At 41.1% G+C, this 117,648-nt stretch overlaps 1 protein-coding gene across 8 annotated transcripts; it reads right to left on the bottom strand.

The window, feature by feature from the left end:
* Window positions 1-5,744: 5,744 nt before the first annotated feature.
* LOC125901700 (receptor-type tyrosine-protein phosphatase S-like) lies at window positions 5,745-112,704 on the bottom strand. Of its 8 annotated transcripts, XM_049597551.1 has the most exons (36): window positions 112,353-112,704; window positions 93,488-93,701; window positions 87,206-87,351; window positions 84,895-85,036; window positions 73,619-73,807; window positions 60,340-60,450; window positions 51,014-51,028; window positions 49,368-49,637; window positions 42,524-42,903; window positions 39,439-39,640; window positions 36,137-36,273; window positions 35,765-35,909; window positions 30,968-31,285; window positions 30,639-30,832; window positions 30,467-30,493; window positions 28,187-28,304; window positions 27,326-27,988; window positions 26,471-26,565; window positions 24,275-24,528; window positions 23,951-24,041; window positions 23,496-23,714; window positions 22,549-22,706; window positions 20,877-20,891; window positions 20,537-20,649; window positions 18,750-18,847; window positions 18,351-18,474; window positions 17,711-17,886; window positions 17,213-17,332; window positions 16,338-16,492; window positions 14,318-14,603; window positions 12,250-12,428; window positions 11,153-11,279; window positions 10,935-11,060; window positions 10,058-10,212; window positions 8,866-9,001; window positions 5,745-8,033 (listed from the first exon to the last, which is right to left on the bottom strand). In XM_049597551.1, exons 2-36 carry the CDS (start codon window positions 93,630-93,632, stop codon window positions 7,965-7,967), a joined length of 5,898 nt encoding a protein of 1,965 aa, XP_049453508.1. In that variant the 5' UTR covers window positions 93,633-93,701; window positions 112,353-112,704; the 3' UTR covers window positions 5,745-7,964. The 8 variants fall into 8 exon arrangements, with proteins under 8 accessions (XP_049453508.1, XP_049453501.1, XP_049453502.1 ...); XM_049597544.1 differs by lacking the exons at window positions 27,326-27,988; window positions 28,187-28,304; window positions 30,467-30,493; window positions 30,639-30,832; window positions 30,968-31,285 and having other exon boundaries at window positions 87,203-87,351; XM_049597545.1 differs by lacking the exons at window positions 27,326-27,988; window positions 28,187-28,304; window positions 30,467-30,493; window positions 30,639-30,832; window positions 30,968-31,285 and having other exon boundaries at window positions 20,877-20,888; window positions 87,203-87,351.
* Window positions 112,705-117,648: the final 4,944 nt, after the last annotated feature.

Raw genomic sequence — 117,648 nt, 5'->3', positions numbered from 1 at the left:
GATTTTAGGCCTACACCACAGAGACATAACATGACAGTGAGTTCCATTTTGTACTGTGGAAACGTACTGTGAAATGGCTCGATGAAACCCTAAAATATTAAGGTGTTCAGATGATTACAATTGGAATGGTTGTTTAATTATGTGTCTCAAAAGCCTGACAAAAAACAAGACAAGATGGACTATTCAAATTGTACTTACTGTGATTACTCTAGTGGTATATTAAATGTTCTTGTCAGTGATTTATTAATTTTGTTGTACTGACAATGAAGATCTGAAGACTGTGGCTTATATTAATTTATGGTGTCTTGTAAACCCATATGGGCAGGGTGTCGTTGTACGCAGGATACAGTAATTAAAAACTTAATTGCTTCATTATCATATATTTCATTATATATTTTGACTCTTATTCTGATCATTATTTACTGCACACTAGTCTTTTAAAGCAAGAGTAACACCCTGGATTTCTCTGTGATGTGATAAATCAGCCTGTTCTGACACCCAACTCATCAAATACTGCCGCTTTGTCAGTAATTTGGGCCATCAGAGACCAACGCACAGAGGCAGTTTTCATAGCAGTATGATACAGACCATGCATGTCAGTTTAAGAGACAGCGGGCTACAACCAAAGTTGTCAGATACCGCCGTTACTTCAGTGGACGTCAGCGTCAGACACGGACACACAGAGGCACCCTTTGCTGCAGGATGGTAAGCAGCCGTCTATTTGTAACGATGTCAGCAACTGCCGTCATATGAAAGGCAGCAAAATAGTCTGTATTGGGTGGGCTGGTGGTTCAAACGAACTCTGGACTTTCACCTGGGAGCCCATTGTTTGGTTCCTGTGTTAACTGACCCTTTGCTAAGTCCTGCCCCCGGACGCAGACTGGCCAATTGTAATGTAGCATCGGGCCGGCAACAACACAACACAGCTGTGCTTTCGTTTCAGATTTCCTTCATTTTCAGGCTGGTTTAGTGGATTTGGAGCTAAATGTTGTGCCTGGGGCACGTCGTGTATTAATGATACTCGTTACCTGGAGAGGTTGGAAAAAGATATATGTTTCTTCCCTGTTTCAAAACCAAAATCAAACCCTGAAAATTGATTCTCTCTGGAATCACTGTTTCATTTTTCCAAAAATATGACAATATTTCTTCGGGAACAGCTTGTCGGACCATCACAAAGGGGCAAGGCTTAGCAAAAGGTCAATTTTTAGTCAAACTATGATGTTTTTTTTCTAAACCTAACCACATGCTTTTGTTGCAAAAATTTAACGAAATCAACCGTAGACTTTATGCATGTAACAAGCAGAAACTGTAGTGTATTTTGAAAAGACACAAAAAAATGTAACAAGCGTAAACTGAGATGGTGGTATTTGACAGTTTGGGATGAGAATTTGTTGGATAAAAATGCCTTTTAAAAAAAGCAGCAGATACAGTTGTGTTTAGCTGTAGGAAATACACTCACACTGCCAATATTGCTATGGTACACTTGCACTTGCATGTATAATTTAAATGGTACTTTACTGTACAGGACAAAAGCCCCATAATGTCAGAGGGTATTCAGACAAAGGTTATTTTTATTTTGATTATTTTTATTTTGAAGTACACGGAAGATAATCCAGTTGAGCAATTGTCCTCGTGCAGCTGCTGGCACTGTTAAACTGCGGGTGGTCATATGATTGCATGGTGTCATTCCAGATGTTGGCTCTCTTTGCTCACCCTCATCTTACCCTCACCTCTCCTCCACCTTTGTCTCTGTATGCAGCTCAGAGCGCTGTGCTGACCTTTGTTCATGTATGCTGCTTTGAGATTAAGGATTTAGTATCCACTGAGCAGTCAGTGCTGCCGGTCGGTGATGAGTTCAGCATTTTGAATGTTGGCACTTCCCATAATAATGATAATTCAAGTTCAAACATGGTGCCAGATACAACAATAGTCTGTGTTATTGTAAGTATGAGTTGCAATTGCAATCTGTGTGAAGAAATGTGCCATCTTTGCAGGTTCTACTAGTGTAATATAAAATGTAATAATAAGAATCTATTCAGAAGAACTGTACATGACCTCAGGAACATTTTTGTAATAAAGTTTTATCATCTTTGTATAATAGCCCTGCAGAATTATTGTTAGTTTTCCTGTGTTGATTTTTGTATTGAATTATATGGATGAATTTAATGCACATATTGTGTCGCACAGCCCACACTGATGCCAGCATTTTCAGATAAACATTATCTATTGTGCTCAGTAGGCGTTTGCTTGGAGCAATGGCAGCTCAGGGTCACATTGGCCTTCGAGACTTCTTTCTGTGGGGTATGAATGGTCACCATGTGAGGCTAAGAGAAAAGTAAACAGCTACTTGCATTAAAACGAATGCTTCCTTATAGGTGTAAAGTTACTGGGCCTGTCTCAACACGTCTCAAGAAGGCAATAGAGTGGTTAGAGTTACAAAAGCATTTAAATAGCCATAATTGAGTTTTCCTGTGATGGACAGAACAATACACCCTCTTCTTTTTCTTTTCCTTCTATAGCTTAAAAGAATTAAATACAATGAGCGGCTGGCTTTTTAAGAGATTTCAAGGAAGTAGCATGTGACAGGGTTTGCCACACACCCTCAGCAACTCTTCATATCAACACACAGATCATAGTGAGAAACAATGAGGATGAAGCTGCTGTATGTGAACTTTACAACTGCAAAGGACACCTTGCATGTGGTACTGAATAGTTAAACACGAGCTCTCCTGATATCTGATCTATCCAGTGTGAGTTTCATAGTGAATTACAGCTGATTACATCTCCTCATGCCTGGGTGTGTGCCCCACTGTACTTAAAGCACGCCATCAACGATGTTAGGAACATTCCTCTTCATTTCCTAATCACAAGCATAATGCTGGTTCTCGTGAAGAATGGTACTAATTCAAAGAAAGGAGAGCGAACCTGAAAATATGACATGTTTAGAAATACATCCTATTGTTAATTGGATAAAAGAAAGTATCCTGGTTCCTGTTCTGTTTGTGCGAGGACAGAGTGTTCAAACAGACTGCATAATTTGACAATAAAAAAATGTTGATCAAAGCTCTTAAACTAAAACCTCAACTAACTAACGTGGACCCTACAGGGATACTTTGCCGATTTTTAACCATCTTGGTATCATATTAATATGTGATAAACATCGCTCCATCTTCACAAGGCCCAGATCTCTCTGCTCATCTCTCAGCTCAAATCCGCTGGATGACAGGTGTCACAATCTATAAGAATTCTTGAACAAGAAGCAGGTGCCATACTGGTTCCTGTATTGTAAAACACCAAGGCTGAAAATACTGAGATCAAATTGTAAAATTAAGCAGTGCTATCAAAATATTTAAAACTCTGTTAACGTTACTGCGCTGCCTATTTCTCTCCTCAAATGTTTTTAGAAACATGTTTTACCATTTAATTTGAATTCAAGATTGTTTTTACCATCTGGCTGCCATTTTGATTCCTCTGAAAAACAACCAAGTACGTCACTCACCATCTTAGCTATTGTGGCGCATTGCATTGTGGTAGTTAGAGGTTTGAATGCAACAGCCCCTTTCCTCAGTTTTCTCTGGTCACGTAACACTACTTTAAAAAAGACTTGTTCTTTTCCACTGTATAGGCATTGGCAGTAAAATACTGCTTAGAAATAGTAGACATATTGGGAATTATGCTAACTGCCTCTCATGCCCAAAGTTAGCTGTCATGTCTGTATGCTAAACAGTGCTAGTGCCAGCAGACTGTTAGCTCAGCCTAGCTCAAAGACTAGAAAAAGAAATCAAACTCCGGCTACAAACACCCCTAAAGCTCAATAATTAACACATTATATCTTAAATAGTACAAAAACCAAAGTTTAAACACTGCATGCTGTTTTTCTGTTAACTCTGAACACAGAAAAATTAGCTCTTTCCCCTTGCGCTAAGCTGAGCTAAGCTAAGCTAAGGTATACTACACGCCAGAGAAAGTTCAAACAGATTGTCAGTTCAGTTAGCTCATAAAACTAAAACCTAAACAAATGAGTGGGCCTCAAAAGAATGGTTTGACACTATGGGACATTTCACTTATTTCATTTCTGTTTCATTTCCTTATTGCCAAAAATTATATGAGGAGGTTGATACCAGTCTCATGTCCTTATGCTAAATACGAAGCTAGCGCCGGAAGACGGTTAGCTTAGCCTAGCACAAACACCGGAAATGGGGAAACTAGCTAGCTTTGTCCAAAGGTAGCAAAACCTAACAACAACAACAACAACAACCTCTCAAGCTCACTAATTAACACATTATATCATATTATATATGTTAGTACGTACGTTGTGTATTCCTTTTTCTCTTACCTTAGGAGAGAGCCAAGCTAGCTGTTTCCCCTGCTTCCAGGAGTTGTGCTAAGCTAAGCTAAACACCTGCTAGCTGTAGCTTCATATTCGCCATACAAATATGAAAGTAGCAATGTTAAAAATCTTTACAAGTAACTCTCAAATTATTCTTTTTTTTTTTCTGGTCAAACTGCTGTTTCAAATTTGTCTTTTTTTCCAGCCTCAGATTACATAATGTTTTTTCCATTAAAATATTTTTTTGTGTGTTTTAATGCTCATGTGACTTGTTAATAGCCGTCATGTCAACATCCAACTATGTCTGGCCTCACACAGGATAACTACTGCTGTTCGATGTAATATTTTACACTCATTGTAATGTGAAGTATTGTGTCCCTTACACTAACAGCTGTCAGTTGCATTTTATAAACAGTATTGCCAGTGAAATGAAAGTAAAAGCCAACCCCAGAGTCACATTGCTATATGTGCATTTTTTGGTACTGGGTTCGCAATTTTCAAAGCTTTCCCTTGGATGTAAGGTAGTAAGATAGTTGCAAACATAGAAAAATAAGAAAGTAAGGCAGAGGGTAGGGTCTCTGCAGATAAATACACTGCCACACACCTCAAGTGGGTCGTAAGTGATGACTGAGAGGGATTACTTTTGTATCTATGAATTGTTTTTTTAGGAAAGACCTGCATAGTATACCTTTGTTTCCCATCTTTACCATACCAAAAGGCATAAATGTGGCATTATCCTGCCTCTGTCTTGTGTTATTGGACATCTGAAATTCAGGCAGAAGTGAATGCAACTTAATTTTGTGGCTCCAAACCAACTGAATCCAATTTCCCAACATTTTCTCACTGTAATTTGGTGTGCAGTGTGCATTAAGTGAAAGCTGGGTGCAGCAACAGGAGTGCATTTCAATTAAAGAGTTACTTTGGTCCCATCTAGTGGACGAGGAGTGAATAACAAACCAAAAAAGGCAACAATAAACCCCACAGGAATCAAGCAGCTCGTTGTGCTGTATATCCAATCATCCTGCTTTTAATACAAAGTCAAGATACAATATCTACATCCATGGTTTGAAAGGAAAGAACAGGTACATAAGTGAGGGGGATGGCGTCGTCAGAGCTGGCCCTCAACACATTTCATATTATGTTTCGTGTGCGCGCCTTTTTATATTTCTCTTGACACAATAATCATTAGAAATCGAAGGAATAACATATTTCATATATGTCACACACTGTCAAGACTTCTGGACCACACATAGATTTCATATCAGAATAATTTCAGGTATAAACAATAACTTTTGAGGGTGTGTGTAGCTGGGCAACTCCTAACCCATTCTCTGTCAAAAATACACTTGCTACCATGTGCTTTCCAGCAAACTAAATACCAACAGCTTGTCTGACAACAAGTCTGCTCTATATAGCTAATTTCTCTGATGCTCTTAAACCCATCGCTGTGGGGCGGACCATACCTCTGTTGCTACGATCACACCACTGCTGTTGCTATGGAGGCTTAGTGGGGGAGGGCATCAAAAGGGCATCACTGTAAACTTAAACTAGGTCTGCCTCTAACGTACATCTCTAGCTAACTAGTCGGACATCAGTAATCAGTATCAAATAGCACCCTACACAGAGGGCATACTTTATAATAATAATAAAGCAAATAAAAAAGCACCAAAACTGACCATTAAAAATAAAAAAAACAAACAGTGACAATATCATACTTTAACATTGGCTCGCCAAAGAAACATCTTATTGGTTATAGTTGCTAAATATCCCAAATAAATAGATTAAAAACAAACGTAAAAAGTAACAAAATAGAATAATAAATATCTTAAAAAATCATATGAAATAAATATGACAAAGTGAACGATAACAATAAGGCTTTTTTTTTTTGCGACAATAAGAACTACATCACATCCAATCCCACGTTATATCTTGTGCTCAGACGTATGTAACTGTACTGTATAGGACTCCAATGATAAGACTGTATGTACAAAATCGGTGAAATCGCCCGAGATGTCTGATACACTGGAACATCGCTGTGCTCGTCAATCACCACGTGGGACCAATTATGATTATATGTCAAATCAAGAAAAGATATATATCGATATCACGGACTTGTGCGGTTGTACTGGAGAGGACAGAGGGGGAAACATCATTTGGTTAAGTCGGGATGTTCTGTACAGTGAGATTTAGGAACAGAGAGAAATTGAATGCATGGAGGTGGGGAGGTTGGGTGAGAGGAAGAGGACTGCTGAAAGTGAGCAATTCAACACTCATGCTGAATATTTTTTGGGGGGATTTCTCTCATTATCTTTCACTGCCAGTAGCCTTAAATAGTAAAACACCAGACTGATTTAACTGCAAAGTCGTGCAATTCAAGTAGGTAAGCTTCAGAGGAGGAAGATGATCAGGAAACAACTTTCATCCTCGGTTTAAGATACTGTATGACAATAAAAGTTTAGCACACAACGCATGAACATTAAGCAGCATGTTGAAACACAAGTAGTAAGTCGGCGTAAGGCAAAGACGTACAGTAAAAACACACAAAAATCTGCAGAGATGGGGGATGAGTTAACGGGATCGAAGCTTTTTCATTAGCGTCTCTTTCAATAAGCCACTGCTGCGCTGACACAATGGGGGCTGACGTCGAGAGGAAGATGAGCTGGAGGATGAACGAGGACTACAGCAAATAGCAAGCAAGCTTTGTTTAACGAAGAATGCAACATCTCGGCCCGGTTGAGGATATGACGGGCTCTAATCGCTGCTCTGAGGCCGGCTGTTACTCAGCGAGGACGCGATTTGGGGAGCCTGAACTGACACTTGGCCCGGCGTGTTAGGAGCGGTCTCTAGTTTGACTTTATGTTATGCTGGATAAAAGAGGGAGCCATCTCTCCTTGTAGGCCACAGTTCATGTTCACGCTGCGTGGTTTCTCTTGGCACTGTGCGTCAGGTAAATGAGCATCCACATGCTTCTCCAACAGTCCTCAGGGTGTTGAGTCCCTACTGTAGGCTTCTGCTGAGGCATAACCTAGTCATCTGCTTTAAACTATAATCAGAGCTACCTGTGGCAGCATGTAGACACCTTTGAAATAGACTCACGGACACATAGAAATGTTCACCTTTGCACTTTGTAACCCCTTAGTACACCAAACCAATAGATACAAAGTTGAGGATAAAAAGCCCATTTAGGGTGCAGCAAATATCCAGGCTCTTTGTGTTGTTTTTTTTGTTTGTTTTTGTTTTTTTATACACATATAGTATCATAATTCCTGTTCAGAAGCCGTTTGTATTTCACTGGTTCATATTGGAGATAGCTGACCACAACACACATGTATTATACGTCCTTCACACTGGAACACTGAGGTAAGTATATGGATTACACATGGATAGTCTCCACACCCACCAGCTCCTCAGGGAGACCCCTGGTGAGTGTGGGTGCTGTCAGACACAGAGTTCTTGTTGCTGTTTTTGTTGTTGCTTTTTGTCCTTGTTGGTGTAGAATTCATCTTTGAGTCTCGCTCCCAGGAAAAAAAGGTTCAATGTTCACGTTGTTTCAGGCCGTCTTTCTCTTGTTTTCACTCGTCGGTTTGTTTGTGGACCTCGAAGCGGAAAGATGGATGGATGGTTGTCTCTTCACTTACGTTGCATAGTGGTCAAAGCTACCCAGGTACTCCAGAGCAGCCTGGTAGCAGAACTGGTACTCGTCCTGGGTGAGACACAGAGTGAGAAATCATTGCCGTACACAGGAACAGACTCATTTTTAACGAGAACTGCAACAGAGGCTTTACTGAAATCCTGACTTTACTGTTTGTTGGAAATTCTAAATGTCACCATCGATCTAATCTCTCAGTTTGGTGGTTTGTCAAATTAACTAGAGGATTAAGTGTTCCTTGTAAGATTTGTATTTGCAGACTCACATCGCACTTATATCTTTTTTCTTATTTGCTCATTAAAACTCAACATTTGCGAAAACATGGGTAGCTTCAAATCAGTCAAATAGTAATAAGGATATTGAGGAATACAAATTAAATTGGCTCACATAGTATTTTAAAATATGAGTACACACAGTTGGAAGAAAATGTGCATAATAGAGAAGGCCAAATATCTAAAGCCACATTTTAGAAGTTTTTTTGGCTGTAAAGCACAGGTTTTATGTCTCTCAGAGAATGTTTTATATTATATGTATCAGCTGACTGATAATATTATGCATGTTCACTCCAATAGCATCGTAAAAAAGTCATCAGAGTGTAACACAGCTTGTGTTTTTATAAACAAGCCTGCCTCAAAGAAATCACAGCAAACCAAATGCCATCCACAAACATTATATTTGAGAAAAGGCAGACATCTCTCAGCAACTCACACCAAAGCAGTCTCCATTAATAAACAGTACAACAGGTGAGAGGGAAAATGTACGTCTGATTTTGTGGTGTCCTGTCCCTTTAAGCAGCACCATTAGTGTGCTGTATCAGTGCTTCCCTCACTCATGTCTCCGCCGTGCTTAATGAATCAGTAAGTCCCACATGCTGTTCAGTGTTTACCTCAGTCTGCACCATGGCGGGTCTCTGTGTGCGCAGCATTTTGACAGTCTGGAAGATGTCCACCGCCCCTTCGTAACGCATCCTCTCCAGGACAATACTCAGAGTGATGAAGACACCTGTCCGCCCCACACCAGCACTACAGCCATAAGGGAAAACATTTAAATATAGTTTACAATGTATTAGTAAACTGTGCTGCATTCAGACCAACCCACAGCAGTTATTGTGCAGTTAAATGTACTTTTTATAGAGTGGTGCAGGGATGGTGTTTTTTTTTTTTTTTTTTTTTTGGAGGCCAACCAGGAAGTTAGCATGAACCTGGTTCCTTCCACAAAAAGCCACAATTGCAGTAAAATAAGTTAAGGTTTGTGATTCTTACATGTTTTGTTGAGCAAGATAATCTTCAGACATGAACACTTTTATGATTTTTTAAAAACATAAATACAATAACCACAAGTAAAAAGCTAACGTTTGGCTATAAACAAGCTACACAACGGTTGTATGACCTGATGTCACAACCACAACGATGATGTAACGCCGCGTTCTTCGTGATAGCATTCTATGTCTCATTTAGCCGCTTGTTAGCAACCATCTATTTACTGACGCAATTGAAATCATAGAACAAAACATTAAACTTTCTAAAGCTCGTCTTAACCATAGACTTTATTTCAGGCATCTAACCAAACACCCATTCAAAAAAACCCATTGACTTCAACGCGAAGGAACTGGATGTGCTAAAATGCTAACTCATTTCTGGGTCTGAGGACTTCTTTGATGCAGTTATTCAACTGTGCAATATTTTTAACCTCTCGAATGTATATATTGATTCAACATACAATGCACATAACTGTGCAACTCTAATTCTACTGTTTTTTTTTTTTTTTACTGATGTATATACTGTAGTTAAATTTTCAAACTTACATCCAATAACGATATATATTCTATTTTAATATTTTAGTACTAGTGTTAAACACGGTGGTATAATGCACATTTTATTGCTTTATTTTTATACACTTTATTTCATACTCTTATTCTTACCTCTTGTAATTCTCTATTCTTTACATTAGAGCAACTGTAACAAATTATAATTTCCTCTCAGGGATCAATAAAGTATTTCTGATTCTGATTTCCTGCCCCACTCTTTTTACAATTAATAGCTTCATCATGAGATGTGAGGTTAAACCCGACTGCTCACCTGCAGTGAACGCTGATTGGTCCGTCCTGGCCAAACTGCTCCTTGGTTTTGTGCACTTGGCCAATGAAGTCGATGAAGCCCTCCCCAGATTTGGGCACACCTTGCTCTGGCCAATCAGTGAACTGGAACTGACGCACTGTCCGTGATTGGCCATCCTGAAGGAGTGAGAAAAATGAATAATGAAGAAGGATCTGAGGTGTGTTTTCAACACGCAGAGAGATATTGTAGTTATTGTTTATGTGAGATGGTTATTTCAAAAAGACTATTTAAAGAGCTTCTTCTTGCTGTATTGACTGAAGAGTGAGATTCTGCCAGGCAATATCCCTTTTTCCTTCTAATGATTACTGTTATCTGATCCTGGATCAGTGGCTGTGGTTAACTTCAAGCTGTAACGTCAGTGCGTCTGCTATTGTCAGCCACTCAGTAGGCAATTACATCTTTTCTCTTCTGCTCAGCCTTCCTGACTCCCCTTTAATGGAGATCAATAGAGCATCTGTCGATGTGGCGTCAGTGCAGGACAGGCTTAACTGGAGTTATCTATGACTGGCTGATATGTGCATGAGAGCACGTGCACACCCTCATTCACATACACGCATGCTGTCAAGGTGATCTGGAGACAGCAATGGTTGAATAAGTGATCACGGGCTGCCTGCCGAAAGTGTCTACCTGTTGTATTACACACATTCACATACAAAACACACACTAACCAACACACACTACAGGTCGATAGGACATGCTTTGCCCCGCTGCCTTCTAACAGCACTGATGGATTGGGAATAGAGCAGAAAAGTCAAAGAGTGTAACGTGACACTGCTGTTTGAATACAACATACAACAGGAGAACAAGTCATTAAACACACAGGCTGCCATGAACTCACCCTGGCATCCGTAACTTTGAACTCCCGCAGGATGTACTGAGGCATGTTGTACTCAGCCATGGGGTCCACCACGAAGTACTGGTACCTGGCTGAGCGCTCGGCGGGCCAGTACTGGTGACACTTCTCCTGAGAGAGCAGGAGAAAACAGGATTGATGACTTTGTGCACAGGGCTAACACTGGCTATTATTGGTGGCACTTTGTGTGTGTGCATACTCACCCGTCCCATTTCTCTCAGCTTAGTGAGCATGACCACTATAGTGGAGTTGTGCTCCCACAGCATCCTCCAGAAATCCTCCGTAGTCTCAGCCAGTGGACCCTGTGTGGCAATGTAGCCTCTCTGCTGCCTACAGACAAACACACACACACACACATTCAAGAGGTATTTCACTGCAGGAAAGATGGTAGTTTCATATTACTGCAGTAGAAAGATGCAAATACTTTTGAAATTGGTGCTACATGAGCTGGAAAACAGAGAAAATTGGCTGTGGCATTCGCTTTTGCTCAAGAGGTAGAAGACCTATAACTATAAGAATGCACTGCACCACACCAGACCAATAAACGCTCCTTCTTGTAGGTGGTGTAATGTGAGCTTGTCCGTTTCAACACAGGAAACAACACGGCAGCTGGCTGGTAATGAGTGATCTTGCATTACAGTTAAACAGTAAGCTAAAATATGTTTCTAAAGACATTTTAGGAGAGAAATAGGCAATTCAGTGGCAGAAGCATGGTTTATATTTGAGTTTGTTCTCAAACTCTCGCTATCACAGCCAAACAGTGCACTAAAATATGTTTCTGAAGACATTTTAGGCAATACAGTAACAGAATCTTGGTTCATATTCGATTAGCACTGCCCAATTTGAGTTTGGTCTCAGTTTGAGGGAGAGGGGCATAGCAGGTCTCTCTCTTGATCCGCTGGCATTCAAAAATGCAGAAATACAACCTGTAGTTCAAGCAACAGCCCAAAATCGGCAAGCTATCCCTTTAAGAAGCCACCTCCTCCCTCCATTCTCCCTGTTTCTCCCTCTGTCCAACATCAGACTGAAAAGCGGGTCAAGCTTCAGGCAAGAAGAGGAACAGTCAAAACATGTGTGTACAACCACTATGAATGCCTGAATCATCAGAAGCGCTGTGACCAAAGCGAGTGCCGTGCAGCGAGACAAATAGCGGGAACATGTATACAGTAACGACAGATTTGACAGGACGTGACAGGTGGAAGCGCTGTAGTGAAAACCCATCCAATCCATTCACTCAGCGAGCCGTCACGAGAGGACGAGAGGATCAGGTCATATTAGTGTTTCCGGGACAGGAGCATACCTGTATCCGTCAATGTAACTGGCGTTGATGTAGTCAGAGCCCTCCAGGCCTCTGATTGGCTGGAGGCAGACGCGGGTGGTTTCATAGGGCATGATGTTGACCAGTCGGTTCTTGAATTTGTTGCAAGGCAGGTTGGCTGTGACAAACCGGGACGTGTGGGCTTTGGTGTTCGCCAGTCGCTGGATGGGGAGAGAAAATGGGAACGTGTGATGATGTTTTTTCACTTTGAGGGACAGATATCACCATGAAACCCCCCAGCTCATTACTTACATTAAAAAAAAAAATATTTTTTGTATAACAAGTTTTCTGAAATTTCATGTTTAGATATGCAAATGAGGCATTATCTAATTAAATATGCAATAATTTACATTAATTTCCAAACATTTCCAAATCTGAACACTGGATAAATCCAGGTTCAAAATACTTGTTTCATTTTATTGACATTTAAGAATAAATATTTTCACAGAGGGACTTTTACATATAACTTTTAATCACTCCATAAAACAGAAATACTGTCAACAGCCATTAAAGTAATATATTTTTGCCATGTTTTTAGGAATAAAATGTTCTATAAATTAAGCTATGAATGATATATAAATAAACCGCTCTGTAAAAACCAGAATGTAGACAGGAATAAAACTTGAAAGTTTTAAACTGCCTACTCCAGCCTGTGATGACTGCAACCTTATTTTAAAACTCAGTTTTAAATCTTTTCAAATAATCTTTTTATCTTTGCACCCCGTCTGCACTTTTCTATTTCTAATGGCGATTTTTTAAAATTGTAAATCATTTGGTAATTCATTTTACCTTTTATATCATTTTTTTCTCTTTACTCCTTTCTGTATCCTTTATTATGTTTTATATTTTATTGCTCTGTAAAGCACTTCGAATGGCCTTGGTGTATGAAATGTGCTATACAAGTAAAGCTGCCTTGCCTTGCCAATGTAAGTGCTGAGGAAATTGCCTTTAAAGACATGCTTTGCAAAATTTCAAACATTTTTAGACCAACAATAAGACACTAAAGGTGAACAGGGTTAATCACTATGAAAGATATCACCATGAAATTTCCGCAGTTAGTTTCATACATTAAGACATTTTTTTGTTTTACAAGTTTTCAGAAATTTTATGCTTAAATGTGCAAATGATTCATTAATTTAATTAAATACATTTCCAAAGCAGAAATCTAAACATTTTATAAAGAGAGGTTCAAAAACCATGTTTCATTTTGATGATATATTAAAGACCTTTACAGAGAGGATTTTGGATATTTCTTTTTATCACTGCATAAACCTTAAAATACTGTCAACAGCAAAGAAAAAAAATCAATTTTCTCCATGTTTTTAGGAATAAAATGTTACTTAAATCAGGCTATGAATGATATATGAACTGGCCCTTCAGTAAAAACCTTAGAATATAGATAGGAATGAAAATGGAAAGTTTGGTTTATGTAAGTGCTACTGATGTGGAGATTGCTTGGAAAAAAAGCATTATGAAATAAAAAAAATTGCCTTTTGCATAAGTTTCCAGGTCAGAAATCTGAACAAAAATTGACACCTAAATGTTAATTTTGGACGTTTTCTTTCAAGTAGTGTGACAGAAGACGTGTAATGGAAGCAAAATAGACCAAAATATAATAATTGACCTGCACATTTACTTGTAGTGTTTCATCTTAAAGAATATTATCTAGTAAACCAAAATGATTTAGCTGCAAGAATGTAGGATTATTCAGAATTATTTTCCTGGTCAGCTACTGTAGGAGACCACTGTAAGATGACAAGATAGGAAAGAATTTTGCATAAAATATTGTTATTATTTTTATTTTTTTCTCTAGGTAGGTTTACATCTTTAAAACACTAAATATTATTCAAGAGAAATAATTTCAGAAAGGAAACTCACAGACTCATGCAACATGTGATGAGGGATCATCAGTAGACATGACTTCATTTTAATAAGCCATGAACCAAAAGTGGTTGAACCACCTTTCTACCTCTTTTCAGATAAAATCTCAGAGTGTCATTTTGTATGTGAGGCAGCGCATTACATTTAAACTCTTTCCTCTGCAGTTTACCTTGAACTCCAGCTCCATGCCGGTGATGTGCTCCCCAGTCTCCATCTTGGACAGCTTCTGCATGTATGAGTACAGACTCCTGGCGGCCACCTCTGTGTTTCCGCAGGCCACAGCCTCCAGCAACGCCTCGTGGATGAAGCTGTATTGGTCCTCCGTCTGCACCATGTAGTTCCTCTGTGAGCGCATCAGGGTCACGTGACCGTAGATGTCCACAGTGCGCTCGTGTCGAATGCGCTCCAGCATGGCATCGATGACGATGAAACAGCCGGTGCGACCAACACCAGCACTAATAGAGGGAGAGGAATGAGCAGGATATGAGTTGACAGATAGAGAGGATTTTTCTTTTTATATCTTATTAAAAGAATTAGTGCTACATTTTTGCATAATATATGGGCTTATTAGCTTTTTGCCTGCAGCTGGATGAGAAGATTAATAACACTGTCATGTCTGTCCGTCAAATATGAAGCCAAGTTTAGCATAAAACAAAAGAGCAAAAAATCTGCTTACAAGCTCCTCTAAACCTCACTGATCAATACGTTTTATCCTGTTTTTCAAATCCACAGAAAAAACATAATGAACTGGACTGGACTATTGGCCGAGTGCTCAGACTACACGGAGTCATGTCAGTACCGTGATGTTTCCCGTTAACTAATGGAGACTCCAGGAGGTTGATGCACCTGGCCGAGAAACAACCCCTGACATGATTTCTGTAAAACCACAACTTTTCAGTTTTACATTTTGGTTTTTGTACGGATCAAACAAATTAGACGTAACATGTAATTTTGTGAGCTTTAGATGTGTTTTAGAAAGAGCTACACTGGGTGTTTCCCCCTGTTTACAGTCTTAATGCTAAGCTGACTGTGACCTTGCAGTAGCTTCATATATAACACTACAGTTGGGAACTTTTATGAACATAACTTTTTGTGGGGGCACAGTTGAGCAAGACATGGAGTAAGACGTGTTTCTCAGGGCTCCTGCAAAACAGCTAATATTAAGACACTTCAACAACATCCACTGCACGTAATCCTATTTTTAATTTAAAAACTCTTGACACTGGTCGACAATAATTGTTATGCATGGCAGGAAGTCTCCATAAGTACAAGTACACCATCTTCTCCAGCACAAGGCTGAAGCCTCGACACAGAGTACTCCAGGTAGCACCGCACGACCTGCTACCCAGACAAAGTCAGAAGTTACAAACACAAACCTGGAGGCAATTAAGTCTGACATCCTCTCGTCCCTGAGAATGTCCTAACTGAAGATTTTGACACTCTAAAAAGTGAACTACGAGTGGTAAAGGCTGAAGTCGGGAACAACACTGCGGCTGTCAGATTCGAAATTGAGCAAATGAAGGGGGACATTAAGGACGTTGAGGGAGGACTCTTAACCTGGTCAGACAAAGTGGTCTCCCTACAAATCATGGTGAATGATCTAAAAGGTAAGGGAGGACTTGAAAGGACAAATGAGAATGTGCGAATCGTGGGAGTATCAGAACAACTGGGCTGCGGTTCACCCACGGCAGTATCCAAACTGTTAAGAAAATAACTTTTTGTCATATTTGTTAAACTGTCACTACAGCCGCAAAATATTATATGAGACCAAGTCAAAAAAATATATAAATATCTCTAATCGCATTTGCTAGAATCTACTGTGGCTCAACCATGGCTCTTGAACTGTCATCAAACTAGGCATGATTCGAGATTCTGTGACTGCATTGACTATTTCCTGAAACAGATGTTTTCAGAGACACACTTCAGTGCACTGTTTAGTTGTAAAATGAGAACGTTTGTGACCCGACTGCCACGTTGTTGAGCAGAAACTCAGCACCACTCTCCAGTTGGACCGACTCTTGTATTTTACAGCAACACAGTATCAGCATATATGACAAAAAAATATTTTTCTAAAAGTTACCATCAACAGCTTACAAAGAACAAACATAACAGTGGTGTCTATCTTATCAAACTTTCAGCAAGAAAACAAATATTTCCCACAATGATGAACCTGGGAGTGTGTACTGTACCTGCAGTGAGCGATGATAGGTCCAGCGTCAGGAGGGTTGCAGGCTTTGACCCTGCGGAGAAAGTTAAGGAAGGGGGTGGGGTACTCTGGCACACCGTGATCTGGCCAGGCTGTAAACTGGAACTGACGCACCTCTCGCCGTTCACTGCTGCCACTCTGATATAAGAGACAAAAAAACAGGTCAGAAGTGTAACTTAACCTGACACATCTGCATCACAGCCAGCCAAACAAGCCGTTTTTTTTCATACAGTCCAAGTAGGTTCTTAATGTACGTAAAGGAATCCTATACACACTGTACATGAAGGAGTAGTTCTTATATCATATAAAGAAAGCAAATACCCCAAATGTTCCTACATTGTGCACAAACAAACTACACAATAGACAGGACTAATGCTGGCACTGCTAAACACTTCATGTGCATTATCCTCTACTGTATGACTGATCTCCTAACTTGACGTTTCGCAACACATCAACAAAAATTTTGAGAAGCGTTGCTACACTTGGAAGCTACAGTTGGCCTAGTTTCTGTGTTGGTAAGTAGGCCAGAGAGACACGCTAGTCTGGCGCTTCTAGATTAGCCCTGTGCTATAAGAAAGTGCTCCGCTTCCAACAGTGATCAAATCTCAGCGTCTGACACAGGGAGGCTGGCCTGGTTTGAGCACTCCATGAAGCCCAGACTAATCTATTCTCCGCCGTGTGTCCACATGCGCTGCTCATTCAGTGACGGCGGAAATTCATGATTACTCCAGTTGGTGTTTAACTGTAAACTCGGGAGATCAAAGCGGTTTTCACTGGATATGACAGTAATTACTAGAGGAAAGGGCAGAGCGGTGAATCAGACAGAGAAGGAGTGGAGAAAAGAGGGATGTAATTTACCTTATGCAGGGAGAGGGTGCGGACACAGAATGTGGCCAGCTCCATTGTGTCCAGCAGGGTGACCTGGATCATCCCGTACGTCTCTGTGCCGCGACTTGGCCAGTACTGGTCACACTTTATCTAAATATACAGAAAGGATTATCATCATTACTATTACAGCTTGCAGACTGAACCTCTCTTAAAGGGATAGTTCTGATTTTTTAAAATGGGGTTGTATTAAGTATTTAGTAAGTGCTTTACCTATGGTAGATGTCTGTCAGCATGCCCCTAGTTTGGAGGAGCAGCAGGAGTGCCAAAACGGAAGTAATTTCTTAGCTTGCGTGTCAAACTCCAAACTGGGGGCGTGCTGACCGCCATTACAAATTGTAAGTAAGTACCTCATACAACCCTACTTCAAAAGATCCAAACTCCCATGTGTTCAGCAAAAAGGTCCTAGAACTATAAATTGCAGGTAAACTGAGAGCTATATTGAGCGTCAGTGGGCGTCTCGCTTCCTACCCGCGACTTCTCCTCCAGGCGCGTCATCATGACGACAGAGGCGGCCCGCTGCTCCCACACCATCCTCCAAAAATCCCCGAATGTTTCCGCCAGTGGCCCCTGGGTAGCGATGTATGCATTCTGCTTCCTGTAGCCATCAATGTAGTTGGCGTTGATGTAGTCGCTCCCCAGGATACCTGCAAACGAGACACTTTGTGAGGCTCCTGCTAAACTGCAATCTGCAGAAGCGACATAATAAATTAACCTGCGTGTATGACATCAAACAGCCTAACGAACTGTTTGTTTCTGGCAGCCGGGGCTTCCAACAGAAGGCTGCTGGATGACTAGCGGACGACAACAACAAACAAACAAGACTCCACCGCTGTAAATTCATGAGCTGCAGATCAAAATCCATTCTCCTCCTTCTTGTTCTGGAGGAGTGCTGGCTGCACTTGAATGCACTCGCGCTGTTTGTCAGTCTCATGCCACTGCACACAGCCAGTCTTGAGCACTGTTTGCAATTTCAGATTTCATCCATCACGCAGCTCTCCCTCTCCCCCCTCGCTTTGTGTTCGCCCCCCCTGAACACAAATACAGACCCTCCCATTAGGATCTCTAAACATCTTCTTTAACATGCTGCTCCATTCCAGCTAATCCTCACCTTCTATGGGGGCCAGGATGACTCTGGTGTGGTCGTACGCGATGACGTTGGCGTAGCGGTTTTTGGGCTTGTTGACCTCCAGGTTTGAATGCTCCCAGGTGAACTGCTGACTAGGGTCGATGGACTGGGGAAGAAGCAGCAAATACGCACACATTAAGAGTGCGTGGTGGCATATTTAGAGGTGCATTTAGGGATAATGGAAAGAGAGTGCTCTGTAATGTAGACAAGTTGCAGCAACAAATTGCAGCACTGAATAAATCATGAACATATAATCTGCACGCGGAGATATAGCCGTTAAATAACATTTGCTTTATGATGCGAAGGCTTAACAGGCTTAACATCTCTAAACAATAAGGATGTTATCCTTTTATTCATATGGAATGATAATGTATGCCTCACCTCGTACTCCTGCGAGAGCCTCAGGTTGTCGTTGGCTTTCAGCAGCTCTATGTGCTCGGCCAGCTCGCTGATGGGGATGGGAGGGTGGCTCATCATTCCTGCGCGACAACAAGGGTCAGAGGTGATGCAGGCTTCAGCTGAATAACCCAAATCACTGCGGGTCAACATCACTCATATGCAAAGACGTGAAGATAATTATACAATCAGAGAACATCACATATCATTAAGGAGCACGCTGAGGCAGAAAATCAATTTTGATCCATGTGCGAGGACAAAGTGAGGCAAGTCTTGTTTGTTTGTAAATTGTTTTTCTTTGATAAATTGCTTTCTCTGTGATCAGAGGAGCAACGAATCAGAGAAAACAAACACAGACAGAACACTAATTAGGAGGGGTTGCGTGCACACACCCACATACACGCGAAGGAGGCAACCTATGCCTTGTACAGTCGTTTCTGTTCACAGCTGGAGCGAGAAGAGGAGCTATAGTGAGCCGCTGTCCATTTAAAAGGCAAATAGCTACAACAATAAATCAAAGAAACACTGCTTTGTGCACAATAAACACAATCTTTTTAAGTCAGGACGCATTCTCAATGCTTCTTGAATTGCAATGCATGTCCATGTTTGAGCGTTTAACTCACTCTGCAGCTACAGCTATCAAAAACAAGCGCATATCAGCAGTGATTTTCTCCTTTGGTCCAGCACTGCAGCCCCCACAGGTAATCACGACAAAACGCTCCCGTCACGACCAAAATGACCTCAGATAGCATCAGCCGGTTTAGCTGGAAACAAATTTCATCTTTGCAGAGCATCTCAAAAAGCACAAATCTCAGGAGAGGAGAAGTGGGTGAGGTGGGAGCTTCAGGGTTGCTGCCACATGAGAGTAAAAAATTCATATGATAGCAGAGAGGAGCTGCAGTGCTTTGTTCTGTGGGTTTTTACTTTTCCTTCCTGCGAACAAGCAAAAAAAAACCTCCAGACCTTCATGTATGGATTAAGTTAAAAATAGCATCATTTGACTTTATACATCCTGGCGGGTTAGGGACTAAACCTTTCTCCATGGTGACACGTCTTGCCTCCCTTTCAACAAGGCCCCTGTGAGACTTCCATAAACTGCAACCATGAAAATATAGTGAGAACAGTGATTCAGTTCCTCGAGGCCATGTGTTTTTTGGATGCTGTTAATTTAATGGAAGAAGTGAAAGCGAAGCATCATCACCCTGGTGCCACGACCAAAGCAGCTGTGTTGTTAGATCTCACTCTGTGGGGGGTGGGGAGCGGCAAAATCCATGTAGTTACTTCACAGTGGGGTTTTAGTCGGTTATGCTGGCAAGAACAGAATCAATGCCTTTATAAATGATCACAGTTAACCCCCAGTTTACCTTCTGATACATGATTCTGACCGTTAAAAGCCAGCTAAGAAACATTCAGGAGTGATAAGACAGATTGATGTAATTTCTGTCTGTTCTGATGTGCTATCTCCAGCCTGGCATGTGGACTGTGGGCGAGCGGAGATGATCAGATTTTGTCACACCGTTATGACTCAGCTGTGACTAAGCACTGACTGTACTACCTGGGCAGCGGCCATTTTGATCTCCGAAAGGACTGGAAGCTGCCAGGTTGGTTGTGATGCGGAGGAGTACTTTCACAATCTTGTCTGCATAATCTTACCAAAGTTAAAATTAGTCGCATGAATATTTCATCACCGAATGATGAGCAATCGGAAGTACACTTTAGTATGCAAATACAGAGTGTGTGTTTGGGTGCCTGTGTGGGCCCATGCTGCATACCGGGAGTCTGGAAGTTGATGCGTCTCATCTCCACAGGGTCTGTCGGGTGATGGGCCATCATCTCGGCGTTGCTCAGAAGGCTTTTGGTTCCCGGCTCGGAGTCCTTGCGCTTGCTGCTCAAACACCATTGAGTCAAAAGAGCAATTAGCACATGCAAACAACCGGGGAGAGAGAACCAGACTGGTGACACATCGTTAGCATGCCTCCTTGATTCGAGTAAATAGTGCATTAACAGAAATGCTGTTTTACGGATTTGTACAAGTTCTCTGTACAGGATCTGGTATCATGTAATTGCTGCAGGTTAAAACGAACAAAGAGCTTGACATTGGTTTAATCTTACCTGTCAGGTTTGCTGCTTCCAGTGAAACAAGAGCAAGGGAAGGAATAATTAGAGGAAGGAAAGGAAGGAAATAGACAGATTGTTAGAGAGGAAAATCAATATTTTGCATTAGTATTCAAAAGCTTGATGGCTTGCAGCAGATAACACAGGCCTAGAGCGGGGTCGGACTGTTTGGTAGCTGTCTGAGGGGAGAACAAACTTTGAAATTGGAACAAATTTGATGGATATCAGGCTAAAAGTTGAGCATTTGTGGGAGGATAGTCAAACATTAAACAATACCAGTACAAGAAATACCGATGGCAGCTGCTGGCAAAAATGTGAGCGCATAGCATGATGGACAGAAACTTAATGTATCTTTAAAGAATGAGGCTGGAAATATTCAATACTTTTCTGCTGTCAAAAATTCCCCTGAAAGCAAAACTAACAATGACTTGGTCCTACAGCAGTAACAAGTATTGTTAGCGCAGCCAAAGCCTGATATTCCTCTGTCTACAGAGCTCCACTGTTGTCCAAAAACTACAAAGGAAACACATCAGTAAGCCACACCACTGCATCACTGACACGTTCCTTCATTATCATGGACATGGTCACTTTAGTTTGCTGTGAGCTAATCTGATATACGCCATACTGACGCCATGAATCAGTCCCTCCAGGATGTTGCAATTTTGCGATTGCAACAGTTAACGCAAATTGCTTGACCTTGTAATTTTGTCCAATCAACTTTACTACAAATGTGATTATCTAAAACAGGTAAAATCTCATATCACTGCGGAAGCACATGCTGGTATTGATTCGCTGAGGCCCTCCTTGCCCCTCTTGTCTCGGGAGTGTGAGCCCTGTGCCTCGGACATAGTCACACACACTAGTGAGCCTCTGACAGCTTGACAGCAGTTGTGACGCTTTGTAGTTTGTAATGTTAAAAAGCTCCTGCAGTTACTCAATACAATAAACGGTGTCCAGTGTTCTGAAGTGGTCTGAAATGTCAAGTATCCTCAGTATTAAAGATAATTAATACAGCAGAAAATTTGCCTGCTCATGTTAGCTGCGGGGAAACCAGAACCTCACTAAAAATAGTCCAAAACAAATTAACTATTTACTCCCATTTGTGTAATGGTTACTAAAAACGACAGTGCCCACCCGTTTTGGAAATTACAGTCTTTTTTAAACATAAAAGTATATATTTATGAAGCGTTATATCATCGGTAGGGATGAGTACCACCCACTAACATCTGGCTTTTGTCTTTAGTGGGAAAGGTTACAACTGACGTTCATTTTTGGGACAAATAACTCTGCAGCAGTCACAGATATTTATCCAGCAATGATCGTAGTGATGTAAACACGACACCTGGGTTGACACGATAATTTTTGCCGCTAGTCCAGCATGGTTTAGTGACGTTCTGCGACAAATTCTGTACGTCTATGTCCAAGTAGCGCTCAAACATCCTTCCAAAGTCGACGGAGCTTGAAAGCAACACTTAAAAAATAAGTAACCGTTGCTTTCACTGGCTTCCATGCTGCTCTCTACTGTTTACTAACCATGTGTTCTGGTGCATTTGTGGCGCTGAATGTGACACACCACTGGCAATGGAAAAGGAGCCTATTGCCTATTATTTGCTGGTTTAATATGTTAAGAAAAAATATCCTTCAAGATAATCAAAGCTGTCCCACTCACTTTTTGTAAAGGAGGATAGCGATGACGATGCAGATGATGAAGACCACAGCCAGGACGGGTCCAACCACCCAGATCAGACCATCACCTGCATCGAGGGGCTGGGGGTCTGAATCTGGGGCGATCACAGGTTCTGTGTAGGGGCTGGCCACGTACATTTTCTGTGCACGAACACACAGCAGAAAGAACAGTGTTTTGTTTTTTTGCTATTCTGTCTTATTTTTATCTCAGTGGACAAAAAACATTTGCACATGACACTAAAAAGCAATCCAACCCTCTACTGTATGGGTTTGTCACCGAGTCTCAACAAAATATAACCCTCTACAGAAGGAGTCGTTGCAGAGCTGTTGCACTGGATTGCATTAGACTGAAAGGGCATTCCTGTAATTGTGACCAAGCTGCAACATGACACATGGTTTTACATGAACATGTGTGTATGAAATCATACTTGACTTGTATCGCACAACACATAAAGAATGTACCTGAGCTTACTGACATTATACGGGCTTCTATAATTAAAATAAACCGAATAAAAAACCTTTTTATTAGTTCAGAAGCGCTTTTGTAGAGCGTCCCCTGGGCAAAATGTCCCTAATAAAAAACATGTAATAAAAATCTAAATTCTATCTTAATTCAAGTCGTATATTTACGTCTTTTCCAATTCAAATGCACATATACACGATCCGGTGCAGCGCACAAGGCAATATCTCTTCTGCCGCCACAGTAGGTACACTCACTCTTTATTAGCAGTGGTGATGGAAGTACGTGAAGGTTATTGCCTTTTGCTTACAACTCTTTGACTGACGTGCATTTTATTGTTTTAGCAGTGAGGCCGTATTGATTACAATGTAAAGTGACAGCCTGCAGCAGGGAAACACAGGCAGTGGGGAGCGAGGGAGTGGTTTATAAACACGGGGAAGAAGAGAGAAGTGACACAGTTGCTTTCGTACCCCGGTTGTGGAGTTGAGCTCAGCCAGGATGAAGAAGATGTACTCCTGCCCCGGCTCTAGAGCTCGGTTCTCAAAGCCTCCGTAGTCCAGCTGGTCCCCCAGGGTGAAGAAGGCCGGCAGGGTGGCAGGTGTGAAACGGGCTGTGATGTAAGCCCGCCGCAGGTCCACCTGCTTCTGCTGCCGAGAATCCCTCTGCTTTTGACTGATGTCTTTTAACAACTGAGATGGAGAGAGGAGAAAAAGGGAGATGGAAAACACAGACAAGGAAAATAAGAGACGTTCCAATATCTATGACTAATGTTTAAACACTGATACTGAATTATAAAGGGTAAGCGTTGCCAGGAGTTCTAAGCAATAGGATTGTGTGTGTGTGTATGTGTGTGTGTGTGTTTATAGGTCCTTTCCTCCTTCCAGGCACAGACATCAATGGGTGCCGTCATTGTTGTGGTTCTCACCTCCTCAAGGTCCATTTCATCTGGGCTCTTGAGGTGTCTGATGACGCCGCCGCGGGCTCTCCTCAGCGGAACCACAACAACATACACGTTCCTGTGGGAGCAGAGGAGGACAAACAACATAACACCAGGAGCACTGATACAATAGCAAACATGTCTAACCATTTTCATGTTTCCATGCCAACTTGTTGCACCTAATCTTCACCATCTTGTCAGTCAGGCAGTGTTATCATCACGCCACACACACCTTTAGATACAATCTGACCTGAGCACAGCGAGTCTGTTGAAGCCAGGGAGACTATTTCACAACAACAAACTCAGTCTTACTTGACAGGAGTGCGAGTCTCCAGCGACGGCAGGATTATGGTGACTGTGGTCTCAGTGTCACGAGTGTGGTCAATCTCAGGGCGGCGGATGGTGATTGGCGGGGAGGTCTTGGCGGAGATGCGGTGGCGAAGACCTCCCATGTTGCCCTCCGGTGCAGTGATCTTAAAGTCGTAGCTGGTGTCAGGCTGAAGGTTTGGGATGACTGCCTTTCTCAGACGAGCATCCACCTCCATCTTCTGTCGGTTATACTCCACCTGGAGGAGGGGAGAGGGTTAGTGATGTTAAAACAATAGGTAAAATGAGAACATGCCTATTCATATACTATATGCTGATGATGCTGTGCTATAGCAGGATATTAGAGTAGTCTGCTGAAATCAAAACAAATTTTTATCATTTAATTCTGGAAAGTTTTTAATGGTTTATTGCAGAGGTCTTTAACATTTTGCTGAAAGTGAGACGGATCAGAGACCCTCTACTAGATATATCATATAAAACTGAGTTGCATATTAAACTGGGCCAACAATTAAGTGTAGGGCGGCCTAAAGTGCCATGTATATACATACCCTTTTATGGTACAATACCGAGCCATTAAAATAGCAATTACTGACAGATTCATATATTTGTACATCATGTTTTGATGTGAAACATACATTTAGAAGGTACAGTGATTTAGCACCGGTTGGTTAGCTCATCTCATTGCAGCAGGAGTTATGGGTAACAGTTAGCCTATCGTCAGTGTTGTTTACTGTAAATAATTTTTTTTTTTATGAAAAGGCTGATTCATCTATGCTAATAATATTTTGGACTCATGGTAATGTGCATTTTCATATTTAAATTTTTTTAATTATATATTATTATTATTATCTATTAATTATGATTTAATTATATATTATTATTATATATATTATTTATTTTTTTATCATATATTATTTTAAATAATTTTATTTAATTTTATTTTTTTTTTAAGATTTTTTTAGGGCATTTTAGCCTTTAATTGATAGAACAGTGGGTCACAGGCTGGAGTCGAGTCCGGGCCGCTGCGGCAACAGCCTTGTACATGGGGCGCCTGCTCTATCTACTAATCCACCAAGTCCCCTAATTAATTTTATTTTTAATTATTACAAATACTTTGAGGAAAAAAAAGTTTAAAAAAAATATATATAAATTATGAACTCATATGTTGAAGACCCATGCTTTATTACAATTTTGCACTGCCATATTGCAATGCCTACCTGGCACATCTGGCGTCCAAGGCAACCTCCCACCACCGCTACTGCACCACCCCCATTACTATTAATATTATTATCTCATATACATATATTTATTTTTTTTAAAAAAAGCAATTTTTTTGTCTTCTTCTTTTACCTTTTTTTTTTTACTGTGCCCTGGATGGCTTTTGCCTTTTCACTTTCTCTTACTCTAATGCTCTTCACACATACACTCCACTCCACCATCAATGCTCAGGCATGTTCTGACTGTGATGATCACTCACTGATATTAAATATTACGGTGAACTGCATTACCAGGACTAGAGGGGGCGCTCCTACTACAGACTGACTGTTAGCATTAGAATTTTGGATAATTTTCTTTCTTTCTTTTAATATCTATAATAGTAAATAATAATAATTTGGGTGGAATTTTGGTGCCCCCCTCTGGGTGGCGTCCAAGGCGGCCACCTATGGGAAGATATGCCACTGCCACATTTGCAAGAAAAATTACAACTTTTTATTTTTATTTTTTAATAAGCTTAATCTCTTTCTTGTGAAGAGTTAAATGAGAAGTTTGAAGCTTAGCATAAAGACTGCGAACAGGGGTAAACGGCTAGCCCGAGTCTCCAAAGGTAACAAAATCCGTCTACCAACATCTCACTAATTAACACGTGTCTCATTTGTTGAATCCTTCCAAAATGGATGTGCTATGGGGTGTTTTACACTTCATTCTTTTGTATGGAAATTTCTCAAACTTTTTAGAGTGCTACTCCATAAAATTCTAAATAAATCCACCATCCCACAGGTGGAACAGTGGGTGCTAAAAGGTTGACACTAATACATTTGAGTATAATTCAGGTCGGGGCCATGCTCACTAGAAATCCTGAAACCTACGATAATATGAGGCATTATAAACAAAAGCATGCAGCAAATTTTACTTCCAAATGTTGCATTATTTCACACATTATCTCAAGCACAATGGACATACAGTAAAGCGATAGGGGTTGGTGGCCTCTGGAAACTCCCAGGTCAGAAGAACACTGGTCTTAGTGGCCAGATTGACTGAAAAATTCCTCGGCACATCTGCGAAGGAGACAAAGAAACGGAGTCACTTGTGATGAAGGATTTCATTCAAACCAGCCGCTCCTCTGCTCTCCTACTGCAAACCTGTAAAAATGGAAGACACGTCAGTTGGATTTGTTACTGAGGGAAGAATACATGATGGTTAGGAGGATGGGCAGGTGATGAGGAGAGTGGATGGCAAGAGTAATAAGTACAAATAACAGACAGAGCGGCTGCAGGAATGTGACATGCCACATTCTCAGAGTGTAAGGTCTGTGTTTGTTAGACTCAGAATTCAGCATGTCAGCAAAGGCTTCGGAAAAGGTGGAAGTGGAGGTCTATCAGATAAAAAAAGCTTACCTGCAGATACAGCACCGGGCGCCGGCTTTCCCTTGAATTCAGACTGAACACTTACCTGCCGTATTAGATACTGTATATCCAAGCCCTGTATTGACTTTTACCTGAGGGTTTGTGATAAGCAGTGCTCTTGAAGCAAACATCCATTAACATTCAGCCTGCTTCCACTGGTGGTGAAGGGTAGGTGATGAAGGTATAAGTGAGTGAGTGGAGGAGATTGGGGGGAGTAGTCGTGTTCCCCTGGACTTTGCAGTTCTCAGCCTCTCTGAGGTGCACAGGTGAATGGCCGACCTGTAAGAACTGGCCCAGACATCGTTTAGTTTAGTGGTTTGGAGTGAAATCCACAGTAAAGGGAGCGGAGATGTGAAGCTGAACCAGTGCTTACAGGGTGAAGGGTGTTCCTGTGACCCGAGGCCAGCCCTACCTGTTTCAAAGGCCATGGTTCGGCTCACCAGAGGTGGGCTGAAGGGGCCTGGCCCTGCCTTGTTGTGGGCTCTTAGCTGCACCTCGTAGGCTGTGCTGTGATTGAGGCCCAGGATGGTGTAGCTGGACTCACTCCCTGGTAGCGTGATCAGCCACGGGGGAGCAGTGGGGGCTGGTATGGCTGACGGGCCAGTGTCAGCAGAAGGTTTGGGGCCCACAGCCTCTCTGTAAGATATTGTGTACTCTGTGATGATGCCGTTGCACTCCTCTGGGGCAGGGGGCTGCCAGGAGAACTCGAGGGAGCAGCATGTGGCATTAACAAAGTCAGGTATTTTGGGGTATCCCGAGGGTGGGAACATGGGAACTGTTATCTCCTGCTGCACTATGTCTCCGTAGCCTGCCCGGCTCTTTGCAGAGAGGACAAAGACGTAGGAGGAGCCTGGGGAGAGGTTTCCGACAGTGAAGTTTTTCTCCCGACTCGTGAAATCAACTGTGGTGTCTAAAGAGGTATTCTTGAGGCCAAACTGTAGGCGGTAGCCCTGGATTACCACCGGGGCCCCCCAGCTATCAGAGCCTGACTCAGAGCACTCCACCGGAGGAGCCCACCGCACCACCACTGATGGACCAGATCCTGGGCGCACCCAAAGGGAAGGGGGGCCGGGCACTGCAAACAACAGCGTAGGCAGCAGAAAATCAATTGAAATGTATATATATAACAACATATATCATGTAAAACTTGTGGAAGAATTAGAATTGATTTGGCTGTTTATTTACTGCCGGCTGGTGCAGCTTACTGTAAGATCAATTCTTGAGTATGTTACTAAATCCAGTGCACTGAACTGTATACTTGGCATATGCTTACCAATCCCCAGGGTCTGCACCAGCTTGGCTTTGCTGTGTGCTCCATCCCCTTTGGTGGTGTACGCTGCCACTGAGATGGAGTACACAGTCTCTGCTTTCAGACCTCCTAAAATCATCTCCTGTGGGGGGAAACACATAACAGCACCATAAATACTGCTAACTCATTCCTTTTAATAGGAGACAATGCACCCATTTCTTTCTTTGCAGTCATCAGGGTCCCTCCATATTCTCTACTTCAAATTTCCACACCTAAATTTCCAGACTTCTCTTGAATGTACATTTATACCAGAGATATATTTTACATTCTGACTACTGCGACTGTCATGATCCTGGGTGTGTTTATATCCTGTTATCCTATGGTATTTGTTTTGGAGTTAACTGTTTGTGTTCCTTGTCTCATGTTATTCGTTAATGTTTAATCTGCTTCCTGTTTTATTTACAGATTCTCTCCTCATGTTTCGTGTTTCATTTTACTTCCAGTCTGGTGTTTTCTGTCACACCTGTCTCGTTAGTCCCTCCCTGTTGCTCCACCCTAGTGTTCCCCTCCTCACCCTTATTGCAAGCCAATCTCCATTTCCCTCCTTTTGCCCATGTCTTCCTATTCCAGCTGTGTCTCCTTCTTATGATTAGTTTTCTGCGTATATACATATATATATATATATATATATATATATATATATATATATATATATATATATATATATATATGTGTGTGTGTGTGTGTGTATAAACCTGTGTGTTTGACTTGTTGTTGGTCAGTTCGTCCTGCATTCATCCCTGTGTTTTTGATGTCTTTCCCTGCTCCATTTCCTGCCTGGTATCTTGTGTTTGGAGTTTTTTTTTACCTGAATTTATCGTATTTCCTGGATGCGCCGGATGTTTTGTATCAGCTGCTTTAAAGCTCTCTTTTTGTTAAAACTTCAACCTTGCCTGTTACTCTGCATTTGGGTCCTCCCTGAACTAATTTACAACAACTACCACTAATTACTAAATAACACCTCATCCAGACGAGTCAATCTCTGCCCAAAGAGGAAGTAAACTAACCGGTGCTAGCTATATTTGTATTATTTTCTAGGGCTATCTGTCTGGAATACCAGTTTTGGGTCATCCAAGCCTCGTTGAGTGGGTTGGCACTTCTTTTTTTGGGGGGGTCATCTTTGTAAATTTTGAAACTATTCCAGACACTTCGCTTTTTTGACATCCTGCTAACGTATCTTTACACCTGTCACAGGTAGTCAAAGTCACAAAGCTGGGCCTATTATTAAGTTTAAATGTCCTTGTCAGAGAATAACTAATAATTAATGTTAATGCATAATGAATTATGCTGGATTCATATTTTTAATTTATGGGCTATTGGGGATTTTGGGGGTAATTCTATAGAAAAACTGGCTGATCTGGACGTCAATTACCATGGCAATGACTGCAGATTCAAAGCTGTAAAGGATTTGAGTCAGCCCTATTATTTCCCCTCAACACATTAAATAAATAATATTGTATTATTGTTCTCCACCATATTTTTTATATAAGAGCCATAAATGAGTTGGAAAAAAGTTGAATAATTAAATTTTCAAGGCAACTGTGCAGCCTGTGAGTCTTCTCCTTAATGAAGAAAAGAAAAGATATATACTTTTCTAATAACGACACCACTGCATAACTCATAAATGTTCAGACAAGCTTATGCAAATCAAGGACGTTGCCATATTTTCTTTCCAAATAATCTGGTCGCAATGTTGGAAATTTTGGTTCAGTTAAAAAGCACTTGCAGCAGAGCTGGCTTGCAGGCTGTGACATACAGGTGTGAGGCAGCTCTGTGTAGGAGTGGGCATTCAGTTGCAGCCATACTTCTCAACAACAGCTCGCTCTGGACCGCACTTTCCAGCACGGTGGTAAACATGGTGGCTGGCTTCCTGCTCAAAACTCCGTGAAAAACACTCTGCTTGTATGATGAATTTATTCAGAAATTCTGAATTTTATATTTTAGAAAAAGGAGTAGCAGTTACAGTCTGGAAACTCCAATATCTTTCCACAATCTCTTTTCTTTTTTCTGTGCTTATTCAGACCTGGAAGTTTCTAAAATTAACTTCCATACTGCGTAGGAACCCTGAGTTATGCATCAGTAATGAACTATTTAGTTCAAGTTACGTATCAGAGGCTAAACAAATCTCTGGTCAAACCTTGATGAGGATTTCATAGCTGTCTCTGTGTAATGTATTGGCTGCCCTATGCTGTATGTATTAATAGTTCATTCATAATGAGAAGAGGAGGGGCAGTCTGCACTCACATATTGAGTCGAGTCATCCTCCTCCATCTTATCCCACAGATGAGACACACCCCACGGGCAGCCGAGACGGATGAGTCAAAGGACGGAAAGGAGAAGAGGGAGGATGTTTAATGATAAAATAAATGGATAAACATCTTTTCAATCATTTAAAAAAAATCAGTTGTGACATCACCTGGGACTCATCCAACAAGAGGTCTTTGATGCGAGGAAGGTTTCGTGATTCACTGCTCTCTGTACGGCTGAAATGCACCTGGTAGCCCCGGATCTGGCCTTGCCGTAACCGTGGCAACACTGAGCGCCATGTGACTCGAAGCGCTGAGGAGTTGAGCGGCTGGACGTCCACCTGACGAGGGGCTGCACCAGGAACTTAACACACACACACGCACACACACACACACGCCAACAAATGCAGAATTAATTAAGTGACCAACAGTCTAGCCAGTTAATAATCAACTACACAATCAATACTGTTTAGGTCTGATGTACGGCTCTCGCTCTTACCGTCCTCATCAGTTTTGCAAATCACAGCCAGGCTGCTGGGTCCAGTCCCCTCTGAAGTGAAGGCTGCCATGGTGATGTTGTACAGGCTCCATTTCTCCAGCCCCTCTAACACTGCCTGCCCCTGCTGGGCCGGAATAGGCAGCCCCTTCACCTCCTGGCCCTGACCTCCGCCTCCTGCCCCAGAAACTCTCTGGTATCTCAGCTCATAACCTGCCAACTCGCCATTCTGACCCTCCATTGGAGGCGGCCTCCAACTTACTCTCAGCGAGGTGGAGCTGGCACTCTCGCAGGACACACCCTCGGGTGCAGCTGAGGGCTCTGATTGGACAAGGGGCGAGGAGGGCAAATTGGCAAAGAGTTTAGGAGAGACCCGAGAGAATGGGAAAAAAATAAGAAAGGCACGCAAAAGGAGAGGAGATAAGGATAAAAAAGGAAACAATAAGAGACTAAGGTAAAGTGAACTGAAAGAGATAACACCAGGGCAAACATGAGAAAGGCAAAAAAGGGGAGCAACCACATAATGTAAAAGCATAATGTTAGAGCCTAATGAAATAACCCAGAGACAAGAGCATCGACCCTGAGTGGACAACTTAATTACACCCAAGGAGAATGTGGATCTGATACCCAATGATTACATCTTATCCTTTAGCCATAGCAGGGGGCATAAAAGGATCCACATTTATGAATGAAAAACTCTTTCTTTCTAAAGCAGGGATGTACAGCTCAGTATACAGCAGCACAGACAAATATACACATTTCACAACACCAGCCCCCGTGGTGGCATAATCCTTGAGTCCTCGGGATAATAGAGTGGTCTGAGACTTTCCACTCCTGACTAGGGGAAGGTCTTGGGCTTCACAGAGGGAAGAAACAACAAACTAAAACAGATCTCACACAGTGCCGAAAGGATTTAGGAGGCAGGTTAAAAAAATAAATAAATAAAAAAGAACAGGGAGCCTGGGAGACAAAGGCACTCAGGCGGATATTGAAAGTCAGGCTAGAGTGATGAATTGCAGACAAGAATTGAATCAGAAGTAGGCCTGGATATTTACTGTAACAAACAAGTACAGAAAGCCAAGAATCACATGCCTTCATCACCACTGATCTCTGAACTGTAGGTATCACTCACCCTACATAATGTTCCTTAAAGAGGGTGCACTCGCACACACGACGCGGCCGAGGCGTCTGGGGCTTGTGTGTGTGAGCTTGGGAGTGTATAGCATGTGTGTATGTGTGGGAGTGTAATAGTCATAGCTGACAGGTTCAAGTATCTATCCACTCAGCCGTACAGCCACTGTTCTGTTGGCCTCGGGGGACAATCTAGATGTGCACCAAAGCTTGGCGATAACAAAGCGCACATAACCTCCCTGGGAAATGAATTCTGCTGCATGAAATAGTCTGCTTATCTGGCACCTTCCCTTTCCTGAACCCCCACCCACTCCTCCCCTCCTCTACCTCCTCCAGTGAACCACCTTGGTCTCTCTTTCTTTTTTTGGAGGTAAAGAGAGAAAGGAGGCCAGCTAACAGTGTTTAGCACATTTTGTACTCACTATTAAAAACCATCTGATTGTGGGTAGTATGAATGTTTGTGTCTGTTGAGTGATTGTAAATACTTGACAAAAACTTACCGCTGGAGCGAATCGGCACCATGAACTGCAGGACTTGCTCGTTTCTCGACCATGGCTACTTAATGGATTCTTTTCCTTGCACCATTTTCTCCATTTATCTCTGCATTTTGTTATATGAATTGATTCGATATGTCACGGCAAAATAGTTTACAGGGCTCAACAATAACGATTGTAGGCAAGTAAAATGCCCTGTCAGGGTAGTAAAGCAAGCATCTCACTTCCTCCATCAAATAAGAATGAAACACAAACTTTTTTTCCAGAGCTGATGATGGAAGTAGCTAAGGAGAGAGCCATCTCGTGTCTTGAGATTTGCACGTGCAGTACCGATTGGGCACTTGTGTGCACATGGCAGCAAGTACAGATTGGGTTTATAGAGTGCTGCAGGGCTTATGTTTTTTTTTTGTAGGTCGACGTGCAAATTAGCTCCTCCTTTTCATGCTGTGTCTGACTTTTCAATGTAATTTTTGTTTGTCATTGATGCTGGCTCAGTTCTGTTCCCGGAGGAATCTTTGCTGCTGCTCTTCCTGCCTTAAGCTTTCCATGTAGGCGCATGGAAGGGCAGAGAAGTTTGCTCTGTCTGCCTCAGGCTTTCCTTTTGCACGTGGATGGGCAGACAGGTATGCTCTCTCTGCCTTATGGCTTGCTCCGTAGGCACGTGAAGGAGACTTTCTGCATAGGCCCAAGGAAAGGCAGAAGGGCCCCAGAACAGAGCCATACCGCCATATATAATACTGCAAATGGAAATAAAATTTCTTTGACAAAAGTGTTCGTGACTGAATTATGATTTTTGAAGCATAAATGCAATTGCCAGAAGTAAAAAGCTAACTTCAGGCTATAAACAAACTACATTACGGTAGCATGACTTGCTGTCACCACAACAATGAGGCTGTAAAGTTGTGTTTGGCGTGATGATGTTGTCTTGTCGAATTTAGCCACTTGTTAGCAACCATCTTTTTTAAGTTGGGTTCACGTTAGGTATTTACTAGGGCCGTAACGGTACATGTATTTGTGCTGAACCGTTCGGTATGCGACTTTCGGTTCAGCACAACCCTGCACCGAATTACTGGGCGCAGGATATTATTTTATTTTATTTTGTTTTATTTTAATTCCGTTTTTGCGAGCCGAACCATTTAAAATATCTAGTTCCCCGACAGACATAATTGAGTGACGGACCGAGTCCGACCGTAAATCTCCGCTTTCACTTTGTGCAGCGCATTCCTGCATTTTGACAACATGGCAAGTGAGCCTGACGAACCTGAAGACCCACCCGCAAACCTTAAGTCCTCCGTTTGGGAACACTTTGGTTTCAGGGTAAAATACGAAGATGGAAATAAACAAGTTGACAAGACAAAAGCAGTGTGCCGACACTGCAGAACAGCGGTCGGGTATGTACTTGGAAACACGTCTAACATGCTAATGCATCTAAAGTGACACCACCCGAGTTTGAACGTTAACCGGCACGACTAGAAAAAGCAATCTGGTGCAAACTACAATATCGTCGTCGTTTAAAAAGAAAGAGCGTTTCCCTGACCATCGCGCTAAAGAAATAACCAACGCCATTGGAGCTGAGTAAAATTGTTTAAACTGCACTTTAGATATAAGCATGCTTTGTTTACTGCACTTTAACAAAGTGGGAAAGCTAAGTAAGTTTCTAGTAAAACTGAATCTGAGCAGGCTTTAAAGCTGACCAGCTGCACTATACTTTTTATTTTAATTGAGTAAAACTGTTAAAGCAGAAATGTATATTTATATTTTTCATTCAAAAAATGTGTTAAAAAAACAGCAGGATTTTATTTTTCACTTTTATATTTCTATTTTCATTCAAACAATGTGAAAAAGCAGGATTTTATATATATTTGTTTCAAAAATTGTGTAAAAAGAGTTAACTGCTGTGGTGGTATGTTTTAATAAGGTTACCAATAAGCAAAAGATATTTAATAGTTGTCTATTTTTTTCATTACTGTACCGAAAAAAAACGAACCGTGACTTGTGTACCGAGGTACGTACCGAACCGAGATTTTTGTGTACCGTTACACCCCTAGTATTTACTGACGCATTTTATGTCATAGAACAACATGTGAAAGTCTCTTTAGCTTGTGTTAACCAAGGACCTTATTTCAGGCATCGCACCAAAAGCCAATTCAAAAAACCCATCGACTTCAAGATGATGGAACCGGGAATGATAAGGTGCTAACTCATTTCCTGGTTTTAGGAATCATTTCTGCACCTCTCTATGAGCCAAAGCGCAAGTGAGCATTTCCGTTTTGCTGGAAACAGGAGTTTAGTTGGGTGGCATTAAGAGGAATTGGCCGAAACTCCAACTATGCATGGTGCAGTTTGCGACAAGAGCAAAGCGGACAACCCTGGGTTGTTTTTTAAAGGCACATCAGGTTGCCAAAAAATGTTCCTGGAGTGCCGTGACAAGAGCCGCCAGCATTTTGATTCAAATGAGGATTAAAAATGACATTTAACTTTAGTCTTTGTTGTTATTTGATAACTGCTAATAAATACAACAATTTGTATAACGGTAAGTAAATATTGACTTCCGGCATGTAGATTTTAAGATAGACCTTGAACCCAGCAGTAACTTATTTGACCCTATCTTCTATCAGTGTTTGTACAGAAAAGAAATATAGAGAAAAGGACACAAGGAAAAGAATCCAACTTTAGCATAGATATATTACAGACTGGCCCAGCACTTACCTGTCAACACAGCAGGCCAACCACCATCCTTTAATGCTCCTCACCACTGGCTGCTAGCCAATAAGCGGCAGACACTTTCGCCCTTTCAAAGACATTAGACACTGATAGAGTGGAAAAAGTGAAAGGAGGATGAAGAAAAGGAAGAGTGAAACATTAATCGGTGCTCCATCTCCATCTGTCATGATGTTTTGGCTGTGTAAGAAAGCGAGAGGCTGAGCAGAGGAAGAAAGGCACAGTCAAACATAGATGGATGGATGGGAGGTGGGGTTGGACAGATGGGTTGATAAACGAGATAGATGGAAAGATGTGAAGATGGTTCCCAGGTTTCCTCACGAGCTGAGGACAATGTACTTTGTGTGTGTGTTTGCGTGTATATCTGCATGGGACTTGTGTACAAGACATAATGCAATTTAAATCTGTGGCGTCTGTGTGCACCCGCAGGTACAGCAGTCAAATTGAGACGTACTGGCTTGTGACGTTCTCTGCACCAGCTCGTTGGTGAAAGCTCCGATGCCTTTGGTTGAGATGGCGGCCAGGGAGAAGGAATACTCGGTGTTCGCTTTCAGACCCTCCACCGTGTACGAATTCCTCGGCCCGAAGGTCAGCTTCTCCTGTGAGAGAGAAGAAAGAGGAGCAGAGGACAGGACGAGAGGTGGCATGAGGGGAGCGGAGAAAGGAATCATTAAAGAGACGAGACTGTCACCAGCAGACACAGCGGCGCTGGATGCTGGGGTTAATCTTTTCAGCTTCCTTCTTTTATCTGTCCTCTTATCCCTCTGTCTTGTTCAGAAATCCACTCAGAAGACGGGTTTATAAAAAGAAGCGGAAGAGGTCTCACCAAGCTGCCAAACTTGACAGGTTTGTAGAGCAGCTCATAGTTGACAATGCCCTCCTTTGTGTAGGCGGGTTCCCAGGTCAGCTCGATGCTGGTGTCTGCCACCTTACCGACTCTGAACTTCCCTGGTTGGCCTGGGACTAAAGGGAAGAGGTCAGAACAGTCAGTCAGGACTCTCACTTATCTTCATCTAATACATATATTCATAGTATTGCACTCTCTTTGTGCATTTTTGTTTTGTAGTTAAAGGTCCTGAAAACCTACTTTCTTAAACAGCTTTTTAGTTCAAGTGAAGAAATTCTCAATAAGAATTCACTTCAGGGCCCTCCATCTGAACAGACTGATTATAGTTAATGAAACTGATATGGACTGATCAGAAGTCAGGATATTTATTATTCATGAGAAAACTATTTACAGAGCAGCTTAAGAGTTGAGCTTCACATCATCTTTGATCACAAGAGTAAGAGATTGAACACAGCTACTCAAATGAGGATCAAGAGTTTGGATACTGACACATTTTACTTGTATAATACTTGTATTTGTAAAAAGTACATTATTTTGTATTGGGTACTTGTTTCATCCGAGTATTCGGCTCAACCCTTGAGTCAACTACATTTGAAGAGATAACCACAGAGGAAGTGAAACCTATGATCAGAGTAGTCACTCTTACAACTCTTAAGCCCTGTTTCCACGGAGCAGTTCAGTTTTCTGTTCTCACTGTGAAAAGTTCGTACAGTTCCCATTTTTGGTCCCCCCTCTATTGGGGTACCTAGCACACAGATCTGGTACTAAAAGGTGGAGCTGTGAACACTGCAGTCTGTTGATTGGTCAACAGAGGACGGTCTCTCTGCTCAGGGCTGAGTTGTGGCTGGTTTTGAGGCTCATGTAACCACTGTTCATACTGTGGAGGGTTTAATTAGTAAACTGTAACTATAAAATGAAAGGATGTTTTGCCGCCTCTCACAGCAGCTGGAGTAAAAATAACTTCATTTCCTGGGCCGACTGATGGCGACTTTCAAGGTGGAACGTCTACTTGTAATGTTACTCAATGTATGAGTTGACGATGTAAATCCATCAGCACACCTTAAGTTTCACTGTGACAAGTTTTTATATGACGTACACTTTTAGTAATGAGTGGATCTTCAAGTGTTTATACATATTGATTTCGACCGGGATGGCATATATTCCAGTCCTAACTTGAAGAAAAAAAGTGTCGTGGAGTGTTGTTCCTGTGGGCTCCGCCAACACTAAACCCCTGAGCTTGCCTTAGAAGGACTAAATGCACAAACCTGCTATTTTTAAATATCCCATGGAAAGAGACTCTCACTGCAGCCTGTTTTACTTTGTTCAGAAAATGTCGGAGTGCAGCCTCGTTCTGTGGACGATAAACAAGGTGCAGACTTCCATCTGTGTCACCGGTGATGTGGAAATACAGTGAGTGACGACAACTCTGCCCACTTTTAAGGGTACTGTTCGTGGTGGAAACCCTAGGGTCTAGGTACCATCTCTGAAGGGTTACTGTTGGTTCCAAAGGTACCATACTGAAAGTGTTTGGTGGAAACAGGGCTCTACCAACGTTGGGCTCACTTTAATAGTGAATTAAACTATTCCCCTTTTTTTTCTGCGGACCCCCTAGAATTCACTCAAGGACTCCAGACCTCTGGTTGAGAACCACTGTTTTAAAACGCTTCTCAAAACTCACTTTCACTGGAGGCATTTTTCTTAAACAATCTATTGCAACATTTCGACACTAGACGTTCATCACAAAAAAAAATCCATCTTAAGTCAGGAGTGGCTGTAAGTCTGCAATCCATCACATTCCCTAATGTGAAGCAGGACGGTAATAAACACTAAACATTAGTTCACTATGTGACAGCCTACAATACCTAATACATGGAGCTAGAAAAGTAGTGACAGTAATAAACGCACCTCAAAATGTTTACATAAAATAAGTCGATTCCTATAAATTAAATGCTTAAAACCCTGCAGGCTAAACTGTTTTCTCAGAAACATACATTTCAAATTACTGCAGCATACATTTGTAGATGAACCTGTAGGGATACATTTACACAGCAAGTAAAAATGAATGAATAAATAGATACCTCTATAGAAAATACAGCTTCAAAAAATGCCAGTGGGCAAATGTATTGTGTACATGACAATAATTAAATTAACCTCGACCTTATTAAAACATTCATTAAATTAAGTAGGTCCCCATAAAAAGATCCTACAGGCTACTTTTAATTTATTACATTTATTTTTTTTTTAAATATTCTTTTATGATGCTAGTAGTAGTATTCTTAATCTGCCTATTTACATTTTTTACAGTTTAATTCTGTGAAGAACTGGGTTAAAATACGTGCTGTATAAATTAAGTGTATTAACGTCAAACTTTTGATATAACAATGGAAATTATGTTGTCACTGTCAGTCACATCTGATCAAACATGACTGTGTGGGAGCAGAGTTTTGTTTTTAAGTGTTAAATTATAATTAATTTATGACTAAGGATGTTTTTTGTCTAACTTTAGCTGTAATTGTTGCTTATTAAGTCGGAAATATTAATGTCACAGAGAAATTACCGAGACTGAAAACCAATCCATTTTAACCTGACCTAATTTTTCAGGTGATTTAAAGTCATAGTGGGATAAAAAAAAAAAAAAGTGGCGGTCGTACTAATCACAATACTATGTCACAATACACAGTACACCCACTGACCCATTAATCTCAAAAACCCTTGTATTTTGGTGCAGTTTTTATATAATCTCTCTTCTTTTGTGTGCTCGAAAATGGCAGACTTTTTTAGAGACATCTGATGGCGTCGCAGGAGCTCAGGCTGCACAGCAATTTAAACCAGTAATACCATCAGAGTAATCATCTCTTTGTCCCTCCCATCACATAAAACCTGCGACTTCACAGCAGCTGTCACAGCAACACGAGTGGCGCCGAGGTACGAGGGACATTTTCGGCTTCTAATCCCTGTTTCCTTTTCACAAGTCTCCACAGTTCTGTCCCAGCAGGTGGATTTTATTCCTTTTGAAGAAGTCATTTTTTCTGACAGGTCAAGCTTATTTGCGTAACATTTCACAGTGGATTGCCTCGCAAACTTTACACGAGTCGCTCGACTAAGCTACTTAACTTTGTTTACATGCACACACACACAAATAATGACTCATCTGTGCTTTGTTGCATGTGCACATCTGAAAAACAACCACTGCTCTCAGGCACATAAATAATACTACTTAGCTGTTTTGTCCATGCACCAGCATGCACAGACTAATGACTGTGTTTTGCACACACACTTACCTCCGGGCATGACTTTAACGTGGACGGGATCTGAGAAGGGTCCGTCTCCTACAGAGGTGAAGGCGAGCACCTGGATGGTGTAGGTCTCCGAGGTCACCAGGTTCTGAATGGTGGTGATCACGCTGTCCTGGACGTTGTGGATCTGCCACTCATTCATTGGCCGGGACGGGTCCATGGTGTAGTACACGCGGTAGCCTTTCACCTGCAACAGAGGAGCAAAGAGAAATAGTCCTGAGACTGAGGCCTTGCTGACTTCAAGCTGTGATGAGTTCACTGTCACAATCTAGAGTTTGTGAGGGTGCAAGACTGAAAGCTAAAAGCTGCTGATAGACAGGCCTCACGTCTGTTTCACACATTGCCTTAAAAACATACGAACAGCTACAATCATGCACAAGGTCTGTCCTTGCAGATAACAAGATATATAGGGTTTTTTTGTGAGTGAACAAAATTATATTTATACAAGATATATAGGGTTTTTTTGTGAGTGAACAAAATTATATTTATACATTTCTATACAGCGCATCGGCTACACACATTCAAATACAGAAAGGTTTGCAAATAAGGACTGGACCATGACCTCTTTTGTTGTTTAAAATGATGCATTTCATTAATGCAGCCTACCCAATATATATATATACATATATATATGACGAGATAAGATAAAACCTTACTGATCCCACACTGGGGAACTTCACGTCACAGCAGCTCAAATAGCACAGATAGGAAAGCAGGTTGAATGGCAATAGAATACTGATAGAATAAAGATAAAACACAAAAAGATATATATCAGAATTAGACAAACATAAAATATAAAGTACTAAATTTAGACACAACTGTACATGTAAGAACAATTCTTACAGGCAGATACCATAAAATACTAAAAAGAATATTAGTAGCAGAATATATATGTATATATGTATATACATACACACACACACACATATATATATATATACATATACATATATACACACACACATATATATATATATATATATATATATATATGTATATACATACACACACACACATATACATATATATACATATATATATATATACATATACATATATATAAAGGGATATATTTCCAGTGTTTAATACCCTGGACAAAGATGCTTTAACACAATGTTGTGTCCAATATTACACTTGTAAAGGTTAACTAAACATCCCCTGTTTTTCAAGCAGCTCGACGCACTCTGTTGGTAACTCAATTCACATCGATCAGTAAATGAAATAACTTTGGTCATGCCGAGAGAATCATGGCCATTCAAAAGACGCCTTTCTTTGCTCTTTTCTGCTCACAGAGGTTTGTTTCTGCTCACCATCCAAAATGTTACTGCTGCATCACTTCCTGATTTCCCAAACGGGTGGGCCGAGGGTCATAATTACAGAAATTACAAATATTTCTGTATCATGATGAAGTAAAGTATTATTTCTGGCGTTTTAACACTAACTTTTTTTACGCATTTATAATGAATTAATTTTGTGTTTTTAGTCGACAGTTGGAAAACTACAACGTCACGTCTGTATTGCAATGAATTGTGAATAACTGGTAATAGATAAATGGGTATACAGAAATGTTTCTAAATAAGAATCAGACTTTGACTAAATAAATTGGGTTTCAGTTAATTTAGAAGTGTTTTTTATGTACAAGTTCAGGCTACTGAGATCATCAAAATGCATGTCATTATTGCAGCCTGCCCTGTAAAAGCTTTTCAGCGTAATGCCAAACACAACTTTACATCTGTACTACAATGAATTGTGGGTAATAAATCAGTGGAGCCTGGTGAAGTCTGCACCCTGAGCAAACTCTCTGGAAGTCTGCAGTAAGTCCGCCTGAGGCCATTGGTGGACTGGATGAATTGTGGACTTGGACAGCCCTCAGTACTCGCAGACTTCCCGAGAACGTGCCCAAAAGTCTGCGACCCTGCAGTCAGATATTTGAATTCAGCCAAAGACAGAACGCGAGATGGAGAGAACGGTTTCTAGCCTGAGAATTTAAGGTCATCAGTGACTGTATTAAGTGATCTTCCACCCATGGTAATCCATAATACCATCTTTCATACACAACTAGAGTTTATCACAGCTGAGGTCGTCGCCTATGAATTATTTTCCGTTCTAGTCCAGATGGTCCCGCGGATTTGTCAGTTCAGTGTTTGTTGTTAGAGGTCACTGTCACAAGGTGATGTCCTCACATCTGGGGCTGTTGTGCAGTTGACCCTGATAAACAAATCTCACTCCAATGTCGACAACACCAGCTCCAGAACAAGCCCTCACATTGTAGTGCGTACCATATAATCACTATACCTCCCTTAACCCTCCTATGGGATTTGTTTATGGGCATTTTAGAGTATATGTAATCCTGCTGCCATGTCATCGCCTCTTCCCTCCACCTCTACCACCTCTCCTATTATTATTACTCTTTAATATCTATAATCCCTATCCTAAATCCAGTCTTGCACTTGTATGAACCAACTATACAGTTAGGTAGGCTAGAAAGGGAAAAAGGCCTCGAGAGGGAGCGCTCTTATTTTAGAGCGGACAGCCCAATTACCTTTTCTTTCTTTAGAGGGTGGGGAAGGTAGCAGGGGAGTTGGAGGAGGAAAATCTCTGGCAAGACACAATCCCTGTAAAGGACATGAACCTGCACACTGGAAAAATGCTCCCAGTGGTGAATTTTATTAAGGCTTTATTGTTTTAACCCCACGTGAGCCATTGTGTGATTCTGAAATGCTGTCGGTCCGACACAAGTGAGGGTAAATGTCACTCAGTTTTAAAATACTAGAGTGTCTAGTGTGTAATCAATCAATCACAAAGGGCAATCAGTGGTGCAGCAGGAAAACAGAAAACACAAAACTAATGAAAATATGTTAAAACAATGAGCAAAAAGTAAAATTATCAGAAAAATTCTGAGTAAAAAATTGGGAGCTTGATGGGTACGGGCACTGACTGTTACATGTCTCCTAATGGCATATGTTTGAGCTCTAACTAATGTGACAAAATCTGAAAATCTGGATGTAAAGACTGGAAGCTCGCACACCTCTCCAATCTTTATTATATAGAAACCTTTTTTTTATCCCACCTGTCCGTTGGGTTCCTCCGGCTCCTCCCAGCGGACCATCACCGTGTTCTGAGATATAATGTGGGCCTGGACGTTACGAGGAGGACTAGCCGGAGCCTGCTCCCCTGTGCGGGCCTCCACGCGTGTAGAAGGGGGCCCCTGGCCGATGCTGTTGAAAGCCGACACTCTGATTTCATACTCAGTGTTGGGGTACAGTCCCCCGATGCTGTAGCGGGTGGTGGTGATGCTGTCCACCGTCTCATACTTGCTGTCTGGGCCTTTGGCTCGGTACTGGATGATGTAGTAGGAGACAGGGTCTGGGTTGCCCGAGTCCCAGGTGATGGTCACACTGGTGGCAGTGGTCTCTGTGACTATGGGTGTGCCAGGAGGCTTTGGCAAAGCTGGGGATTAAAGAGAGAGGAGATGAAGAGAATTATGTGACTTACTTTGTACTCTTTATTGGTTTCTGGGTTACATTCATACTGCACATTTAATATATTGTTTTGTTTATTTGTACACATCACAGTGACATCTCCTAATACTACTCTGTAGATACTACATATATACTTAGTGCACTTAGTGCATATAGATATCCCTAACCCTAACTGTATATATGTACTTTGCACTAGTGCACTATTAAGACGAAATTAACATCTCTGCATAGACCCTACGCCGTAGCCTGATGTGCATCTCCCCAGAAATATAACTACATGTCGTGGTGACGCCGACCTCCTGTCTATTTTTGTAAGCTGAAACCATTTCCCTCAGTGGAAACAAAACTTGTATTTACTTTAATTTCACAGATAAGAAACAATAAATGAAGACAATACAGCCTCCACATAAATAACATTTTGAGTCTTGTGTGATTTATGCTGGCTTCATATGAGCAGAGGAAATCTCAGCTCGTCGCTAGGCTAATTTATATAATGTAAAACGCCGTAGGCGTATGCTAATAACGTTAGCATGTTATATTTGTTTGGAAAACATGTTTAGTATAAGACAGTTAGTTTGCTGGTGAACTTTGTGAGTTGTAATGGAGCAAAATTTTGTCACGTTACCTTTGTTAAATGTTGCTGTTGTCCCTGGTTTTATATGAGAAGAGGAAAAGTTCTCTAGCTGCTGGGCTAATTTATACAATGTAAATTGCCATAGGCTTGTGCTAATAACATTAGCATGTTGTATTTGTGGGGAAAATGTGTCCAGATAAACACAAGTGTTTGTCTGTGAATGCTGCGAGTTATAGTGAAGCTGATTTATGTACTTGTGTTTGAAATAGTCTCTATTGAGTGTGTTTTGAATCAACTTAACTTTACAGCACTTCACAGAAACCCCACTGCCTACCAGTGTTTTGGAGGTGTAACTGCAGAGTAACACAGGCACACCATGGCACAAGTCTAAATACTCACAACAACATAGGCCACGTGTGTAGGCTACGGGGTAGGGTCACCCACACAAGTATAAATCCCACTAAGGGTGCTTTAACACCTAACATGTTTAGTTAGGCTAAGTTTAACTCAGGTTCATTCTCCTGGTTAGTACAGTTAATTTGGGCTGGTGTGAAAAGGTGGGCCTCAGTCTGTTTCCAGGTTGTGTTGTTGTGTGTCGTGAAAGCATACAAACTACCACAGGACTTTATAACAGCAGATATGTGATTTTAGCACGATTTCAAAACCTAAACTACTAACAAAGCCGTCTGCTGATGAAGAAGACTGTCTGTGATCTGTTAACTGATCTGTATGAGACCATATCGACCTGTGTTATTTATGGTAGTCATTTGGCAACCATGGTAACATGTACTGTATGCATGCCAGCGCAGGTATTTTCCCTGATTAAAAAGCTGTTAAAACCGCCGTGCATCTGATTCTGTGTACTTTGTCAGTTCATTAAGTCCATTAAAAGCTGTGACAGCGATGCTACAATAATAAGCCTCAAATCATTACAGTACAAGATGCCTCCTTTATCGTCCTGTCTCTACCTGTTAGTCATTACTCATAACATGAGGTTGATTAACAGGCTAATAATACTATTAGGTCAATGCTCATAATCAGTAACTTCTTTGTGAGCTCTAAGCGAACATAAATATAAACATCAGAAGCATTAAAGTGCTGGATAAACTTCTGTCAGTTACCAGGATTCAATTTTCACACGTGGGTCCTGATGTTGCAGGATGGCAATCGCCAGAACTTTCCAATTTATGAGTTTCCTGTCAGTCTGTGTAAGTTCATGTTTGTCAGTGTGAATAGGAACTGGATCAGAACTAAATCCAACAAATGGACTGAGCTACAGGTGTGAAAACACCCTTGTACTCGTGCTCACTGTGTGCAATGACATTTAGTTATATCCAATCTAACTGAATTAGAATCTTGAGTACACACTATATTTACATTACAGTACTTTCATTAAGTAGCAGTGTTTGTCAGCATTAAATGGCCTTCCACACTGCCGTGTATTAATGATAAACTCACACTAATGAAGGTGCTTTAATCATATCTAATATGTTGAATTCTTTGTTAAAGTACGCAGCAAATCAGCTTAACAAATGTCAAATGTGACATTACCATAATGAAAACGTGGAGCATCCACTTCTCCCGACATGCACACATTTTGAAATATGGAGAAAACCCAAATCAAGCTAGTTCCATTCTTTAATGAGGCAGCAACTGAGACACTTCTGCCACACTGTTTTCTCTCTCCCAGAGCCCAAACGACTGACTTCGTCAGCACTAAGACACAACAAAGAATGTACTTTGTAAAGAAATCGCTGTGTTTTAACGTTCAGAACAAAATGCTCCAAACTGTGCTTTTATTGAAAGTGTTTTATTCTTCTGCATCATCTGCTGGTTTGGCAGTGCCACTGAGGCACAGACAGAGACTGTAACACTGGCCAGTAAACTGTTAGGGATAACTTTACCAAATGTGGAATGCATCTAAGGCTGGCATGATATCAGATTACTGCTACATGATTAGTGGTCAAAAGAGTTCATGCTAACGATATTACTGCAAAACCTATAGAAAGTTTGAGAAATAATAATAATAATGCTGTCAGTCAAATTCATTTTTAACTTTGTTCATTGAGCGTTTTTTTTTTCTCTTTTGGCAAATTAATTACACATTAAAAATATGTGTGTAGGTGGAGATAGAGTCTGTCACCATAACTGTACAAAAGCGTACAAAAAGAGCAATCACACTTAATGGATAGTAAAAAGACAACCAGATGGCACTGTGGGAGGGAAACAAAGTGAGAGCGGAAAGAAACGGAAACTATTTCAGCAACGGTGGATTAGTTACACAATATCATGTCATCGGTATATTATTAACATGATATCTAATTTTTAAATATCATGGTTACCGGTATGTTTTGTAACCTCTAAATGCATCTGCAGAGACAGAAAGATGAAGAAGGCAAACACTGCAGGTGACCTGAGGCACCTCCCTTAGCCTCCTTATTTAAACTGTTGCCAGGGCGACAACGCTGCCACCCTCTGTTTACTTAAAATAGATCCAAGCTTTCCTATGATCCTGAAGCCAATAACTTCTCAAACAAGTGGCAACCTCTGTGTCTGAAAAATGAAGCCAATGCAGAAATGCCAAAAACTGCAGTTCCTTGAACGGCCACTTGAGGCTCCTCTGAATGTGAGTCAATCCCCATAGACCCCCCATGTTAAACCAGAAATAAACATGTTTACAGCCTGGTACAAAAAATGGTTTGGTCTCTGTTGCTAATTTCCCCCTTCATGACTCAACTGTATAGTCTGTGAATTGTCATATAACTCACTTGTTTTACATTTTATTAAGGCTTTAAGTTACGCATAATTAAGGGCTAGCGACTGTGAGTGACAGGCTGTCTGCCGATAATATCTTCGGCTTCACAGTCAGATCCACCCCTCGATCCTCCACTGCGCCAGCCTCTCGCCCACATATGGTCCAAAAACCAAAAACTAATACCCCTTTTCCATTGTCACTCTTGGCCGCACGAGTAAAGCCATATTGCACCGATTTGAGGTTCCATTGTCAGTTTAGACACCCCATGCCACGGCAAGCCACACCAGATTGACCTTATCTGGAGTAGGTCCAAAAGCCGGGCCGCCCACCCTTTAAGCAGGTAGCGGTGATGCCTCGCCGAATGCAGCCAACTCCTGACGACCGACCTCCTCCACTCGAAACAAGTGTGTGTGTTGGGACACTCAAGAAAGGAGTGTTTAAAAATCTCTGTGTTCAGCTCTCAGTACTTTTGTAGCTTCTAACTGAATCTCTGCGGTTCAGAGTTTAGTTTCTCTCCTGTTTTTACTTTAGATATCTGCTAATTTACTGTTTCATGTTCGCTATCCGCCATATTAAAAGTTGTGTGAAGTTGCTGCTCAAAAACTCAACATGTCGTTGTTTTGCTGCTTCACAATAAAAATGTATACATAACAAATTAACGGGTTTCATTGTGAAGAATTATTACTGAACTGGCGGAACTTTGTTGGCAGCTTCTCTTCAATAAAGGCAAGTCTAAGATGGCGACCGCTGTAATGCGGAACTCAAGGCTTCCAAATGGGAGTCCACATATCAATAGATGACTATCTATCTATCTATCTATCTATCTACATATCTACATATCTATCTTCCTATCTACCTATGTACCTACCTATGTACCTATCTATCTATCTATCTATCTATCTATCTATCTATCTATCTATCTATCTATCTATCTATCCACCTATCTATCCACCTATCTACCTATGTATCTATCTACCTACGTATGTATGTATGTATGTATGTATGTATGTATCTATCTATCTATCTATCTATCTATCTATCTATCTACCTACCTATCTTCCTATCTACATACAGTACAGGCCAAAAGTTTGGACACACCTTCTCATTCAATGTGTTTTCTTTATTTTCATGACTATTTACATTGTAGATTCTCACTGAAGGCATCAAAACTATGAATGAACACATGTGGAGTTATGTACTTAACAAAAAAAGGTGAAATAACTGAAAACATGTTTTATATTCTAGTTTCTTCAAAATAGCCACCCTTTGCTCTGATTACTGCTTTGCACACTCTTGGCATTCTCTCAATGAGCTTCAAGAGGTAGTCACCTGAAATGGTTTCCACTTCACAGGTGTGCCTTATCAGGGTTAATTAGTGGAATTTCTTGCTTTATCAATGGGGTTGGGACCATCAGTTGTGTTGTGCAGAAGTCAGGTTAATACACAGCCGACAGCCCTATTGGACAACTGTTAAATTATGGCAAGAACCAATCAGCTAATTAAAGAAAAACGAGTGGCCATCATTACTTTAAGAAATGAAGGTCAGTCAGTCCGGAAAATTGCAAAAACTTTAAATGTGTCCCCAAGTGGAGTCGCAAAAACCATCAAGCGCTACAACGAAACTGGCACACATGAGGACCGACCCAGGAAAGGAAGACCAAGAGTCACCTCTGCTTCTGAGGATAAGTTCATCCGAGTCACCAGCCTCAGAAATCGCAAGTTAACAGCAGCTCAGATCAGAGACCAGATGAATGCCACACAGAGTTCTAGCAGCAGACCCATCTCTAGAACAACTGTTAAGAGGAGACTGCGCGAATCAGGCCTTCATGGTCAAATAGCTGCTAGGAAACCACTGCTAAGGAGAGGCAACAAGCAGAAGAGATTTGTTTGGGCAAAGAAACACAAGGAATGGACATTAGACCAGTGGAAATCTGTGCTTTGGTCTGATGAGTCCAAATTTGAGATGTTTGGTTCCAACCACCGTGTCTTTGTGAGACGCAGAAAAGGTGAACGGATGGATTCCACATGCCTGGATCCCACTGTGAAGCATGGAGGAGGAGGTGTGATGGTGTGGGGGTGTTTTGCTGGTGACACTGTTGGGGATTTATTCAAAATTGAAGGCACACTGAACCAGCATGGCTACCACAGCATCCTGCAGCGACATGCCATCCCATCCGGTTTGCGTTTAGTTGGACGATCATTTATTTTTCAACAGGACAATGACCTCAAACACACCTCCAGGCTGTGTAAGGGCTATTTGACCAAGAAGGAGAGTGATGGAGCGCTGCGGCAGATGACCTGGGCTCCACAGTCACCGGACCTGAACCCAATCGAGATGGTTTGGGGTGAGCTGGACCGCAGAGTGAAGGCAAAGGGGCCAACAAGTGCTAAACACCTCTGGGAACTCCTTCAAGACTGTTGGAAAACCATTTCAGGTGACTACCTCTTGAAGCTCATCAAGAGAATGCCAAGAGTGTGCAAAGCAGTAATCAGAGCAAAGGGTGGCTATTTTGAAGAAACTAGAATATAAAACATGTTTTCAGTTATTTCACCTTTTTTTGTTAAGTACATAACTCCACATGTGTTCATTCATAGTTTTGATGCCTTCAGTGAGAATCTACAATGTAAATAGTCATGAAAATAAAGAAAACGCATTGAATGAGAAGGTGTGTCCAAACTTTTGGCCTGTACTGTATCTATCCTCCAATCCACCTATGTATCTATCTTCCTATCTACCTATGTATGTATGTATGTATGTATCTATCTATCTATCTATCCACCTATCTATCTTCCTATCTACCTATGTATGTATGTATGTATGTATGTATGTATGTATATATGTATCTATCTATCTATCTACCTATCTTCCTATCTACATATCTATCCTCCAATCCACCTATGTATCTATCTTCCTATCTACCTATGTATCTATCTTCCTATCTATCTATGTATGTATGTATGTATGTATGTATGTATGTATGTATGTATGTATCTATCTATCTATCTGTCTTTCTGTCTGTCTGTCTGTCTGTCTGTCTGTCTATCTACCTACCTAACTATCTATCTATCTAATGATTAATCATGTTATTCGAGCGTCTCTTACTCTTAACTAGGACCTGGGCAGTGGCCTCGATGATACCCAGGCTGCTCATGGCCACGCAGGTGTAGTTTGCAGACTCCCGGACACCGTTGAGCTCCAGCACGTTCCGTCCAATCGGCATTTCATCCTCCGGGGTCAGGTCCTCGCTTCCCAGCATCCACTTGACGTAGGGCATGGGCGACCCCACGGCCACGCAGGTGATGTTGACACTCCCTCCCGGCATGATCTCATGGTTGGAGGGGAGGATGGAGAAACGAGGGGGCACACGGCGCACTGGGAAAGGAGGAGAGTCGGGGTAGAAAGGAAGGGGGTGGGGGTGGGGATGGGGGGGTTTAGGGGTGAGGTGGGGGACGAGAAAAGTGGGGAAGGGAGTGAGGAGAAGAAAGGCGGAGAAAAAGAAGGAGAGAGGGGGGAGGGAGGGGAGGGAGTGAGGGGGAGAGAATCAGAGAGAAAGAGGGAGAGGAGGAGCCAGGCAGAAAGCCAGATCGAGATTGAGAGAGAAAGAGTGAAAGATAAAAAGAAAGAAAAAGAGAGAGGAAAGAGAGGAGAGGTAACAGGAAGGGGGAGAATGAACTTCAGGGTTTTTACAGAAAATTACAAAAGGGATATTTCAAGTTTAGTCCCAATTACTTTATGGTACTGATGATTCCAACAAAAAGACACAAATCTTGTGTTGAGCTCAACCATTCAGTGAGCTGCCTACTCAAAATAATATAGTGACAAACTCTTGAGTATCATTTCAACCAGGACATGACACCTATAGTCAGTTTCTCTTCTTTAAAACAAATTTTTACTAATTATCATGCATTTAAGCCAAAAAATATGTCTTTCAGATTCAGGTTTTGGATTATATCTGTATTATTTTTACACATCCACCTCCAAACAGTGACTAAACTTCACCAGAAACTTCAGGGAGAAACTTTACTTCATTGAGATTTCTGTGCCTGGAGGTACTCCGGCATTAGCTTGGCTCTTTTTAGAGAGTGTATGCATCACGGGGGCCGATCAATAGGCCCCCGCCAGCTATTTGTGTCCCCATAAGAAGAACAAGTAAAGTGGCAAGTTATATCCAATACCGCATCTGTCGAAGGTCGGTTGACTATGTATTAGGGAGAGATGCATCGAGAGACTGAACTCATAGGTCACTTGCATGCCTGGGCTACTCAAGAGGGATAAAATGGTGGAGAAACACAAAGAAGAGAACGAAGAACTGAAGAGACGGAGACAGAGAGAAGCGAGACAAAGAGCAGAGACACTGGAGAGAGACAGATAGAAGGAGAGGAGGAGTCAGGACAGAGAGAGGAAGAGAGAGAAAGAGAGAGAGAAAGAAAGAGGCAGCTCTGCTTCTCTTCCAGACAATGACAGGCAATGTAGCAAAGGACAGCCACATTGTACAACAAGATACTGTACAATACATAGGATTCATAACTGATACAGTGTGTAGTCAAAATGAATTGGAAATGTGGACAGGAGTGGATCGAGGGTTCTAATAGGGTGTTTTGTGGCAATTACAGAGTGATCATTGGACACATTAAGTAAAGAACACCAAGACAGCATGAAAGAGGCAGAACGGGAGAGAACGAGTGCGAGCAAAAAGAGAGATATGTGAGGTAGTATGTGCATGTTTATAAGTTAATAAACTTATGTACATGTGTCTGTCGCTCCTACACATCAGGGTGCAGACAGAATGCAGAAGAAGAAGAGATAAAAAAAGGGGGAGGGAAAGGAGGGGAAAAGACAGGGGAGTGGAGATAAAGAGAGGATTAGAAGAGGGTTTTTTAGGGGCAAGGAGGGAAAAAGGGGGAAGAAAAGAGGAGCGAGGAAGAAGAAAACACATGGATCTATTTTAAAACACGGCTATATACCAGGCCCATTCAGAAAGTAGGTGCTTCAAAAGTAAGAGAAAAAGAGACTAGTAGAGATTGGATGTTTGAGGGAACAGAAGAAGAAGAAGAAGAAGAAGAAGAAGAGGATACCCCAGGGTCACAACACAGGAAACAGAGAGAGACAGAGAGAGTAACGGACAAACATCTCTGCATGAAAGGAGAGAATGAAAGGGAAGGCAAACAGAGAGCAGAAACATTGTCGAGAAAATAAACTCTGAGAAGCTTATATGTATAATAAAACATGACTGTGAGAAGCAACAAATGCAAAAAGACTACAAATGAAAATAGATTTAAATTAAAAAGTTACTGTAAAACCCTGCAGTAGCAAAACAATGGAGAGGCGAAGTCCCTCCCCTTCCAGTGGATTGCTATAGGACCTTATATCAGACAAAATACGTACAGTAGTCGATGGTAGTAGTAGTTTTTTAATCATGTTTGAATTGTGCCATGAAACACATAGATGATGCAACCTAAAAGGTAATTGTGCAAGACAAGAAAGTCGCACACAAGCTGCGTCCATCACGTCATAACCTTGTCTCTTGCTGAAGCTATGATGCCCGTGCATTCCCACATGAGCACCGGGTCTTGCTCGTTCTTTCGCCTCCCAGCTGATGAAAAGACCAGGAGTCGCTGGATGAAACATGACGTAAGATAACACTACATTTATGTGTGGATCACAGCTGAGTTACGTGTCTATCTAGCTGGTGCTGGTGACGTACAAAGGCAGATTATGAAACAATGGGCCCCTGGGCACAGACATGCAAAAGGCCCCACCACCTGTCCTACATAGCAGCACACAACTTTGTGCTGGGTTTGCCTTTTTTGTAGCTGTCAGAATCTTTTTGTAGTTTAGTGTCACACTTTTTAGTTCCTTTGTGTGTTCTTGAAGTTGTGTTGTGTTTCTTTGTAACTGTTTTGTGTCTCTTTGAAGCCATTTTGTGTCTCTTTGAGGTCTTTCTGTAGTTCCCTTGCCTCTCTTTGTTGTTCTTTTTTGTCTTCTTTAAGGTAAATTTGTGTCTTTTTGTGGTGGTTTTGTGTCTCTTTGAAATAAGTTTGTGTCTCTTTGAGGTATATTTGTCTTTTTAGGTTTTTGTGTGTCTCTTTGTATTTGTTCTATGTCTCCTTGTAGTTCCTTTACATGCCTTTGTCGTTGTTTTGTGCCTCTTTGAAGGTCAATTTGTGTCTCTCTGAGGAATATTTATGTCTTTTTTTGATCATTTTGTGTCTTTTTAAGGTATATTTGTCTTTTTAGGTCATTGCATGTTTCTATGTATTTGTTCTGTCTTTTATAGTTCCTATGCATCTCTTTGTTGCTGTTTTGTGTCTTTTTTAAGCTAGATTTGTGTCTCTTTGAGGTATATTTGTGTCTTTCTGTGGTCATTTTGTGCCTCTTTGAAGCCATTTTGTGTCTCTTTGTAGGTCCTTTGCATATCTTTGTGGTCATTTTGTGTCCCCTGTATTCGTTTTGTGTCTCTTTGCAGTTATTTGTGTTTCTCTATAGGCATTTTGTGTCTCTTTGAGGTATATTTATGGTCTTCTTATAGTCCTATGGATCTCTTTGTGGTCATTTTGTGTCTCTTTGTAGTTCCCTTGCATCTCTTTGTTGTTGTTGTGGGTCTTTTTTAAGGTAAACTTGTGTTTATTAGGATTATATTTGCATCTTTTTGGGATGTTTTGTTTCTCTTTGTAGTTGTTTTGTGTTTCTTTGTAGTCATTCTGTGCCTCTTTAAGGTCATTTTGTGTCTCTCTGAGGTATATTTGTCTTTTTAGGTTGTTGCGTGCCTCTCTATATTTGTTCTGTGTCTCCTTGTAGTTCCTTTGCATGCCTTGTTGTTGTTGCTCTTTGGAGGTCAATTTGTGTCTCTGTGAGGTATACCTGTGTCTCTTTGTAGTCATTTTGTGTCTTTTGTTGTTCCTGTGCACCTATTTGTGGTCATTTTGCATCTCTTTGTATTTGTCTTTTTTAAGGTAAATTGTCTCTAAGGGGTATATTTGTGTCTTTCTGTAGCCATTTTGTGTCTCTTTGAAGTAAATTTGCCTTTTAGGTCATTGTGTGTCTTTGTATTTGTTCTGTTCTCCTTGTAGTTCCCATGTATCTCTTTGTGGTCATTTTGAGTCTCTTTGTTGTTGTTTCTTCAGGTATATTTGTGTCTCTTAGGGGTCTCTTTGCGTCTTTTGGGATGTTTTGTTTCTCTTTGTATAGTTGTTTTGTGTTTCTTTGTAGTCATTTTATGTCTCTTTGCTCTGTGTCTCCTTTTGCATGTCTTTGTTGTTGTTTTGTGTCTCTTTGAAAGTCAAATTGTGTCTCTATGAGGAATATTTATTGACTTTTCGTAGTTCTATGGATCTGTTTGTATTCATTTTGTGTTTCATTGTAGTTCCCTTGCATCTCTTTGTTGTTGTCTTTTTTTTTTAGCTAAATTTGTGCCTCACTGTGCATCTTTGTGTGGTCACTTTGAGCCTCTTCCTGGTTGGTAGAACTGGAGTAACATTTTGCTGGTGGAGGCCAGAGGGGCCCCTGATACTTTGGGCCCCTGGGCCTGTGCCCAGTTGGCTGGTTCAGTAATCCATCCATGGTGACATGTATCATGTGAGACAAGACATATAGTTCACATAGTTTTTCAAACAAAACTAATGCTAATAAGACAAACCTATGATAAACTCTCTTGACATGCAAAATTACCTTTTACACTGATAAACATCATATCATTACATCATAGCACAGTTTAAACAGAACCGCCTCTGATTACTGCACATATTTTCTCCTAAATAAGGGCATATTGGAGACACCAGAATTGGAAGGACTTCGCCTCTCTTTGAGTTTTCCTTTGATCACTTGGAAATCCAGCAGTAATTCTAATATATGTAATATAATATAATAAATAAATAAATAAATAAATAAATAAATAAATAAAATGAATAAAAATAAATAAACAAAAAATATGGGTAAATTTGCTGCATAACCTCCACTCCTTAATGTGTACCCTCATTACTTGGAATCTTCATGGGCCACATCCCCCTACTCAAAGAATCTAGAGACAATTGGATAGAAGTTAACATTTTTGCATGATTTCAACAAATTGAAAAAAAAAAGAAAAATAAAAGTTGCCGTGACGTCACTATCATTTCATGAATAACACATAAAGTGTAAAGCATTTGGAAAATAAAGAATCGGAAGATACCCAGAATTGGATACAGAAGTTGAAGACAAGAAAGAGACAAAGAGACAAAAACAGGTAGATCTGTTAGAAAACAGACATGATTAGGCAGGCATCTCCTCATTAGAGCATGCTGGAGACAAACAGACAGACAGACAGACAGACTGCATCCATGACAGCTCCATGCACAAGACAGACACAGCAGGTGCAATGCAGCATGACAACACTATCACTTTCACTCAGTCAGTAATTTTAAACCGATTAATATGGCAAAAAATAGACAATTAATTAAGCATATGGATTAGTCTGGTAATATGAGCAACAACGGGATGAAGGTGAAGACTCAAGATGATCGTTCAGTAATCTGAAACATGAACTCAGCAGTATTTCTAAAGAAAAAGAGAGACAAAAGACCGGAGAATCCACTGCAGAGACGCAGCCGAGCACTTTACAATAAAGTGAGCTCATAACAAGGGATAATCCTTCACATGCTCACAGAGCCTCTAGCTTTAAGTTAATCGAGCCGGGCCGCATGATTCCCCTCCAGTTTCTATACAGTTTGTGAGAGCCAGGAGCTTCAATCTTTATTAGCGGGGGCTATCATTAGTCCTGTCCTCTGCAGGGAGTCTGGAGGCTACAGGCTGAGGAGACCTTGGCACAGCCATAAGGATTATGGCTGTATCTCCGCACTGCTATGTACCCGTTCAGCACCGTCACTGAGCTGACATTTACGCAGCACCATCCAGTCCGTCTCAAGGACACCGCTTTCATTATTCACTGTAATAAGAGGGAATCATTAATATCCCCTCGATATCTAAAAATGTGAATAGATATGATTAATTTCAAATGTCAGTCAGTAGAGGCGTATCAGAGTGTTTGGTGAAGATAGCAACAGCCAGAGATACAGCACGGGCTGTGTTACAGTACAGCTGGCACATTGCTATACCTGTATATAAACTGTTTACTGTTAGTCTGAGTCCTGATGACACACCACATGGAAAAATACTGAATTAGAAGTACAAGTCCTCCACTGACAGTCACGTGTATATAAAAATACATAAACATTTTTTGAGGAATGAACTGAAAGGGCGACACCGCCTAATTTAAGAATTCAAATATGTTATTTCCAAGGCCTGGGAAAGTTCAGTCGAAATTAGCGAACATGAGCCAGAAACCAGAGCAGGAAGTCTCAAACTTGTGACGTCATCGGGTATAAATCTGAAGCTGCTCCACAGATAACGAATGGGAAAATTGATTTTCTTTTCTTTTTTTATACTCATTTGAGCTTTATTCTATTGTAGTGTTCTCAGGTCTTAAACAGAAAATGTGCCCATATACTCTCCAGGGGCGTAAATAAGGATGGGGATGAGGGGGTCATGGAGAGAGTGGGCCCTTCAACTACATGTTGGGAAGAAAATGGGCCCTCGTAAGTAATTTAGATTGCCACCTTAGAAATATGCCTGTGTTAAAAGCAAAACTCACATTTAATTCAAAATGGCGCCATGTGCTTTATTTGCTTTATATCTCTCTTTCTTTTTTGTTGTTGTAAATGAGCCAGTAGCAATCTATAACACAATATGTTATAGAAAACATTCAAATAAATGAATAATTCAAATTTTCTTTGGTATTTTTGTCCTGTACATATATGTGATGATGATTTTTGGGTGATGTGTATGTTGGTGTTATCTAAAGTCAAGTCTCTATTTGATCATGTGACGATAAGATTAAACGGTAGCTAGTTTAGGTGCATAATGAGTAACCTCCCGGCCTTAGGGCCCGTTATAATATCGTGCACTGGGGCCTTCTGTAACAACCTTACACCACTGGTGCTCTCAGTGTCACTATAATCATCCTGAATGGACTGCAAGTGACTCATGGACATGTCAAGTTTGTGAAAAACACACTTTATTTTAAGTACAGTGAATTTCCAGCACAGACGGACTCCGGGGTTTTTTCTGACCTAATTGTATTGCAGAGTTTTACACAGCGGCGACCGGATCTTTGCTCTCAAACCACAAAAAAATGTGATGGCGCAACAGTCTCCTTCAGTACATTATTCTATGCTTTCTTTTGATTTTCACATTGGCTAGTCATCCTGTTTAATTTGTCTTCTGATTAAATCGGAACCGTTGAAACAAGTTGTAGGAAGCCTCTGCATAACTGGTTGCTGGCAGACACTCTGTGCTGCAATAAAATGGTTAATCAGCAGTGCCATGCACTGTAGAGCCGACGCGCTGCTGGTTCTGCCGGCCTGAATAGAACATAATGTCTATAGCCTTACTGTTGTGTAGGAGCCTTTATAGACTGAGCTGAGTAGTGATGCGCGGGTCGACCCGCAACCTGCGGCACCCGCAAATGGACCTGCAGGTCAGGCAGCAGTGATCGTCTGTTAAATCGGTCTGTAAATGATATTTTGACATTATTATTATAATCTATTAATCTATAATCTATTACTGTCATGGCATCCGAAGGTACTGATGCATTGAGCAGGTGACAGTCTACGGTCGTTTTCAAAACACACTTGTGTCACACACCAAAAGAAACTTGTTGAAACTTTCAACAATAATTTATTGTACAAAACGGGGGAAACAAACGTTGACAAAAACGGTTCCATAATTCATATTAAATTCAAAAGATTACAAAAAAACAGCTACAAGTTAGAGGGAATAGTGATAAAGTGGTAAAACTTGGCATTGATCCACAGCCTCAGACGGATGCGCTCAAGCGTGCCGTGCGCACAAGCTCCGTTGGTAGGCTATACTGTATTTTCACATTTTTAAGAATGCAATTTAAAAGTTTTGATTTTTATTGATAACCTACATTTACCAACAACAAAAAGACTGCATTTAGCACCAAAAAATATGTTAAAAAAACAAAACAAAACAAAACAAAAAAAACCGAATATCGAATACCAAATTTTCATAACGAATACCTACCCATAGAAACGAATATTCGAATATCCGAAAATCCGAATATTTGGGTACAGCCCTAGACTTTATGCCCTATGACATAACATATTGAGTTTTAGCACTCTAGTTTTTGGAATTGGGAGGGAGTTGTTCATGTTTCTGCACATTCTAGACCTTAGAAATAACATGTATGAATTTTGAAAATAAGGGTGGTTCCACTTTAAAGCGACAGTCATTTTTGCTGAACTCTGGCCACAGGTGCCAGTTGCAGGCTAATACTAAATGCTAAAATAAAGTCTATCAGGAGAAACAATGATCATAAAATCAGTGAACTGACTCAGTAATGTCAGCAATGTCTAGCTAACGTGTGCTAAAGCTAACAAGCATTAGCCGCCATAAGCTGGTGGTCATACCAGACCAAGTAAGGCTGTAGCAGTGAAACACCTCAGAGTATTGTATTAAGCAAGGATGGATTTTCTTGCTTATTAATAAAAGATAAAATCTGACAGAGAAAGAATGTGATTGTTTTTCTTGCAAACGTTAAATAGTATCAAAAGTAAAAGCACTCAAAAGCAGAAAGTGAATGTTATACAAATAATTTCTGAATATTTGAAACAGTTTAAATACTCATTTCCTGTAGTATCGATACAACGGTACAAGCTGCACTTTCTCCCCCTTGCTTTTTGATAATGTTACGACAGTCATTTTGCTTTTCTCTGTTACTGACAAAGAAAAGACAAGTCGCTGTTTTCATGTTTTAGCTTTGTTGTATTTATCTTTCAGCAAAAATTTTACAATGTGTGCCATCAGTGTAATTTTTTCCCTGTTGCATTGAAAATGGTGTCAATTATTGATAATTTTAGAAAGTTAGAAACGTCAGTATCGTGACAACACTATATATCATATTATTTTACAGTTAATACTGATGCATTAATGTGTATGTATCATTTTACTGTTTTAGTTGGCTGAGGTGGAGCTAATTCGAACTATTTTATTTCCTTCATGAAGTAGTTTTTCTCAAAAGCGTGTATGTGAGATCTTTTGAAAATGTTTCTTTTAAAAAATATCTGTCATGCATATTTCAAAAAATAATTAAACTATAATAAGTTTAATAAAAGTGCAAATGTAAGTTTGATTAACCAGATTTTATATTAAATATTCCGCAACTGCCGCAAAAAAAAAAAAAAATCACCTTCACATTTACGTTTGTTCACTGTGGTTTTCTACCAAAGCACTGGTCAAGGGTCCTTGGCTGAAAATACATTACAAAGGGGAGTATTATTGCAAAAAGCTTGAGTACCACAGGTCAAATCATGTTTTATGAGGTCATACTATTCTTTGTAAGTGAAATCTTAACTGGCAAAGTAACTAGTAGCTACAGCTGATAAATAAATGTAGTGGAATTAAATGTACAATATTTCCCTCCGCATTGCAGTACAGTTTAAGTACTTATCTCAAGTAAAGCACAAGTACCTCACATGTGTGCTTAGGTACTTGAGTAAATGTACTTAGTTACCACCACAGGTGACGTGATGGTTCTCTCACCATCTTGAGTTCATGGCATGAAAGCAGCCAAATAACTGATACTTCTCCTGCAAACCTGCACAGCACGAATACCATCAACACAGACGGGCACATACAAGCGTGACTGCAAGTGCAAGATTTCCACTCAGTGCAACAAGTGCAGAATTGGAGCAGATGTGATGACATGGGAGCCGCGACATAACATTACACATGATGTGATACAAAAGCAGAAGAAGAAAAAAAACAACAACAGAGAGACAGTAGCCAGACATGACAAGACAGCAAGTTCAATAATATCACAATGCGAGCATATCAATAGGCGTGAACACACACTGTGCCATGCTCTTGTGTCAGTCCGTCAGTCAACACACATGCAAGCGGTGCTCCTTTCTCTTTCTCTCTCACTCCTTCCATGCAAACATCGCCTCTTTTTAATCTTCCAATTCTTGGGTCTCCATGACAACAAGATCATACCATGCAGAAAACATTGATCGGGGAGTGAAGGCAATACCAAGGGTTCTGCACACAAGGCCTCACAATGCAGTCAATGCACTCTGCTGCGTAGGCAGACCACTTCATCATCGTAGCAGCTTTAGAGAAATCAACTCTCTTCATATTTTTTGGAGACAATATCATTTCACTTCAAATCTACTCCGGCGTCCTTTAAATGTTTTTTTTTTTTCCTTTTTTGTTTCTCTCTGTTTCAATAAGTGAAGCTTTCTGAAACAAAGGAGTAACAAAAGAAAAGAAAGAGCACACCAACCTTCTCGAAGCTCTGAGGGATGAGAGGGGGTTGATGCAGAACACAATGACGTGAGGGGGGGAGAGAGAGAACGGGGAAACACAGAGAGAATAAAAACGGCCAGCGCAAAGCCACTCGCTCCACTGCATCACACACGCTCACCAACACGCACTCTCCTCCGATATCCCAATTAACATAGAATCTAGAACTGAGAAATCTGAACATTGGTCGTGGTCTTTCAGCCATAAGCCAGATAGATACAGCAGCACCCACAGTCCAGAGGCTACAATCAGTTACACAGGGATCATGTGGGTGCAAAATGATGCCATTAATGTAAATATATTTAATTATATCCTGATTGTTTCCAAATTTCCAATCAAATCTGTGCATCTTTTGTGCAACATTGTCCTCTTAATCTGCCTCTTGTATAGAAGCCATATTAGTAGACAGATCAGTGATGCTTCCATGCAGTTAAACCAAGGTGTGTCCCCAACTCCATGTCCAATTTGACTCCGCTGCAGGGGCTCGCACCGAGGTTTAAGGTGGACTTGTTAAGGGTGGTTGTGAGAAATAGCAAACAACAGATTCAACATATATTGTAGACAATGGATGGGTTAGTAATACTTGTTTAAAAAGCACAGAAATGAAAAAAGACTTTGTCTGTACCAAGAGCACCTTAATCGTTTCTGTGTGTTGTCTCTCTGTGTGGGTGTGTGTTTGTGCGTGTGCATGTGCATTTCTGGGTTCCCGTCCTACCTCGCACATACAGGTTGGCAGGGGAGGAGTAGCGCACGCCTTGGGAGTTGGTGGCCACACACTCGTACTTCCCTTGGTCTGTTTCCTCGCTGTTCTCGATCTGCAGCGCTCCTGCAAGACAGGAAGTGACAGACAGACAGAAAGAGAGAGAGAAAGGAAGATGTTCAGTCGAGTTTGAAGAAAATGTTCCTGCCGCTATCAGCCTTCCTTTGCATCCTCTCCTTTTCATCCTGAGATGTTTCGCTGTTAGTCTGTTTCTGTTATATTCTGACCCTGGGGTATCCGCTCTTATATTGCTTCAACATATCCAATAAAGTCAGTTTTGTTTGGTATATCTGTGAGGCACAGTGTGAATGGGCCGCGCTCTCATATGCAGAGCCATGTATTTTCTCTCTGCACGCTCAGCAACACATTTGAAAATCAGAAAATTCCTTCCACAAAAAGTTTGGAAGTCAAAAACAAGTCTCAAAATGACTTTTTATAAACTTATATGACACTTAAAGGACCTTTTGTTGTACACCTCTTTACGAGCTCGTGATTCCCCTCCTCCACAAGGCTCACTGCCGCCGTGAAGAAAGCCTGTTTCTATCTCGGCAAGCTTTACCCCACGGCAACAACCCGACAATGCTCTTTAACTCCTCAACTTGTTTCTTTTACTTCCTCAATTTTTATCCTCCTACCCTGATCCCACTGTGATAAACAGTGACTCCCTAAACGTGCTATAATTACACACAGCACTCAGGTGTTCTTTTGTTCCACAGGGTGCTATTCTTATTTTTTTGTATTTTTGCTAACGGCCTTTTGAATTACCAGCAGAGACTTTTTTTATTTATTTATTTATTTATTTATTTTTTTGCTCTTTCAGCCTGCTCTGTCACATTCATCTCATCTGAAACTGACTTTGACATGGAGCCTGAGGAGGAGGCACAAAACCATGGATTACAGTCTGCTGCAGGAGGAGAGGAAAAAGACACAACTCAAAACGCACATTAGACACAAACACTAACACACACACACACACACACACACACACACACACACACTAACACACAGTTTGTAAGTCTGATGCAAAGCACAGTATGATGTATCAGATCTTCTAGAGGGGCTCTGGCTTGTAAGAGACGTATGGAGATATATAGAGAAGCAGAAGATATAGAATGCTTGCACACGCACACCTGTAGAAGATTATCTACTTCAGTAAAAAGCAAAACCAAAATTCAAAAAGTCCTGCATTCATAATTACATAATGTACTGAAGCACCACAGTAAATGTATGTTAAATTATTATGCAGAATGTTCCCTTTCAGGCTGCAGTTATTATACATGAATTATATAACTGCATTATTATTAATTATGCATCCATTTGCTCTCAGCATTTGTAGCTATTTAAGGGGAATTTAAAGGGTAATTTCATCCAAATTACACCAAAAAACCAACTGATTGTGTCACACTGTTGTAAACACATACAAAAGTCTGTTTATATATATTGTATTGAGGCGGCAGCAGAAGTCTTCAGGATGAATACCTCAAAACTTCAGCACATGAGACCATAAAACTATCTGCACAATAACCCAAGAGATAATTTAGAAAATATGGTTGTTTGTTTTTGTAATTTGGGTGAACTGACCCTTTAACTGCATTTTACACAGGCTGACGGATTGCAAAAATTGACTTACTGATCAATAAGTTGATCAAAAGAAAAGATTATTTTGACAATCAAATCATGTTTTAGTTTTTAAAAAAAGAAAAGCTAAATGCTCTCTGGTTCCAGCCTCTAAAATGTGAGGTTTATTGCTTTTATCTGTTTAATATCATTGTAAACTGAATATTTGGTGGTTTGGGGCTTTTAGTCAGGCAATAATAGACATAAAAACATAATTCTGGTCTCTGTCTTCTGATATTTTCCAGACTGAAAAATTAAATCTACAAATGCAAGTCATACTCCCTCTCTCCCTTGCTTTCCTTTTTTGAAAAAGAAATAAAATAATATGTTGATTTATGGAAAATGAAAATAATCACCGGATGCAGCCCTTTGTTCACGGAAAGCAGGAGTACCGTAAAATTAAATCTAATACTTAAAGGTCCTCTCCACATATCTACAGGTGTGTTTTTAAACAGATATTTTCCTTCTTCATCAAGCAAAAACAAAATCTGTTCATATGACATTACAAAATCCATCTGTGCTAAAACACAAAAACAGCTCCAAATGCTCGCCTGCCTTTGGTGTCTATAGCAGTCTTCCCTCGTCACACACAGGAAGTGAAATGTGAGGCTAACTTTAGCTTTTTCAAAACACCTACTGGAGCTCACATCTGTTTGATTCCAGTTCTATATAAGGGAAAAGAAGCTCACACAAAGATACGAGTGATGGTCTGGACATGCTAAAGCTTTCCTTCCACTCCTCATCGACAACAATCCCACTTTGGAAGGTGTCATCATTTGCTGGTTCGACCAGGCCCCATCAAGAACCACTGTATCTACACATTATATGTACACAAACCACAGACCAAGTAACACTGGGTTCAGCAGAAGCCTCAGTTCATCCTTGAAGTGGTGCAGCAATAAATTTAAGTGTAAAGTGGTCATTAGCAGTGCTAACACACTGGTAGTCAGCTGTTGTTAGTGTTTTTGGCGCATACTCATTACACAAAGAAACGATGGGCGTGCACAAATTGAGAAGATCATTATTTCCCAAATGCTCTGCTACACACTCCCACAAAAACAGAGGCGTTTTAAAAATCTCCATTTCAGTGACCCGAAACTTTGCGTGTGGACGAGAGGCCAAATTAAACAGGAAAATATATGTTTACAAAAATATCTGTGTACAAGCAGACACGGCGAAACTTCTCCTGTGTGCCAAGCATGTAGGAGAACTACGGTGGTCGATGTGAAATTTCGAATGGCCCCATCTAGAGTTGGTTTGTCCAGTTCTGGGCTACTATAGAAACAACATGGAGGACACAGTGGGAGAGGACGCACTACATATGTAGATATTCTACATACTACTCATTCTAAGGTCATGAAAACACACTGATACTTAACTTCAGTTGATTAGACACTACTGAAAACATAGTGATGAATATTAGATGCCTCTAAATCCTACACACTGGACCTTTAATGTACTAAGTAGCTACGTTCCATGGCTGCACACACATACGCACAGTGTGTTATCCTAATGGTGAAAAAAGCTTTTAATTATTAAATCTTAAAAACAAGGCCAGTTAAGCACTAAAAGGTTCCACAGAGACAGTCAGTGTGTGTGTGTGTGTGTGTGTGTGTGTGTGTGTGTGTGTGTGTGTGATTCACAGTTTACACAATAGCCGATCAGAATATGCAAAAGTTTAAACAGCATGTTTTTGGATGCTCAGAGGAGGGAAAGAATGACTTGTTACACACAGCTCGGGCACAAGCATGCGCTCTGTGTGTCGGAGTGTGTTTAGCGAGCTGAGAGGCCCTGCTAGCTGAAGCTGTCATCCATTTGCTGTCTTCTGCAGTTACATGAAAGGAAAACAGCTCGTGCCCTCCTCTTTCTCTCTATTTTTCCATCTCTCATTTCCCCGCGGTACAGGGCAGAGTTGGGAGATAAACAGGAATAAATTATCTGCTCTACAAGGCGAGCCTCCTCTCCACAAAGAGGTGGAGGCAGCGGGAGAAGCGAGGGGAAAGACGAAGCGGAGGAGAGATGGGGCTGGACAGGTGGAGATCTGCAAACTCATCTGACAGCTGGAAGCTGCTCATATGGCTAACCATCAGCGCGGATTTGAAATGGGCAATTGAAATCTTCTTTTATGCAAAACATGTCATTACCATACATGGAAACAGACAGGTGTTCGGTATATCCGCGCATATAAAGGTCGCTGCATTCGAACATAAACACATGGCGCTGACAGATAACTGGCAACCGACAAATATGAAGACGGTCGGTGTGAGAGAGCAGGACAAAAAGCTGTAAAAAGGGAAAGTGAAAGATAACAGAAGAGAGGAGGGAGAGCAGTTTGTTAGTGAGTCTGGGAGCTGCTGACAGACCCAGAATGAGATGTGACTTCGGTAAATTGAGCTGCTGTGAAATCGCAGTTGGTGTATAATGTCTGCTGGACTGAGGCTCGGCCGATCAGATGACAACAGATACTGCTAACCCGATAGCTCGGCCAGAACATCTAGGTCAAACAGATCACCTGGACTCCGGTCTCCCACAAGGTGAGACATTAACTTTTAACTGGGACGGGACATTTAGCAACAGACGGAAGAGACAGGTGCTATTTTTACCACAACACAGTTCACTTAAAGATGCAGGATTTACCTAAAATCAATGTACAGACAGAGACGTAATCCCTCTAAATCATCAGTTATGACCCATTAGAAGTGTGTGATGGTATATTTTTCTGCAGAGACTCTGCCTTCTGCTTCAATTGTCTTTTTATTTTCTGTGTTGGGGATGTTTATGGTGTGCACCCTCATAGCGCTCAGGTGAGATCGGGATAAAGCGGCAAAAAAACGCAAATATAACGATGTGGGGATGCCTTTTACTTTCACTTTCACTAGGAAACGTATTTACTGAAACTGTAACTGACAATCCTGTATAGTGTACCTTTAATGCAGTTGAAGAGCAAACAGTTGGGATTAAATGAGATCTTTTGTACACCGGTTGTAATTTCAAGTTTTCCCTGGAGGTGAACACGAAAACATTAAAGACACCCTGCAGTGAAAATCGAGTTTTTAACCTTGTTAACATGTCCATATGGTGTTTTTAATATGCTATAAGATATGCAGTCATCGCCATAGCACAGCATTTCCTCCTGGGATCTGCAGTGCACCCATGACAGTCAGGTATTGTTACATCACAAACCTAAGAAACCAATCCCGTAACGCTGCGGTGCAATGAGAAGTACTGGAGTATGTCACAGTTTCACTTTCGCTTCAGCTCGTCAGAGCTGGTGATCAGGAACACGTTTATCTAACCCTAGCAACACATTATTAGTGGTTTTATAACGTAATCAAGCTGAAGGCTCATGTCATCCATTACTGTTTACAAGCAGAGGATTGTGTGTTTGATGAGCAGAGTGAAGGTGAGCATGAGCTCCAGGCGAGTGGCTCGTTTGCATATTCATAGATCCACGCATGCTTAATGAGGCAGAGGGGTAGAGTTCCATCCAAGCCATTTTAAGGCATGAAGGGATCTTTTCATGGAAAGAATAAAATTGCAAATATGTAATTTTGATGAAGAGAGATAAGTTTTAGGGGTTTGATCAATGCCTTCAAAGGAACTCTAAAGACAGGACAAGATTTTTAAGAGCAAGTTAGCTACTGAGCTTACAATGTAATTCATTTAGGCCTGAAACAACAGAAAATTAAAATGAGCGACAATTTAGCGATTAACTTTTGAATCATTTAAGTCATTTTGTAAAGCAAACTGACAACCATTTATTGGTTCTACTCTCTTAAATGTGAATGCTTGTTGGTACTTTAGTCATATAGACCCTTTTACTGTTAGTAAACAGTGTGACGTTTTTGGTGGGCGGGGCTTAGCTGCAGGCAAAACAATTCTCCACAGACATTAGCCAACGCTAACTAGCAAGTTCTGTTAGCTATTTTTAGACAATGGAGGAAGATGATGTGAGTGGTGCATTTAGAGACAATCATTCAAAGTGCCGGAGCGCACTCTGGCACAACTGGACCGTTCGTAAATTGGGAGCACTGTCAGACTGTACCATTCGGTTATCCAAAGAGCCACACTCTCGGAGCAGCAGAGCACCAACTGGAGTGAATGTGTGAATAGCTTAACTGTTCATTAATTCATATAGAACTGTAACGCTCCATTTCATCAACCACAGGACTCTCATTTTAGTCTAGAGCATCAGATTGAATTGACGAATGCACCATTTCAGGTCACTCACTCTCCTGGACAGCAAGTGTTGATTGAAAACATAAACGCTGACAAACGAGACTGGACTGGCCGACCTGTATGCTCTCTCAGTGGATTGATGATGTCACAGGAAGCTTTGTGGTTGATTACTATGCCAATCTTACAAAGGACGACACTCACGGTTTCCTCCAGTTTGTTTTACTATCGAAGCTAACGTTAGCTAATGTGCTAAAAAGTTAGCATTACAGAGAAATCCAATATTCCTCTTATTAGCTCCCCAGTTTCTGATTAGGTGGACATGATAACCCTTAATACACATATGTTATTCATCCGTACAACACTAAATACTTTCCCTAACCTGATATGAAGTGTGCGCTGCACATGCGAGCATATTTGACGATCGCCTTCATCCAGTTCTTTCGTCTTATAGCATTCAACCATAGCTATCTTTGTTTTTGTTGACATGCAGTGGCGGCTGGTATGCGATAAAATTTAAGTTTGAGACATGACACCTTCTATTCTGGCTCCCGATAACACAACAAGACGATATATTAAGACTCCTATGTAGCCTACACCCCTGTGGTGGTGAGTTGTGTTTAGCCTCCAGCTAACAAACTGAAGTCACTGTGACGTTGGCACTAAAAGGGTCTATATAACAGTAAATTAATTATATTCAAGTTTAGGACTGAGAATGAGACAAAATTAAAAAAAAAAATAAAGTTGCATTTTTCATAATTTTCTGACTATCTACAGACCTGACCAATAATCTATTCGTTGTGTAAATAGTCAGCAGATTAATTGATAATGAAAACAGTAATTAGTTGCTGCTCTTTATGGATTCTTTTGCAGATTTATTTGTGCCCTAATTTATATTACCTCCACAAAAAACAGACATTAAAAAACTAGATAAGCAAGTATTACATATCACAGCCTAAACAGTAACTCCACCTGTTCCCTCAGACGAGAAGCATGATCTGTAAAAGGATTTGTCTTTCACCATTTTTAGAAATCCTTTAAAAAACATCCTGGATCTTCACCAAAAACTAATCGTTTGTTTGTTTGGCCAGTGTCCCAATTTCCAACCAAATTTCATTGTTTGTCTGTCTGTTAGTCAGCAGGATATCTCAAAAACAGATGTCAGACAAACAGGACCAAAAATAACCTCGGTGGCAGAGGTATTAAATGATGCACTGGAAACATTTGGGGAGAACACAGTCATAACTAATTCTGACGGATGCCTGAACAAATGCATTTATGTGGTTAGTCAGAATATGGCTGTTGTACTGTGACGCTGATTTAAAGAACCCAAACGGTGTCTTTATGTTTCAATCACCTCCCTTTCTGCATTAGATAAAAGTGACCTAAACCATGACCGTTACCATAACCACAACCTTTGATCACATCGCAGTTCTTGGCCAAGACAGGTCTATCCATTACCCAGCAGTCAACCTCGGGGTCCATATTGCATGCCATCTGTTGGAGTGGAGGTCTACGGAGGCTGTTAAGTGCTTAGGTAAACTCTCCGGATCTCAGTCCCAAATGTCAGCGATAGACAGATAACTTGTCACGGTTCTCTTCACGCACATCTAAACGGTGCAGCAGATGGCATGGAAAAATGGATGGATGCTTTGGTTGAGGTATAAAGATGTCAGGAAAAGTTCAGCTCTGTACTGTGCCATATGTTTTATATGGAAGCCCATTTCAGTTTGTGTGATTTAAAAAAAGGGGATCCAGTAAGTCATTATAATGAGAAGCTTTATCAAAATGAGTTAGTATCTTTAAAATACTATTAAACTTTCTAAAAATAATGATTTACTCATCTCAAAGTAATTACTTAGTATCTCAACATAATAAGAAATTCTCAAAATATTGACTTAGTATCTCAAAATAATGAGAAACGGTACCAAGACAAAATTATTTTGAGAATGTTTTCATTATTTTGCGATACAAAGCCATTATTGATAAGTAGTTTGATAAGTGCTCATTCTATTGATAGAACAACTGATTATTTTGAGATATTAAGTCAATAATTTGAGATAAGTCATTATTTTGAGAAAGTTTCCGATTATTATATGGAAAAACTAAGTCATCAATTTGAGATACTGAGTCATTATTTTAAGATATTAAATCATTATTTCAAGTTTCTCAATATTTTGAGATACTTAGTAATTAATTTGAGATACTAAATAATTACTTTAAAATACCGAGTCATTATTTTGAGATACTAAGTCATTAATTTGAGACACTAAGTCATTATTTTGAGGTACTAAGTCATTATTTTGAGGTACTTAGTAATTAATGAGATACTAAATCATTAATTTGAGATAATAAGTAATTGATTAGAAATACGTAGCCATTATTTTGAGATACAAAGTCATTATTTTGACATACTGGGTGACTAATTTGAGATACTAACTCATTAATTTGAGATACTAAGTCATTATTTCGAAATACTAAGTCCTTAGTTTGAGATGCTAAGTCAATAATTCAAGATATTAAGTCATTAATTTGAAATACTAAGTCCTTAGTTTGAGATACTAAGTCAATCATTTGAGATACTAAGTCATTATTTCGAAATACTAAGTCCTTAGTTTGAGATGCTAAGTCAATAATTCAAGATATTAAGTCATTAACTTGAAATACTAAGTCCTTAGTTTGAGATACTAAGTCAATCATTTGAGATACTAAGTCATTATTTTAAGATACTAAGTCCTTGGTTTGAGATACTTAGTCAATAATTTGAGATACTAAGTCATTATTTCGAAATACTAAGTCCTTAGTTTGAGATACTGAGTCAATAATTTGAGATAATAAGTCATTATTTTAAGATACTAAGTCCTTGGTTTGAGATACTTAGTCAATAATTTGAGATACTAAGTCATTATTTTAAGATATTAAGTCCCTAGTTTGAGATGCTAAGTCAATAATTTGAGAAACTAAGTCAATAATTTGAGAAACTAAGTCATTATGTTGAAATAATAAGTCATTAATTTGAGATACGAAGTCACTATGTTGAGATATTAAGTAATAACTTTGAGATACTTAGTCATTATTTTGATGAAGTTTCTCATTATTTTAAATTCTGAGTCATTAATTTGAGGTGGCAGGTCATTAATTTGAGAAAGTATCTTGTCATAATGTGATACTAAGTTTTGCTAAAGTTTCTCATTATTTTGAGATAGGAGGTCATTATTTTAAAATGCTAAGTCTTTATTTTAAGAAAGGTTCCCATTATTTGGGGGTAGTTGGTCGTTGTTTTCATATACTAATTCATTATTTTGTTAAATTTTCACACTACCTTTTTTCCCCAATCACAATAAATGGGCCTCCATAATATTGTACCCTCTGGAAACCGGGTTGTTTATGTGTGCAGGTTTAATGTAGCTGTGTTCACAACTGTCAATGGCCACCGTTTGGACAGTTACCTGCAGCAAGAGAAGACCTCAGGTGATGGATTCTTATGGGCTGTGAAACGGCTAAGAGTCGTCTTTTGCCGGATTTCAGTGCAGTCATTCTCAATATCATTTCTCATCCTGACCCATATGGGCCATAAAAATATTTCCAAGACCAAACAGAGAAGAAAAGGAAAGACAGAGAGAAAACAATAATTGTGGCCCAAAACATATCCCTGGCTGTGGTCCAACGAGAGCTGGCAGCCGTCCACTAAATCAGAGGCACTGCTTGGAAGGTGCCCCCATTAAACAGATTTTAAAAGAGTGTTTCATCCATAACACATCTCGGTCCTATTTTGTGCCCAGCTCAGGTGTAATTGATTTCCTCCAAATCATTTCACTGCAGTGTTTGGTTCATTATACACTGCATTTTGTTGTTCAGCTTTGCAATGCTTTTGGTGATTTGAAATCCTATTAAACCCCACGGTGAATCTCACTGTGCCATTTGTCTTGCTACTGTTTCATTGATGTGATACGTGACCTCACGTTCTACACCGCTGAATCAGTGTCATGTCTCTGTGTGACACAGCTCAAAGGACAAAACGCATCTCAGAGTAGACTGAGTGAAACTTACAATGATAGATACTGTATACTAATGATATAACTGCACTTACTGAGAGAAAAACAATTGTTTTAAGATGCATGGAGAGGTTTGAGCAAGGTTCTTTGTTATTTTGTAGCTCCAAGGCCGTCAACACTTTCTCATAAATTATAAGCAGAGGATAGAAAAACATTTGCATAGTGTTTATTGTAATTATGTATCCATAAAACAATCACTACACTTCTCCCTCTGGCATGTTTCTGAGCTTTACAGTAGACATACGGCAGCTTTAAAAGTCTTTTTCTTTGTTAGGAGTGCAGCTTTTGTGTCACCTGCATCCATGCAGCAGCGAGACTGGCCAGTGGCTTAATTCCACCCACATCCACTGCAGAGCATTTTACACGGACGCAATTACCATACGCAGTATTCTGTATATTGCAGTAGTGAGTATCCATTTTTACACATCAGTAGGTTACTGGAAATAGAAATGGGTGTGGGAGCTAAAAGTGGTCTCAGCACAGAAAATGGCCTTCAGCTACCTGCAAACACTGCAAACCCCTCCCCCAAACAGTGATATCAGCATACAGTATCATAGCAACCGTAACTAGGCATGGCAGGCTTGACAAGCTTTAGATATCTCCACATGTTGATGCAGTGTGCACAGGGCTGTAGACAGAGTGATTCTTCATGTTAGGGGTGTGAGGATATGCTGGAATTGAAGATAATGGTGACATTTAAAAATGAAATACTGATATCAGGTTAACATTGCACATACACTGTGTAAATAATCCAGTTCCTCTTAAATCATTGCCGTTTATTTCCATTCTCCCTTTGTTTCCCACCCCCAATGCCATCTGGTTGCCTTTTCACTATCCATTAAGTGTAATTGCTCTTTTTGTACACTTTTGCACAGTTACAGATTCTCTCTCCACCTCCCTACACTCGTATTGTGTAATTCATTTGCCAAAAAAGACACAAAACACACAATGAAGAAACTTTTAGATGAATTTAAATTTTACTGAGAGCATAATATCATTATCATAAACCCGTCCATGATAAATGTGTAGAGAAAATCTGATATTGTGCCAGCCATACTCCAAATATAAAGCATTTAAAATGTTGAGTCTTTTTAATTTTTTTAAACCCAAAGTACAAGAGCAAAATTGTAAATAATGGATTTAACAGTGTGTTTGTGTGCGCTAACGTGAGCTATAAACATTAGCGTGTTTGGCAAACTAGCTTACTATCTATAGCAGGGGCCAGCAACCTCCACTGCCAGAAGAGCCATTTTTGGTCATTAAAAAATTAATAAAATCAGTCTGGAGCTGGAAAATATATTCAAGCTTTATAATAAAGGTAACACAGCCTTATTAAGTCAAAATTAGGTCATCAGCATTACTAATAGGTCTAATCTAACTGTCAACATATGCAATAATTCAACTTGTGCAATAACCCCATTTTACCTTGACTGTATATATTCTGTGTTGCTATATATATTGTGTAAATAATCTTGTTTAGGTTACTATATATATATATATATATATATATATATATATGTATGTATATATACACAATTGGGACATACTTCCGTCTCATGATATGATGCCCTGAACTTTGACCCTCTTGCTTTTTTAACCATTACCTTGGAGATTAAACAAATGCCACTCTGGAGAGCTCTGCAGTTGTATTTAATTTAACTTTAAAGTTATCACTGCACAGATTCTAACACAATATATTTGCAACAGTGAAATTACATCTGCATCTTTCTTTATGACTGTTATTTTTATAGTTATGTCCTGTTGTTGTTGGTTATATTTTGTTCATTTAAACAATTAATATTCCTGTTATTACTATTCTACTGTTCATCAGTTACTTGAATGCGCTGTCATCCGTCATTGCGACTTCTGACAGCTGCCAATCAGCCATCAATCAGCTGTCATCTGTTTGCAGCTCAGTCGATGTAACATATTGTTTGCTGCGCAGAGGATTGTGGGTCAGAATAGGCAGAAAATCATGCTGGCTTGCATACTACAAAATCACACCAGATGTAGTAGAACATCTTGGTATTTTTGGCATACTGCAATTGATTTGAGGGATTCCAACTAACTCACAGTTAGCCATAATCAGCTAACCAGCTAGCTGATACTCTGCTCATTACAGCTGTCATTTGTGTTGGCAAAATCAACACGCACTGGCTAGAGATGAGACTTTTGACTACCTGTGTGAAATCACAGGCCCATTCTATTAGAAGTGACTGAGACATTCATGTGGTTTAATACTGAAACTTGTCATTGTGAGGTGTGCATGTGTCGTGCTTGACAGGTGTTGCAACGGTAACTAAAATAAAGTGTTAGACTTAAATTTGTTTCAACAGCGTAATAGCAAACTACGCGTATGGAGATGCAGACGCAAGGTTGACAGAGGGCACTAGTGATCAGTGAAGGATATTGGCTGACAGCAGGGAGATATCAGAGCTGGCAGGACGGAGGAGCACAGAGAATATGGATGAAGCAACAACAAAATGGTTTCGCCTCACCATCACTTTCATTCCCCCTGAGGACGACTGAGTGAGAATGGCTGAGAAAATACGTGTCTGCCTACTCCAGGAGACACTGTGTCATCTATACGGAGGAGCATAAACAAAGCTGAACAAACTGTCTTAAGCGCAAGATGTGATTCCTCTGTATTCACCCCTCGATCTGTCTGCACAGACACACGCTTTCTCTTCTCTGTAACAGCAAAACAACTTCCCTCCCTCTTTTCCCTCTTACTGTCTCCGGCAAAGTGATCTTACGTTCCAATTTTCAGACATTGAGCCCATTTCACACAAATTCAGACTAGGCGGGTCAAAAGATAAGAGGAGCATCAGTTAAGCACCTAATGTGAAGAAACTCTGAACTGTTTATTGATTTCAGGAAGAGAGAATAATGGTTGTTTTGCTGTAGATTGATTATTATATTAAGCATTTATTTCAAAGTGGATTTACTTTGTAATTGTGTTTAAACTTTTTCAACCAACTTGTATTGAATGTATAAGAGACCTGCCCTTTTTTAAAAAACTGTATGTTGCCATATTCTTTCACATTTATGATTCACAATAGAGCGATTTATGCCTTTAAAGTGTCATCTTTTTATAATCTTTTCTCCCAAATGTTAATAAAAACAGCATTTTTTTTTTCTTGGCTTAAGGGGCGGCACAATTATCCTTTCATGAAATTGGCTTTAAAAAGGTTTTACACCCCCAAAGGATGCAGATAAACTCAGAGAGTAGCATGTAATCCCTCAATCATAATTAAAACATGATAATCACCAAATTTAGATCAACAGGGATTCCACCTGACAGTGATGCTAAGCTTTAGATGCACTGTGTTGTTTACTTATTTTCAAATGAAATAATCTGACGATAACATCCTCGTCTGTCTCACCTGATCGGAGCTGTTTGATGCGACCCTGGCTGCTGCCGGGGTCGACGGGCAGGAAGTCTTTGAACCAGGAGATCTCTGGGTCGGGGATGCCGCTGGCGGCGCACAGCATGGTGGCTGTCCTCGTCCGCTCCACCACCTTCAGCTGGGGACCCATGTCTATACTGGGGAAGCCGAATGGCAACAGGTCCTCTGGAAAGATGAAGAGAGGTAGTATTTAGAATTGAGTCTTGAAAACTCCGATGGCTGATGGTAATGGCAATAGATAGATATTACAATTTTGACCTGAAGATGGTGATAAAATAAGTTAAAGGAATACTTCACACCCCAAATGACCATTTATATATCAATTACTCACTGTGTTACAGTTAAACTTGTGAAGAAAGCTTGTTTTTATTTTCACAAGCCTTCCATGAAATCCAAAAACTTATCAAATTCTTCATGAATTGAAGTCATAGGGGTCTGTAGCAAAACTATACCAAAAGATCTGTTTGCAAACTCTCACACAACTTTTGCAGAATGATCCAAGTGTCATTTATCTAGTCGTAGGCAGGGAATTTAGCTGAAAGTGAAACTTCTCTATGCTCTCTTCAAAGCCAGACTCCACTGACAAAAACAGTAATTTTACCTCGCTGAACATGGGAGTTGCTGGTCTACCACTGCCTCGATCATTTTGTTTATTTGTGTTTTTGTGTAACTCTGGTGAATCCAAACTAATCCCTTAAAATACCAAAGTCACACAATAACACAAACAACCTAACTAAAATGAAGCAGCAATAGAGCAACAACTTCCGTTATAAATTATGTAAAATTACTATTTTTGTCAATGGAGTCTGGCTCTGAAGAGAGTTCAGTTTTAAATACTAAGGTTTCAGTGAAAATTAGGGTTGTACCCAACTCAAAGTTTTAAAGTTTAAAAGGGGCTCAGCAGGATGTCCAAGCAAGCTAACGGCGCTAACGACAAATCGGAAATGTTTTGGCGACACTAGATATCAAACAAAAGCCTGAGACTGTGTCGTGTTAAGTATTTTTAAGCTGTTAATTAACCACTTCCAAGCAGAGGAGAGAAGATAATGTTATTTCAGAGCCTTCTGGTGCAAAGTTTCTCCTCCTCTGTGCTGCTGCATCATGCCTGCAGCTATCTGTACCAAAGAGAAGGTGAAAGTCAAGAGCGCTCGCTGCGCAGCAACAACTGCTCGACTTGAGGCAGTCTCAGCTGACTGGGGAGTCCCTCTGACAATTTGAATCTCCGACTCTATGGGGAAGCCCTGGTGAAAATCCAGGTGTTTGGTAAGTGCTGAGCATACGACTGGATAAATGAGGCTTGGATTATGCTGCATGAGTTGTGTGAGAGTTTGCTAACAGATGTTTTGATGTAGTTTTGCTGTTGTTGAACACAGTGCACTATGACTTCAGTTCATCAGGAGTGTTTTACATATTTGGATTCTTTGTTCACAGTGGAAGCATGAGAGAAAAACAAAGTTTTCTGATTTCATGGAAATCCATCCAGAGCCACACTCAGAGCCACAAATAATAACCTCGTTGTGGTGCTACAGGAAAAGTCAGGAGAACACCACAGTCATTCAGATGCATCATTTGGGAGCCATGAATGTGCTCAAGCTCAGAGTTCAAAAGTTCAGAGTCAGTTTGGACCAAAGTGACGGACTTCTGACCATCCGGCTGACAAACACTGCCACACCTACAGCCACGCGGCTAGCGTGGCTAAAAACAGATAGTGATAAAGAGATAAAGACAGACAGAGACAGAGGGTTGTGGTCAGGGATCAGGGGGGCTTAGATGATGTGAGGATTGCTCATACTTTATTATGGAGCAAATCCACTGGGACAATAAAGAACATTTACTCCTTATTTTTTGGGACAGTTGATAGTGTGAGAGTGCAGTTTTTCCTCGACACAAACGAGTGGTTTATCTGCCTGCACAGAGTCACAGTCGACCCCGCCATGCACTGAATCCTTACTTTCCTCCTTCCGTGGTGAAACATAAGACTCGCTCACTCACACACAGTGATGTGAGAGCCACTGTTCCCCCCTTTAACATCTGCAGGCCCTTGAAAGTGGAGATACTGGCGAGGACAGCGGAGCCACTATATCCTTCCTCATCAAAGCCGCGTGTTCGCTCCTACAGCCAGCTAGTCATTAGGTGATCTAGCAGGCGGTACAGAGACAGCTAGGTTTTACTGTGTGTGTGTGTGTGTGTGTGTGACAGGCCTTTTCTACAGGAGTATAAACATACCGCCCAGTCAGCAGGAGCTGCTTAAGTGCCGCACACACACATAAACACAGCCAGACACACACATTCAGTACACTCCTAACCTAGAAACACAGGTGTTTGGTGGCAGTGAACTGTGAGTTTTCCATGGTGTGGCTCTGTGTTATGTGGTGGTAATGATTCCTGTCTAATAACTATGCAGAGAGCTGCTCAGAAACAGCAGCAGCAATTAGAAGCTGGGATCAAGAGGAGGGGCAGGGCACTGGGGGTAATAAGGACTTGTTAGCAGTAATTGTTAAAATGTACCAACGATTAGAGGGGCCGATCTGGGATGTGTCTGCATAGCGTCTGGATATGTCTGATTACGTCGGGGGGCATCGGATAAGTGTGTGTGTCGCCTGCGTGTGTGTACATATTTGTGTTTTCGTGGCGGTGTTCTTATTAGCATCTTCACAGATTCGCACAATGTGTGGAATAATGTACAGAGACACGTCCGCGCATATCCAGGAAAATCAAGGTGTGTGCATGCAGAAAAGCAGTTGCTTTCTGTTTCACATACACACAAACGCGTTCGCACACATTTTCTGTGCTGAATGGGATTAAGCATCTCGGTGACAACAGTCCAGATGGCCAGACACGTAATCAAGCATCCATCAGCACTCCTGCTTCCTCCTCTCCTTACCCTTTTAACCACTCTATCCCTCTCGCACATACACACACACACCTCCCCCATACCTGCAACTATAATTATATATTCCACTTTCCTACAGCAGCAAAGCAATTACCAGCGTGGCAATTTGCTCGGCTAATAAATCAAACTCACACGAGCCCCTTAATTGTCAAGCACAACAAAACCCCCTTAAAGTTTGCAAGCTCAAACCAGGCATCACTGACAAATCTGGAGCCAAACACAGTCCGAGACGCAGACCGTGGCCACATCAACTGTCTGTGTGTTTTTCCTCTGCTCCTCTCCTCCTCCGGGCCCCCTGCTACCTAACCACATGACAGACGCGTACCATCTGTTTCCACACACTCTGCGATGGGGATGAGAGGCTGAGTGGAGATAGGATCTATCGCTCTCTTTCTTTCTTTCCACAGTCATCAGCTTTGGAGAGACCCCGTCAGATAGGAATGTCAAGCCGCTGCTGATGGCACGGCTGAGAGGAGGATGGAGAGGAGAAATGCCACAAAAGGCAAGAGAGCAATCAAAGCTCAGAGGAGAGTCTGGTGACGATGTCGAGTCTGAAGGATGTGGTTAGAGTTCAGGCAGCCAACCTTCCTATATGAGCCAACGGAGACCCAAGTGGAAGGAGGTGAACCCCTCTGACCCCACCTATCTCTCCCCTCTACCACCCCCGACTCATCAATGCTAATAATACACCTGAATGGAGGCCAGCGGAACGTCCATTGATGAAACAGGCAGGAAGAGAAAGGAAGGAGAAGGGGGAGATCGATAGGGGAGGTCAGGAGGCAAGCTCCCCCGAGGCGAGGAATATGCCAGGCCTACATCTGCTCCCCTCTGCCCTCCCCCAACCCCACCCCTCTCCTGAGAGGGTTCAGATGGTCTTTTTATCACCCCGCCGGCTACTACTACATGGACTCCCTGGCTGTTAATTAGAGCACGCCACTGCAGCGGGCTCGGGGCGTGTATGTATGTGTGTATGTGCCTGTGTGTGTGCTTGTGGGGGGGGGGGGTCTGGCTCGGTATTCAAGTCAGGTCTTTATCAGTGCTGCAAATATAGAGTGTAGGTGGACCTCGGACTGAATCATTACAAAGAGGCAGGAGAAACAGGGAGAAAGATGCATGGATGGATTTATTTTTAGATGCTGCCATTCTGCACAACAACAAATGTATGTTAACGAAATTTACTCTTTTTATAGTTCATTGTTTAGAGCTAATGCATTTTAATTTATAGTTCATGGTGTTTCATTTTCAATCAACTGTTAAATTGTTTTGTTTATAAAATGTCACAAAACAGTAAAAGAAAAATGCCCATCATGACTCCCCAGAGCCCGAGGTGATGTCTTTGAAATACTACATGAGCAGAGAAAATAGAGAGAAAGGCTGTTGCATTTGCTTTTGCTCGAGAGGTAGAAAACCTGCACCACACCTGACCAATAAACACTCCCGCTGGTGGGTGACGTAATCTGAGCTTGGCTCTTTCTCCACAGGAAACAATGTGGCTGCCTGCTGCAAACAAACTATCTTGAGTTACAGTTAAAAGGTAAGCTGAGATATGTGTCTGAAAAATAAGTTAACTTTCCTTGTGTATCACTCTGTGTATCCTCTCTAAATGTGGAGGTTTTTGCAGGTCCATGAATGCAGCACTGAACCCTCCATGAGCTCTTCTTTGCCTCAGCAGCAGTTTGTAGAGTTTGAGTCACTGGGTCAAAGCTGATCAGATCACACTGATGGATGAGAGAAGCAGCAGCTGCTACAGAGGTGAGTGAAAGCAAACTTTTAGACCCACTGCCATTAACGCTTACTTTTAATGCGCCATTCTGCTGCTCTGCACTCCAAGAGTGGTAATCCATTAATAACAGAATGGTATATATACTTCAACAGTGCTCCTAATGAATGGTCCAGCTCCATAAATAAAAAATCAATACGTGGCAGTAGATGTTGTTAGCATGGCAGGTCGCCACAAATAAATGAATGTTTGGGAATCCCTGCGTACTACCTGCATTGTCATGATTCAAAGCTGGGTGAAAATCGGCAAACTATGCCTTTAAGCAGCAGATCGTCGCATGTGTGAAAATACCACAAGCAAATGTTCTAACAATTAATAATCACTGTCAAGATTATTGTCCGTTTATTCCCAGACTACTGGGTTGATCATTCGTTTCATCAAGTGACACAAAATAATGAAAAAATATCCATCACAATTTGGCCCAAAGTGACGTGTCCAAATGGCTCGTTCAAGGGTTCAAAATTAAGTAGGAAATTCTCACATTTGTCTCATGAGCTGGAATCAGCAAACGTTTGGCAGTGTTGCTCAGACACAATCAGCTAACAAAGTGTCTATCATGAGCTCATCATTTTGGTTCATTTATATGTAATAACCGGTGGTTTGATGCTGCCTGGGCGCCTGGACTCCTGCACCAGTGCTGTCTTTACATTAAAGACCACAATGGAAATAAGTCTGGACATTTTACTGTAAATGAGGAATGCAAGTAATGTATTGTACATAGATAGACACAGACAGACAGACAGACATGTAAGGCATGCTAACACACAGCAGCAGACTGGCACTCTGGTTATCTGTATATCTGTTCTGCAGATATACAGATAACCCAGCAGACAATAGTTCCTGGACACCGAAGCACAGTTCACTGGAGAGGAGAATATGGGCTACAGGTATTCAGCCAGGCTCCTGGATGAGTCAGCGGCTGCTTGAAATAGATACTGCGGGCATGGCCTTGATCACACTTTTCTCCAAATGAATCATTTATCAAACACAAACACTGCTGCACAAAAGTACCGCTTATGTTTCATCTCCTGGTTAAATTGATAAGACAGCCTATGGAAAAATGCGCCATGTGTGTATAAACACTGTGTGTGTCAACAGCTTTTGGGGGAACATTGGCAAGGACCGACCAGTATTGTTCCCTGGAGCTTTGTGTTTGTGTGTGTTTGTGTGTATCAAGAGGTGGAGAGCTTACATTTTGGCCTGGTTATGTTTGCAGAAGGGCAATCAGGCCTCGTGCCCAAAACCAGTCGGTGGAGCCAACCGAATCTGGGCAAATATGCAATTCATGCGCCCGCGTGCACACAAACACACAACTCCTAGGACACACACACACACACACACACACACACACACAAAGTCAAACACATAATGCATATGATGCAAACAAACAAACAGGCATCCAGGTTTCCTTTCCCTGTCTCTCTTTGTGTTTCCTTCAGTCACCCAAAGACAGATTCACGCACGCACTAGCACCCGTTTCCCCGCAGAAAATCATCATTTGTCCTGGTTAAGAAACAGGTTGCCTATTCATCTCTCAGTTCATTTCAGCGGGGAATGGCCACGTGGATGAAAGAAGCCTGAATAAAAGGCGATCTCAGGGAGCCTGATTCAGGATTAATCTGGCAGCGCTCGGCAGTCTTCAGAGGCTGTAATGCTTTGACTCCTATAGACTGCAGGAGGGCTGAAGGGGAGCACTTTAAATGCTAATGGGCCTTTATGATAATAGGACACAATACAATGCAGAATCGGACTTAGTATCGTAGATGAATCCCATCGGAAACCCACGTGTGTCCCCGCTATCCTGAGCTCTCCTCGGCAGCCGGAGACTAAACACACAAAACATGATGATCCCACACATAACACTCTATTACATACAAACATGCATGAAGACTAAGAGAAAGGAAAAAAGGAAGGAGGGAGTAAGAAATGTGCAGATGAGGGAGTATATATGATGAAAGAGCCGGTTCTCCACTCAAGGAGTGTAATCCTCTCGCAGGCTGAGTTGATACTCTCAGTTGTTTCCAGACCGAAATGCTGCTTGAGCCGCCGGCCTGCCAATGCAGCAGACGCCTGGGGGGAATCACTGATCTGACTCTGTTGTTCATATGAAGGGTGTTTGCCGTGGTGGCAGAACATCTCTCCTCCCCCTTCTCTCCCTCTCACCCCCTTCCCTCCCCCCACTATCCCTCGCCTCCCTTTCTCCTAAAATGGGACACTGGGAGGTGAGTATAATCAGGATTACTCTGCACAAACCAGCCGTACACACACGCAGATCTGCACACACACACACACACACACACACGCACACACACACGCCCATAAACAAAGAAATCCATGTGCATGCATTCACACACATACACAGCTGCAGCGATGAGAATCTCTCGCCCACCAGAGGTTTTCAAACATGCAGAACTGCAGATATTCACATCTCCTGAAGGCGGAACAACACAACTGCAGTGTCCATAGAAAAGAGCAGTTCGGGTGGAAAGGGGATGGGGTGGGTTCGGAGGGGGTGAGGGTGGTGGGGGGGGGAGAGCAGCAAAGAGCCTGTGAAGCTGCAAAGGGAGGAGAAGAGAGAGACAGAGAGGGAGTCCAGATAGACAGTGAGGGTCAGGCAGAATAGATGGCAGCGAAAATGAAAGAATGAATAAAACAAGAGAGATGAAATTAGAAACGGACTTCGCTGTGGGCCAAAGAGGAGGCTGCCGGAGTCAAAGACAGACAGATATAGTCAGGGAAAAGAGAAAGGAGCAAGAACAGCAGGTAATGGGGTGGGAAGGGTGATGTGGGATGATGATGGTGAAGGCACAAAAAGTCTCCCTGACCATAACCTACCACATCTCCATCCATTAGGCAGCCTACAGAGCAGTGGCTCATATCCTGTGGCCAGCCACAAGCCCCTCACATTGTCCAACGCTGCTATTAGTGTCTGTCAACCATTATACAAAATGATGACATGAAACACATCAGGGGATGAAAAGACTTTTCAAGGGTCTGGTCAGTAATGGAAAGCCTCCTTTCTACTTCAGTAGTTGGTGGACCTTTTCTCCAATGAACTGTGTTTTGAAAAGACTGAACCAAACACAGGTTTTTGCAGCATTCTTGGATGACATGATCTACCGTACAGTACATCACTCCACCTGGTGTGTGGCTTTTGGAGCACATAGTCAGAAGCGCTGAGTTATATTTTTTCAGAAATAGAGTTGTGAAGTGAGAGGAGGCGTATAGAAGTAAATGTCACAATGTTTTTCTGCATATATGTTGTTAGGTGACAGGCATTTGGAGCACTTCCAGGGATAGGACAGGCTTGAAATCATCAGTACAAAAGATGAGCAACTGTGTTAGAAAATATCTGCTTCTTTGATTAAAAATATTAGTAGACTCCAAAGGAGCTTCTTGGCGATAAACATCAGTTACAGAGCTAAAAATTGTGTTGCTTGGACCCTAACAGGAGGCTACTAGCACACAAGTCTATGTTCAAGCTTTAGAGAAACCTGATAATGAATTCAGCAATTTAAAATCAGTTTATCTTCCGATTCTGGGTCAATCTCAGACACATTTGGTGACAGTGGTGTATTGTTTTGCTCCTAGTTGCAATGATGAAGCGTTCTGAAATTGATACGGCTCTGATTCGCACCACTGACTGGCTTCCTCTCCGCAGTGATTGCTGCTGAGGCTTATTGAAATTGTAATGTGTGAACCATTTGTCATGCAAGTTGACAGGAAAACATGATTTTTTTTTTAGAAACATAAAGCTACAGTACAGTATCCTCAAATTATGATGGACACTCCTGTGCTTCTGTAGCAACAAGCTTTGAAGATATTTTTAAAAGAAATCTAGCGTGGTACATATCATTTTAGATTACATTATTAACATATATATGTTGTGATGCAATATTTTTTTTCTTGACATTCAACCACGAAATTATTTATGGGTAAGATAACAAGAAAGTCAGATCTGTTTCTTGACAAATCCAGTGAATTAAAGCTTGTCATGTTTGCTGAATCCACCTCATGTGAATAAAAACAACTGATCAGAGCCGAGGTGTCTATAACGCAGCTGTCAATGATGTAGCATGGCAGCGCTAATCAAGTATGACTCAAATTTTTCCAGAAACATATTTTAGTGCACTGTTTAGTTGTAAAATGAGAACGTTTGTGACCCAGTCGCCATATTGGTAACAGTCGAGCCAAAACAAAGCACCGCCCACCAGCAAGAACAAACGTCCTCAACTAATGCCCAGTTCAGACCAAAGATTTGTGACGAGACGAGTTGAAACAGGCAGCTACTTGCAATGCGCCATTCTGCAACGTTCTAAAAACCTGGCGGTTCACACCAATGCAACTAGATGAGACGGTGTATCATCTCTATGCAACAACTCTCTGTACTTCTGTTCTGATTTCCAGCTTTTCAGGCTTATTTTGTGGCTGAATATGATTTGTAGCTTTTTAAAATATAAATAGTTATATATATAGATAGTTATAGTGAGAAACTGGCTATAGCTGCACTTGGAGTCGTGATCAAACGGCAAAAAAGATAAACAACATGAGCATCAGATGGACTGTATTCATAGTAAATATGCCACAATAATATAAATAACCAGTGCATATTAATCAGTCGATGAGAGTCACGGCATATGAGTGTGAGGAGGCATAAGCACATACAGTGAGCCACCATCCGACACCGGCACACTGTGAGGAAGGAAACAGAGGGCTCAGTGTGGACAGGGCACATGCCGCAGCAAGGGAACACACCGTCTGTGGTCATTTTGACTTGACAAGCAGACTTCACTACAAGCTGAGTTGCAGGTGACACCATCAGCCGGCTCGTTTCGTTTCGTCGTGAATCTTTGGTCTGAACTGGGCTTTACAGCTAAACAGTACACTAAAATTTCTGAAACATTTAAGGTGCAGAAAATAACTGATGGCACCTAAATCTCAAGTCATATTTCATCAGCGCTGCCTTGTTTGACTGCAGTTCATGAGCAGTGACTGACATGAGACTCCTCGGCTCTGATTGGTTGTTTTCCTTCAGGCGTGGTAGATTGTAGCAAATTCTAGGAGCACTGGGACAAACTGTCTCGGGTAACACTTTGTGGTTGCAGTGACAGTTTCAGAAAATATGACACAAAGTTATTCTTATTAAAGTTACCAACTGTAGTTTTCAGTACATAAAAAAAGGTATTTTATTACATGGATCTAAAAAACATCTAAAATCCAATATTGCAATAAAACAGCACTGCTCATTGATTTGCAACATTCCCCAAAATAACCTAGATATTGCAGCGATACCTAACACCAAATGGCAAAATCTGTCAGTTGACAGATTTTCATCATCTAAGCAGTATACATTCTGTCCCCCAGCATACACATTGAGACAAAGAACTTACGCTTACGATCAACGCTGTTGCTATCTGCCTGCAGCCGTCTGTGCATCCTCATCCAGTGATTAAAAAAGTAAACTACAACAGCATGGCTACTAACAGCTCTGAATCTGGTTTGTGCTTTGGGATAAATATTTTGTCATTCATCACAGTCCTATATTCCACTTATCAGCTGATTAGGAAGAATCAAAGACAGCAGTTTTTTTTGTCACAGCGGGGACAGGGGGCGTCACGGTTCACAGCTCTCAGTGAGAGAAAAGTTTACACAAACAGGAAGAGGCACACGTGGCTGCACACACTGAGAGGCTTGCCCTCGAGGTGTAGTTTATGTGGTAATGTGCTTTAGATTGGGGCTGTGTGTGCAGAGATGACGGGCCGGGTAACAGATGGACAGGAGTCTATTCCCTGGGCTACCAGCCTTCTGCTTACCACACAGCCCTGCCAACTTCACAATCCTCATCCATCTCCTGCACTTCTACACCCCCTCCACCACTCCTCTGACATCCCATTTCATCTCTATTGTTTCAAACCATCCTGTTGTGTTGCTCGATTTACCCCCCCCACCCTCCATCAAACTCCTTCTCACCTCTCCTCGACCTCGTCCTCCCTATTTCTTTCTCTTCCTCAATTTCCCCTGGCAGAAATGGGTAGTCTGCCAAACCGAGGCCTAATCCCCTGATTTTTCTTCATGTAGTAACAGCCCAAGCAGCCATCCCTCTATTTCTTCATCCTTTCCAGCTGTGCTGGGCGAATGGCCAGTGCTCAGATCCCAGGCTTGGAGCCACATGCTGCAACTTTAGTTCATAGCATGTTGAAGCACCACATTAGATACGTTTCCCTCCGAGGAGACAGTGTACATTAGATTAACACCCTGACTCTGGCCGGGAAGCACAGCGATTACAACAAACTGGGATGCTGATGTACCCGTTAGCTAGCACGCTAGCTAGCCCTCAGTGTGGCCAGATCACGCTCGGTCGCACTCAGAGGGACTATAAAAAGAACAGTGCACTGCAGCCTGCTGTGAAGGCAGGGTGTGGCCTGGCTCTAATGTCACATCTACAACTGACAGCCCAGGGAACCGGAGACGACGGTTGAATCCAGGTGGGTGCACGTGAAAAGAAAGCACCACTCATGTGGAAAAGGATGGCGAACGTGCGGGTGTGTGAGGGTGGGGGTGGGGATTTGTGTGTCTCACCTCTGATAATGGCCAGCTTTGCAGTGACGGACACCTCCCCTTCACTGTTACGTGCCACACACTCGTAGATGTTCTCATCGCGGGGTGCTCTGAGCGGTTGGATCCTCAGCACGGCACCTGCACCCTCATCAAACTCTACGGTCTGGACAGCCACAGAACCACAGGAAAAATACATTAATCACGGCAGAGTAAACAGATGGATTACTATAAGAACAGCAAACTGTAACGTAAATCATTAACCTAGCACAGTTTGCTTTTATCGTACTAACCCATTTGTGCCCACAAATTTCCTTCTCGAGGTTCACTTGAGCACAAATCTGAAGGATATATTCTTTTAAATCTATCAACCCATTTGGCTGAGGAGTGAGTTTTTCTTATCACACTATATTTAGTCTTTGGGCACATGGGACTAGTGTTTTTTATATGTATTTCATTATCTTTTAGGAGAAAACAGTCCCATGTGCTCAAGTACTAAATATAGTGTGATGATAAGGAGCACAATCAAGTCTTTGGTATCTATGAACTCATAACAAGCTGAATATTAAAAGGTATACAACACATATGTCAGTGTTTTTCCTATTTTTTCAAAAATCCTAACTTTGATAAAAGTGTGAATTTTTATATGATTTAAAAATTTCAAAGCCTCACTGTTGGATAATTGCCCAAAGTATGTCTGTACCACATTTCAAGACTTGAGACCATTTTGAACAAATGTCGTGGCAGTTTTCCTTATCATATGAAACCAGAGGTGTCAAACTCATTTTAGTTCATGGGCCACATACAGCCCAATAAAACCATCACACAATAACCTATAAGCACCATCAGCTCCAATATTTTCCCGTCTTTGTGTAAAGAATTACAAGTACATTCTGTAGATGTTCATCCTGTTACAAAACAGACCAACAGCCTGAGATGTCTTGGATGACTGGAGCCGTTGGCAGGCCACTTCTGGCCTACGGGCCGTATGTTTCACACCCCTGTGCTAAACAGTCTTTGGGCACAAGTGGGTTGATAATAACTAAAGTGTAACACTTTATTTATTTCCTAAAGACAATTTCCTTTTTCTGCTTTTTACTTGCCCTCCCCTCCTCGAGGTCAGGCTCAGCTAGTCTTCCTGGAGCTGGTGGGGATTCAGTGTCTTTCACACAGAAACTTCAGCAGCGTTGATACTTACCAACACGGGGGCTCGAATGTGGGTCCTCTGGTGGAAATGCACTCTAACCATTAGGTCATATTAGTGCATCAACATACAATCAGGCATCTAATGTGATTAAGCTGCTCAGGGGGAATAACATGCTTGATAGCCTACAGCTCAGGACAGCAATATGTGCATTTCAGAAAAAGTGTTATGCAATCTGCTTCACATTTCTATCAGTCTTCTAAATTTCCCTCTAATTCTGTTGCAACTAGTTTGTCTTTAATGACTCCATTTTATGCTTTAATCAAATTCTGCCAACAGTGTTGTATTATTGTCAGTTTATAGAAATATTCATTTTGGGAAATACAGTTGCTATCTTGATGAGAATTAGCTGAGAAGACTGATCACCCGGAGCAGTATCAATCTTCTCATCAAACTCTCAGCAAGAATGCGTGTTTCACAAAATATTGAACTGCTTCTTTAAAGGCTAAAGTCTGTATTTTCAACCTGGATCCTATTTTCCTATGTTTTTTGTGTCTAAGTAACTAATGGGAAACACAATTTGATAGTAATCCAGTATTGAGTAAGACAGCTGTGAAACCGGCTGCAATGTAATCATTCTGGGCATGTTTGCACTGTCCATTTACACCCACTAAAAGTGTTTGTTTTGCCACTGACAGGCTCAGGTTGTTAATTTAAGTGTCTGACAACATTATGGAGAGGAACCTACACAACCTAGACATTTTTCTTAAAGAGTAAGATTGTTTTTGTTCAACCAGAAACAGCCCTGGAATTGCTATCGCCAAACCCACCAGACTCCATTTTAAAAAAACAGTAATTTTAGCATTGGCTGCGGCAGTGCTAATTGTTCTTCCCATTAGTCACTTAGACAGATAACATGAGAAAATAGGGTTGAAAAATACCATACATACCCTTAAAGAAACAAGGTTGCAGTTTATCAGATGGAAAATAAAATAATAACCATTCATATCAATAGCAATACCTGATCTAGCAAGAATAAACGCTGCAGAAATATACTGTATAACCTAGACAGTCATCACTATTGTACACATTTATGACACATTATATTAATACATCTCTATCCCTGAATATGCTGCTTTGTGCATTGTGCTGCTACAGTAGGAGTTGACCATTGTGCATTGTGACAACCACCTCGATACGCTGGGAGTTGACCTTCTTGCCCTTCTTGTTCCAGTAGACGACAGGCTTGGGACTGCCAGTGGCCTGGCACACAAATGATGCCACACCCCCTGACACTCCGATCTGGTCTGTGGGAATCTTGGTGAATTTTGGGGGAGCTGAGAGACGGAGAAAGGCGGAAGGGGGGGGGATGAAAGAAAGGAAAAAGAAAACACACGCATGAAAATTGATCCTCTTAAACCCAGAGGACGTCAGACTGACTCCACGGCCAGCAGCAACCCCCTGCTGACCACGCCCCATTTCACTGTCAGTGACCGCTCAGGCTGCCTTGTGTTCTGATGGCTGCGTGTTGTGCTTACTTCCTGGGTATCATCTAGAGGACATACTGAAGGACTTCCTGTGGGTCATAAATAAAAGATGGGGTTGGGCTTCAGAAGAACATCTCTCTCTCTCTCTCTCTCCGTCTCTGTCCGTCTCTCGCTCTTGCTATCTCTCTGTTTCCTCCAGTGCAGGCTGCCCTCGTACTGCATGCAGCACCGGCTGTCATGACACATGAGTGTTTCACAGGTAGAGGAAGTGCTGGCTGCAAATTCACAGCATATAATTGGTTTAAAGGTATAAATATCAGAGGTGTCATTTTGTGCTTGCATCCTCTAACACCTATAGGGGGATTTGCACTGGTAATGATCTTAACAAATACAATGAGTTTACCAATATTGTGTTCATTTCCAGCTCTGCCTCCGAGGAGAACAATTTCATCTGTTGTCAATGCATCTGATGTGGGATGTATAAGTGCAGCAGTTGCCCTCTGTAAGAAAACAGCAATTTCCATGTCCGATATTGAGCCAACAGTACTGAACCTATATTTTTCACAGTGGCTGAGTCAGATCAATCAAACAACTTCATGCACCCACCCCTTGCTATCCGTCTGTGGCCTGTTGCCATGGTGCCCAGCTTAACTCCTCCTCAGCTACAGAATCACTGCTATCCATCAGGGTGAAGTCAGGATGACCCTTACCATAGCAACCTGGATCCCTCCTCCCACTTCCCCATGTGTCTGGGTGGGTGAGGTCCTGCTGTGTTGATTCACTTCTGCTCTGAAGACAGAACAGGAACCAAGAAGAAGGGAAAAAAAAAACCTGCCTATCAAATCATCGCTAGCGGATTCAAAAAGCCTGTTTGCACGTTTTTCCCACTTCTCCTTCCTTCACTGGCTAACAAGCCACGCAGACCACTTCCCAGTTTCACTACAATGTCTTGACAGTAAATGGAATAACACCACGTCAAAAGGCTTCTCTTGTGCCGGCTGCAATGTGTTGTGTGCCTCTAAAAGACCTACTCTGAATGTCAGAAATAAAGTGGTTTCATTTTATGCTTGCCATAATCCTCAACAGGAAGAAGCAAAAAGCTGGTACAGTATAGTCAATCAGAACACATTTATGCCCATTTTAGAACTCAAGAGCTGGATATTTCCTGCCTGTTCGACTTTTGGAAAGGCTCAGAGTATTGAGCAAATTGCCCTTTTCCCCTGCCAACAATGTGTGAACTATCAAAAGTCCAAAAAAATGTCATGGCTGAAAACTGTCTTCTCCTGGCTGTGGGGTTATGAATGAATTTAATTTGCTTCTTACGTCTTCTACATGGGTTTCAGTGGCTTTATGCTGAGTCCAAAACTGTGTTCTCTTAAATGTGCTTCAACACCAATCCTCGTGCAAAACCAACTCCACTGGCAATGTTACCACTTAAGCCTCTTCTGAAAGCCGGGGGAATAGCACTGCAAGGCACTGGCTCTAGATGGATTTGCACTGTGCAGAAACGTTATGATCTGCAGGTTCTAGAAAGCCTCCTGGAAAATGAAGGACTAATGAGAAGCTCTGTTTCCTTAATAGCAGGTTTCACTCTGTTGCACTGGACCAGGCAGGTCTACCACTGATCTACCACTGGCCTGTTTCTAATGAAACACCTTTATAACCTATAATCATCTGACTGACTGACTGACTGGCTGACATACTGCTGCACTCAGATTTGACTGGAACCAGCAGGTCCAGCGTAATAGAGTAGTAAGCAATGTGCCGGTGTCATGTGAACATAACGGCATTTGATACAGGTTTAATTTGTCATTAAGTTCTTTTGGGGAAATTAGTGTAACTCCTGGTGAAACGCCGCATTAACTAGTGCCTTATGGCAAACCAGCTGTGGTCTGACAAGCCTTTAAGCCACTTTTAATAATTCATCTCTTCCTGTTTGTGTGTCTTTGCTGTCAAATCTGTTTGCATCTCACAGCCAAATGTGTCCAGCAAAACAAATCCTCTGATACAAAGATGATGAGGACAGTTGGAGCAAGTGGCGTAGCTGAGGGATGGAAATCTGGATACACAAGCTACAAAATTCAAAGGGTTTTTTCCGCCTAACTTCATGTGCATGATTTTTACATTGTTTGCATTTGAAAATAAAATGTAGATCATTTTTGTGAGGTAAGTGTTAAATTTATTTGCATAAAACTCAAACAATAATTGTCTGCCGCAGGAACATCTCAGATAAAATCATCACTATAAACCACCGCACACTGAACTGAATTACTGTGATTTTACTAAGAGCAAACAACTCATTCTTCAGGTTCGTTCAACAGAATCACATAAGCACTCACAGATGTGCTAAATATACATGGGTCACATTTATTTCACTTTTCTTTTTCAATATTTTGTCTTTGAAAAAAATGTGCAGTAGTTTATGTTGATGTTATTTAGATTTCTTTCCTCAATTTTATTTAATAGGTATGATGCCATTTGATATAATATAATAGTAATATATCAATATTTTATCATTTTTGTGATATAAGACTGGACATTGTCTTAGATCTTTGGTTATCTTGATCTCATAAGTGGTGTCTTTTCCTGGTTTTAAGGCTAAATTACAGTAAAGTAATGTAATTTTCTCAATTTACTAGACTGTGTTAGCTGTTCTATTAGTTGCCTTTACTCATTACATCCGCATTACTAGCCATGTTTCCATCAGCCTGTTAAGATGCGCATCTAGAAGTATTGCATCAGAAAATTATGATGGAAACGCCAAAATTTGAATTAAAATCCCCTGATTCACACAAACTAAAATACGCTCGCTTTAGCCGGGTTTTAGTTGATTCAAAAAAATGCTGATTCGCAAAACGGGGGATGGAAACAGTTATGTTCAAATTAAGTCTGACGTAGCGCACCTCTCTCCATGGTAATATCCACGCTCCTGGTCGGGAAGGCGATAATGCATTTACAAGCTGGTTGCCAACCGCCAGAAAACATAGAAGAAGAAGACTGCGAGACTTGTTTTGTTTCCAGTTCTGCAGAAAACTCGCAGGAGTTCGTAGTTTTCACCAAAGTCCATACATTTAATGGAAACACACAGGATTCGTATTTCTTTTAATGCGCATTTCCCAAATGATTCGAATCACTTTTGGATGGAAACATAGCTACTGATGATTAGCACCAAGAGTCAACTCTACAATATTGTCGCAATATCAATATCGAGGTATTTGGTCAAAAAATATTGTGATATTTGGTTTTCTCCATATCACCCAGCACTATTCTTACATAGCCAGTAATTTAACAATCACTATTCTCCTTATAAGGAAGACCTATTGTGAGGACAGTTGTGATTCTTTTGGGTCATTAGCACTTCTATGTCTGTGTGACTTTGTAGGCTTTAGTACACCTGCGATCTAGAATGCTCCCATCTGGTGCAGGGCTCAACAGTAAGGGTTGCCCAATTGCCCAGGGCAAGTCGACTTAAATGCCATGTGGAGCTAGTACATCTAGCAACTCACTTGCCCCAGTGGGCATTAGCAATTGGTTAAAATGTATAAATGCATTGCCTCATTGGGCCAGTGGTAAAAAATGAATGAAACACATAAACATGACTAAGTTTATACTCTGAGGTGCTAGAAATCCTGGCGCTTAGTTGGGTGGCATTAGAGGATGTGGGCACAACTCAAACCATGTACTGCAGAGTTTGCAACAAACTGAGAGAGCAAGGCAAATAAAGCAAGGTCGTTTTTCAAAGGCATGTCATGTTGTTTTTTGAGAACAGCTAATAAATAGGGGCTTTGGACAAGTAGATTTCTGACCAGTTAAACCTGGTAATGGTGTATAAACATCATTTAAATTAGATCAGCTTCACAGAATGACCAGTGAAGAATACAGTGGAGGTTCACAGAAGACTTAAAAATGGAACCAATACTGGTGGGGCAGAAATCACAATAGATTTATCTTGGCTCAAGGAAAATCTGGATCCCAAGCATGACATTTCAGTGGTTCTTGGTTAGCTCTGAGTCATTTCTATTACATTTCTTCACTCTAATTTACAAGTTCTGCAAAACTTAATGGAAGAAAAAAGAAGTGTGACTTTCTTTATTGAGGACGCTGGGGAGATATGCGAGATGGAGCTTTTTTACAGCACTGTCTGTTCTGCAGAGATAGACTGTAGGTGGTCCAAAGGCAGCGATCTTCAATCCCACAGCGTTTCAAGTGAAAGTTATGTGTTGTGTAATTCTGCCTCTTCACTGAATATAAAAATATTTCAGATATGACGCCAGTCTTCTCAAAGGATCGTGGCCTTAAATTGCTTACACAAATGGAAAATGAAAAATACATTAGACAATCCCCATTCCTAACAGTGAGAAGTGCTATCTCCATCTTTAGCCTACATCCTCTTTCAAGAAATCAGCTTTGGTTATATTTTCAGAGTGGTGACAGCTGAGTGTGTCTGAGCATGTGTGTGTGCGTGGGTGTATGTGTGTGGACTAACTGAGGCAGGAAATCTGTGGAAATGTTGTAATCAAGGAGATGATGAGGAACATGCTGATGGGACCTCCCGGCTTATCAAACATATTAACAACGCCACAGTCCAGCGCTGCTGTACTGGCAGGCCTGATTTTACTCCTCGGACACACACACACACACACACACACAGAAAAAGATGCGCATGCATAAATATATTCACACGTATTCACCAATGTATATTACATTAACAATAGAGCTGTGACATCTGGTCAATTAATCAATTAGCCGATGGACAGAAAATTAACTGTCAACTATTTTGATTATTTAAGAATCATTTTTTTAATTTTTTAAGGAAAAAAAGCCAAACATTTGATGGTGTTGTGCTTCTTAATTGTGGAATTTTGATGCTTTTCTTTGTCATACATGATACTAAACTAAATAGCTTTGGATCTTTGGACTGCTGGTCGGATCACATATATCATGAAGATGTCACCTTGGGCTCTGGGAATTTACTCAGGGAATTATTGTTATTACACTATTGACGAAACAATTAATCAGTTAATCGAGAAAATAATGGGCAGACTAATCAATAATGACAATAATCGTTAGTTGCAGCCCCAATTTACTGTTAACAATGTCCCTGCTGTCATTCAACTGAGAAAGAGACAGAGACCAAGAGAAAGAAAAGGATAGATAGATAGATAGATAGATAGATAGATAGATAGACAAGGAATAAATAGCAAATAAGACAGCTTACTAGCTAACTAGATAGGCAGATAGCTAACTGGCTAACTGCGATAGATAGATAGATAGATAGATAGATAGATAGACAAGGAATAAATAGCAAATAAGACAGCTTACTAGCTAACTAGATAGGCAGATAGCTAACTGGCTAACTGCGATAGATAGATAGATAGATAGATAGATAGATAGATAGATAGATAGATAGATAGATAGATAGATAGTTTTGCTTACTAGCTAACAAGATAACTTTAGTTAAGTAGCTTAACTAGCTAACTAGACAGACAGACCGACAGACCGATAGATAGATAGATAGATAGATAGATAGATAGATAGATAGACAGACAGATGGACCGACCAACCGAACGACCAACAGACAGACAGACAGACAGACAAGGGAAAAAAATAGCTAATAAGATAGCTTACTAGCTAACTAGATAGGTAGATAGCTAACTGGCTAACTGTGATAGATAGATAGATAGATAGATAGATAGATAGATAGATAAACAGTTTTGCTTACTAGCTAACAAGATAATGTTAGCTAAGTAGCTTAACTAGCTAACTAGACAGACCGGCAGACAGACAGATGGGAACAAATAGCTAATAAGATAACTTACTAGCTAACTAGCTAGATAGATAGATAGATAGATAGATAGATAGATAGATAGACAAGGAAAAAATAGCAAATAAGACAGCTTACTAGCTAACTAGATAGGCAGATAGCTAACTGGCTAACTGCGATAGATAGATAGATAGATAGATAGATAGATAGAGTTAGTCATACCTGGTGCTCCACACACGCTGCTCAAAGGGCTGGTTAGCAGGATTATCAAAGGCAGCAGCAGACACAGGGGAGAGGCGCTAAGGCGGAGCCCCAGGATAGGCCTCCTGGACTGGGCTAGAACTCCACCTCTCCTAGACAGAGGCATGGCACCACCGTGGGTTGGTTGGAGACGACAGAGATTCGGATGAAGCTTCACTCAACAAGGGTAGGCACTCTGCAGACACACACACACACACACACACACACACAGAAAAAAAACATGAAGGTCAGCTGAAACGAATGAAAGGCATATTTCCACCACCTCTGATTCATCGTTCTGCTTTTGGAGCGGCAGCTGAAATGTCAGTGCGCCATGAGGGGAGAGGGGAAAACATACAATAATTCATACAGATGTAGAGAGAACATCTTCATGAAGAAAATTAAAGACAAATTCATGCTAATGCAGGATTAGGTCTTTTGATTTAGCCAGAGCACTTCTGACTTGGGATTAACAGCTCAAGCAGGCCAGCTCTGACTGAACTAATACCAGAACAATAGAGCCACTGCTCAACAACTAAGACAAGAAACAGACCAAAATAGTTTTCAGCGTACTGCTTCTGTATTAATAAGTCTCCTTTTCTAGTGAGCCGTGAAATGAGCCGCAATGATACATTTTTAAGAGTCCCCCCCCCCTCAGACGTCCTAATAATTTCATTTAACTTTAGCTGTGGCCTAATTCCTTCTTAGCGTTCAGTATTTTACTGTACTGGTGGCATATAAAAGTGCTAATGCAATAATACATCCAGAGTGTGCCACCGTAATGGAAAACACTTAAACAAAGAGGATTGAGGGGTCAGGAGGAATGCAGCAAAATTCAATAACACCGAATGTATCAGAAACTGCTGCTTTAATAGATGTTGCCCCTCTTGTTAATCCCTAGCCTTGGAGAGGGGGGATCTCCGACAGTATTTTGCTCTCTTTCCCCACATAAACGCACGCACACGAGGTCGCACATATCTGGAAGTCTGAGCATAATTCAGCTCTGCTGCAGAGATTTAGACAAGCTGTGCAGGAGCTCCCTGTCTGAGAGTCAATAACTCCACAGTCCTATCGAGCTCTCCCGACCCCCACTTCTCCACCTGATGTGTCAGAACGCAGGTGGGGAGGCCAAACGAGAAGGGAGCCTTTGTTAACCTGTCATATATCACACAAATACACGTCTCCCTTCAAGAACCAGAGCAGGATAACGTATATGCTCCAGGGGAGACATAATATGTATTCACAGGTGACAGGCCACATTGTGATCGACACATAAATATGCACAAACACCCATAAGCGCGCTTTCACCCTGACATCCCCAATGCACGGGCAGAAATGGAGTAGTGGAGACGGGGCCGACCCTTGCTCGCCTTTACTAAATGAAAGAGGCATTTCTGGTGAGTTACATATTCAAAGACTCCTCCAACCACTTATTGAGCTAATGACCTGCTCAAACACATTACTGTCTGCCAGTTCCTTCACTAAAAATAGCTTGTCTGAAAACATGGCCGTCTATCTGATACGGGGCTCGTTTTCGCGCCGCTTTGCCCTCGCCTTATCAAGCGCTGCGTAATAGACGTTGAATAGAAAAGCTTTCAGCGTCCCCTTTTTCAGTTGAACAATGCGATAAGAAAAATCAGATCAGGGCTCATTCAAGCACCATTGGCAGCATGTTAAGTAAATTCTCCTCTTACGGTAACTCAATTTGCCACCGTTAATCTAACTAGGAGGACTGCTCTGCGTGGAGCCACACGGCCGCTGAAACATTAGGTACTGCTCGCATGTTGCAGTGTCTGCTTCCTCTGTCCTGTGCGGTGGATTTGCCGGGGCCTTCATAGCTCTCTGTGACCTCAGTCTAACCCGTTCTATCATTCTCAGTTTATCCACCCCTCCCCGTTGTCTTTCACCTGCTGACAAAGCCCTCTCTGCTCTACCTCCACTATAGTCGCTCACCCTGCACCTAATCCTTAATCTTACCCTCGTCTCACTCCTGTATTAGTCGCCGTATTCCTGAAATCTCCTCTTCTCCCATCTCCTTTCATCCCCTTCCTCCCTCTCTCTTCCTCACCTCCCTTGTTAACCTCTCCTCTCTTGATGCCATCTCCTCCGCCGCACCCTATCATTCATCTCCTTCCCTTTCTATACGTACACTCTAACCCCTGCTTGTATCCAAATCCTCTTCCTCTCCCCACAGCTGCCCTGCGCCGGCTGCTCCAGCTGTTGTTGGTCCATTGACACAGTTCAAACAAAAGGGCTTAGAGCATCCTACAGCTGTGAACGTCGAGGGAGCCAGCCAAAACCGATACACAGACGCAGCAGCAGACCAGGCCGGTCTGGGCACGTCTTCGCTTGTGCTAATGGCATTTAACGCTTTCAAACCACGCTCCTCCCTCCAGATAGAGAGCGGCCGTGCACTTTGCTTGTCGCAGAAGCAGAATCGAAAGGTGTGAGCATTGTGAGCATGAATATTCTCATGACTCAGGCCTACCTACAGTCTCTACAGCCCCCTCACAGATATGACAACCTGCTCTCCCTGATCATCTGGCTCAGCATCCAGAGGGAAGGCAGCAGGGGTTGGTCTTATTACCTTTTCAGCGTGGCAACACAGATGGTCAGCCAGACAGATAGATTGATGGGGATACATGCGCTACTTATTGCGGGGAGGCCGATAATGACACCATAGCTCAGGTGGTGAAATGTACACCGGTTATTGTGCTCCATCAGGCTGATGAAATAACACTGTTTAGGTGGCATCCAACCTGCCCCCTGCTCCACTGGGTCCCTTGGAAGATGACATGTTTTGTTTTTCTCACCTCACCCACCCCCTCCCCCTTTACCCATGATGCCTTTCACCACAAGTGGGTTGAGATGGTCTCCCAAGGCCTGTCTCCATGACAACGAGCCACGATAGAAAGACCAGATCTGTTTCCTGCGGCACCACGCTAGCAGTGAGATAGCACACCTGATAGGAAGCTCGTGTTCTTCTTGTTTCTTTAAGCTTTAATTCGGATCCAGCGCTGCAAGTGTGTTGTGATGCTTGGGGGACCCGGTTCAGCAGAAAGAAAAAAAAGATCAGAAAACTTTTTATTTATATTTTAGAGGCACACATTGGGAGGTGGAAAAAAAATGTCTGTAGCAGTGCAGCACTGAGCATTTTAGGGCTGAATAATAAGATTTTATCCACAGTCATTTGTCCTCTTTTATAGTTTTACCAATGATTCTGAACTTATGGCGCACACTTACATTTTCTCAGCATAAAAATAACCTCTTTATCAATTATGCATGGCTTTGTGAGCCGGCGCGGAGAGAGGAAAAGTTTGGAGTCAGAGCCGTGTCCTATTCAGACACAAGGAGGGGCTGGGACTGATTACCTCACATTTCCTCTGACCCTGGACCCTGTAGGCGTGGGACACACACACACAAAATGCAAGCACACCCACAGGGCCATGCACACACATACACATGGCAGATGGCAAAGCATCATGGGGGAGATTGGCACTCACTCTCTCACACGTCCCTTCTCACTCTCTTAAACACACAGCCCACAGACACACAAATATACAGACACACATGCATAAACACACACACACACACACACACGCACACACATTGAGGATCAGAGGCACAGGATGAAGCACGGCTTACTGCAGGCATGAGCTGCACCGCCCTGGTTACATTTTTAGCAGTGGAAATAAACTATCTGAGGCTCCTCTCTAACAAGAAAACACACCTGTCACTCAAATGCTGCGATTCTTTGCCCTGAATATAAATGAATCTGGAGACTCGGGTGTGTCTGAATCTCTATCAGACTTAACGCTGCTGCAGGATGCTGAAATTAGGGCTACGGTTGCCCCATGCTACAAACATCCAAACAGTGTTATCATGGGAACTATTGACAAATAGCAGTAACATTCCCAAGCCGAGGCAACACTTTTCTTCACCGGTCTGAAGCTGTAAACAAGGTTGCCGCTGGAGTTTCAAATCACACTGCTGAGAGCAAATATGAGTCATGGAAACAGCAGCTCACACCACACCTGTAGGTAAGGAAGGGAAGCCCATTTATGTCATTATGCATTATGCCTTCCTAATCAAGGAGCACACTGCTGAAATGAGAACTCATTTATCGATTCTTTCGGCTATTCATGCGAGCATTTATCCTCATTATCAGTAATTATTTAATCTGACTAATTAAATAGCTATTTTTTTTAATTCACATCACTTTAATGTTAAAATTTGGGGAGTTGGCTGATGGTCAAAAAGGCCATTTTAAGGCCTCACTGTGAACTGTGGTTAATTGAGATGTTTCATTTGCTGCATTAAATTATTAATTACTAAACTAAGTTATTTATGAAATTACTAATTACACACTAAATCATACACCGACCCAAAATAATAGCTTAATTGATTATAAAAATACTTAATAATGAATTTGACATTTGGATCAATCATAAATTAACGTTTGTTTTTAGCTGACTCTTATTTGTTGGTTGCTTTTTGTGTTGTTGATTCTGATTTTCTGTTGTTTTATTAATACTGCCAATGAGATTTAACTGGTCAAATAAAGACTGAATAATTTTTTTTTAATTATTTTTGCTTTATTGACGTCACAGAAAAATAATATATATTCATTTTAAAAATGTGTTTTAGTTTTTATGTTTGGAATAGTAGAAGAACAATACAATAACACCACATTAATTAATTTGATATTTATTTTTTCTTTCAGTCTTGGTAGTGGCGTAAGGAAATTATGACAGGCCCCAGTGCACACTACTGCGCATGAATTGTCTTGATACAAATAGAGACTTGACATCGGATAAAATCAACATACATATTAACCAGCAATCATCATTGCATATCTGACAAAAATATCAAAGAAAGTAAGTAATCATTATTAATAGTCATTTAATTTAATAGCTTTTATAGTACATTTATAGATTTTATACTTAAGGAAAAAGGCACATTTTAAAAGAGAAAAAGAAAAAAAGAGAACCATGACAGATGGGTTTGCCTTTTTGAAGACATATATAGCAAATTTTTAAATAAATAACATTCTTTTTGGTATTATTTATCTCTGAACACAGGTGTATTTCCAAGGTGGCAATCTGAATCACTAGCAAGGGCCCGCTCCCTCCATGGTCCCCTCCACCCCGGGTGCCCCAGTGCCATTGCACTGCCTGCACTGTCTATATTTACGCCTCTGAGTCTTGGGGTAAAAGACAACAACAGCAGCTATTAAGAAATCAACACAAATGAACGTAATTAATAGACAATAATTGCTCTTCAGCTGCTAACCCTTATATCTGTGTATACCCTCCACTAGAAAACTGACTCTAATACTCATATTCATCACATACTCTCCACTCCATTGTATCTATCAATAATCTAGCATGTTATGAATCTGATAATCACTCACTGATGAACACATTAAGGTCACCTGCAGTGCCAGGACCACAGACCGACTGTCTCTGGGTGGGCTTGCCAACCCCCATGTTGCCTATAGAAAGATCAGTCTGATCTGTCTATTTGTGTTGATAATTTGTTGCAGTAGAGGATTTACAATTTCCATTTTGTGCAGATCTCTGATTGCACATTTTCAGTCTCCCTCTTTGATGAGAATGTACGTCGGCATTCAGGCATTCAGGTGGAATGTGTGTCCTTTGTATGAGTGCTTTCAAATCTGTCTTTAACGTCCCCTACGTCCCCAGTGGGAAGTTTCCTTTCATACTTTATTATGTGATCTTCAGAAAACCAGCATGATTTTCTTCTTATTATCATGAAATAATGATATCCGAACCATAAAAATAGATTTCTTTGGGATCGTGAGAAAACAGAATTGAAAAATTGTATCCGCCCACATCCTCTCTGTGGCTTTCTCTGGCAGGGAGCATGAGTTTTGCTTGAGGCCACAATTTAATTAACTGATCACCTGCAGCTACCAGGGTAGAGGACATGTGCACTAAGCATTTAAAGACAACAGAATGAGGAAGTTCTGCTGATTTAAGAGGGCTCCATTTTCTCAGCTTAAAACCTTGATTTCCTTCATTTTAGCCACAATTACAGCAGCATCCCCTCTGTCGGACCCTTCTGTCCAATCATGGCAAGAAGTGAAGAAGCTATCAGCCTTCCACACTTCACAACATCAGGACATCAATTACACACCAGCATTATTCCTGACCATTTCAGTTGTTGGATCACTGTTTCCCACTAAAACTTTACGGATGTGCCTCAGTCTTTGTTCATCACAATTTCACAGCCAAGACAACACACGGATTCGTGATTGAGGATCAAAGGGAGGGGCGGAGAGAGAAGCGTGACTGACAGCATCTCCCTCCCCGGTCCTAATGTGCAAAAATAACCAAACTAAGTTTCCCTTTGACCTCAATCTCTGCATGTCTAGGACGTAGCAAAGCTGCCACAGCCCAACAATAGTGCAGCGAACGTACACCCACGCATCTTAAAGGGGCTCCAAGGTCAAACAAACCAACACAGCTAGAAAGAGGCATCGAGTAATGGAAGCACTGGCCTCGGATGAGCCCAGCAACAGATGGAGTGGCTCCCGCTAAGCAGGGAATGTATTACCAAATGGTATAAAAGTACATATAGGGCAGATTATCAGAGGGGATCAGAACAGAGGGAAGGTAGTGAAAGTGTTTATAGGCTAAGTGAAAGTCACAGTTAGTGCTGCCAGGATGAAGAGTCAGCTTCAGTAAATCTTTAAATTCCCTTTAAATTAGATTTTGTAAATCATATATGCTAAACATAAACATATCATTGTAGAATATCAGGTAAAACAGTGCTCGTTTAAATTTAATTTACAGTTTTTATTTACAGTACATAGGTTTAACCATTATTTAGGCTACTAATGAACCTTTAATTAATCTCTAATGTAGCGCCACCTGTTTTCTGAGGCTCAAGCATAAATTCCAAGGGGTCACAGGGGACACGATCCTCTCAATATTTAGAACTTGTGCATTTCTTTCCACTAATAAAAACATGAAAGTAGCAGAGGACTTTTATCTGGACAAAATTAAAAGACACTTAGAATATAAACTGATGAATTTAACATGTCCCCATGCTATGCTACATTTAGCATATGCTAAATATAGACGTATTTTTATAGACTATAATATAAAACGGTGCTTATTTCAATTTAATTTACAGTTTTTATTTACACTATTCATTTACAGTACATAAGTTTAACCATTATTGAGGCTACTAATGATCCTTTAATTAACCTCTAATGTAGTGCCACCTGTTTTCTGAGGCGTAGGCGTAAATTTCAGGGGTCACAGGGGACACAATCCCCGTTTCTTTCCACCAATAAAAACATGAAAGCAGCAGAGAACTTTTATCTGGACAAAATTAAAAGACACTACGAACGTAAATTGATACAGGAAATGCACAAATTGGCGCATAAATATTCACCAAAGTGCAGGAAATTGGGTGTTTGACATTAAAAATTTTCTGGCAGAGAACCTCCAAACCCCCCATTTCATGTGTCCTCCCATGTTGAAATGAAGCCCATGCCTTTTTTCTAAGGTACTACTTTCACCCGCCATCTGCTTATGCTCACCTTAACAAAATGTCATTTAGACTTAATGTAAAAACAATTTTGAAAAAAGGAAAATACATCTTTAAAGATATTGCTTTGAAAACCACAGGCTTAAATGGAGCGTATTCTTAGCTGCATTAACAGCTGAATGTTATCTATAGGCTAATATTAATGTATTTTTAGCATGGTTGAGAAAGTGAGGGTATGTAAGAGTGTGAATTCACAATCTATATGCTTTAACATGTCTCAAATTTGGTTGAAAAAGGGGAGCTATGCGTCACACTGTTGGTTGAAAACCTCACAGCTTCGATTTCCACAATTTTCACGCTTTGAAATAACTTGAAGGATTACTTGCTCCTCCATGAGCTGAGTCAATTTTTCAACCCCTTAGGCTCATAAACCTCTTTCAAACCCCTTAGGGTAATGCCAAGAATGCAATGTCATCCAGCTGGATGGGTTTTTTTCCTTCATGCAAAAAAAAAAAAAAAATGACATTTTGCAGATAACACTTTCACCTGACAGCTGAAGGTTTCCACCTGACAACAGCTGCGTGTCCACGTGCAGACACCTACGCGACGCTAACAACGACACAGAGCTCGCAAACGCTCCCCAAAAAACATATTTGGTGATTTCTCTCTCGGCAACCTCTCTCTCCCTGTTGCTCGGCTCTTCAGAGGCAGCCGATCTTGTGTGCAGTGGCTCATTACGCAGGCTGATGGTTGAGTCCTTGTCAACTCACTGTCCAATTAGCATATCTGAGGCTGGCACAGACTCTTATCCTAGCGGGAGAGAGAACTGTATATACATACTGATGTCCACATAGTTATGCACTTGCATGTAGATCCCTAATTGTTAAACAGCTCTGACATGGGAGAGGAGAGGCTTTGTGTAAATTATACGATTACAGGGCCGGTGCCACATGTTTGCTTCTTTCCATGATTTCTTAACACTGTCAGGAAATTAATGTATGAATTATCACTTTTGTTATGTTTGCATTGCTTATGGCACGGAAGTGGGAAACACTGGTTTGTACAGTCTATCTATCTATCTATCTATCTATCTATCTATCTATCTATCTATCTATCTGTCTACATTCACATGTGGCTGTCAGCCCCCCAAAGATTCACCATCATTCCTTAATAAAATGAATGATTAAAATTCCATGGAGCATTACACACACACACACACACACACACACACACACACACACACGCAAAAAGAGTGGTGTGTCTTGCCAGCCACGACACACCGCAACCAATTAGTGAGCTTCTCCTGGAGCAGGACTAAGGCTCCGTGACAACAGAGAACACCTTCATCTTCCCAGATGTCATTGTCATCATCCCAGGCCATCATCATATTTCAATTGCACTTCATTAATGAGACATGCCAGCCATTTTTCCCCCGCCCTGTTTCAGCTGTTTAGCAAAACCCACACATCAGTCAGGAGACAAAGTCGGGCGGTGTAAAGCAGATTTCGGGGCTTGTTGATAAGCTCGTCTTGAGAGTGATAACAGTAGCCTTGAGGAGCATGGTGCTCTGTTTTAATAACCGCACATTGATTGATCATTCACATAGAATCATCCAATGGGGATGTCGTAAGCTCCGTAAATGGACTTCAAATGGATTCATCCTTTTATTGATTTATAGAATGAACAACAAGACATACCAACACACACCAGGCGCAGCACTGCAAAGCTTTGACTGATCTCCGCTGCACGTTTGCTGTTCCCCCTCTTGTGTGCTGCAATCTTGAAGTAACCCTTTATCCATTCTTTGCTCATGTAAACTATCTCCAGCTCCTTTGGGAAGTGCTTATTAATTTTCTGGAGACACCCTGTTGTGTTTGCCCATGATCCAATTCTCTCCTGTGTATTTGTGCTGCCATGGTATCACCTGCCTGGCTTGGTCACATGATATGTCGTCCGCTGAGAGCTCATTATCTCACAACTGCAACACTGTTCTGCAAAAAACATTGAGATCATCTATAGAGCATTAACATACATTTCACGCCGCTCACTGTTTATATGGTGTTAGTATGGATCGATTCAGAGCATAAAAAATGTGGCCGAAAAGATGACTGACATGATCATTATTGTAAAGAATTTACTGCTGAATAGAAGTCGAGCTGATTTCTGAGGCTGCGTGTGCTGGTGAACAAATCCTATTTAGGTGCTACACAGGCGGCCGGCCTTAGCAGTTCTGTCACTAACCAGCCATTGCATGGCTTCCTGATGGAGATGAGATTTGTGACGCCAAATGAATTTCTCCTTGAGGGACGATAAAGTTGTGAATAGAATTGAAAACCGGAGTAATGGGGTAGAAAAACTGCATTCGTCCTCCGTCTCATTGCTGGAATCAGACGGAGAGCGTGTCTCGGTAAGTGAAGAGATGAAATGCTTGTCAACGGTAACAGACTTGTGCACGGATGCTTTCCAACAACGACTAGCCATTACTCTCACCTCCGTCAAACAAATACCTCATCCAACCTGGCATCCTTCAGCGCCGTGGAGACAGAGTAATCATGAAATGCCACAAACAAATATGGGGCTGCATTCAAGAGACATGTCAACCAGTCGCCACTACCACCACCTCCACCTACACACATACACAAACATATCACAGTCTGCAGAATGAAAGAGTCCAATCTCAAGCTTTTAAGTTTTCTGTCTGTGAGCTGTGATGATGGAACAGAGCCGTAAGTTTCCTGGACGTTGTTCCTTTCCCATCCAGCATGGTAAAGATCTTTTAGTAAAACAGAGCTGTTTCACTGATGCAATAAAGATGCTCTTTCACTAACTGGCATATGGAGGCGTGCCAAAACCTTTTCTTTTCGTGGAGCTATTGAGCCGACTACAACAGGGCACACTTGGTTTGGATAGGCGGCACAAGCAGAAGGTCTGTTTTTTTAGGAAATGTTAACTCCACTGTCATGCACAATTACTCAGAACAAGGCTAAAGGTCTTTACACACCAGGGATGTTTTTTTCTTGCATTTAATTTGTGTAAAAGGGACGTAAATTTTTTAAACAAGGTCAGTTTTTCTGAGCTTTTATACCACAGTGGAAGGATTACTGAATGGGCCTACCGGACACAAGGCCAGAGGCCCAAAGTGTAAGTGGGGAACTCTGGCCCTAACCTGCAAAATGTCACTCAAATCAGCACATGCTGACCAGGAAGAGATTTAAAATGACCACAAAGAGATGCAAAGGGACTGCAGAGAGACAAAATAGCTGCAAAAGGGGCAAAAAAGACACTAAATTACCTCAAAGAGACATAAAACTATTACAAATAGATACAAGCGAAACAAAACAATGAGACAGAAAGGGACTATACAGCTATAAAATGTGTGTGTGTCTGCCAGAGAGGTGGGGGTACCTTTTGCATATCTGTACCCAGGGGCCCATTGTCTGCCAATAAAGGCATGACCTAACCATGTTGTGCAGAACAGACAACCTCACAACAATGGCGGACCCGTTGGTTGTTTGTGTTTCTCAGCACCTAGTATTACAATAATTAGTATGAAATTATAATCACAAATTATGACATTTAAAATATTTTTGGAAGCTGCCGTGGTAAAGCTTCAGCTCCTGGATGACATAATGGAACTGTTCTTCTCTTTCTGGGATGGGATGTACCCAAAATTTCCTCTTCTTTGGTCAAGTGAGGAGGAGGAGGACAAGCTCATCATCACATGATGCCAAATCCATTTTTTTCCCGAAGAATAAGCTGGTGCAAATCTATTCAAACCTTTTATTAAGGGTTGGGCAATATACCAATATTATGCTGATATCGTGATGTGAGATATCATCTAGATTTTGGATATCGTAATATTGTATGTGTTTGTCTTTTCCTGGTTTTCAATGCACCATAGTGATGTAACTTGAGAATTTACCAAACTTTCCTGGCTGTTCTATTATTTGCTTTTACCCACTTAATCATTATATCCGCATTACTGATGATTATCTATCAAAAATTTGTTAAGAACACACAAATAGTCAATCCAACACTATTGTCAGTATCTGCATATCACCCAGCCCTACTTTTACTGAAGAAGTGTTGCAACTGCTGCAAATTCGCATCGCTGCCAGTATGAATAGTTTTAATGCAAAATATTTGATGATGAGTATTTTGCATTTTTGTGTGATTTATGTGTTGCGCCCTCGGTGTGTAAAGGCCTGTAGAGCCTACAGCCAGGTTAGCAGCTCTGTGAGGTTGTACTTAGGTACACCATTGCTTTGAACTAAACACTAACATCAGCTCACTCTTAGCTCACAATAGCAATGCTAACATGCTGATGTCCCCTTGTTACAATTCCTTTCCATCCCCTTTGTCTGGACCTAGATGCTCTCCTCTCCAGACCCAGACCTAAACCAATAACTTTTTGAGAAGAATTAGAGAGAATTTTGACAAGGTGTTCCTATTTAAACATCTCATTCTTCATTCTGCCCATGGTAGTTTAATACCAGTATCATACTGTATGTTCTGAGACTGTGCAATTATTAAAAGTGGCCATGTTAACCTGCCACTACGAGACAAAGCACAGAACATCTTTTGAGCAAACCCACTCAAACAAATCCAGACTGAGGGCAACAAAAGTAAAATATTTTATGCCAAATCAAAAAATGGGGTTCATCCCCTGTTAAAAATCAACACATCACCTACTGATGATGCTGGATGAAATGTTAAGGGGCCCTGAGGGAGACATACATGTCCCTGAAAAAAATTAATGGCAATCAATCCAATAGGCCAACAACTATCCAACATTGCCACCCCTACAGCCCAAACAGCAACCTCCAGGGCTGAAAAATGAAGCCATCACCGAAGTGTCAAAAACTGCAGTTCGTCAAACGGCCACTTGAGTCTGGCTCTAAGTGAGAAGCTCCCCGAAAGACGAAAATGCCCAACTTTACAGTGGAAATAAACACGTTTACAGCCTGGTACAAAAACAGTTTGGGTCTCTATTGCTAATTTCAACATTCATGAGAATTGTACAGGAGGTTAACTTTTATATAAATCACCCGTTTACATTTTATTAAGATTTAAAGTTGTGCATGATTAAGGGTGTGGCTGCTTTGAGTGACAGGCTGCAGACACCTCACTCCTTCCCAGCTCCACCCTCTTGTCAAAATATGGCCATCTCTAGCTCCTAAAAAACAAGATGGCGACAGCTAAAGCGCCAGACTTGAGGCTTTAAAACCTCCACAAACCAATAGGTGACATCATGGTAGTAATATTCTTTATTTTATCCAGCCTGTGCTACGGCTATGGCACTAGCTTGGCTAGAAAGTGGGACAGATTGACACACAGGGATTTGAAACCTAAGATAACCTCATCATCTGCTGTCTTTTGGCACACAACGTATAACACAGTGATATACGGTAATGGCCGCGGACTGATAATAAGATAATAAGAAAATGTATTACGTGACAGACACAGAGATACAAGTTTTACTGTCGACATTAGCATTCATACGGCTTCATCCCACTGAATAAAGGAAATCCAGATAAAATTCTTATTTCATATCTTGCAAGATCTCCAAAATATTTTGGCACCGATCCAGCCCAAATGAATTCCTCCAGCCCTCTAAGCATCGCAGCGAGGATGGGTTTTTCACTGCATGAGTTGAAAATACTCTTGAGGACTTGTCAAGCGCTTGAGGCAAGGTGCATAGAATATTCTGGTGTTTGAACATTTATTGGCGGCTGACTGTACACTTCAAAAGTAGAGGGGGCCCGCTCTTTCTCCAAGTTCTGATTAGGCAGTTTGTCTTCCGCTTTGTCAGCCATCTTGTCAGTCAGCCCTTCCCTCCTAATGACTCCTGTCAGTCAGGGATGTAACTGTCAACCCGAGTCAATGGCTGCACTTCCCACTCCTCATGATTGGATAATGAGCTGTGTACATCAACACATTTAGCCATTTTCAGTGCGAATGTCAGCAGGATGAAAGGCTCACAAAACATGCTGCTTGTCATGCAACGTGCAGAAACTTTGTCTGCAAAGGAAACTCTGTAAAACTTCAGTAGGAGGAGACAACAGTGAGATCTTATTCAGGAGGAGAAGAAGGAGTTAGCTGTGAAGAAGAGAGGAGGGTTGACCGGAGGACAGCGAGGCAGCAGCAGCAGCAGCAGCAACGAGGAAATGATGCCCTCTTTTGCATAAGGGAGAAGAGGAGGAGGGGGGAGGGGTGAGAAGGAAGGTGAAGATGTCTTCAGATGTGGCAGTTGTGATGAAAAGAGAGGCGAACGACTGAAGACAAGAGGTGGAGAAGAGAAGAGGAAGAGGAGAGAGGTAGTGGGGGGTGTGTGTGCATTATTCATCCCTGCTGACACATCAGAATCTCTGATTCATCTGGAGAAGGGCATCAGTCAAGTCACAACCTATCTCTTTGCCTTCACTCATATGCACACACGGAGACACAGACACACGATGGACACACACGCACACGCATAATTGCAAATGACCTCCTGGTTAATTATGGGTCTGGCTCGCTTTGGAGAGAGTCAACAGACTCAGATTGGCCTTTGCAAAACAAGGTTATCGCGGAGTTTCCATCACTTTCAGTTATATATTTAAATGGAAATATAAATGACCTGCCTGCATAGTTCACCTGCAGCTGAGGACATCTAACCAGGCAAAATTAGGCTGAAGGAAGGCCGACTTGTGCTGCGTTCATGTGGAATCAGGAGGACAGTAGACAGCAAAGCGGTTATAATTTTAGTGGATGAGGGCGGAACAAAAAATTAGGTGAGGCCTGAAGAGAATACCGGAAATGGTAATGGTAGACGGCCGTAGACAGTTGCTAGAAAAATTACATCGAATATAAACACGAAATAATTTGATTTAATACATTTAATCCCATTCTTTGTAAACACAACATCCCCATTGCATAATACTGTCATGCATGTTTCTTTTTACCGTCCTGCCATTCTGTCGGACTGTTTGTTTTCCCCGTGCCATCCAGAAGGTGTTTTGATTCTGCGGTCTACCATCCTACCATCTGCCTGATTCCATGTGAACGCAGCACTGTTCCCCTAAACAAACACGGGTGTTCGGTCAGGGGATGATATTTCTTAAATCAATATGTACATAATTTTTTGTTGATCCATGTTGTTGTGAAATTGACTGATCATATAGTGATTTAGATTTATTATAATATTTTTCACAAAATTCTTTTTTACATTATCTGTGTTGAACAAATTGGGATTCAATGGTAAAAAAAAAAGTTGTGAATGAATTTGTTTTTGGTTGACACTCTTATGTACAAAGTTTTAATGGATAATTATGACACACACATTCAGTATCTGTTGTAAGTACTTAATATTTTTTTAATTATATATGTATACTTTACTAGCCCCCAAGGGGAAATTCAACTTTTTCACTCCGTTGTCATATACACACAGGCCCGAAATACACACTCATGCACAAACAAGACCTATACATGCATTAAATGGGCAGATGTCAGAGTGAGGGGACTGCCCATGGGGGTTGTGGCACGTCTCCAGCTACCAGTCCACGCTCCATATTTGGCCTGGAAGGGGACTTGAACTGGCGACCCTCTGGTTCCCAACCCAAGTCCCTAAGGACTGAGCTACTGCCGCCCAGCTTATGAGTTTTTATCATTAAATGTGATTATTAAAGTGCAGTTAGGCCTGGGTCATATAGAGGAAATCAAATGTCACAATATTATTGAGAGAATACCTCAATATCAATATTGCAACAATATTGTAGGGTTGACTATAGGTGCTTTTGCAAAATATTTGCACAATGACATTTTTGATAAACAGTCACCAGTAACTTGGATATAATGACTAAGAGAGTAAAGACAAATATTAGAACAGCGAGAACAGTCTGGTAAGGTCAGAAAATTACTCAACTGCAATGCAGCCTTCAAAAACCAGCAAAAGACATTTGATATCACAATATCCAAAATCTACAACATCACGTTTCACATCACAATATTGATATAAATCTATATATTGCTCAGCTCTAGGTATGTTCAGTGAATCTAATCCAAAACACTATTTGTCAAATTCAGTGAATACCTCCTCACTGTCCACTAGCTGTCCATTCTGTGTAAAAAAAAAATCCAGCATTCACACAGCCCCTGTAAATGGGAAACAACCAAAGCGCCTCGGACCGAGCCACACAACACTATTCCAACCAATCAGCAACCAGGGGCGTTCATGCTCATGCACAAGACAGGGCAAAGGTCGTGGATGTATAAGGAGAAAAGCAGTGAGAGCAAGAGGGACGGCAACCTGACACATGATGGGAGGGTGTAACTGTTTGGGTGTTGACTTTATATATTAACAATCTATCTTTGAAATTGGTGACGTCACCTTTAATTGTGGCACAAAATCAGACATTAAAACTAGTCTATTTGGTTGAAATCAATATTATAGGAGTATTTATTCAACATCAACACACATTATTATATAGATAATGCATGTATGTTCACACATAAATTAATCAGAGTGATGTTCAGTGCAACGAACTGTGAAGGAAACTGTTCACAAGAGCTTAAAAACCTCCTTTCTAACTGTCCTAAATAAAATGTGCTCAGAATTATTCAATTGGCCTCCAGAATTTTGTAAAACAATAAAGCATAAGAATCATGTATCATAATACGAATCCACAGCAAGTCTAGAAACGATCATGCTGATTTGTTGCCCTATACTAGAGATAATGTTTCTCAAGGGCCTCCCTGGTTAAAACAAAGATTAAATTAATAAATAAACCTTATCATTTCATTGCAAATTCTGAATAGTGTGTTGCTACTTCCTGAAGATTAAGTGATGTGTTTGTTTGTTTGTCTTTTAAGGGGGGAGGGGGGGTGTTCCTGATCCAAATTAAGGGTCTAAGGATGGAGGGTATTACAGTACATGCTGTGCAGGAAGTGAGGCCCTGTCGTGATTCTGGGTAACGTGAATAAAGCTGACTTGATTTGACATATTTTAAATGGGCTGTACATGAACACCAGTAGGAAATGAGTTAGCTGTAGGAATATGCTGAGTAGAAGGGGTAGGTATAATAACATTAAGGTTCAGACAACATCTTTTTAGTCTATATATTTTATTTTTTAATGCCTTGATGTTATTTATTCTTTATCATGAGCATTCCTTTTGGGAATTTGTTAACAAGGAGCAAAATAAATTACCACTAACTAACTAAATTTGGATTAAAACTGTCTGACTACACAAAATGTATATTTGAATATCAGAGCCAGTGTTTTTCTTAATATTGTTATAATAATATGGACCATATTTCCCAGCCCTAATGGGTTCATTCTGCATGCTGTATGCATTGTCTTCTGCAGCCCCTGAATAAACAAGGAGCAAAGCGGAGCAGACAAAAGCTCACTGTTTGGAAGGCTTTGAAAAGGTCAATTAATATCAATGCCTAGACAACAACAAAGTTTCTGTCTGCGTGTAATACAGGTGGCTACGCTCCCAGCATCAAAGTCTCCTCTCCAGCTGACTGGTGCAACAAAGCTAATGGGGAGTGTACACAGAGATTCTGACAAAAACCCACGGACAGGCACGACACGTAACACGAGGGAGGGAAGCAAGAGAGCGGAGTAGTTAACGGTAATGCCGCTGCGAGAATCTGGGAATAAGACTTCAATGAGGCCTTTGACGTGGAACCAGAGCTGCTCCACTGGGAGCGCACGTCATCTGGCATATTCAAGTCTGGATGGATCTTACAGTGCTATCTGCTTGGAAGGAGCAGGAAACCGTTGAGGCCCATGGTTGAACCCTGTGAAAAGCTATTTAAGGGAGAACATGCCATCACTGATTTCATAAGCTACTGCTCCTAACAGATGAATACCTGTGGGGCCGAGAATCTCTTGGCTCATGGAGGAGCGTATTTGATCTGCTTCCCAGAGACGGCGACAGACAGTGAAATCTGCCAGTTGAATTGCTCTGCTTCTACATAATGACTTTTCCCTGTCAAAGTAGAACAAATATGTAGATCCCTGGTCCTCTCATGAAGGTGGGGTGCCTTGCATATTCCTCTGTCAGGCAGGAGAAGGAAGGTGAAAAGACAGGAGGGGGGTAAAATGTTAAGTCCTGAAGAGAGGAACCCATGTGTAAAAATGACTGATTAAAAATAATTAGGGAGGTGGAAATGGTCTGGAACAATAACCAGCAAACGCACGGCGCCCCCAGGGAAAATTCCCCATCTGTGTGTGAGCAGGAAGACCTCCCTCGGATTCACCACGACAGTGCGATTTTCCAGTTTACACAGGCCACGCAGCGGAAATACAGAAAAACCTAAACAGGCATTTGGAGTGTACATGATTAAATCCCAAACAAGCAATAGCCCTCGGAAAATGTGTCAGGATGAATCGATGTATCATTAAATTACACTCTGCCTGTACGCGTGAGTGGCTGCTTTAACTGCAAATCCTACTGCGTATAATTATAGACATATGAAAGGTCTGTGGACTACAAAACACTGCCTATATGTGCAGATGGGCTTGTTTTAAGTAATGCTCAGGAGCAGCAGATGCAGCAGCCACTCTATTGTCTAGAAAACAGTCTTGTTAAATAAGTCCATCCGCCTGGCCACCTGGTGCCTTTCATACCAGACACCAAAAAATCACACTAATATTAGAATAATAAGCCATTTGGATTATTAATATGCCTGTGATAGAGCTCCCCAGAAGTGTTAAGCATTGCATTATCATAATCTTTGCTGTGGCATCTTTGAAGGATCACTAACAGGAGTCACAGCTTCCTCTCTGCTTCACAAATCCATAGGATGCAGGTGCTCTATTTATTTCTCACGAGGGGTTTTGTTCTGTAATGTTATTATCTTTATTCTTGCCTGTTTTCCAGACTTAAAAAAAAATGCACTTAACACCACTCTTTACACCTGGAGAGTGCTTTAAAGGGCCATCAGAAAAAGCACTTTAAATGAGAGTGGATGAGGAACAAAGGCTTTGCCAGTGTGCCCCGGTCCCTCATGCTGCCCAGCCAACAATAAGGAGGGGGTGAAGGGGGACGCGCTCACTGTTGCCAACCAGGCTGCTCTGCACAAACCCCGCGGTCTGATTCTCACCCAAGTCTCAAGTGATGCTGAGATGATAGAAATAAATTTTTTTTAAAAAAAACCGCACAGAAAGACTCCCGGCCCCGCAGACAGGCTAAACGGTGAAATTTCACCCCGGCGGGCAGATACACTTACCTCATTAGTTTCCAAAAGGCTATTCGACAAGTGAGAATAACCCGGCTGGGTGGGGTGCACGGCTGCAAACATTAAACAGTGTATAAAGGATGGAGGATGCTGGTTACCTTGGTAGAAAGTGCTCCGTCTTCTTTACTGTCTGGTAGATTCATGTGGGTGGATTTGCAGCTGGAAGCTTCCTCGGAAACAGCAAGGATAAATGTAATCCAGTGGCAGCGGAGCTCCACTCACAGAAAGGTCTGCCTTTGTGGGGGATGCATGCACACATCGCCGGTGTTTCCCCCCCTCCACCTCCGACACCACCACCAACACCTCCAGCAGCACCGACACCAACACCGTCCTGACTGTCGACCGACCTCTCGGGAACGCAGCGGGTCACGGCTGCTCCTCAGCCCTTTTGTCGGGAGAGCATTGCCGGTCGAGCGGCCTCAGATACTGCTGGTTGATGTCATTGATACTCCCTGCCTTCTTCCTTAATGCCCTCCTCCTTCCCTCTCCTCTCCTCCCCCTCCCCGCTCTATCTATCTCTCCCTCTCTCTCTCTCTCTCTCTCTCCTCTCAAACACACACACCGGAGCTCTTCCCCTCCCCCCTCCTCCCCCCCTAACACATGACGTGATGCAGGCAAGATCTCCAATAGCAACCGTATCCCCCATCACCCCTATTACCCCCGTTTCCACCCCACACCTCCTCCAGCTCTGGCTGGATCGCTGACTGGTGCAAAAGAAGTGGCTGCTGAGGCAGGTCGGCCCTGTGTACTGGTGACTGTTTTTTTTTTTCTTTCCACTGTGCTCCCCAGGGGCTAAAATGAAGATAAGCACCTTGAAACCTCGTAGATTCCCATAATATAGTGTCTAATTATAGCTGTTGGCAGGAAGTCAGAGTCAGAGCCCCCTATCAGCTCCTACAGAGCAGAACTCTCTCACTAAATTACAGCTGGACACTTTAAAATATTGGAGGGTAAACACCACTCACTGTGGGACATTATGGGGACATATTAATAACACCATAGGAGGTAGATAATACGGTGGTATAGGATAGGATAGGTCAACTTATTATAGAGGACAATAGATGCATTAGATTAATAACGTCACTGTTATTTGTTGTGCTCAGTTGTCACTTTATAGGTTCAACTTGTGTCTCCTTGTGGTTGTTTTGTGTCTTTTTCATTGTCATTTGTGTCTCCTTGTGGTTGTTTTGTGCCTTTTTCATTGTCATTTGTGTGTCTGTGGTTGTTTTGTGTCTTTTTCGTAGTCTTTTGTGTCTCTTTGTAGTCTTTTGTGTCTCTTTGTGGTTGTTTTGTGTCTTTTTCGTAGTCAATTGTGTCTCCTTGTGGTTGTTTTGTGCCTTTTTCCTTGCCATTTGTGTCTCTTTGTGGTTGTCTTGTGTCTTTTTCGTAGTCTTTTGTGTCTCTTTGTAGTCTTTTGTGTCTCTTTGTGGTTGTTTTGTGTCTTTTTCGTAGTCAATTGTGTCTCCTTGTGGTTGTTTTGTGCCTTTTTCATTGTCATTTGTGTGTCTTTGTGGTTGTTTTGTGTCTTTTTGTAGTCAATTGTGTCTCTTTGTAGTCTTTTGTGTCTTTTTGTTGTTGTTTTGTGTCTTTTTTGTAGTCAATTGTGTCTCCTTGTGGTTGTTTTGTGCCTTTTTCCTTGCCATTTGTGTCTCTTTGTGGTTGTCTTGTGTCTTTTTCGAAGTCATTTGTGTCTCTTTGTTGTTGTTTTGTGTCTTTTTTGTAGTCATTTGTATCTCTTTGTAGTCTTTTATGTCTCTTTGTGGTTGTTTTGTTTCTTTTTGTAGACTTTTGTAGTCATTTGTGTGTCCTTGTGGTTGTTTTGTATCTTTTTTATAGTCTTTTGTAGTCATTTGTGTCTTCTTGTGGTTGTTTTGTGTCTTTTTTGACGTCATTTGTGTCTCTGTAGTTGTTTTGTGTCTCTTTGGTTGTCTGTATCTCTTGTTGTCATTTGTGTCTCCTTTTGGTTGTATTGTGTCTCTTTGTTGTCCTTTGAGTCTCCTTGTGGTTGTTGTGTGTCCTGTTTGTTGTCATTTGTGTGGTTGTTTTCCCCATTTTTGTAGTTATTTTGTGTCTTTCTGCAGCTCCTCTGCATTTCTTTGTGGTCTTTTTGTGTCTCTTTTTGGCCATTTTTTATTTATTTAATTGCAAACAGACAACCAATTACCAGAAAAAAAAATACTATATATATTTATATATACTTGCTGATATAAAATGTATTGTGGGTTTACAACAGTTTAAACGGCATGACTCAGGACCTTCTTTCCTCATTATCCTTTTTTAAACAGTGTGTACCCTGTAAAGTTTTCTTTAACTATTTTACATTGTGGAAAATGGGATATGTAACCAAAGTTTACATTATCAAACTGGGAAACATTCCACATTATTTCTAAGTTGGTTAGGAGACCAGGCACTCATTAAGGGATCTATCAATTTGTCAATTCCAAAAAATGGTTAAAACAAATGCAATCTAATTAGTAATTAGTCCTACTTTCATAAAGTTTATAATTTTCAGCTTTTGTTGAAACTGTTTTGGACTTTGTGGTCATTTTGTTAAATTATACTGTGTTATACTTGGAGGTGTTATGTTATGCACCCCATTCATATAAATGAGTGTTGACTCATCAATATTAATCCTAATTAAGGTCAAGGAATCACATTGCTCAAAATGCACTTCAGTCTTAGGCAGGTCATACTCAATTTACAGCCCACAACAGGGTGACAGATGGCCCACCGACCATTCTCTAATTCACCATGAAAATATATTGATTCACACTGGGATTTCTGTTTACTTTGAATGTAATGATGCATTTTTAAAAAGCATCAAAACAGACCTTTTTTATTATTATAAATAATAAAACAAGGCCCAAATGTCCTCAAATCCTAGAAACACTGCTGCATACAGCAAACGTCAAAAGGTTAAAAACAGGCAATTCATTTATTATATATTATTGTTTGTCATTTTGCAAACGTGGCCCCAGGACTGTGGAGCAAAATGGTTTAAATGGTTTAATATTTTTTGGAGTTTGTCCCTTAATTATCTCTAATTGCCATGCGATCACTAGTCAGGCCACAATTACAATATTTGTTCTTTTGTCACATTATACTTCGGCAAAACCCCTAATGAACTAAAACTTTCTGGCAGCTAGGTAGAAAACATCACATGAAAATGGCTGCAGGCAAACCCTCCAACAAGGAACGACCGGCCTGTAATTGCCAAGAGACTAATTTTATGGAGCAACTGACCTTTGCCTGATAATATGAACAATAAAATACTGTGGAAATGCATCATAGCTGCCCAGAGTAACCCGTTATACCCTGCATGCCACTGAAAGATGCTGGTCTGCAAATAATTATCATGGTAACCCACTCATTTTGCTTGAGAATATTAATAAAAATGAAATTAAAAAAAGAAATCAGTCAAAATGAAAAGACAGCCCTTTGTTTAAATTCTCAAAGATGCCACACAGATGAACACAGGCTTTTGTTCTTTAAGATTTGGTCTTATTTAGGTCACACAACGTGACAGAAACAAACGCCACAAGGCCAAAATCTGAGGTGTTGGGAGCGTGGTGTTGGAGGTTGGCGTGACGCTTCAAGACTGCGTGAAGGAGGCTTTATTCTAACCTCTCTGCTGATCTCCGAGCAGCGCTCTGCAAACAGAGTCAGCAACTCTGCCTGCCCAGGTTTCTGTTCATCCAGATAGATTACAAATGCATAATAAGCCCCTGCCTAATAGCTCGATAAAAGTCGCTCTCAACAACTCATTCTCTCTTTCTGGCTCTCTGACACAAAGGCCGCTTGACAAAGTACGAGAAGGAGACAGGGAAATGAACCAATCACTTGTGAGGGTAATTGGAAGCTACAGTTTTTGAGTCCATCACATGGTCTTCAAGGGACAAAGGCTGCCCCCTCGCATTGATTTTCTTTGTCGCTACTGACATCTAGTGGGCAATTACTATTACATGATGTAGCATTTACTGGACAGTGGGAGCAAAAGGTTCATAAATACAGGACCAGGTGTGACAGTGTTTCTCTGGGGAGTGTCTTTTGTTGGCAGGAGAAATGCTCCCAAAAATAATTTTAACTTTACGACACAGAGAGAAAGGCTCCTGCACACTGCCTCACTTATGGCTCAATTTTAAACATTTTAAGGTGACGTTTTGGGCCTTGGGCAGGGTAGGACCAACTCGTTGTTACCTTAATCAAATCAAATAAATTAGCAATAAGCAAGACAGTGTACAGAAGCTCTCCCCTTCGTCTTCAAGACGGCACCTCCTATGATGCACCTGTCACACACTCAGGTGCAGAGAGATTTTTCAAAATAACTTTTGGACACTAAAAATGAGCACTGAAATTACACTTCTTTTTGTCTATATGCAGGACAGGAGACGATTTTTCTCAGTTTGTCCCAAACATTAACAACAGGGTTTTTATAGTTTAAGGAAAGATAGATTTAAGACTTTAAAATACCCCCAAATTAAATTTAAGACCAATTTTACAATGACCAAAATTGAATTAAAAAATAAATAAATAAAAATACCAACATAAGAACCAACATAGACAAGGGGAAATTTTTTGCCATAATATTTACTGTAACATGAAACCTTACTTTTTGGTCCACTTAATATTTTTATTATTTACTTCATTTATTATTTATTTACTCATATGTATTTCCTTGTATTGGTTTCAGCCATGCCATGAAATCTGGTGAAATTGCCAATTTTTATGAATTTTCACTTCCCTTATGTCTTCTAGGGTACAGTGTCAGCTAGCTATCAGACAGTGGATCCTCTGCAGTGAGGATGTGACCTGATGTGGTGACGCTAAAGTGAGAGCCATTTAGTAAATTATTAAATTTAAAAAAAAAAAAAAAAAAGTGACCAATTTTTAAAAATATTTTACATTACACTAACAAAAAAAAAATAAATAAAATTACCATAAAAATTAAGACTTTTGAAAGATTTTTTGAGACATTTAACATCAGTTAAGGCCTTATTATTATATTTTTAAATAATTCAATCCAATGCTTTTTAAGGCTTTTTAAGTATCCCCAAGAACCCTTAACAGTTGTAGCCTTCTGTGACATCTTGACATTAGGGTCCTGCTTCCAACATCTTAATTTACGTCTGCACGTAATGATTACCGCAATCACTGGCACCCTTTCCAGAAGGGTCAGACATCAGGTCAGCTATAAGAGATGTCTCGGATGTCTGATTTTGTTCAGCAGGGCAGATACATGCTGTCACAGAGACTGAACCCCTGTTTACCAGCTGCTGTTTCTTAACTCACTATTAACTCACACACTTGCCCCATGTACAGTAACAACAGCACATTATTAATATTTTAGATGATTTTTCTAGAAATCCTCATCTTTAAAATATTTGTTTCTTATAT

This window comes from Epinephelus fuscoguttatus, linkage group LG15 (genome assembly GCF_011397635.1).
Source record: "Epinephelus fuscoguttatus linkage group LG15, E.fuscoguttatus.final_Chr_v1".
Classification (NCBI taxonomy): Eukaryota; Metazoa; Chordata; class Actinopteri; order Perciformes; family Serranidae; genus Epinephelus; species Epinephelus fuscoguttatus.
The sequence above is the reverse complement of the archived record's forward strand: the minus strand, read 5'-3'. Positions and strand labels throughout refer to the sequence as shown.

Coding starts and splice junctions, on each gene's coding strand:
- LOC125901700 (XM_049597551.1), bottom strand. CDS start 93,632: ATGCCTCTGTCTAGGAGAGGTGGAGTTCTAGCCCAGTCCAGGAGGCCT. Junction 42,904..49,367: donor TGCCCAGGTCCTAGTTAAGA/GTAAGAGACGCT, acceptor TTTAATCCCCAG/CTTTGCCAAAGCCTCCTGGC. Junction 12,429..14,317: donor GCATGGAGCTGGAGTTCAAG/GTAAACTGCAGA, acceptor CTCCCCATCCAG/CGACTGGCGAACACCAAAGC.